The 144,179-nt window shown below is 40.3% G+C and overlaps 2 long non-coding RNA genes across 2 annotated transcripts; both read left to right on the forward strand.

Moving 5' to 3' along the window:
* Window positions 1-11,989: 11,989 nt before the first annotated feature.
* LOC140525247 (uncharacterized) lies at window positions 11,990-14,190 on the forward strand. The gene is made up of 2 exons (XR_011973984.1): window positions 11,990-12,320; window positions 13,768-14,190. It is a non-coding gene; the product is annotated as an uncharacterized lncRNA (long non-coding RNA).
* A 19,182-nt stretch (window positions 14,191-33,372) lies between these two features.
* On the forward strand, window positions 33,373-81,682 carry LOC140525250 (uncharacterized). Its single transcript, XR_011973985.1, has 4 exons — window positions 33,373-33,438; window positions 33,552-33,610; window positions 64,133-64,430; window positions 81,507-81,682. It is a non-coding gene; the product is annotated as an uncharacterized lncRNA (long non-coding RNA).
* The last annotated feature ends 62,497 nt before the right edge of the window (window positions 81,683-144,179 follow it).

Consider the following 144,179-nt stretch of genomic DNA (forward strand, 5'->3'; position numbering starts at 1 on the left):
GTCTTCTTGGCAACATCATTGTCTTGCCTTGCCTCACATGTGTGAGTCCCCCATGGCTCTCCCCTGGGGCCTTTCCCCTCTCTTTCAAGGACCTCTGCAGAAGACTCCTCAGTCTGCCTGCCCGGAGCGCATTTCTTTTCTGAGCTCCAATTCTGCATGGTTGGTTGCCTGCTGGACTCCTTCACAGCCCCAACTCAACATGAGTCACCTGGGTGACTCAGGTGATGTGGATTCAAATCCTACCTGTGTGACATACTAGCTGTGTGACACCAAACCAATTACTTAGCATCTCTCAGCCTCAGTTTTCTCATCTATAAAATGAGGAGGTTGAAGCTGATGGTATCTGAAGTTCCCCCCAGCTATGAATCTATGATTTAAGTTCAAAGATAACTTAATTCTCCTCCTTTCCAAACCATACCCCTTCTGGACTTTTCCCCATTTCCACTGAGGGCACCAACACCCTTCTAAGCACCCACAGTTTCAGAGTCAACCCTGGATCTTCCCTGTCTCTTACCTCCCATAGCCAATCCACTGTCATGACACCCAATCTGTCAGTCTAATCCCTCAATGACTCTGGTACCTCTTCTCTGCTAACATAATTGCTTTTGTTCATGCCTTCATCAGTGCCCATCAGCTGGACTATTACACTAGCTTCCTGATGAGGTTCCTTTTATTCATTCCCCTCTTCTCATTGATCTTCTTCACTGCTGCCAAGGTAGAATGTCTAAAATGTCTTTCTGTCCATGTTACCTCTTGGGTCAAGAAGTTTCACTCCCATTTGTCTTTCAGATGAATACAGATTCTTCTCATTGGCATTTCAAGCTCTCAAATATCTGACTTTGGGGTCATTTCCGATTGCTCCCCTTGGCAATTCTCTGTTCTACCAAACTGACTTGCTGTTACCCAGAGACAATATTCCATTTCCTTCCTCCAGGTCTTTGTCCAGGTTGACACCCATACCTCAAATGGATTCCCTTCCCAGTTTTGCCTAGGAGACCTCCCACTCTCCCAGGTTCTCAGTGCCCATACACTCTATTAATCCCCTAAAGAGATTAATTTGGGAAATAGCTGGACCCCAAAGGGATGTGAGATCCTTGAAGGGAGGGGTGCTGTGTCTCTGGTGCTTGGCACATGCCAGGCATGGAGCAGATGTCTGATAAAACCTTCCACTTAGTCTTGCAGAATTCTTGAAGTGTGTTCATTTTAAGGGATTGCCTAAGATCTCATAGTTCATATGTGTCAGAGATGAATCTCAAAACAAGGTCTCTCTGATTCTAAGATCAATCAACCATCTCTACACTTGACCATGTTGCCTCTTTTGATGTTATAGATGACATACTGAAGCTCAGCAGAATTAATAACTTGACCAAGGTCATGCAGTTAATAAAAAGAGCCATGATTTGAACCCAGAGCTCCTAGGTACAAATATGGCAGTTGTCCCATTACCCCACATTTATAATTAATCAAGTTCCTTCCAGCTGTGAGACCCAATAGGTGCACAGAGATCTTACCAGAAGCAGTACCCCATGGGCCATGGGAATAGTAAGAAGTGAGTTAGGTGGGAATAGACAAACTCAAGTGTGTGTTCTCAGTGAGGAAAGACGAAGAGGACGGAAAAATGGACCATATCATAGGGGAGAGGGGGCAATCCTGAGACACACAGCCTTCACTCCTGTACACCTTTTTCTGATGAGTGCCTGAGAGACACTGCTCTGTCTTTGGAGGATAAAAGTGATTACTGGGAGGGTCATATCTCATCTGACCTACTGAGACTCTTGGCTGTTGCTATGGGGACCAAGGAGGAGTTTCAGTGTGGAGGATGGAGAGAAGCAGGGGAGGGGGTGTGGTGCACAAAGATCATTAGCTGATGTCATTAATCTTGGGTCCATTTTTATTACATGTTCTTGATTCCTGTATCCGTTAAGATTGTCAAGAAAGGCATAAATTAGCCCTAGGGTGGAAGGATGTTGCTCTTTCTTAGCCAAATACAAAACTCAGGGCTGACTCATTGATGTGATCTCATCATGGATGTCAATTTACCTGAGTTCCAATCCCTGCTCTGTTTGGAATGGCTGTGGAGTCTTTTATTTTTACCTTCCTTTTTTGCCTCAGTCTCATTGTTGTTTAAATGAGCATGGACAAATGAGCTTCTTTTCCATCCTCATAAAGGCAGGAGGGTATTTTAGAGAAAAGTACTTCTGTATGGATGCATGCCTCTGACTTCTATGTCATCATGTATGAAGTCTGAGGTCAAGAATTAAAAAAAAAAGTAACAACTATATGGAAATAATTCTGGGGTGAGAGCCGTACATCTGGTCATCCATTAGCTTGTGGGCCCAAGGGACCTTTCCAGTTCAAGCCCATTTGGACATGAACATCACACACTTATGGGGCACATTGCTGTGCTGTCTTTGGCTAATGATCAGCAACATGCACCACTCTTCCTGGCACAGAGAAAGACCCAGGTCTTTCTGAAAATGTAATTCAGACACCCAAAGACTTATGTGCAGTTGTTAGTATTGTCTTGTAACTAATTTTGGAAATAGAAAATGGCCTCGTTGTGTCTTGTTAGAAATGATGTAATATCACTTCTGGTGTTCAGTTGGCTGGGCCATCAGTGTCTGCTGTGTGGGTGAGAATGAATGCTCCCTGTTATTTAGTGTTTCTGATTTCCCCAGTTAGATGCATAATTGGATATCTCTTTGGGCCACTGTGGTCTTTATAGAAAGGTAGGTGTCCCCCAGAGATGACAGCCATACTGGCAAAAGTCCTCTTTGAACTTATTGACTTGGCATGCTCTGTCTTTGAATTACTCTGGATCACTTTGCCTTTATTTCATATTTAGTTGTCTGTGACCAAGTGTGATCTCTAGGAGAAAGTAAAGGGCAGGGAATTTTTTTTGTTTGGTATCAACAACAGCTCTCACAGGACCTGGCACATAGCAGGATTTAAACGTTTCTTGAATTGTATTGAAAACGTGTGAAATTTGTTTGTGAAGTCACAGCACATATGTCTCATATTATTGCCTGCTTCCAATTCCACTGTGCCCTCAAACAATGGATGTGGTCCTGAAGTGTCTCAGCCTGGATTGGATAGCTCCAGGTTTTAATGAAGAGATACATGGGCAACATTAATGAGCAATACTTGGCTTACAACCTTTGGTCAGGGCAAGTACTCAGACTCTCAGCTTATTTAGTGGTCAAACATCTTTGGAAATAGTGCTGAGAATATGAAAATAATGTAAAAATAAGTGCCTGCATCTTTAGAGGTGGGCTGACTGTGCAGATGGAAAGAGGGAAGGACATGGCGTAAGGAAGAACTGGATTCAAATCCTGCCTTGAATAGTAACTAGCTATGGGGACCCTGAGGGGTGACTTTACATCTGTGGTCCAGGCTTCTTATGAGGAGAGTGAGGATAATAGCTCCAGGAGCACCTTCTTCTGGGACTAGGTCATGGACTTTTGTGCTTGGCAATCCATCAAGCATCATGGAAATGTCAGTTGTTATCATGAAACTCTGATGCAATAGAATGAGCCTCATTTTAAATGGTTTATGAGGTGGAAAAGTCCAATAATGAGTCACAGTAATAAATAACTATGCCTGTTTCCAGTGTGCACAGCATTCATAAGATGATAAACCTATGGCCAGGAGAGATTTCAGAGGCTTAGAATCTAGTCCATCCTTCTCATTTTACAGAAGAGGAAGCTGAAGCATGGCAGTTTGAATGACTGATTTGCCCTACATCCTGGATGGAGTGATGGAGCCCAGCTCCTCTGACCAAGAGACTGTAGTCTTCCCATTACATTATGGAGCTTTCACTCCCTCCATTGCCTCCTGTGGTACTCACGACAATCCTTCAAAGTTTCCTACCCCGCCATGGTCCAAGCTGTTGTATGTAGAGGACTGGGGAGGAAGGAGACTGGGAAGGTTAAATAAAGCACTTTCTGAGCTTTGCTGAGGCTCCAGTGCTGTCCGTGTTTTATAGTCTGCTGAGCAGGAGGCTCATTACCATCATCATTAATAGCTTACAATTAATCAAAATAATTTGATTTGAGTCCTGCCCATGCAATTCATCTCCCACCTCTCATTTGAGTGGTACTGTTCAGGAGCCAATGGGATGGAAATAAGTTAATCTATGGGGCTGTGGACAATTGGAATCCTATAGGGACCCGAGTCCTATTATCTTTGGATTCCATCTCAAGGCAAACAGCTTCATCCTCTTCTGGTGTCCATCCTGGGAGCTGAATGAGTCAGTCCCAAGCATGACAGCACCTCCATGACAAATAGCTCTTGCCAAGGGTTTATAAACAGCCCGTAAAAATTCACTGCAGGATGAATCATGGACATCAAAGGCTCAGGTGGGGCCAACCATTTGTTGGTATTCAGCTTGTACAAGTTGTAGCAAAACAGGACTCAGGTAATAGCAGAGTAGACTGTGTTTCTCTGGCGTCTCCCAACCCATTGCTGAACAGGTGTGTCCTGGCATGGTGTGTGTGTGTGTGTGTGTGTGTGTGTGTGTGTGTGTGTGTGTGTGTGTGTGTGTGTGAGAGAGAGAGAGAGAGAGAGAGAGAGAGAGAGAGAGAGAGAGAGAGAGAGAGAGAGAGAGAGAAGAATAGATATACACACAGAGACAGAGAGACAGACAGACAGGAGAGAGGCCAAGAAGAAGGTTCTAGAACTCTCTTGAGTGGGAATGGAAGGCTTGGTGAGGATGCTGTTCACCTGAGTGGCTCAGGTCACACCAGTGAGAAGTTTGCCCTCAGAGAGAAGTATCATTAAACTGACTCCAAGGACTCTTTAACTGAGGTAGGTAAAGCAGGGGGATGGGGAAGGAGGGAAAAGTGAGAAGCAGAGAGACAGACAGAGATCTGGCAGCTGCAGAGAAACCAGGCAGAAATCGTAACCATAAGCTAACATTCACATAGCATTAAAGGTTTACCAAGGGGTTTTCAAACAGCATCTCATTTGGTCTTCACAACCACCTGGAGAAGTAGGCACTGTTTTTAATCTCTGTTTTCATAAACTGGTAAACTGACACTTGGGGGGAAATTCAGCTGAGGTCTTTCTGACTCAGTGTTGGATGCAAAGAAAGAAAAAACACAGTCCTTGCCTTCCAGAAGTTTATTGTCTAATGAGAGAAACAAGGTGTAAACATCTCTGTATGTACAACACACATATACATTACAGGCACACACATTCCATGCATATACATATACAACCACACATGCATTACATATATGCACAACACAGATATATATTCCACACATAACTATTATACACATTACACAATACGTTACATATATTCACATACTCATATTGCATATATGCCACAGATATATGTATTACATACACATATGTGGAAAGAAAGAAAGGGAGGAAGGAAGGAAGAAAGAAAAAGAAAGAAAGAAAGAAAGAAAGAAAGAAAGAAAGAAAGAAAGAAAGAAAGAAAAAGGAAGAAAAAGAAAGAAAGAAAGAAAGAAAGAAAGAAAGAAAGAAAGAAAGAAAGAAAGAAAGAAAGAAAGAAAGAAAGAAAGAAGTTGCAGTGGATAGAACACTGGGTCTTGAGTCAGGAAAATCTGAGTTCAAATCTGGCCTCAGACATTTTATCAGATGTATGAACTTGGACATGTAACTTGATCTTTGTTTCCATCAGTTTCCTCATTTATAAAGTGGGGATAATAACAGCAGCTACCTCCCAGAGTTGTTGTGTAGATCAAATGAGATGATAATTGTAAAACATTTAACCCAGTGCCTGACACTGTGAGCACTTCATCATCAACAACGTCATCATTCTCACTATCACTTAACCCTTCCATTCGTTACAGGCCCCTTTCCCCCTCCTGAAGTCCCAACTTAAAAAACAAAACAAAACAAAACCACAAGCCACTTTTTGGGGAAAGGGGAGCAAGGAAGATGTGGTCTCTGACCTTGGCATCCTGCTGTTTGATGGGAGCATCTTGTGGGTCCCCAACCTGGCCCTGGCACAGTGAAGGTGCTCTGTAAGGCCACCCCTTGATGTGATGTAATCTTTTCTCCATACCCCGTGAAGATCCAGTGTCTTTCTCCTCTCCCAGTCTCCCCAGGCCAAAGACAGGGGATGACTGAAGTCAGGGCTCTGGGCTGAGTCCCAGAGCTGCTTTTTATAGCCCAAGTGAATTTGGATGAGTCTTCTTTCCTTCTTGGAAGGAGAGCTTTTCATTTGTAAGTTGAGGAGGTCCTACTTGTTCCTTAAGCTGGAGGCCAGAGGAAGAGAATGCATGAGTTGGTAGGGACCTCTGGGGTCTGTAGTGCAGCCCCTCCCCACAAGGAATCTCCCTGATAATGAACCTGCGCAGTTGATGTCCATCCTCTGCTTGGATCCCAGCCCCTCTCACTCTGGAATACTCTCAAGCCATCTAGCCTAAATCATCTCTCTACAAGTTCCACTCTTGGCTCCTAGGCTTTACCCACTGGGGCCAAATGGGCTAAGCTCAATCCTTCTACAGCAATTTGCTGCACATTGGAGGCTTCTCTCACACCATCTTTAAGTGTCATTACATGGATGCAGCACCTTCAACAATCCTAGATGCCCTTTTGATCCTTCGGTTTATCAATGTCTTTCTTGAACCCAGGTGCCAGGAACTGAGGACAATTCTTTGGATGATGTCTGAAGGGAACTGAATACATTGGGGCCACAGGCCTATTCTTGGGATCTTTGCTCCTCAGTGAAGCCTAGTATTACATTAGGTTTTTTGTTTCCCTAGCACATGACCAACTCAAATTGAGTCTGCACTAAAACCTCTGGATCATTTTTTCACTTGTGAACTTAACAAAACCCAACAAAACAGAAAAATTCTATATACAATTCTTAGGGGAAAAATCCTAATATTGTGTAGGAAATTAAATGTTATGATATGTAGCTTACTTTTTAAAGTATATGTTAAATTTAACATTAAGTACCAAAACTGTCCTTTTCATGTGTTGCCTTTTGAATCTCTTTCAGTTGCATCTATGCCAAGAACAAAAAGCTTCAGGAAGGCTCTCTCTCTTGATCCCTCCCTCAAAATTAGGGATATGGTTTCTCATACCTCCATGCTCAGGACATGGATAGATCTGCATTAGATGTTGAGGAATGATTCTCTTTTCTGTCTATAGAAGTTGTTCTCTAATCTATTTCATTTTATTTTTCCTAATAAAGCCAGCTCCTACTTTTATTGATTAGTTAAGTAGTTTTCTTTCAATTTTATTAATCTCTCCTTTGATTTTCAGGATTTCCAATTTGATATTTAATAGGGGATTTTTTAATTTGTTCGTTTTCTAGGTTTTATTTTTCATCACATGCCCAATTCATCGATCTATTTTTCTTTTATTTCATTGATGTAAGTATTTAGAGATATAAATTTTTCTACTCAATGCTGCTTTGGTTTCATCTCATAAATTCTGGAATGTTATCTTATTGATATCATTCCACTTAATGAAATTATTTCTTGTTTCTATGATTTGTTCTTTAACCCACTCATTCCTTAGAATTAGATTATTTAGTTTCTGGAGTGTAGGGATGTTCAGGGAAGATAAGTGTCTCTGGTGTGACAGCTGCTGAGCCCTTTACAGGGCTGCTTCTATCTTTGGTGTCCACCCAATTCACCCAGGTCTCACATGTTGCTCCAAGAACATGTACCATATACAGTGACAGCACCCTGGTATACTTTCACACTGCTCAGTTACTGATGTGAGGAAGGGGCAGGAAAAGGTGCCCTGAAAAATGTCTGCTTATCCAACCATGGTCTATTTGCCGTGGCAGGCAGAGATCCTACCCTGTGGTTGAAACAAAAAAATGCACAAAAACTGCTGCAAAGATAATTTCACTCACCATTTGTACATGAAATGTGGACACATTTGTAGACAACACAAAATCCAGGAGACTCAAAGGATGAACAGTTCTTCCTGAGAGAGAACTCATCAGGTATTGCATCCAGACAGCATTCTACCAGAGCTGGCAAATAAAGGTCAACTTACTGAAGTAAGTGATTATACACATTTTTCTGGAGTAGCCGCAGTAAAGGGGAGCTTCATGAAGCTGGCACAGGTTTTGAATTTGAAATTAATCTAATTAACAAGCTTGTATGTCTCCCCAAAGGAGTGAATGACAGGTTAATGACAATGTGATTGCCATTTATAAGAAAGTGCCCTGCCACCATTATCAGCACCTTTGCTCCCATGATGATGAATCCTGATGAAGTGAAAGAAAGATTTTATGAAGACGTGGAGACCCTCATCATTAATGTGCCAAAAGAGAACAAGCTTATAATTCTGAGTGACTTTATTGTTAGAGCAGGCTCAGACTACCAGTCATGGCAGGGAGTCCTTGGCAGGAATGGAGTTGGAAACAGCAACAACACGTGTAACTTACCACTGAAGACTTGTGCATCTCCTGACCTTCTCATCACCAACACTGTCTTCCATTTACTTAAATGTGACAAAACTTCTTGAATGTACCCTCACAGCAAACACTGGCATTTAATAATAGACTGTGTGATTGTAAGGAGAAGAGATAGGATGTGAGAGTGATGAAGGTTATGTATAGTAGAGTGCTGGACTGATTATAGACTTATCCTCTCCAAGCTAAATATTTGCATTCAACAAATTTGGCAGCCCCAAATCAAAATAACTATCAGAATTAATGTCAACAGATTACAGCTCTTCTCTGAGAGAGAACAATCTGTTGTTAACTTGGAGGAAAAGTTGAGCCAACACACAGTCGGCAATAGTGGAGCAGGAAAAGGGTGTAAGCTTTCAGAGATTTGGTGTACAACACTCCATTTACTAATGTGTCAGAACACTTGCAAACATCAAGACTGATTTGATGAAAATGATGGGGAAATTCAGAAGCTGCTAAAATAAAAAATGAGAACTCCACAGGATTTACCAGCAGGATAGTTCATCTGTCTTTAAGAAGGCAATAATTAACTTCATCAAAAATAAGTACAAGTGAACCTCAGAGAGACATAGGACTCTTGGCTCAGTAAGAAAGCAGATGAAATTCAATTTTATATTGATAGTAACAATTCAAAGCAATTTTATGGTGCCCTGAAGGCTATTTATGAGTCAAAGTGTGGTGCATCTCATCTCCTCAGTGTTGATGGAGTCATATTGATTAGTAATAAGGACATAACCCTGGAAAGATAGGTTGAATACTTCCATAATGTTCTCAACAGATTGTCATCAATAAAATGCTGGGACCATTGGCTGTTTACTTCAGGTTGAAATCAATCCCTCTCTAACCTAGTTTCCTACTGAAGAAAAGGTTTTGATTACTATTAGGCTCCTCTCCTGTGGCAAAGCACCTGATGCTAATTTTATTCCAGCTGAGATTTACAAGATAAGGGGTCCCCTGTTTATATAAAAGTTAGCTGAAATTTTCTGGGTTATGTGGTAAGAGGAAGTTATCCTCTAGTGGTTCAATGATGCCTCCATTGTCCATCTCATAAAGAAAAACGAAATAGGTGGTTACATGACAATCACAGGGGTGCCTCTCTATTAGTCATCACTGGCAAGATTCTTTCCAGAGTCCTTCTCAATAGGCTGATCCTTCACCTGGAAGATGGTCATCTACCTTAGAGCCAGTGTGGCTTCAGGAAGGGCTGAGGAGCAGTCGATATGGTGTTTCTTGCCTGACAACTCCAGGAGAAATGCCAGGAGCAGAATAGGGGTCTGTACACAATGTTTGTAGATCTGATCAAGGCCTTTGACACTGTCAGTTGTGTGGTCTTTTGGAAAATTGTGTCAAAATATGTTTGCCCAGAGAAGTTCATCAGTACTGTATGCCAGTTTCATTGTGGCATGCTTTCCCAGCTCCTGGAGAAAAGATGATGCTCTCACGCTTTCACAGTCACCAAAGGAATGAAACAAGTCTATTTAACTTGTGTGCTTGCTCCCATGCTTTTTAGTATGATGTTTTCAGTGATGTTATCAGATGCTTTCAGTGAGAATGAACACAGCATTAAGGTTTACCACACTATGGTAAATTATTTAACTTGAAAAGGTTACAAACTGAGACTGAAGTGGAGGGAAAATTTGTGCATGATTTTTTGTTCCCAGATGATTGTGCACTCAATGCATTCTCTGAGGCTAAGATGCAATGAAGCATGGATTGATTTTCTTCTGCTTGTGCTAATTTTGGCTTAATAATTATCTCCAGGAAAACACAAGACCATCAGTTACAGCAAATGAAGAGATTTTGAATGCTGTGGATCAGTTCATTTACTTTGGCAGTATATTTTCCAGGGATGTACACATTGATATTCAGATTGGCTCATGCATTGCCAGAGCCAACTCAGTGAGGAAAGTGTGGGAAAGAAGAAATATTAGACTGGAGACCAAACTGAAGGTCTATACAGCCATTGTGCTGACCTCATTGTTGCATGCCTGTGAAACCTGGACAGTGTACCAGCACCATGCCTTGAAGTTTGATCACTTCCATGTGAGTTGTCCTAGGAAGGTTTTGAAGATCAAGTGGTGAGATAAGGTATCAGACACTGAGGTCTTTTTGTCCAGCTAAACCACCAAGCATTCAAACTCTACTACAGATAGCACAACTCCAATGAGCTGGTTATGTCATTCAAATGCCAAATGTACATTTGCTTAAAAGACTATTTTATGGAGAACTCACACAAGGCAGGTGCTCACATGGTGGTCAGAAGAAGTGACACAAGGTTTCTCTGAAGGAACTTGAAATTGATTTTGAGACACGGGAGACACTGGCACAGGACTGTCCAGCATGATGCACCCACATCAAAGAAGGTGATGGACTGTATAAGCAAAGCACAATTGCAGTCATTTAAAAGAAATGTGAGATGTACAACTTTAGAGTCATCTCCATTCCAAATGTTCATATGGATTATTTGTGCTTGACCTGTGATAGAGCTTCCTGAGCTGTCTTGGTTTGATCAGTCACAGCTGGACACACCATACTTTGAGCTCCACATAATGATGTCATTTTGGTCATCTTTAAGCCTGAAGAACAACAACCAACTGTTCAGCTTCAAACTAATTGTTTCTATGTTTCTATGGCCCTTTATTGAACATAATTTTTTATTGTATTTTCATTTGAAAAGGATACATTTGATGTTTCTAGAAAAATTACTTTGAAAATCTTCAAGTGCTATAAAAATATCATGAAGTAAACCAACAGGCATTTATGGTTTATTTTGTGCTCTACACTGCAAAGGTTCCCGAACTGTACAGTTTTTATTATTCTCACCAATGGAAGCTTCACTCTAACCTAAATTGAGTAAATTCTCTCTGGAATTAAAATGAAAACTTTTTGAATATAAGAGTTAATTTTTAAATGCATAAGGGAATTGAAGTTTGTTCTTATCATTTTAAGTACCACTGCACTTGACCCAGTTATTAGCCAATAAACCCTTTTTCAATGGACTCCACTTTGCAGAGTCTCTCCTTCAGTGATGACACATTTTCTGACTGGCTTATAAGCTGACTCTTTTATAAATCTCCAAGGAGGCAAGATGAAAATTAAAAAAAAGCCCATTGCGTACTCAGGGAATAGTAGCTGGAAGACTTTGTACTGTTTAATATTTATAAATACCTTGTGAATGGAGCTTTACTGAAATAATAGAATAATCCTATCCAGCTAGGGTGGGATTGCCCTTCTTCATGAACCCAAGTTAATATGTGAACTCTTTCTGAGCACTGAAGACATAGGGAGCACCATGGGTAAACATGCCAGCCAAGCTCATCACTTTTTCATCCCTGAAGATAGACCTGGAAGATGGCAGAGATGATTGTTTTTAGAGACAGAAATACAGGATCTTAAACATGGAGATGCTGGGAGTAGTTGAACTAAACCCTGTGTGGCCAGTCCTGCTCTGCCTATCCTTTATAAACAAGTGTTGGCTTGGCAGTGTGTGGCAGGGGGCTCTGTTGCTTTTCACTGTCTCATTGGGGGAGATCCACTATAGAAACCTCGTGGAGCAATTGAGCTCAAGAAGCCCATTGGTGCCAAGCTCCCTGCCCCCTCATGTAAAGTGAGACCCATCCCTCCTTGTGTTCTGCTCTACCTTCATAAGTTCATTCATTATTTCCTGTTGTAGACACTGCATTTGCCTTTCCCTTATCCTTGGCACAGCTGATCCTTGGAATGGCATTCAAGGCCCCACCCAGGCACCAATACTTACAGGCAGCCCTTCTAGAATCCCACAATTGTTAATGGATTTGCATATTGCATCACCACACCAACCTTAAACTTCTGGAGAGGAGGGTCTCATTTTTGTTCCTCTGGTTTTATCCTTACCACCTAACATGCAGCAGGCACTTCACATATAGTAGGTATTTAATAATTATTTATCAGATTGGCTTGGGGGAGTCAAATTAATAGGTTGTCCATTGCTTTCCTCTTATTGAGCAGTGAAACAGCCGGGAGTCAGGAGGGCCCCAGAACGACTAGGCAGGATTTGAAGTGTGACCAAATTGGGGTGAATAAGGCCTCTCCTCACTTGGCTCTGCCATAATGCCTCCTCCAACCTGGGAGATAAGCCTGAATCTCTGAAGACGTGTTGCCCTGACCAAGCTGGGAAAATTCTGGTCTGGTCCCAGAGTCAGAATTCTCTGCTGGTTGGCTTTTCCCAATTGGGATTCATCAGATGGCTTCAGTGCTTTTCATACTCTGGCAGTGCATGGAAGAGGGTACTGGACAGCACTGAGTGAGGGAATGCACTCAGGAGTGGAATAGCAGATCCCTTATAGATACAACCCTATAAGCACTCTTAAAAAGTGCCAGGTGGAACAGGGGATAGACCACTGGATCTGGAGTCCAGAAGACGCGAGTGCAAATGCAGCTTCAGGCACTTACTAGTGGTATGGACTTGGATAAGTCAATTCACCTCTATCTCCTTCAGTTTCCTCATTTATAAAGCAAGGTGGATGATAGCACCCATCTCCAGAGTTTTTATGAGAATCAGATGAGATTATATTTTAAGGTACTTTGCATACTTTAAAATGTCATATAAATGCTAGCTATTAGTATTAATAATTCAATATTATCCTGCAAGGTCACCTCAGCCCTGGAACTCATAGCTCATTCATACCTTCTGCCCCACTGAGGTGCCAGTTGAGTTCAGATAACCTGAATTTGTAACATACCCATTCAGTAAAACTGGGAGACATACTCTGACTTTGTTCAGTGGCTTATGATCAAGAGTGGAGGAGTTGAATGGTTGCAGGAATCTGTGGCTGAGGTTTGGCAAGAGGAGGATGAGGATGGGAAAAGGGGGCAAGGATTTGAAAGCAGAAGACAAGGTAGAGTTATACCTGCTAATTAGAGGTTCAAGCTTGTAGAGGGAGGAAAGCAACATCATAAAGACTAATGGCCTGAGGAGGTCTGAGGGGTAGAAGGAATGGAGACCTCAGTGAGGACAAGGAACGGTGTAGAAGAGAGGACCCTTTGGGAGGGTGAGTATGACAAGAATCAAGGAATAGCAGATTTCCCAGGTTTTCATCCCTCAGTGACAAAGGGCCCTGGGTCACAGCTGGGTATGCTGCAGGCAGGTAGGAGGTGACGATCATCCAGGAAGGGAAAAGTTCAAGTGTGCTCCAAGGGGTTCCAGGAGAGTATGGCAGAGGTGACTCCACCCTCTTCTCAGAAAGCCTTTGCTTTCCAATTTCACTTTTTGAGGGAGAAGGGGTTTGACCCTAAATCCGAACTGGCGTCTGATCCTGTTTTGACCTTTGATTGGGTCACTGGCCTCTCAGCTAACAAATTATTTGGTATAGACAGGAACATGGAAACTAGAGAAGAAAGGACTTGGGCAGAAGAGAAATGATCATGGATATGATCCAAACATATGGACTTCTAAGAGATCAGATTTGTCTGGTTGACCTCAGGACAGAGCAAAGAGCAATGGACAGGAGTTTCGTGTAGTGAGACTGCAGTTGGTCATAAGAAAAACCTTCTTGACCACGTGAGCATCAAGAGCTGCCTCAGGGAGCAGTGAATGACCCATTGCTGGAATGGACCAGGGGAAGATCAGATGGTCCCTTTCATGGGACTCTGAGTAGGCTGGACTCCAGGTGAGGTCTCTTCTACATTGGGAATTCTGTGACTCTGGGAGATGAATATATGTATGTGCCAAAGCATGCCATTAAAATATGCTGAGATAGCTTCAGTGCATTAAAAATCAATGCTATTAAAATGCATTTGGAATCAATATTCTTATTGTTGGTAGATGATGAATATTGATCACTAGTGTTAGAAATTGTGGGTAATCAGATTTTTTTTTTCCTTACCCAAGCTTGGCTGTGGTAGTAACTTTCCACAGATAGACTTTGAGCAGTTCTGTGACCTGGGGCAGAGGGAACATTAAAGCCTAGCCCCGACTGAAAGGAAGGCAGGCAGGCCTCAGCACCAGGACAGTTCCCCAGAGCTGTGTGATGCAGTGATGCAGCCCCAGCGCCTTAAGGCTGCCCATCAGATGAGCCAAGATCACGCTACTGCATGAGGGGGAACCTTGCCTACTGCTAGTGGGTCAAACACTGTGTCCTCCATCTCCTTGACTCTTTGCTTCCTGACCTTCACACTCATTGCAGGTACCTCTGAAGGGTGCCCTGTTTCATATACTGTAGCTGGGGCTTCTTTTCCCTCCTTCCAGGTGTTGCTTTAGGTGTGTCTGAGCAGACTCACTGTGGATCTCTTCCTTCTGAAATCCTTATTTGAGACTTTGCATATCTGTTCACAATCATGGTCTGCCAGTCAGAATTTATTAAGTACTTACTGTTTGTCAGAAACTGTGCTGAGCACTGGTGATACAACAAAAGGCAAAAGCCAGACAGCTGCTGCCCTCGAGAGGTTCACAATATAAGGGGAACACAATGTGCAAACAACTTTGACCATACAAGGTTCATCCAGTGCTAATGAGAGGCCATCTCAGAGGGAGTCATTAGTAACTATGGGCTTAGGTTTTTCCACTAAAACATATGCCAAGGAATGATAGATTCATCCTGGGGCCTCATTCTATGGCAAGTAAAGAAGATTCCTCTGAGAACATCATACTTCCAATAGATTCCCACTAGCATGGTAGAGTGGGGAGGGACCTGCTTCAGTGATCAGGGGTTGGGATCAAGGCATTCCATTTCTGGGGGGCCTCAGTTTTCTCATGTGTAACATGATGGGATCATGCCAGTTGGCCTCAGATGTCTTTGGGGCAGCTCTGGATTGAGGTTTCTAGGATCTCTTGCACATCTAGCATCTCTAGAACATGAGGTTTTTAAAATGCTTTACCAATGTTCTCTCACTGATCCCATAAGAACCTCAGTGAGGCCTTGCATAACACATGTATTTCTTAGATTCCTCACTGTTTCTTGACTCCCCCACCTTATTGCCAAGGCCTGATGATTTCACTGCTTCAATGTCTCTAGAATATGGTCCCCTCTTTCCTTTGACACTGCCTCCACCTTCCTGTAATTCTCTATCACCTCACATCTAGACTGGTGGCATGGGGGGTGGTGAGGATGCCTACCTCAGGCGTCTCCTTACATGAGCCCATCCTTCATTCAGCCACCAAAGCGATTTTTCTAAAATGCAACTCTCACCATGTCACCTTTTACTCAGTAAACTCCATGGCTCCTTACTATCTCCAGGATCAAATATAAAATGCTCAGGTTTGCATTCAAAACCTTTCATGCCTTGCTCCCTCCTCCCTTTCCAATCTTCTCACACCTAACTCCCCTCAACACCTACTCTCTGATCTAGTGACATCAGCCTCCTGGGTCATCCATAAACAAGACCCTCCAGCTCTCAGATCTGTGCGTTTTGAATGATTCTCCTTCCTGGCATGTTTTCTTGCCCTATGTCCTTTGCCGCATTTCCTTAAGTTTCAACTGAAATCCCACTTTTGCAAAGATGCCATTCTTGATCTCTCTTAATGCTGGTGCCTCCCCCTGGGATTTCTTCTACCTTGCCTTCTGTGGATCTTCTTAGTACCCAGTACTCTGCCTGTTGTCTCCACCACTAGACTTCGAGTCCCTTGAAATCAGGGACTGTACGTCTTTTACTTTGCATTGGATCTCTGGTGTTTGGCACACAGTAAGTGCTTCATAAATACCTGCTGACATAGAAGGTGAGAAATAGAGGTTCAGAGAAGCCAACAACTTGCCACTGTCACCCAGTGATGTTGTGTAAAATGGAGACTAGAATCCAGCTCTTCTTGGGCATGAGTCCTGCCCTTTGCTGTGTCTCTTCTCACATTAAACACTTTAAACACAGCAGCCATGTTACCAGTCCATTTGAGACCATGGCACTCTACCTAACTGCCTTCCCAAGTGATGACTCCTGCAGCTTTGTAAACCTTAAAGCTCTAGATAAATGGGAGCCATTATTGTGGAAAAATCAGGGTGCAAAGCTCAAATCACCTCCATGTACAGTCACTTTGTGGTATGTTTGATGGATGTGTGAGTGTCACTTGGTTAAGACATGAAACATTGACCTGGAAAGCATATCCTGATAATGTGCTCTGAGACACAAAGCAGAGCCAAGGCACTATTTGAAATTCTCACTCTCTCCTATACCTCCACTCCACGAGGGCTAACTGGGTGGGGATATGGGGGACACTCTAGGTTAAAAGACGTGGATGTAATGTGAACCCCACTGTTGGAAGGAGTGTCCCTGTCTATGAGGTCCCAGATCCACTGTGAGGTCAGCTTTTTTATTCTCCATGATGTCCAAGGAAGGTGGAGGGATTTAACTGGAAGGGTTTGCCTTTGATGAGGGGTTGAGTAAAAAAAAAAAAAATAGGTAGGTGGAAAGTGATCATGATGATGAGTATTGCTAAGTCTTTGTTACCTGTGATTTATGAAGAATAACGTGTGTGTTCATTTGCCAGATATTTGTCATGCATTCATGGTATACAAGGGACTGTACTAATCACCGGGGAGACAAAAAACAAAACAAAACAAAAAGACGTACTCTGTATTCCCTAAAGGCTTACATTAGAATAGAGGTGTCTTCTGTGATATGGATGGATAAGTAGAGAGATCTGGTCAAAGTGCCTTGGGAACTTTCAGGGAATGGATAGGTAATTTCCTTTAGTAGAGAAATGAAATGACTAAAGGCAGAGAGTGAAGATGTAGTACAGGCTTTGCAAAAGTTTTAGAAACTGTAATATATTTTTGTGGAATGACCACATTTAGAATCGATCAAGTAGCTAGAGAAAATGATCACATGGCCACAATTACATATCCCATGCTTACTGTCTTTTATAAAGTAACAGATGTCCAATGACTGCACTACAAATCTCAGTCTCAAATAATCTTAAGAATTCAACAAAAAGACATTTGTGGAACTGGAACACTTCCAGACATCACTACTGGCCACAACTACCTGTACAGAATATTGGTCACAACAATTTACACACCAGGCTTTTTAATAGAGGTCAACTTGTTAATTACTAATAATTCCCAAATGATACAGCATGAAAATCTTTCAAAATGTAGAGACATAGCAGAAGAAATTAGAAACATGTGGGAGTAGGACAACATTGAGGATGTCCTCATGGTACTGCACATTTCTCACCTGGGACCAGATAAGTTTTCAGCAAATCTACATGAGAAGAATTTACATTCTGAGGCTCTTATTCAGTTACTCAAACCACTGTTTTATCCATCTGTGCAACCAACTGCAGAACATCAAATGCAAAAAAATAATGGAAAAGTGCTTTCTTCTTGGATCACTCCTGCCATAACTACCTCAAAAGAGTGAGAAGCGAAATAACAAAAAAGCCAAATACTCATCTCAAAATAAATATCCTTGAAAGTTAAATCAATAAACCATATTGGAACTGGAGCTTCATAACTGACTGAACTGTTGTCACCAGCTTTCCTAATGGGCCATTGAACCATAAAAATTTGAGAACAATCTGAATCAAGAAAAGATGAGCTTACATCTCGTTACACTTTTTCAATTACAAAAAACAAAGCAAATCACTTTTTAAAAATCCACCTGTACAATACTCTATAAAACAATCAGAAACAAATCAGTAAACATTTATTAATTGCTTTCTATGTACCAGGCACCATGCCAAGTGTTTGTAATAAAAAGAAAGATACAACAATAAATGCTTTTTGCCCATAAACAGCCTACATCTTAATGGGAGAGTAAACATGTAAAAATTACATATATGTATGATGATAGATTCCAAAGAGATGGGGGGTAACCTTGGAGGACAAAGTTCTACCAGTTGGGGATTAGGAAAGGCCTTCTGCAGAAAGTGAGATTCAACCTGATCCTGAAATGAATCAGGGAAACTAAGAGAGAGAGGGAGAGGTGAGGAGGGAGAGAATTCCTCAGGCTCAGATAGCCAGGGTAAAGACATGGGAACAGAAAGTGTAATGTCATGTGTGAGAAATGGCAAATTGGCCAGGATGGTTGGACAGTGATAAGGATGGCAATTGGTCCTCAGATTATTTCTTGTGGAAGCTCATCAAACAGAAGAATAACAAAAATATAAGAAGAGCAATAACAATGAAGACATTTGAGGGAGTGGATGGACATTGAAGATTAAACAGCTGTAATCATTTTGTATGAAGATCGCTCTCTAAGCAAACACACTGAAAGAGTGAAATCCTGAGGATGTTCAGCTTTCCCTCTCTCTCTCCCTTCTGTTATGAGATGGCCCTTTTCTTGTTTCCATCTGCCAGGTCTAATCCTAGCAGTACGTGTGGTACACACACAGATTTCCTTGCAGGCCTGTGTGATGGAAAGAGAAGTTGGCCCAGGTAGAGTAAGCTATTCTGATCACACTTCATCATCAAATGAGTTCCAATGTATCCCCTAATTTCAGAGACATTTCCTCAGATCAAGAGGTTTTCCTCCACACATTTCATCCTGAATTCTGGAGTGGAAGTTAGTGGATTTGTTTCACTTTATTGACAGGTCTCACAGAATACATCTGTTCTGACAAGTGATGGTTCCATGAGAGCTTAGGCTTTTTAAAAAAGAATTACAGGAACTGCCTTAGGTTTAGACTAGTGTGTGACTTGAGACGTATCAAATCTCTTACTAGAAGTGAGGAAGAAATTCAAGAATCTCAAGGAGGAAGGATATTTCCTTTCAGGGTACTTGGGTCATGGTTTCAGCTACAGTGCCAATGTTAGGGGCATCTAGGGAATTGTGGCCTGAGTTGTAGAAGGCATTAGTTTCTGTCCATTTGTTGTGCTGAAGCCTTGTCTTGTTGATTAGTTGCTGGGGTTCGCCACTGCAGCAGCGATCAGGTTGGCATTTACAGTGTAACTTTGCTAGTGAGTCGTTTAGGGGTAGATTGGAGCAGGAAGCCCATTGTGGCGCTTAAAATATTCGTTTTCATCAAGGCCTCTAGTGAGCCCTATTTTCTTCTGTACAGCCCTGAAAAATTACATAAGTGAGCAGTGGAAACTTGCCTACATCTTGGGTCTGAGTTTAAACTTTACTGAGGGTGTTGTTTTACCTCTTTCTGAGTGTTCCTGGGTTACCAGAGCCAATTAATTCCAATCATTATTTTATTAAAACAATTAGGGTTGATTTCACCAAAGGTAGACATTAACTTCTTTGAGTTGACTCCAAGAAGGAAAAGGGAAATGAAGATCTGCATCAGGAATATATAGCAGGAATACTCAATCATTTGGTCCTCATTGCAATAAAGGGTATTACAAAGCACTTTCTGTCCAATGAGACAATTTCCACATGCCAGAAAATAGCTAATAGACTTAACAAAAGGCTTTAGTAGGCAGGTGAAGAGGAAATTCAGGAATCTCAAGGAAGAAGGATATTTTCTTTTCTATTTTTCCTTTTTTTGCTTTCCTTTTTTTCTTTTCTTTTCTTTTCTCTTACTCTTAACACAGAATCACGAACTCTAAGTTGGAACAAAACTTACAGGACATCCACTCTGCACTGTCCTTGAAGAGTAATCCCTTCTATATCCTAGATAAGTGGTTGTCTAGCATCCATGGGACAGTGACTTTACTACATCCTGACAGTGAGTCTTTGGACAGTTCAAAGTATTAGGGAAATTTTTCCCCATTATATAAAACCAAAATTTTCCTCGTCAGAATTTTTCCCCTTGAGTCTTGACTCTTCTCTTTGGGTCCACACACAGCAGGTCTAGTCTCACTTACATATTATAGATTTTCAGGTACTTGAGAGCAGCTACCATGTCCTTGGCCCCTTTAGTCTTCCCTTTTTCAGGCTAAATGCCACCATTTCCTTAAGTTGATTCTTACATAGCATGATCTCAAAGTCTTCCACCATCATCTGGACTCTCTCCTGCTCATCAATGTATTGACCACAGTATTCCAGGCATGATCTGACTAGGCCTCAATTCAGTGGGGCTCTCACCTCCAAAATCTTGGACACTCTGTCTCTCTTGGGATACCATCTGATTTTATTAGCATGTTAAAGTGACATTTCACACTACTGATTTACATTGAACTTTCAGTCTACTACAATCCCCAATTTTCTCCTCTCCCCGCCAAATTTTTGGTGTGGATTTTTCAAATTCAAGCATAAGGCTTTATGTTCATCACTATTAAAATTAACCTTACATGTTTTATTCCATTATTCGTACTGTCACAATCTTTTGGACCCTGATTGTCTTCTAGTGTGTCCATCATTCCCCTCAGCATTGTGTCACTGCAAGTTGGTTTACACAACAACAAAACCATCTCTGCTTTCATACAAATCAGTGATAAAACTGTTCCTCATAGAATAAGACTTCCATCCTTGGGGCATTCCACTGGAAACCTCCTTCCAGAAGGTTCTACTTTTTTACCATTTTATAAGACATACACACACATATGCACACAAAGCTCACTATAGACACTTGTAAGATTAAAAATATGCCTTTCAGTCCCATTGGAGAGTAAGATACAGGTCAACAATGGCAATCTCTTCTTCAGGTTGATGTCTAGGGGTTGGCCTGAGCAGGAGTCTGGATAGAGCTGAGGATAAGGCATCTACCGGGGTAAGTGGCTGATCTTAGAGGAAAGTCCTGATGTCTCTTCCAAGATGGGTTATTGCTAGCATTTTGGGTGTCATCTCATTCCAAAATGGGATGCCCCATTCCAATGTCTATGAGTGAGAGCTTCCTATATGTTAAACCTTCAATAGGAATGGAACTAAAGATCAAAAAGTCAAGACTAGCATCCCGATATGCCCATAATGATAATGGGCAGATTTTGTGAACAGTGTCAACTGGCATGGGACCCACATAGTAGAATGAATAGAGCTTTAGATTTGGAATCAAGATCTAGCTTCAAATCTCAGCTTTGTTTCTACTTAGTTACCCATATGAAGAAGTCATGTCACTCCCCACTTCCCATCTCAATTTCCTCCTTTGTAAAATGAGTTAGTTAGACAGATCCTCTAATATCTCTTCTAGCTCTAATGACACTGATCCAAAAAGATTCATGATCCTGTGCCAGAGATGGTTTCCCTGGTCCATTTGATAGTACATGCTTTATCCTGAAAAATCTAGGATTCTAGAGAAAAGAGAGCAGAGAAAAGTTGACCTGGACTTACCGTTAGAGTTCTGTTATCCTGTAATTAGTTGGAATTAGCCTTCATCTTAACTCAGTAAGCCTAGTGCCTCAAAGAAAGTGCATTTAAACTGAAGGGCCACCAACTGAAGTAAGACATGCCAGAAAACATCTTGGAACATTGAGAAAGCTTGATAGCTGCATGCTCTGGACCCTTATCTCTTTCCTTTTGTAGACTCAAAGCATTTAGTATTTTACGATAGAGTTCTTTTTAGATCCTGGATACTTACACTGTGATCTCTGTAATGATCATAAGATACAGTAGTGAGAAAGCACATGAAACAGGTTTGTATATTTCATGAATTGTTGTAAATGAATGAATTTGACCTGTTCTATACATCCAATGCTCCAAGAGTAACGTTTGCATGTATACCTAACATGTATAAGCATGGTGGCATGTAATGAATGAGTAATGAATGAAGCTCTAGAGTAGACCTGAGACACGAGTTCAGATCCCATCCTAGGCACTCAGTAGCTGGGTTGACTTTAGGCAAGTGACCCTCAGTCTGCAAAATGAGAATGATAATATCTGGGTTATTTACAAGGTCATCGTGAGGATCACAGATATGTGATGTGTAGAATAGTTTGCAAAATTTACAATGCTATATCCAATTCACTATTGGCACTAATATGCTATTAACATGAATCTGTTAACAATAAAAATAATGTTCTAAGATTAATGGCAGTTTGGTGAAATGGAAAAAAAACAATGACTTCTTGGGCTTTTAATTATCTCTAGTCTCTCCTGTTTACAGCTTGTTTGTACAGAGTTGTTTACATGTTGTAGCTCCCATTAGACTGGGAGCACTTTGAGATCAGGAACTGGCTTTTGGCTTTCTTTATGTTCCCAGTGCTAAGCATGGTACCTAGCAGGCACTTAATAAGTGTTTATTGAAGACTGACTGACTTAATATCAGAGCACTTGGGTTCAAATCCTGTCTCTGTCAAATACTACCTGTGGTATTGGCTAGATCAGATAACCCTAGATGGAATTAATTTCTTTTTCTTGAAAATGAGGAAGTTGGACCATGTGATCTCTCAGTCCTTTCAGGTTTAGATCCTACGACCATCTAGGAAGAGAGGATCTAAAAGACCATTTCTGTTGTTTCATTTTAAAAAGAAAGAATCTCAGGCACATCCAGCCTCTTTCCTAGTTCATTTGGCAGATTTTGTTTGGGGGACAGGAAATATGTGTAAAATGGGGTTTCCACCTTTGTCTGTGGGTCCCTGGCCCGAGTAAATCTATGTGATATTTGAGAAGAGAGATTGACAAGTCCCATTAGCAACGTAACCCAAACTCCTCTCTCCTAACTCTGCATAGAAATGAGCCGATTTCGGAGCAAAGAAAAGTCTGCCCTGAGGTGGCTCTTCTCAGCCATGAGTGCTGAGTGGACTCCACCACTCAGTCAGTGGCCAAGGCTCCTGATGCCCAACTCCTTGGGTTGCATCTGGGCTGTTCTTTCTAGTCATGCTAATGCTCTCCCTTCAAGCACAGTATTTTTCTCCCCTAAAAACTTTGATCACTGCCCTGACTGTGTTTAGAATGTTGCTTGAGCACATTGGAGATAAGCAGCGTGGCATCTGCATGTATCAAGGCAGGTGGGGCAGCCCTCAAGGAAACCTGGATTGTTGCGTTGCTGGGAGCAGTTTGCTTACCTTCACAAAGGCAAGTTGCTAATTCTCTCACAAACAGTTCTGTCTTCCAGAGAAGAGGCCTTAAGCTAAAGATGGTCCAGCTCCTGGTACTGCCCTGGAAGTGCGATAAACCTTCAGGTGAATTCACAGATTACCCAGGCCAGGTGGATGGGGGACTCTCACATGCACTATTCCAACAAGCACTTTCTAAATAGTTGGTGCTCAACCCTGGAAATGTAAAGCCCAAACTACAACTGCCCTCCAGTTGCTTACCCTCTAGTATGTGAAGTGTAAACCTTTTTGGGAAGGCATTGATGGAATTGCTCCTTGCTCATCTATAAACAACAAGAGAAATAGCACTTTCTCCATCAGCTGACTGGGAGGGCGCTTTGGGTTCTGTCTCTCCCCAGACTAGGGCTGTGTCACATGTCCAGAGAGTGAACCCTCTCAAGGTCCCATGTGTCCCAACTGGGATCTGCCTGTGCTTGGGTCAAGAAAAGAAGAAATAATGGAAAAAGTGATCATTGGATAGAATGTGCCCCTTGATCTGGTTGCTTTGTGATATATGTAGGGTGAAAAAAGAGAGTGAAAATCTCACTTACAAAACAATGGGGGGGGGGGCTATTCACACCATTTGAAGAGGGTACACCCCACCCCAGGAAGAAGACAAGCTAAGGAACATTCCAATTTGAGTAACCTGACTACAACTCATAAATCTTATATTTACTCACTGTGTGACTCTGGGCAAGAAACTTGAGTCACTTTCTCAGACTCAGTTTCCTTACGTGTAAAATGGGAATAGTTATTACACCTATTTTTTGAGTTTTTGTAAGGATCATCTAAAGCAATAATCCATGAAAAAGGTTTTATAAATCTTTTTTTTAACTTTAAATTTATTTATTTGACATTCATTTTAATAAAATTTTGGGTTCCAAATTTTCTCCCCTTTTCTCCCCTCCCCCCCCAAACACCAAGCATTCTAATTGCCCCTATGCCCAATCTGCTCTCTCTTCTATCATCCCTCTCTGCCCTTGTCTCCATCTTCTCTTTTGTCCTGTAGGGCCAGATAACTTTCTATACCCCTTTACCTGTATTTCTTATTTCCTAGTGGCAAGAACATTACTCGACAGTTGTTCCTAACACTTTGAGTTCCAGCTTCTTTACCTCCCTCCCTCCCCACCCCTTCCCTTTGGAAGGCAAGCAATTCAATATAGGCCAAATCTGTGTAGTTTTGCAAATGACTTCCATAATAGTTGTGTTGTATAAGACTAATTATATTTCCCTCCATCCTCTCCTATCCCCCATTACTTCTATTCTCTTTTGATCCTGACCCTCCCCATGAGTGTCGACCTCAAATTGCTCCCTCCTCCCCATGCCCTCCCTTCCATCATCCCCCCCCCCACCCTGCTTATCCCCTTATCCCCCACTTTCCTGTATTGTAAGATAGGTTTTCATACCAAAATGAGTGTGCATTTTATTCCTTCCTTTAGTGGAATGTGATGAGAGTAAACTTCATGTTTTTCCCTCACCTCCCCTCTTTATCCTTCCACTAATAAGTCTTTTGCTTTCCTCTTTTATGAGAGATAATTTGCCGCATTCCATTTCTCCCTTTCTCCTCCCAATATATTTCTTTCTCACTGCTTGATTTCATTTTTTTAAGATATGATCCCATCCTCTTCAATTCACTCTGTGCTCTCTGTCTCTATGTGTGTGTGCATGTGTGCATGTGTGTGTGTGTAATCCCACCCAGTACCCAGATACTGAAAAGTTTCAAGAGTTACAAATATTGTCTTTCCATGTAGGAATGTAAACAGTTCAACTTTAGTAAGTCCCTTATGACTTCTCTTTGCTGTTCACCTTTTCATGCTTCTCTTCATTCTTGTGTTTGAAAGTCAAATTTTCTTTTCAGCTCTGGTCTTTTCATCAAGAATTCTTGAAAGTCCTCTATTTCATTGAAAGACCAATTTTTCCCCTGAAGTATTATACTCAGTTTTGCTGGGTAGGTGATTCTTGGTTTTAGTCCTAGTTCCTTTGACTTCTGGAATATCCTATTCCATGCCCTGCGATCCCTTAATGTAGAAGCTGCTAGATCTTGTGTTATCCTGATTGTATTTCCACAATACTTGAATTGTTTCTTTCTAGCTGCTTGCAATATTTTGTCCATGACCTGGGAACTCTGGAATTTGGCCACAAGGTTCCTAGGAGTTTCTCTTTTTTGGATGTCTTTCAGGTGGTGATCTGTGGATTCCTTGAATACTTATTTTGCTCTCTGGTTCTAGAATCTCAGGGCAGTTTTCCTTGATAATTTCATGAAAGATGATTTCTAGGCTCTTTTTCTCATCATGGCTTTCAGGGAGTCCGATAATTTTTAAATTGTCTCTCCTGGATCTATTTTCCAGGTCAGTTGTTTTTCCAATGAGATATTTCACATGATCTTCCATTTTTTCATTCTTTTGGTTTTGTTTTGTGATTTCTTGGTTTCTCATAAAGTCATTAGCCTCCATCTGTTCCATTCTAATTTTGAAAGAACTATTTTCTTCAGTGAGCTTTTGAATCTCCTTTTCCATTTGGCTAATTCTGCTTTTGAAAGCATTCTTCTCCTCATTGGCTTTTTGAACCTCTTTTGTCAATTGAGTTAGCCTATTTTTCAAGGTGTTATTTTCTTCAGCATTTTTTTGGGTCTCCTTTAGCAGGGTGCTGACCTGCTGTTCATGCTTTGACTGCATGTCTCTCATTTCTCTTCCCAGCTTTTCCTCCATCTTTCTAACTTGATTTTCAAAATTCTTTTTGAGCTCTTCCATGGCCTGAGCCCATTGAGTGGGCTGGGATACAGAAGCGTTGATTTCTGTGTCTTTGCCTGATGGTAAGCATTGTTCTTCCTCATCAGAAAGGAAGGGAGGAAATGCCTGTTCACCAAGAAAGTAACCTTCTATAGTCTTATTTCTTTTCCGTTTTCTGGGCATTTTCCCAGCCAATGCCTTGACCTCTGAATATTCTCCTCACACCCACCTTGCCTCCTGATCCTCCCAGCCAGTGCTTGGGGTCTGAGATTCAAATGCTGCTCCCCAGCCTCAGGGCTTTGGGCAGGGGCAGGGCTGCTATTCAGTGTGAGATTAAGTTCAGGTGCTCAGGTTGGGGCAGGGCCGCCTCTCAGGCTCAGTTCCCTCAGGGCTTTATGCAGAGATCTTCAACAATGGATCCAGGCTCCTGCCTGCTTGATGAGCCCTGGTCTGCGGCTGCCTCAGCTGCTGCCTCCCGAGGGGGCCTGAGTTATGGGGGCACCCCACTCCCCTCTCCACCCGCCAAAGAGACCCTCTCACCAACCCCCGTCACCTGTGGGTGGAGGGACCCACGCAACCACTGGAGATTCCGTCCCTGAAGCCTACTCGGATCTGCTTCTCTTGGTGCTGCGGGCGTGGCAGGGCTGTACTCAGCTCCCAGTCCCAGCAGCCAGTCTGCGGCGCAAAGGACCTTTTGCGAGAGGTTTACAGGTCCCTCTGGAACAGAAATCTCCTTTGCTCCACTGTTGTGTGGCCTCTACTCCTCCAGAATTCGTTGTAAGTTCCTTTTTACAGATGTTCTGTGGGTTGTGGGTTCAGAGCTATGTGTATGTGCGTCTTTCTACTCCGCCATCTTGGCTCCGCCCCATGTTTTATAAATCTGAAAGTACTTTAGAAGCATTGACTTTTGATGGGCATTCCCTTGATTTCCACTTACTATAAAAAGAGTTGTTATAAATATTTTTGTACATGTGGGTCCTTTTCCCATTTTTATGACCTTAGAAGATGTATTGCTGGGTCAAATGGTATGTACATTTCAAAAAATTAATTAATTAATTAATTTGCAGTTTTCTACAATCACTTTCATAAAACTTAGATTTTTCTCCCCTTTCCTCCCTTCTCCTCCCCTCTCCTTCCTGAGATGGCATACAATCATATATTGGTTCTACACATATATTCTTTTTTTATTTAAATTTATTTATTTAAGTTTTCAACATTCATTTCCACAAAATTTTGGGTTCAAATTTTCTCCCCCTTTGCCTTTCCCCACCCCAAAATGCTGAGCATTCTAATTACCCCTATCACCAATCTGCCTTCCCTTCTAAAATCCCTCACTTCCCTTTTCCCCATCTTCTCTTTTGTCCTGCAGGGCAAGATAACTTTCTATACCCCATTACCCATATTTATTATTTCCTAGTTGCAAGAACAATATTCAACAGTTGTTCCTAAATCTTTGACTTCCAACTTCTCTTCATCTCTCCCTCCCCACCCATTCCCTTTGGGAAGGCAAGCAGTTCAATATAGGGCATATCTGTGTAGTTTTGTAAATGACTTCCATAATAGTCGTGTTGTGTAAGACTAACTATATTTCCCTCCATCCTATCCTGCTCCCCATTGCTTCTAGTCTCTCTTTTGACCCTGTCCCTCCCCAAGAGTGTTGACTTCAAATTGCTCCCTCCTCCCAGTGCCCTTCCTTCCATCATTCCCCCCACCCTGCTTATCCCCTTCTCCCCCACTTTCCTGTATTGTAAGATAGGTTTTCATACCAAAATGAGTGTGCATTTTATTCCTTCCTTTAGAGGAATGTGATGAGAGTAAGCTTCATGTTTTTTCTCTCACCTCCCCTCTTTTTCCCTCCACTGAAAAGTCTTTTGCTTGCCTCTTTCATGAGAGATAATTTACCCCATTCCATTTCTCCCTTTCTCCTTCCAATATATTTCTCTCTTACTGCTTAATTACATTTTTTAAAAATATGATCCCATCCTATTCCATTTACTCTGTGCTCTGTGCTCTGTGCTCTGTGTGTTTGTGTTCATAATCCCACCCACTACCCAGATACTGAAAAAAAATTTCAAGAGTTACAAATATTGTCTTTCCATGTAGGAATGTAGATAGTTCAACTTTAGTAAGACCCTTATGATTTCTCTTTGCTGTTTACCTTTTTATGATTCTCTTGATTCTTGTGTTTGAAAGTCAAATTTTCTTTTCAGCTCTGGTCTTTTCATCAAGAATTCTTGAAAGTCCTCCATTTCATTGAAAGACCATGTTTTCCCTGAAGTATTATACTCAGTTTTGCTGGGTAGGTGATTCTTGGTTTTAGTCCTAGTTCCTTTGACTTCTGGAATATCATATTCCATGTCCTTCTATCCCTTAATGTAGAGGCTGCTAGATCTTGTGTTATCCTGATTGTATTTCCACAATACTTGAATTGTTTCTTTCTAGCTGCTTGAAATATTTTCTCCTTGACCAGGGAACTCTGGAATTTGGCCACAATGTTTCTAGGAGATTCTCTTTTTGGATCTCTTTCAGGAGGTGATCTGTGGATTCTCTCAGTATTTATTTTGCTCCCTGGTTATAGAATCTCAGGGCAGTTTTCCTTGATAATTTCATGAAAGATGATTTCTAGGCTCTTTTTTTGATCAAGGCTTTCAGGTAGTCCCATAATTTTTAAATCATCTCTCCTTAATCTATTTTCCATGTCAGTCATTTTTCCAATGAGATATTTCACATGATCTTCCATTTTTTTCATTCTTTTGGTTTTGTTTTGTGATTTCTTGGTTTCTCATAAAGTCATCAGCCTCCATCTGTCCCATTCTAATTTTGAAAGAACTATTTTCTTCAGTGAGCTTTTGAACCTCCTTTTTCATTTGGCTAATTCTGCTTTTGAAAGCATTCTTCTCCCCATTGGCTTTTTGAACCTCTTTTGCCAGTTGAGTTGACCTATTTTTCAAGGTGTTATTTTCTTCAGCATTTTTTTTTGGGGGGGGGGGTCTCCTTTAGTAAGGTGTTGAGCCACTTTTCATGCTTTTCTTGCATCTCTCTCATTTCTCTTCCCAGTTTTTCCTCCACTTCTCTTACTTGATTTTCAAAATCCTTTTTGAGCTCTTCTATGGCCTGAGCCCTTTGAATATTTATTTTGGATGTTTGGAATACACAAGCCTTGACTTTTATGTCTTTCCTTAATGGTAAGCATTGTTCTTCCTCATCTTAAAAGATGGGAGAAGATGTCGGTTCACCAAGAAAGTAATCTTCTATAGTCTTATTTTTTTTCCCCTTTTTTGGGCATTTTCCCAATCAGTTTCTTGACTTTTGGGTCTTTTGTCAAGAGTAGGGTATACTCTGGCAAACTGTAAGATCTCAATTCTTCCAAGGTGACACAATGAAGCTTGTACATTGGTCAGGGAGCAGGGAGAGATTTTGTGCCCAGAATCTTAGCAGAAGTTCCTCTCCACAGCCATCTGGCCTCCAGTTCCACCAAGCCAGTACTGGGCAGGGGGCAGGGGGAGGGATTCAGTCAAGCTGTGGGGGCAGGGCTGCCATTCAGTGCAAGACAAAGACCAGCTCCCTCAGGGCATCTACACAGGACTGTGGTAATATTCAGCTCCTCAGCGTCCCCAGGGGTTTTATGATACAACAGTGGATGCAGGGGGCTGTGTTGGGCTGCCGTAGCCTTTGCAGCAGCTGCCTGAGACCAGAGCTATGGGAAGGCCCTTCTCCCTTCCCAGCCAGCTGAAGAAACCCCGTCACTGACCTTTGGCCCCTGTGGGTTGAGGGATCTGCAGACCCACTGCTGCTGGAACTGGGGATTCTGCAATACTGCCCCCAAGGGCTGTTCGTGAGCCATGCTGCATGGCTAAGTCTGGGATGGGCTCTGCTCTGTGTGCAGTGCAACAGACATTTCCTGTGTGCCTTTCAGGTCACCCTGGGCTGGAAATGTCCTCCACTCTGTTGTTCTCCACTTCTGCTGCTCCAAAATTTGTTGAGAGTCCCTCTCTACAGCTATTTTATGGGCTGTGTGGGGAAAGCCTGCCTTTGTGTGTCTTTCTACTCCACCATCTCACATATATTCTTACTAAATACATTTTGACCTTAGTCATTTTGCAAGAAAGAATTAAAATGAATGGGAGAAACCATGAGAAAAATCAAACCAAACCAAACCAAAACACAAGAGAAAATAGTCTACTTCATTCTTCAGTCCAGTTCCATAGTTGTTTCTCTGCATGTGAATGGCATTTTGCCTCAAGTCCATTGGAAATTTTTTAGGTCCTTGCAGTGCTGTGAAGGGATAAGTCTATTAGAAAAATTTCTCGCACACTGTGATTGTTGTTGTGTACAAAGTTCTCCTGATTCTGCTCCTTTCACTCAGCATCAGTTCATATACATCCTTCCAGGCCTCTCTGAAGTCTTCCTGTTCATCATTTCTTATAGCACAATAGTATTCCATTACATTTATATACCACAACTTGTTCAGCCTTTGGATTTGACTGTGCAACATGGAAGACACTGGCACAGGACTGCTCAGCGTGGCATGCCCACATCAGAAAGGGTGCTATGCTCTGTGAGCAAAGCAGAATTGAGACAGGACAAAGTAAACATAAGATGCACAAATTTGGAGTATCCACCCCAAATATTCACATGGACTATCTGTGCCCAACCTGTGGTAGAGCATTCCGAGCTCTTATTGGTCTGATCAGCCACAGTTGGACACACTGAAACTTCACGTTATCATAGTGATGTCATTTTGGTCTTCTTCAAAATGAAAGAACAACAACCAACCATACCACAACTTGTTCAATCATTCCTCGATTGATGGGCACTCCCTTGATTTCCAGTTATTGGTCACCACAAAGAAAGTTACCATAAATATTTTTGTACATGTGGGACCATTTCCCATTTTTGTGATCTCTTTGGAATACAACCCTAGAAGATGTATTGCTGGGTCAAAGGGTATGCATATTTTTATAGTCTTTTGGACATAGTTCCAAATTGCTCTCCAGAATAGTTGGATCTGTTCACAGCATTCCAACTCTCCCACATCTTCTCCAACATTTATCATCTTCCTGTTTTGTCATGTTAGCCAATCTGATAGATGTAATGTGGTATCTCAGAGTTGTTTTGATTTGTATCTCTCTTATCAATAGTGATTTAGAGAATTTTTCCATATGAGTATAGATAGCTTTAATTTCTTCCTCTGAAAAGTGCCTGTTCATATTCTTTGACCATTCATCAATTGGGAAATGACTCATGTTCTTGTAAATTTGACTCAATTCTCTCTGTATTTTAGAAATGATGCCTTCATCACAGACACTAGTACTAAAAATTTTGTCCCAGTTCTGTGCTTTCCTCTAGTCTTGGTTGCATTGGCTTTGTTTGTGCAAAAACTTTTCAATTTAATGTAATCAAAATTATCCATTTTGCATTTCATATTGTTCTCTATCTCTTGCTTGGTCATAAATTCCTCCATTAGCCATAAATCTGACAAATAAATTATTCCTTGCTCCCCTAATTTGTTTATAGTATCAGCTTTTTTACCTAGATTGTGTACCTGTTGGGGAATGGCTGAGCAAGTTGTGGTATTTGAATGTAATACAATACTATTGTACTATAAGAAATGATGAACAAGCAGACTTCAGAAATACCTGGATAGACTTATATGAACTGATGGCTGAGTGAAGTAAGCAGAACCAGAAGAATATTATACACCATAACAGCCACAGTATGCGAGGACTGGTTTTGATAGACTTAGTCCTCCACAGCAAGACAAGGACCTAGAACATTTCCAAAGGACTCATGCTGCAAAATGCCATCCACATACAAAGAACTATGGAGTTGGAACACAGAATGAAGTAGACTATTTTCTCTTTTGTTATGTTTTGTTTTTTTCTCATGGTTTCTTCCATTCATTTTAATTTTTCTATGCAATGTGATTAATGTTAAAATGTATTTAATAAGAATGTATGTGTACAGCCCTTATAAGATTGCATGCCATTTTGAGGAGGGAGAAGGGAGGGAGGCAGGAGGGATGGAGAGAAAATTTAAAACTTATGGAAGTGATTGTTGAAAATTGAAAACAAATAAATTTGAAAAAAATAAAAAAATTGACTGACAAAAAGTGGAAACACTGACTTTTATAATTATTAAAGCTGGTGCACAATTGACCCTCAGTTTGGGAATTCTGAACATTGTACAAAGTCTCTGATTTCTTCAAATTATTGAATGAAAATAAGGACACTTCTTAGGTGCTTCCCCCAGTCTGGGCACTGGGCTAAGTGTAGAGGCTCCAAAGAGAAGATGGGCCTTCCTTTCCATCAAAGAGCTCACAGTTTAACTGGGGCAACTGGCCAGACTGGAGGATTCAGTAGCAGGGAAGTGTCAGCAGATGAACAGGGAAAGGTGGCTACTCGAAGATGTCAAAAATCTTCCTGGAGCAAAATACCTCAGGGAAGAGAGAAATTCAGGCCAAGGACTATGGAAAGGCCTTAACTTTGGGAGGTCAGGAGAGATGAATGTTGGAAGGGAAAATGCACAAGTACTCTGACTGTGGAGAAAGGGACTTCTGGTAACCCTGAGCTGAGATGTCTGTCTTTGTCACCTGTGCTCTCTCCATGTATTCCTCATCACTTTTGTACATGAGGCACCTAAGTGGACTAGAGAAGAGCATGATTCCCTTTTGAGAGAATTGCTTTTGTAACAATGGTCTTTGTTATAACTGATTATTAATCACCTCTGTTAATTGAGGCTATTGGCTGACAATCTTGGGAAGCACACTGGGTGGGGTTTTTGAGGGAAAGTATTAGAAACATCCTATCCCTTTGAGTCATGCCTAGAAACCTAAGAGGACTTACATCTTAATCTCTGTCTTCTGGAGATCAGACCTAACAATGTGAATTGGAATTGGAGGAGACCCAGAGAGGGTAATAAACTAGAATTTTGTTGGATGATATAGTGCTGGTTCAAAGTGGATAGCCCTGTGAAAATATTGCTAGACTAGAGTGACTTTAGGTATTGGACCATGTTCTCTAGGCCTTTCCCTTTGTAGCTTGTCTCACTTGGGATGCAGGGACCAACATAATTTGAAAAGCCACTGCAATGATGATGTCTGTTTCCATACTTAGAGCTGAAACCTTCCTTCTGATGTGAACCATGAAGAAACAGTGGGAAGAAATACTTTGGAATAGATCAAAGAGAATTTGGAACTGGGGCCTCTTCCTAAGTAGGCCTCAGGGGGGACCTATGGAATTGTGGGAAATACTATTGGTCAGTAATGAGATGATGTAGTCAGGGGGAATGAATCTGCTTTGGCTTTTTCTAGATGATTATAATTTAATCTATTATCATTTTCTTTGTCATACTCATTGTAATTTTTAATTTAAAAAAATTGGCCATTTTTTCTGTTTATTAGCAGGCCAGGGATGATCTGCTGAGTTTGGTTTTGCTGAACCAAAAGGCAGGACCTTACTACAAGGAAGTGAGTCTACCTCAGGGGATAACTTTGGGCAAATAATTGCATATTTCTTGGGCCTTAGTTTCCTCACCCTATAAAATGGGTATAACAATTCTTTTTCTACCTTTCCTCACTAGATTGTCATGAGGAAAACATTTTGTAAAAGGAAAACAAAGAAACACCCGGGAAATGTAAGGTAATGTCACCATCATCATAATTATAACTTCAGCTTTCACAAAGCACACAATTCTATAACTTTTGGGGGCCTTGGAGGCCTTTGGGGCAAGTGCACTGGCTTTTCTGAATGACCAGTGAGGTTGCCACCTAGACAGACTTCTTTGTTCCTGGATGTTCATCACTTTATGAGAAAATGTAGCATTAGGAGAGATGGGAGAGAGTCCATGAGGCTCCTGAAGAGAGAGATGAAGGCATTTCTCCCCTTCTCCCCTCCCCAATCCAGTTCATGTTTAATTTCAATATTGTAATTCTAACTTGACTTCCTTAACAATGAAAATGTCCAGAGTACTTTGGGTTGCTCTTTATTTAAGGAGTCCTGCCAGTGCATGATAATTATTTCCTCCTTTAAAAGTGTACATTTTAGGAGAGAGCCTGTGTCTTTGGAATGTAGCGATTCTTGCTCAAGGAAGTCCAGACATTCAAGAACATGTACAGAATATAACTATTCAGTGGTTTCCAGGGAAGACCATAGGTGGGTTGTGTGATCACTGGCCCTTTGAGGTCTTCAAGTGGGAACTGAGATTTCCAGGGGAAAGACATGATCAAGCCTGAACTTTAGGAAAATTCCTTCAACAGCTGTGTGGAGGATGGATTGGGAGAAGGAGAGATTATTGCAATATTGTGAGCAAGACATGATGAGAACCTGAACTGTGGTGGTGGCCATGTGACTAGAGAGAAGCAGGTGAATGTTAGAATGTGGCAGAGCAAGAATTGACAATACTGGAAATAGATTAGAAATCAGGGGAGGGGGAGGGAGGAGTTGGAGAGGATTCTGAGGTTCTAAATGTGGAGGACTGGAAGGCTGTTGGGGGGCCTTGATAAATCTATTGACATACTTTGGGGGCCAGGATAATGAATTCTGGTTCAAGATGTGATGAATTTCAGATACTAACAGGACATCCAGGTGGAAATGGCTAACAGTTGAGGAGGTAAGCCATGGATTTGAGAGTGGTGCTAGGTTAGGTATAGCAATCTGTGGGAATGTGGAATAGAATTTGAAGCTATGGCAGCTGCTGACTGACCAAGTCATTGAGACTGTCCAGAGGTGACCAACAAAGAGAAAGGACAGTGTGAAACATGACTTCAAAAGTAAATTCACAGTAACATTATATAATTCTTTTTGATGAAGTTATGTTGCAAACCTTAAAGTGATATACAAATACTATCGTCTTTATGACCACCATCATGATTTGATGGCAATACCTAGGAGGATTACCTTGCACACTAGATGGCACATTGGTCCCTAAAAATTATTGAGAGACTAGCGAATGGCCTGAATCTAGTAAGGGAAAAAGTAATGGGCATAAATGTAAAGTTATAACCTGAGTTCAAGAAATCAATTCAGTAAGTACAAGATAGGGGCCTGATGGTTCAACAATAGTTTGTCTACAAAAGTTCTGAAGATTTCAGTGGGCTTCAGACTCAAAGTGATACTATAGTATGGTATGGTCTATGGTAGACCAAAAATCTCATGTACTCGAGTTACATTAATAGAGTCATAGCTTCGAGGATTAAAGGTGCTGCTTATTTCACTGTCCTCTGTCCTAGTCAGCTTGTATGTGGATTACTATTACAGTACTCAGTTCAAGGCGTCCCTTGAAAACATTGAAAATACGGAAAACATTCATATATGTTCAGAGAAGAGCAGGAAGGCTAGAAAAGGACCTTGAGTATATACCGTAAGAGGATTTCTTTAAAGAAATGGTAGTGTTCGTCCTAGAGAAGATATCACCATGAGGTATTTAGGAGCTTTGGTATTTAGGAGCTGTGATGTGGAAGAATGATTAGATTTGGTCTGTGTGCCTTGAGAGGGTAGAACTGGGTGCTCTGAGTCCAAATTACAGAAAGAAAACTTCGCTACCGGGGAAATGAGCACCAATTCACCACAACAGTTGCTGTCACCAATAACAGCAACAAAATCTACAGTAGCATTGCCAGTCACGCCTCCCGGGCTGGACTCCTTCACAATGTCACTGGCTTGATCTCATTGAAAGGCTGCAGGACCCATCCTCGGGTAGGTTATTGCAATTAGATCCTTTTGAAAGGTATGGGTTGGACTAGCTGAGGTATTTTTAGCTGGTAGAATCACGAGATTCCATAATTTTCAAACTTGGTGACCTTTTAAAAGATTTTCTGTTTCTCTGGAGTTGGTGAACTTTAATGTCCCTTTCAGCTTGAAACCTCTGAATTTACAATTCAAAGTCATTTAAGAAAAGATAAAAACAACAGTTACACAAACTCATTATGCTTCTCTGTAACATAGAAGACACATAATAAGAAGGATTTTTTGTCATCGCTTTGCTCAGTCTCCTGCTGATCAGGCCCAGTGCCAGTGCCCTGGTTGCCTGGTGCCTGCCAAGTGGGCTGTTTCCTACATAGTGTTAGAAATAACACATACACATCCTCCTTTGTCAGTGAGTCTGCTCAGGCTGCAGCTCTGTCTGGACTCTCCTGCTGAGACACTCCTGAGGGCCCCCTCCAGCTTTGCTGGTGTTTATGCACTTAAGTCGGCAGGGGGCTGGTTTTCCACAGCACATCACTTTGTTTCCAAACAATTATTTCTCCAAGTTTAAAAAAAAAAACATTTCTAAGCATCAGCATTATTTGTGTTTTTCCCCAGCCTACTTGAAAACACTTTCTTGAGCTTTCAGTTTCAAGCAATTTCAGGTGAGTTGTTCTCTTCCATTACCTAACATGGTAATTTAAAAGATGGAAATAATTATTTTATTTATATTCTAAATAATCCTCATTTGGCAGAAATGTGAAACATTTGTTGGAATAAAAGAAATGAGGCAGAGTAGAAATACAAGGGACATGAGGCAGATGACTCAAGTCTCATCCTATTCATCCACTTCCTCTCCAGCTCTCAGTTTCTTCACCTATGAAAGAAGAGCTTTCATGTGGGTGATTCTTTTTTAGTTCTGGATTCTAACTTTCTATGATTCAATGAGTGGAGTTGAGCCAGTCATTATGCTGTGTGGTCTTTGTGAGTAGGGGCTATCTCATGACTTTGTTATCTAGTACTTTTAATGTCTGGAATATTGTATGGACTTAATAACGGTTTTTTGATAGAATGACTCACTTAATGCTGATATTATTAATAATTATGGTACTGTATCTTCATACATATATGAATATATGTTGTATAAGGAGAGGGAGAACAAGGAATGGGGAAGGAGGAGGGGAGAGGCAATGGAGCAGATATCTATGTGTGGGATAGAAACTCCTTGAGAAAGGGACTGGATTCTCCTGAATGTATCAAGCACTGAGTTTGATATATGGTAGTCACTTAGTAAGTGCTCATTGATGAACTGATGGTTATTAATGCTGATAATGTGAGGCAGTGGAACATAGTGGTGGATGACCAGCCAGTCCTCAAATTGGGAAGATTTGGATTAAGTGCTGTCTCTGACTTTCCCTTTGGATCACTGTCTTGTCATAGTGGAGGGGCTTGTGTAGTTCAATGAGAGAAACTATGAACTATGCTGTGTGCACTTAGCCAAGATGAACAGGGTCACAGGAGACTGTTCCGAAAAAAAGTGGTCCCTTGGAGAAGGAAATGGAAAATCACTTCATTATGTTTACCAAGAAAACCTCATGAACAATAAACTTAGACAGACCTTGGGATATAGTGTCAGAAGAGACTGACATGCTATGGTTCATGGGGTCATGAAGAGTTGGGCATTATTTAATTACTGAACAATGACTATCTCTGACATCTGCTGTACAATCAAGGAGGAGACAGAGCCAGAATTGTGGAGTGAGAGCTCGTATGCACTTAAGCTCTAACACAAACTCCTTCAGATACCTCTAAAGAGAATCTGAACAAATTTTAGAGCAGCAGAATACGATAGGAGTCAGAACATGGCAGATTTCCAACCCAGGACAGCCTGGAAGGTCAATGGGAATGACCTGTTGTGCAGGGCTAGAGAAGTACACAGCACACAGGCTGCACCAACATGGATCCTGCCATAGTAAAGCCTATCAGGAAGCCCTGGGCAGTCTGAAGCAACAGCAGTGAGGATTCTCAAACATATCAACTCAGGATGGCAGTCCAGTGGAAGTGAATGAGAGAGAGCCACTGAACCCCAGGTAACTGCAGCAGCTGCTCCTGAGACTATCATCCCACAGATGAAATGTCCATGAGTCATCTATTTGAACTTCAAGCAGCCAAGAGGGTAGAGTGATTGGTAAATGCTATGCCCCTCCCCTTGTTGACCTTGAAAAAGTCACAGAATATTTCCCCAGGAAAAGTCCTGGAACAGTGGAGTCAGCCCAAGGGGCAAAAAATCTCTTAGCCCCTAAGACTAGGAAAATTTCAAAGGGGATCCCTCTTGCTGTACCTGAAGGGGAGCAGCACAAGACAGGAACAGTTCCAGAGAGCCCCACCTCAGTGAACTGGGAGATTCTGAGCCCCAGCGGGGTGGAGCTCTGCAATTGCCAACACCAGGACCACAGGTGTGTCTCAGCACAACCAGGGGAATTGGGAAGACACTAGAGTGGATGAGGCTCACCAACTGCTGAGTTTGCCTATGCTCTAGCTCAGCAGAGTAGACCTCCTGTGGCCAGACCACCCCTGCCCCACACTTAATGCAACTAGCACCAGGAAATTCAGAAAGACTTCACCTGTCCTCTGTTTTAGCATACCAGCCAGCTCAGCACAAGAAAAGCTAGAGCATTTTAGCTTCTAGCTGAAAGAACCAGAGGAATAATGCACAAAGTCTCAAGTTCTAAGCACAAGAACCATGGGACAGAGCCACCTGTGCCCCAGAAGCAGAGATCCACTTTATTATTTTTATTGTTTTAAATTAATTTATTTAACTTTTAACATTCATTTTCACAAAATTTTGGGTTCCAAATTTTCTTCCCTCCCCCACCCTAAAACGCTGAACATTCTAATTGCCCCTATCACCAATCTGCCCTCTCTTCTAACATCCCTCCCTTCCCTTATCCCCATCTTCTCTTTTGTCCTGTAGGGCAAGATAACTTTCTATACCCCATTACCTATATTTCTTATTGCCTAATTGCAAGAACAATACTCAACAGTTGTTCCTAAAACTTTGACTTCCAACTTCTCTTCATCCCTCCCTCCCCACCCCTTCCCTTTGGGAAGGCAAGCAATTCAATATAGGCCATATCTGTGTAGTTTTGCAAATGACTTCTATGATAGTCATGTTGTGTAAGACTGACCATATTTCCCTCCATCCTATCCTGCTCCCCATTGCTTCTGTTCTCTCTTTTGATCCTGTCCCTCCCCAAGAGTGTTGACTTCAAATTGCTCCCTCCTCCCAGTACCCTTCCTTCCATCATTCCCCCCACCCTGCTTATCCCCTTCTCCCCCACTTTCCTGAATTGTAAGATAGGTTTTCATACCAAAATGAGTGTGCATTTTATTCCATCCTTTAGTGGAATGTGATGAGAGTAAACTTCATGTGTTTCTCTCACCTCCCCTCTTTATCCCTCCACTAGTAAGTCTTTTGCTTGCCTCTTTTATGAGAGATAATTTGACTCATTCCATTTCTCCCTTTCTCCTCCCAATATATTTCTCTCTCACAGTTTAATTTCATTTTTTTAAGATATGATCCCATCCTATTCAATTCACTGTGTGCTCTGTGTGCTCTGTGTGTGTGTGTGTGTGTGTGTGTGTGTGTGTGTGTAATCCCACCCACTACCCAGATACTGAAAAGTTTCAAGAGTTACAAATATTGTCTTTCCATGTAGGAATGTAAACAGTTCAACTTTAGTAAGTCCCTTATGACTTCTCTTTGCTGTTTACCTTTTCATGCTTCTCTTCATTCTTGTGTTTAAAAGTCAAATTATCTTTTCAGCTCTGGTCTTTTCATCAAGAATGCTTGAAAGTCCTTTATTTCACTGAAAGACCATTTTTTTCCCCTGAAGTGTCATACTCAGTTTTGCTGGGTAGGTGATTCTTGGTTTTAGTCCTAGTTCCTTTGACTTCTGGAATATCCTATTCCATGCCCTTCTATCCCTTAATGTAGAAGCTGCTAGATCTTGTGTCATCCTGATTGTATTTCCACAATATTTGAATTGTTTCTTTTTAGCTGCTTGCAATATTTTCTCCTTGACCAGGGAACTCTAGAATTTGGCCAAAATGTTTCTAGGAGTTTCTCTTTTTGGATCTCTTTCAGGAGGTGATCTGTGGATTCTCTCAATATTTATTTTGCCCACTGGTTCTAGAATCTCAGGGCAGTTTTCCTTGATAATTTCATGAAAGATGATTTCTAGGCTCTTTTTTTGATCAAGGCTTTCAGGTAGTCCCATAATTTTTAAATTGTTTCTCTTGGATCTATTTTACATGTCAGTTGTTTTTCCAATGAGATATTTCACATGATCTTCCATTTTTTTCATTCTTTTGGTTTTGTTTTGTGATTTCTTGGTTTCTCATAAAGTCACTAGCCTCCATCTGTTCCATTCTAATTTTGAAAGAACTATGTTCTTCGGTGAGCTTTTGAACCTCCTTTTCCATTTGGCTAGTTCTCCTTTTTAAAGCATTCTTTTCCTCATTGGCTTTTTGAACCTCTTTTGCCAATTGAGTTAGCCTATTTTTCAAGGTGTTATTTTCTTCAGCATTTTTTTGGGTCTCCTTTAGTAAGGTGTTGACCCGCTTTTCATGCTTTTCTTGCATCTCTCTCATTTCTCTTCCCAGTTTTTTCTCCACCTCTCTAACTTGATTTTCAAAATCCTTTTTGAGCTCTTCCGTGGCCTGAGCCCATTGAATATTTATTTTGCATGTTTGGGATACAGAAGCCTTGACTTTTATGTCTTTCTCTGATGATAAGCACTGTTCTTCCTCACCCAAAAGGATGGGAGGAGATGTCTGTTCACCAAGAAAGTAACCTTCTATGGTCTTATTTTCCTCCCCCCCCTTTTTTTTTTGGCATTTTTCCCAACCAGTTACTTGACTTTTGGGTCCTTTGTCAAGAGTAGGGAATCTGTAAAATCTCAGTTCCTCCAAGGTCGCACAATCAAGCGTGTACTGGCCTGGAAGCAGAAAGGGATTTTTGTGCCCAGAATCTTAGCAGAGTATCCTCTCCATAGCCACCTGGCTTCCAGTTCCACCAAGCCAGCACTAGGGTGCTGGGATTCAGTCAAACTGTGGGGGCAGGGCTGTCATTCAGTGCGAGACAAAGACCAGCTCCATCAAGGTGTCTACAAAGGGCTGAGGTAAGACTCAGCTCTTCAGTACCCCCAGGGGTTTTTATGCTCCCACAATGGAGTGATCTGTACCAGCTGCTGTGCAGCCTCTATGTCTGCTGCCTGCTGCTGGAGCTATGGGAAAGCCCTTCTCCCTTCCTGGACAGCTGACAAAACCCCGTCACTGACCTTTGGCTCATGTGGGTTGAGGGATCTGAGGACCTGCTCCTGTGACTGAAGATTCTGCCCCCAAGGTGTCCTCCTACCAGAGTCTCATCACACCACACCACGCAGCCAAGGCTGGGATGGGCTCCGTGCTCGGCTCTGCATCGGGCACAATCAACATTTCCCATGGGTCTTTCAGGTCACCCTGGGGTGGAAATCTCTTCCACTCTGCTGTTCTCCACTTCTGCTGCTCCAGAATTTTTTGAGAGTCCCTCTCTACAGGTATTTTATGGGCTGTGTGGGGAGACCCTGCATAAGTGTGTCTTTCTCGTCCACCATCTTGGCTCTGTCCCCAGAGATCCACTTTAAAAGCCAGGAAAAGGGTGATCATCATGAGCAAAGAACAAACTGGAAAGGAAAAGACTACAGAATCTTTCTATGGGGACAAGGACCAAAACAAGAATACCAAAGAGTCAGTATTGAGAGTGTACTCCCATCTGCAACTTCAGAAGAGAATATGAGCTGATGTCAAGCCCAAAGAGCATTCTTGGAAGAGCTCAAGGATTTTAAAAGTCAAATTGTAAAAGTAGAGGAAAAACTGGCCAATGATTTTAAAAATATGAAGAAAAGAGCTCTCCGAAGAGAATAGCTCCTTAAAAAGGAAAATTGAATAAAAGGAAAAGGAAGTAAAAAAGCTAACTGGAGAACATAATTCTTTAATAGGAACAATTGGGCAAATGGAAAGGAGATGCAAAAGTTAACTGAAGAAAACAATCTATTAAAAATTAGATTTGGGGAGTAGTAGCTAATGACTCTATGAGACATCAAGAATCCATCAAACAGAATCTAAAGAGTGAAAAGATGGAAAAAATTGAAAATATCCCATTGGAAAAACAACTGATCTAGAAAATAGATTCAGGAGAGAAAATCTCAGAATTATTGGTCTACCAGAAAGCCATGATGAAAAAAAGAGCCTGGACAATATCTTCCAAGAAATCATCAGGGAGCATGCCCCAAATTCCTAGATCCAGGGGGCAAAATAATCATGAAAAGAATCCACTGTTCACCTCCTGAAAGGGATCCCAAACTAAAAACCCCAAGGAATATTGTTGCCAAATTCCAGAAATATCAAGTGAAGGAGAAAATACTGCAGGCAGCCAGAAAAAAACAATTCAAATGTCAAGGAGCCACAGTCAGGACCACACAGGACCTTGTAGTTTCTACATTAAAAGATCAAAGGGATTGGAAAATGATATTCTGTAAGGCAAAGGAGCTCGGACTACACCCAAGGATCAATTACCCAACAAAATTGAGCTTAATATTTCAGGCAAGGAGATGGACACTCAATAAAGTAAGGAATTTTCAGACTGTCCTAATGAAAAGGTCAGAGCTCAATAAAAAATTTGATCTTCAAACACAAATCTCAGGAGAGGAATAAAAAGGTAAATGAGAAAAAAACCTTCTTATTCAACATGGACAAACTGTTTTCTTCTGTATAAGGGAAGATGATACTTGTCAATCTTGAGAATTGTATACTTATTATGATATTCTAGAAGAATATAGATAGATAGAGGGAGTGGGTATAAATAAAATGATGTGATGATAAAAATGTGATTTAAGGGTGAGAAGGGATTATAATGGGAGATGTGAAAAGGAGGAGGCAGAAAAAGGTAAATTATATCACAGGAAGAGGCACAAGAGCATCGTAGAGTAGAAGGAAAGAGGGAAGGGAGATGAGCGTGGTTTGAGATTTGTTTTCATCTGATTTGGTCCAAGGAGGGAACAACAAACTCAGTTAAGTAAAAAAATCTAATTAGCTCTATAAGCAGTAGGAGGGGAAAGGGGAAAGAAAAGAGAGAGGAGGCTAAAAGAGAGGGAAGAAGTAGTAAGGGAAAAGAGGAGTAAATGGGAGGGGGGTTGAAAGGAGGGAGGGAAGACTGAGAGAGAAAATGGTCAAAAAGTAAAACTATTGCAGAGAGGGAGAAGGGAGAACTAAAAGCATAAATGGAGGGAAAGAGGATGGAGAGAAAGACAGAAATAGTAATCATAACTGTGAATGTGAATGAGATGAACTCTCTTGTAAAACAGAGGTGGATAGAAGAATGGATTAAAAATCATAATTCAACAATATGTTGTTTACAACAAACACATTTGAAACAGGGGATACACACAGGATAAAGGTAAAAGGTTGGAGCAGAATATATTGTTCTTCAATTGTTCTAAAAAAAAAAAGTGTAGAGGTAGCAATCCTAATCTCAGACAAAGGAAAAGCAGAAATAGATCTAATCGAAAGAGATATGGAATGAAACAATATTCTACTAAAAGGCACCATAGAAAGCAAAATAATATCATCACTAAACATATATACTCCAAGTGGAATAGCACCCACATTCTTAGATGAGAAGTTAAGGCATTTACAGGAAAAAATAGACAGCAAAACTATACTAGTGTGGGACCTCAGCCTTCCCCTTTCTGAACTTGATAAGCCTAACCTCAAAATAAACGAAGTTAAGGAGGTGAATAAAAGTCTGAATAAGGTAGATATGATAGGTCTCTAGAGAAAATTGAATGGGGATAGAAAGGAATATACCTTTTGCTCAGCAGTACATGACACATACACAAAAATTGACCATGTACTAGGGCATAAAAACCTCACAATTCAGGGCAGACAGTGATAGTCAATGCATCCTTCTCAGATCATAATGCAACAAAAATTATATGTAATATAAGACCATAGAAAGATAAACCAAATTTAATTGGAAACTAAATAATCTAATCCTAAAGAATGAGTGGGTTGAACAACAAATCATAGAAACAATCAACAACTTCATTCAAGAGAATGACAATAATGAGATAACCTACCCACATTTATAGGACACTGCAAAGCAGATCTTAGAGGAAGTTTTATATCGTTGAATGCCTACATGAATAAAATAGAGAAAGAGGTGATCAATGAATTGGGCATGCAGCTGAAAAAGCTAGAAAAAAGAACAAATTCAAAATCCCCAAGTAAATACCAAATTAGAAATACTGAAAACCAAAGGAGAAATTAATAAAATTGAAATTAAGAAAACTATTGAACTAATCAATAAAACTAAGAGTTGGTTTTATTAAAAACCCAATAAAATTGATAAACCTTTGGTCAATTTGATTAAAAAAAGAAAGAAGAAAACCAAATTACCAATATCAAAAATGAAAAGGGTGAACTCACCTCCAGCGAGGAGGAAATTAAAACAATAATTAGAAATTACTTTGGCCAACTATGTGTCCATAAATCCGACAATCTAAATGAGATGGATGAATATTTAAAAAAAATATGAATTGTTCAGTTTAACAGAAGAGGAAATTGAATATTTATGTAACCCCATCTCAGAAAAAGAAATTGAACAGACCATCAATGAACTCCCTAGGAAAAATCTCCAGGGCCAGATGGATTTACAAGTGAATTCTATCAAATGTTAAAAGAACAATTAGTTCCAATACTATATAGACTATTTGGGAAAATTAGTGGAATACTACCAAATTCTTTTTATGATGCCAATATGGTTCTGATACCTAAACCAGGAAGAGCCAAAACAGAGAAAGAAAATTATAGACCTCTATAAAATTATATTCTCTAATGAATGTAGATGCAAAAATTTTAAATAAGATTGGTTGTTTGTTGTCCTTCATTCTTGAAGAAGACCAAGATGACATCACCATGATAAAGTGAATTTTCAGTGTCCAACTGTGGCTGATCAGAACAATACAAACTTGGAATGCTCTACCGCAGGTTGGGCACAGATAGTCCATGTGAATATTTGGGGTGGATACTCCAAATTTATGCATCCTGTATTTACTTCATGATGTCTCAATTCTGCTTTACTCATGGAGCACAGCACCCTTTCTGATGTGGGCAACCATGCTGACTGGTTCTGTTCCAGTGTCTCCCATGTTGTGTAGTCAAATCCAAAGTTCTTGAGAGACACTTTCACAATGTCCTTGGATTGCTTCTTCTGACCACCATGTGATTGCTTGCCCCATGCAAGTTCTCCATAAAATATTCTGTTTGGTAAGTGTACATTTTGCAGTCAAACAATGTGGCCAGCCCATCGAAGTTGTGTTCTCTGAAGCATAGTTTAAATGCTTGGCAGTTCAGCTTGAGCAAGGACTTCAGTGTCTGGTACCCTATCCTGCCAGGTGATCCTCAGAATCTTCCTAAGACCTTTAGAATGGAAGTGATTCAATTTCCTGGCATGGTGCTCGTAGATGCCATACATGCCAGGTTTCACAGGCATACAAAAATGAGGCTCTGTAGACCTTCAGTTTGATGTCAGTCTAATACGTCTTCTCTCTCAAACTTTTCTTCAGAGACTCCCAAACACTGAGCTAGCTCTGGCAATGCATGCATCGACCTCATTGTCAATGTGTACTTCCCTGGAAAGTACACTGCCAAGGTAATGAACTTATTCACAGCATTCAAAACTTCTCCATTTGTTGCAATCAATGGTTTCACGTATGAATGCTGTGGTGGTGGCGGATGGAGCACTTGTTTTCTTGGTGGAAATTATTAGGACAAAATCAGCACAGGCATCAGGGAATTGTTCCATACCTTGTTGCATCTCAATTTCAAAAAGGGCATTGACTGCACAGTCATTTGCAAACAGAAAAAAACATGCAACAGCACTCCCTCCACTTTGGTCTTGACTTATAACCTTTTCAAATTGTAGAACTTGCCATCAGTATGGTAGTTGATCTTACCTCATGTTCAACCTCATTGAAAACATTTGACAACATGGCTGAAAGCATCATGCTAAAAGTCATGGGAGCAAGCACACAGCACTCTTTCACTCCATTGGTGACTGAGAAGGCACGAGAGCATCGCCCACTATCCAGAACCTGGGCAAACATTCCATCATGAAATTGAAGTACAATACTGAAGAACTTCTCCAGGCAACCAAATTTTGCCATCATTTTCCATAAGCCCTCACAACTAACAGTGTCAAAGGCCTTGGTCAGATCTACAAATGTTGTGTACAGACCTCTGTTCTGCTCCTGGCTTTTCTCCTGGAGTTGTCAGGCAGCAAACATCATGTTGACTGTTCTTTGGCCCTTTTTGAAGCCACACTGGCTCTCAGATTTATGACAATCTTCCAGGTGAAGAATCAGCCTATTAAGGAGGACTCTAGCAAGAATTTTGTCAGCAATGACCAAGAAAGAGATTCCCCCTGTGACTGCTGCATGACAACGTATTTCCTTTACCTTTATAGAGATGGACAATGGAGGCATCCTTGAACTCCTGAGGGATAACCTTCTTTTGCCAATAACCTGGAAAATGTCAGTCAACTTTTGTATGAGCAATGTTCCCCCTACCTTGTAAATCTCAGCTGGAATAGAGTCAACACCAGATGCTTTGTCACATGAAAGGAGCCTAATGGTCCTCAAAACTTCTTCAGTTTGAAGTTCAGCTAAGGAGGGATTGACTTCAACCTGAGGTAAACGGTCAGTAGCCTCAGCATTGATTGATGATGGTCTATTGAGAACACTATGGAAGTGTCCCATCCATCTCTCAAGGATCATGTCCTTATCATTTATCAATGTGGTTCCATCAGCACTGAGTAGTTAATTGCCATGTCCCATAGGTTTTTGGTCCATAAATAACTTTTAGGGAATCATAAAATCGCTTTGGATTGTTACTATCAGCTTAAAATGGAGTTTCATCTGCCTTCTTATTGAGACAAGAATCCTGCATCTCTCTAAGCTTTGCTTGTACATTGCTTTTGTTGGAATTAAATGCTGCCTTCTTAGAGATGGATGAACCATCCTGCTGATATATCGTCTGTAGTTCTCATTTTTCGTTTAGCAGCTTCTGAATTTCCCTGTCATTTTCATCAAAACAGCCTTGGTATTTGTGACTGTTCTGACCCAGATGAGCAAATGCAGTGCTGTACACCAAATCTCTGAAACCTTCCCGTTCTTTTCCTGCTCCACTGTTTCCAACAATGTATTGGCTCAACTTTCCCTCTAAGTTAGTAACAAACTGTTCATGCTCAGAGAAGAGCTCTAATTTGTTAACATTAATTCTTCTGGTAGTCATTTTGGCTTAGGGGCGATGCTTTTGATGAATACAAATATTTAGCTTGGGAAGGATAACTCTATAATCAGTATAGTGTTCTGCACCACACATTGCCTTTGTCACTCTTACATCTTGTCTGTCTCCTCCTTACAATCACAAAGTCTATTTGATGCCAATGTTTGAAAATGAAGTTTTATTGCATTTAGGTAAATGGAAAACTGTGTTCCTTATAAGAAGGGCATGCGATGCAGAAGTCTTCAGCAGTAAATTACCATTGCTATTGCTGTTTCCAACTCCATTCCTCCCTAGGACCCCCTGCCAAGTCTCATAGTCTGAGCTTTCTCTAGGATTAAAGTCACACAGAATTATAAGCTTGTCCTCTTTTGGCACATTGATGATAAGGGTCTCTAGGTCTTCATAAAATTTTTCTTTGACTTCATCAGGGTTCACCATAGTGGGAGCATAGGCCCTGATGATGGTGGTATGGTGTTTTCCTGTGACTGACCATTGCATTGTCACGAACCTGTCATTTACTCCTTTTGGCAGTCATACCACCTTGCTCACTATAGTAGTTTTGATTCCAAAGCCCATGGAATCATGGTGCTCCCCTTCACTGGGCCCACCCCAGAAAAAATGTATATCCAGCTCCAACTTCAGTAAACTGGCTTTCATTTGCCAACTTTGTTTCACTCAGGGCTGCTATTTGAATACGATACCTGTTGAGTTCTCTTGCAACAACAGCAGTTTGTCTGTCAAGTCTACTGGATATTGTGCTGTCTAGTAGGGTATGCACGTTCCACGTGCTGATGGTGATTGGAATCATTTTTGCAGATGTTTTTGCACATTTTTTTTGTGTGTTTCAACCTCATAGTGGGATTCCCCACTTGCTGCCATAATCAGGCCATGCTTGGGTAAGCAGACAATGTTTAGGGCACCTTTTATGACCCCCTTTCTTGCACCAGGAGGTGAGCAATGTGATCCTTAAAAGTCTGCTCAGACACTCAGGGGGTTGCTGAGTCCCACTGCTCCTTCCACTGAGAAATGACTCTATGGAATGGGATGCCTCTGTGCTACCAGTGTATCTGCACCAGCTGCTTCATCACTTACCTGTCACCACAGAACTTTAAGGCATAATGGTGAAATAGGATGGGTGATGTCTTTTGATTCCTGTGTAAATTGGATTTAAATGATGCAGAGTTGCATGAAATCTTCAGTCTCACTTTCTCCTCTAGAATCATCATAGTCCAGTAGCATGACAGAATGAAGAAGGCTGACAATGGCCTTGGTGTCTTCAGTGTCTAACCAAGCTCTAAGCGTTCCACATTGCCTGCTTCATCTGCCTTCATGGCCTTTGGAATAAATTGTTCTCATTCACCCATTCCACCAGAGGAAGTCTTCACATGATTGGGGTAGACACCCCTCAACTCACCAATGGGTTTGAGACCCCTTGATTACCCTCAACCGGTTTGGCTTGTCTGCTGAAACGCTTTACTGGGGTGTTGCTGCACATGCTTGAGCTTCTTGGAGCCACAGGTGAGAGTTGGGTGGAACAGATGGACACCAAAGGTGGAAAGAGCCACAAAAGAACTCGGCAGCCATGACACCACATCACATCCTAACTGAACACACCCCTTGGCAGCCATCACACCACATCACATCCTACCTGAACACACCCCACACCCCAAATAAGATACTAGCAAAAATAATACAGCAAGTTCACGAGAAGAAGACATTATAATCATTTAGTATTTACACCAGAAATTCAGAGCTGATTCAGTGTTAGGGAAACTATCAACAGTATTGATCACATCAACAACAAAATTACCAGAAACCACATGATTATCTCAATAGATGCCGAAAAACTTTTGACAAAATACAACACCCATTCCCATTGAAAACACTGGAGAGCACAGGAATAAATGGAAGTTTCCATAAAATAAAAGCAATATCTACCTAAAACCATCAGCAAGCATTATACACAACAGAGATAAGCTAGACACATTTCCAGTAAGATCAGGGGTCAAACAAGGATGTCCATTATCACTACTGTTATTCAATAAGGTGGTAGAAATGTTAGCTTTATCAAAGAAATTCAAGGAATTAGAATAGGCAAAGAAGAAACTAAGTTATCACTCTTTTCCAATGATATAATCATACACTTTGAGAATTCCAGAGAATCAAGTAAAAAAAACTTGAAATAATAAACAGCTTTTGCACAGTGTCAGGCTACAAAGCAAATCCAGATAAATCACCTGCATTTCTATATATTACTAACGAAGCCCAACAGCAAGAGACAGAAAAAGAAAGCCCATTTAAAGCTATGATAGACACTATAAAATATCTGGGACTCTACCTGCCAAAACCAACCCAGGGACTATATGAGCATAATTACAAAACACTTTTCACACAAATAAAGTCAGATCTAAGTAAGTGGAAAAACATTAGCTCATCGTGGGTAGGCCAAGCCAATATAATAGAAATGACAATTCTACCTAAATTAATTTACTTATTTAGTGCCATACCAAACAAACTATCAGATAATTATTTTCTAGAGCTGAAAAAACTATCTAAATTCATCTGGAAGAACAAAAGATCCAGAATATCAAGGAAACTGATGAAAATAAATGCTAGGGAAGGTGGCCTAGCCCTACGGGATCTCAACTTGTATTATAAAGCAGAAACTGTCAAAACTGCTTGGTACAGGCTAAGAAATAGAGGGGCAGACAAGTGGAATAAGTTAGGTACTCAAGACACAGTAGTCAATGTATATAGCAATCTACTGTTAGATAAACCCATGGACCCCAGCTTCTGGGATAAGAACTCACTGTCTGACAAAAATTTCTGAGAAAACTGGATAACATTGTGGTGGAAACTGGGCATAGACCAAAGTCTGACACCGTACATGAGAATGAAGTCTAAATGGATACACGATATACACGAGTTATAAAGAATGATAGTATAAACAAATTAGGGGAGTAAGGAACATTGTATTTGTTAGATTTATGGAGAATGGAGAAATTTTTGACCAATCAAGAGATAGAGAACATTATGAAGTACAAAATGGATAGTTTTGATTACATTAAATTGAAAAGTTTTTGCATAAACAAAACCAATGCAACCAAGATTAGGAGAGAAGAAGAAAACTGGGAAAGAATTTTTCATCTAATATCTGTGATAAAGGGCTCATTTCTAAAGTATATGGAGAACTGAGTCAAATGTACAAGAATACAAGTCATTCCCCAATTGATAAATGGTCAAAGAATATGAACAGGCACTTCTCAGAGGAAGAAATTAAAGCTATCCATGGTTATATGAAAAAATGCTCTAAATCATTATTAATTAGAGAAATGCAAATGAAAACAATTCTGAGGTACCACATCACACCTATCAGATTGGCTAACATGACAAAACAGGAAGATGATAAATGTTGGAGAAGCTGTGGGAACTTTGAAACACTAATTCATTTTTGGTAGAGCTGTGAGCTGATCCAACCATTTTGGAGAGCAATTTGCAACTATGCCCAAAGGGCTACAAAAATGTGCATTGACCCTGAAATATCACTTGTAGGACACTATCTCAATGAGATCATAAAAATGGGATAGGGTCCCACATGTGCGAAGATATTTATAGCAGTTTCTTTGTGGTGGAACAAAGAACTGGAAATCAAAGGTATGCCCATCCATTGGGGAATGGCTTAACAAGCTGTGGTATATGAATATAATGGAATACTATTTTATTTTATAGTATAAGAAATGATGAATAGGAAAACTTCAGAGAGACCTGGAAGGACTTATATGAACTGATGCTGAGTGAAATGAGCAGAACCAGGAGAACTTTGTACACAGCAACAACCACAGTGTGTGAGGAATTTCTCTGGTAGACTTACCCCTTCAAAACAAGGACCTAAAAATTCCCAATGAACTCGAGGCAGAATGCCTTCCACATGCAGAGAAAGAACTATGGATATGAATTGCAGAATGAAGCAAACCATTTTCCCTTGTGTTACGTTTTGTTTTGTTTTGTTTTATGGTTTCTCCCATTCATTTTAATTCTTCTATGCCACATGACTAAGGTGAAAATGTATTTAATAAGAGTGTATGTATAGAACCTATACAAAATTGCACACCCTCTCAGGAAGGGGGGGGAGAGATGGGAAAGGATGGGGAGGCAGGGGAAAATCTAAGATATATGGAAGCGATTGTAAAAAACTGACAACAAATAAAATGACTAAAAGAATAAAAAAAGCAAGCCTCAGAACCTTTCACAGTGCTAGTCAACACTACATGAGCAGCAATTATGGATGAATTATCAATATTCCTCACTAAAGGCAGGTTACACATTGGAAGTTCCCAGGAATGAATAAATCAACAGAAGGGAACAACCACTACTACCACCACCAAACCCCACCACCACATACACACAAAAAATAAAAGCAACACCAAAGAAAGACTTTCAATAGAATATGCACATACATCACTCTGCACTCATATTTCCACAAGTTTTGAACATTAAGGTCAATGACATGTAGCCATTTTAGAGGAAGGGAGAAACTTTTAAGAGTAGGTAAAATCGTTTTGTAGCCACAATTAGGGACTGTCCAGGGTAGAAGGGACCTTAGAAATATTTTTATGAAATACCTTCATTTTCCAGATGTGGAAAGTGAGACAGAGGGAGAATGAATGACCAAGTATGGCTCCTGGACAAATGAAACCAAGATCTGGGTCTTCTTATACCAGTGTTGCTTTTCCTTATTCTATGCTCTCCATTAGAAGCAAAGTAAAACAAAATCATTTCAGGGTCCTCACAGATGTTGTAGGGAAATAAAACTTTCTTTATGGTATCATAGCACCACCCCCCACATATGTACAAGCATACATACATACAGGCATACATACATACATATATGCATATTTATTAGAATGAACAATTCAATATTAGAAAAAAAATGCTTGTTGTTGTTTGGTCATTTCAGTCGTGTCCATGTGACCTTGTTTGGAGTTTTCTTGGCAAAAACAGTAGAGTGGTTTGCCATTTCCTTCTCTAGATCATTTTTTTTATTTAACTTTTAACATTCATTTCACAAAATTTTGGGTTACAAATTTTCTCCCCTTTTCTCCCCTCCCCCCCCAAACACCAAGCATTCTAATTGCCCCTATGCCCAATCTGCTCTCTCTTCTATCATCCCTCTCTGCCCTTGTCTCCATCTTCTCTTTTGTCCTGTAGGGCCAGATAGCTTTCTATACCCCTTTACCTGTATTTCTTATTTCCTAGTGGCAAGAACATTACTCGACAGTTGATCCTAACACTTTGAGTTCCAACTTCTTTACCTCCCTCCCTCTCCACCCCTTCCCTTTGGAAGGCAAGAAATTCAATATAGGCCATATCTGTGTAGTTTTGCAAATGACTTCCATAATAGTTGTGTTGTATAAGACTAACTATATTTCCCTCCATCCTCTCCTGTCCCCCATTACTTCTATTCTCTTTTGATCCTATCCCTCCCCATGAGTGTCGACCTCAAATTGCACTCTCCTCCCCATGCCCTCCCTTCTATCATCCCCCCCCACCCTGCTTATCCCCTTATCCCCCACTTTCCTGTATTGTAAGATAGGTTTTCATACCAAAATGAGTGTGCATTTTATTTTTTCCTTTAGTGGAATGTGATGAGAGTAGACTTCATGTTTTTCTCTCACCTCCCCTCTTTATCCTTCCACTAATGAGTCTTTGCTTGCCTTTTTTATGAGAGATAATTTGCCCCATTCAATTTCTCCCTTTCTCCTCCCAATATCTTTCTCTCTCACTGCTTGATTTCATTTTTTTTAAAGATATGATCCCATCCTCTTCAATTCACTCTGTGCACTCTGTCTCTATGTATGTGTGCATGTGTGTGTGTGTAATCCCTCCCAGTACCCAGATACTGAAATGTTTCAAGAGTTACAAATATTGTCTTTCCATGTAGGAATGTAAACAGTTCAACTTTAGTAAGTCCCTTATGACTTCTCCTTGCTGTTCACCTTTTCATTGGTTCTCTTCATTCTTGTGTTTGGAAGTCAAATTTTCTTTTCAGCTCTGGTCTTTTCATCAAGAATGCTTGAAAATCCTCTATTTCATTGAAAGACCAATTTTTCCCCTGAAGTATTATACTGAGTTTTGCTGGGTAGGTGATTCTTGGTTTTAGTCCTAATTCCTTTGACTTCTGGAATATCCTATTCCATGCCCTTCTATCCCTTAATGTAGAAGCTGCTAGATCTTGTGGTATCCTGATTGTATTTCCACAATACTTGAATTGTTTCTTTCTAGCTGCTTGCAATATTTTGTCCTTGACCTGGGAACTCTGGAATTTGGCCACAATGTTCCTAGGAGTTTCTCTTTTTGGATCTCTTTCAGGCGGTGTTCTGTGGATTCCTTGAATATTTATTTTGCCGTCTGGTTCTAGAATCTCAGGGCAGTTTTCCTTGATAATTTCATGAAAGATGATGTCTAGGCTCTTCTTTTGATCATGGCTTTCAGGTAGTCCGATAATTTTTAAATTGTCTCTCCTGGATCTATTTTCCAAGTCAGTTGTTTTTCCAATGAGATATTTCACATTATCTTCCATTTTTTTCATTCTTTTGGTTTTGTTTTGTGATTTCTTGGTTTCTCATAAAGTCACTAGCCTCCATCTGTTCTATTCTAATTTTGAAAGAACTATGTTCTTCGGTGAGCTTTTGAACCTCCTTTTCCATTTGGCTAGTTCTCCTTTTTAAAGCATTCTTTTCCTCATTGGCTTTTTGAACCTCTTTTGCCAATTGAGTTAGGCTAGTTTTCAAGGTGTTATTTTCTTCAACATTTTTTTGGGTCTCCTTTAGCAGGGAGCTGATCTGCTGTTCATGCTTTGACTTCATGTCTCTCATTTCTTTTCCCAGCTTTTCCTCCACCTCTCTAACTTGATTTTCAAAATTCTTTTTGAGCTCTTCCATGGCCTGAGCCCATTGGGTGGGCTGGGACACAGAAGCCTTGATTTCTGTGTCTTTGCCTGATGGTAAACATTGTTCTTCCTCATCAGAAAGGAAGGGAGGAAATGCCTGTTCACCAAGAAAGTAACGTTCTATAGTCTTATTTCTTTTCCCTTTTCTGGGCATTTTCCCAGCCAGTGACTTGACCTCTGAATATTCTCCTCACACCCACCTTGCCTCCTGATCCTCCCAGCCAGCGTTTGGGGTCTGAGATTCAAATGCTGCTTCCAGCCTCAGGGCTTTGGGTGGGGGCAGGGCTGCTATTCAGTGTGAGATTAAGTTCAGATGCTCAGGTTGGGGCAGGGCTGCCTCTCAGGCTCAGTTCCCTCAGGGAGTTTATGCACAGACCTTCAACAATGGATCCAGGCTCCTGCCTGCTTGGGGAGACCTGGTCTGCCGCTGCCCCTCAGCTTCTGTCTCCCGAGGGGGCCCGAGCCATGGGGACACCCCACTCCCCCCTCGACCCGCCAAAGAGACCCTCTCACCGACCCCCGTCACCTGTGGGTGGAGGGACTTGTGCGGCCACTGGAGATCCCGTCCCTGAAGCCTGCTCGGATCTGTTTCTCTCTGTGCCTCGGCTGTGGCAGGTCTGGGCTGGGCTCCGCGTCTGCAGTGTGACGGACCTTTTGCGAAAGGTTTGCAGGTCCCTCTGTGGGTGAAGGGACCCGCGTGGCTGCTGGAGATCCCGTCTCTGAAGCCTGCTCGGATCTTTTCCTCTCGGTGCTGCGGCCGCAGCAGGGCTGTACTCAGCTCCCAGTCCCGGCGCCCAGTTGGCAGCGCGAAGGACCTTTTGCGAGAGGTTTGCAGGTCTCTCCAGAACAGAAATCTCCCTCGCTCCAATGTTCTGTGGCCTCTGGGTGCAGAATTCGCCGTGAGTTACTTCCTTGTAGTCGTTCTATGGGTTGTGGGTTCAGAGCTATGTGTATGTGCGTCTCCTCCAGATCATTTTATAGAAAAAAAAACTGAGGCAAACAAGGTTAAGTTATTTGTCCAGAGTCACATGACCAGTAAGTGTTTGAGGCCACATTTCACCTCAGGAAGATGAATCTTCCTGATTCCAGTGCTCTATTCACTGAACCACCTAGCTGCCCTAGCTAGGTGCCTATTATTTACTGTGTCATGAGTTGTTCACACATACGCAATCATCTTTGGTTTAGTTAAGTAGCAGTTACTTAACTCCCTTCAACTTTCCTCCTCTTAGACTCCCCATAGAAATAAACTGCTTTGTCAAACTGGAGAAAAGAGATTGAAGAGAGAGATCATGTGTGAGCTCATTCATGCAGGAACATCTTCTACTTGTACAAATTCTACCTTTTACAGATCTCCTTGTACCTCTCAGTACATTTTCATCTTGTCTTATTTTCATTCATGTCATCCCATGAATCCATACTCAAGGATTAGTCAGTGGATTGGAGGCCTTTCTTGGCTTCTGCCCCTTTCACATGTCCCAGGAACCAGTGTAGCACTCAGCTGGCCCTCTGTCATTCTTCACTTTTCCAGTAGCCTAGATTGCTTCCTTTTTTTGTCCACACATTCCCTTGTTGATGGCTTTTATGCTATACCTCTCATACAAGTCATCTTTGGGAATGTTCTCCATCCTTTCTGTGCTGACTTGGCCTCTTCCTACTTCCCTTTGTGTCATGAACAATGTCAATGAGCCAAATATACCATATTTCATGAGGACAGAGCATCCTTGAGAGAATCTGGATTCTAAAAGAACAATTTCTCCCTTGGAAGAGCAATTAAAGAGTGGAACGATTCTATGCAGTTCTAGCAAGCTTGCTCTCCTGTCCCTGTCCTCTAGATGTGATAATCTAACAGACAGGGCTATCCATATAGCAATGCCTTTTCTGGGCTATGCATTTTTCAGTCCCATAGTTTTTCCTTGATTGCTGGGCAAATACATCTCTTCTGAGTGTCTGTGGGTCTTACTGAAGGGGTTTTGACAGTTCCTAAGCTTGATACAATCACTGCAATAATATCTGTGAGTAGAAACATGTGGAGAATATAATCAACATTTACGGATCTTTTTCAATTCAGTGTAGGACCTTTCCATGACAAGGATAAATGAGATTGGTGACTAAATGTAACCATATTATATGCTGATCTTAATATTCATAATTAATGGATCTATTCAACAGTTCTTAGATAAATGTAACTAATTTAAATAAGCTGCCACAACATGGACACCAAAAGAGACCAGAAATTTTTTTGGACAAAACGTGTTTGATCCCTGAGCCAACAGGAGAGACAGAAGTCAAGAACAACATCTGTTTGGAAGATAAATTCATTTTCATAACATTACAGAGGAGGATGGCAGAGGATTATGAAAAATATTGCTTCATTAAAGAACAAAAAGTAATAGAAAGGAAAATAAGCATACAGATGATAGAAAAGAAATACATACAAATTTAATGCATTTCTATAGCTCAATGACAAAATTCAGGAAGAAATAAGAAAAGGGAAGTACAATTTGAAATCATTAGAAAGTAACTAGAAATCTATCAGTCAAGGCACTCTCAAGATAAATGAAACAAGTATAAAACACTCTTTAAAGAAATGAAGAAGAGATTGAATAATTGAGGAATATTCATTACTCATGGTAGTACCAGGTCAGCTGAATAAAAAATATGATAGCTACGTTAATTTAGAGATTTGTTGTCATACTAGTAAAACATCCAAGGGAATTCTTTATAAAATTAGGTAAAAAAATAACTATTCATTTGGAGCAACAAAAAGGCTTAGAATATTAAGGGAAATAATGGGAAAAAAGTATGCAATGAAGGAAGAATAACATTCCCAGACCCCAGGTTATACAATAAAGGAATAATCATCAAAACTATTTCACACTTGTTTAAAAAACTAGAAAAGTAGATCACTGGAACAGACTAATTGAGTCAGGAACAACTGGACCAAATAATCTGAAGTCCAAAAAGTCAACGGGAAGAAAAAAGCTTTAAAAAGCAGAATTAGTCAAATGGAAAAGAATGGTTCAAAAGCTCACTGAAGAAAATAGTTCTTTAAAAATTAGAATGGAGCAGATGGAAGCTAATGACTTTATGAGAAACCAAATGCAGAACCAAACCAAAAGAATGGAAAAAAATGAAGACAATGTGAAATATCTCATTGGAAAAACAACTGACCTGGAAAATATATCCAGGAGAGACAATTAAAAAATTATAGGGCTACCTGAATGCCATGATGAAAAAAAAAAGCCTAGATATCATCTTTCATGAAATTATCAAGGAACACTGCCCTGATATTCTAAACCATAGGGTAAAATAAACATTGAAAGAATCCACTGACCACCTCCTAAAAGAAATACAAAAAGTAAACCTCCTGGAAATATTGTAGTCAGATTTCAGAGTTCCCAGGATAAGGAGAAAATATTGCAAGTAGCTAGAAAGAAACAATTCAAGTATTGGGGAAATACAATCAGGATAACACAGGATCTAGTAGCATCTATATTAAGGGATCAAAGGACTTGGAAAATGATATTCCAGAAGTCAAAGGAACTAGGATTAAAACCAAGAATCAAAAAATCTTCATTAAATGTAATAGAGGTCTTTCAAGCATTCTTGATGAAAAGACTAGAGCTGAATAGAAAATTTGAAAATAAAACTGAAGACTGAGAGAGGAATATATTTTGAGGAGAAGGGGAGAAATGGAATGGGGCAAAGTATCTCTCATAAAAAGGCAAGAAAAAGCTTTTTAAATGGAGTGCAAAAGGGGGGAGGTGAGAGAGAAAAAGTGAAGCTTACTCTCATCACATTTGGCTTGAGGAGGGAATATAAGGAGGGAATAACATGCATGCTCAACTTGGTATGAAAATCTATCTTACACTACAAGAAAGTAGGGGAGAAGGGGATAAGTGAGTTGTGGGGGGATGATAGAAGGAAGGGCAAATGGAAGGAGGGAATAAAGAGAAGGACAAGGACAAAAGAGAGAATAGAACAAATGGGGTACAGGACAGAATGGAGGGAAATACAGTTAGTCTTTCACAACATGTCTGTTATGAAAGTCTTTTGCATAACTACACATACACAGCTTATATTGAATTGCTTGCCTTCACTATGGGGATGTGTGGGGAGAGAGGAAGAGAGAGAAGTTGGAACTCAAAGATTTAGAAACAAATGTTGGGAATTGTTTTTGCATGCAAATTCATGTGTAAGAAATACAAGTAACCGGGTATAGAAATCTATCTTGCCCTACAAGAAAAGAGAGAAGACAGGGATAAAGGAAGGAAGGGGTGTGATAGAAGAGAGAGCAAATTGGAGGAAGGGGTAATTAGAATGCACAGTGTCTTGGGTAGGAGAAGGGGAGAGATGGGGAGAAAATTTGGAACTCAAAATCTTGTGAAATGAATGTTGAAAACTAAAACTAAAAATTTTTTTAAAAAAAGTCATGCAAGCAAGAGCTTTTATAATGGAGGGAAAAATGGGCGAGCAAGGCTTGAATCTCACTCTCATTGGAATTGGTTAAAAAAAGAAGCATATATGTATACATGCATATATACACACATACATATACACACACATACATATACACACACTCAGTTGTGTACAGAAATCTATATTACAAGGAAAGAGATAGGAGAAAGGAGAATGATTTAAAGGAGGGTGAATTAGGAGAACCAGTAGTCAAGGGACAAAGAATTCTGAGGAGACACAGGATAAAAAGAGAGAGAGAAGGGTACACAAGAGAATGAGATGGAGGGAAATGTAATAGTAATTATAACTTTGATGTCAATGAGATGAGCTCACCCATAAAATAGGAGTTGATAAAATGGATTAGCAACTAGAGTCTAGCAATATGTTGTTTACAAGAAACACCCTTGTACTAGATGGGTGTGGAACCTGCGGCCCCAAAACCACATGTGGCCCTCTAGATTCTCAAGTGCGGTCCTTTGACTGGCTTGCTTCACAATAAGTAAGTTTGGATTCCATGAAAGTGCCACACTTGAGGACCTATAGAGTCATGTGGTCTTGAGACAGGAGATCCCCCACCTCCACATAGACAGTTAAATTGAGGGTCTCAAGCAGAATATATTATGCTTCAGCTGAAGCCACAAAAGGCAGGATTCACAATCATATCTCAGACAAAGCAAAAGCAAAATAGGCTTAATTAAAAGAGATAATCAGGGAAACTACATTATGCTAAAAGGTACCATAGGCAATGAAATAATATCATTCTTTTAGAAGCAAGTCTCTAAGAAAGCCCTCATTTCTCAAGAAAACTGAGTCAAACTTATAAAAATAAGAACCACTCCCTGATTGATAAATAATGAAAGGATACACATAGGCTATTTTCAGAAGAAATCAAAGCTATCTATAGTCATGGAGAAGTGCTCTAAATCACTAATGAGTAGAGAAATGGAAAGTAAAACAACTCTGAAGTACCACCTTACACCTGACAGAAATGACAAATGCTAGAGAGGATGGGGAAAATAGGTATACTAATAAACTGTTGGTGGAGTTGTGAAATGCTCCAAAACACTTGGGAGAACGATTTAGAAGTATGGCCAAAGGGATATAAAAGTTTGTATACCCTTTGACCCAGCAATACTACTAGTAGATCTGTACCCCAAAGAGATCAAAGAAAAAGGAAAAAGCCGTATATGTACAAAAATATTTATGGCAGTTTCTTTTGTGGAGACAAAGAATTTGAAATTGAGAGCTCATCTGTTGGGGAATGGCTCAACAAAGTTGTGGGACATGATTGGGATAGAGTGATATTTTGCTATAAGAAATGATGGAGGGTATGGTTTCTTTAAAATACGGGAAGACCTATATGAAACTGACATAAAGTGAAGTGAACAGAACCAGAAGATCATTGCACACAGCAATAAGCAATATTGCTGTACTGACTAGAAAAGACTTTACTACTCTGTTTAATATACTTATCCAAGACAATTCTGAAGGATTCTTGAAAAAAAGTGCCATCCACCAACAGAGAGAGAACTGATGAACTCTGAGTACAAATTGTAGTATAATTTTATAATTTAAATTTTCTTGTTTTTTTATGTTATGGCTAACATAGAAATATACTTTATATGATTTCACATGTAACTGCTACATTGTTTGTTTTCTCAGTGGGTAGGAGAGGGGCAGGAGGGAAAGATAATTTGAAACTCAAAATAAAAAAAAATGAATGTTAATAAATAAAAAATACATCGGGAAAAAAAGAAAAAAAGGAAGTTCACTTTCACAGATTAGTAGAATTATTAACAGAGCCTCATTTGGCTCAGTTATTAATTCCCTCTTGATCATCTCACTAACTTCTAAGGCTAATTATTTTTTGCTGTTCGTATCTAAACCTGCTTGCCCAGTCCTAACCTCTTTCCGGAGATTCACTGATGTATCACTGTCTGTTGGACATTTCCGTCTTGATGTTCCACCAGCATTTCAGCCCTAACACATGCTCAATGGAATTTATGAATTTCTACTTTATTAAAATATTTCATTCTGAACTTAAGAAATAAAACAAGCATTTTCATAATACAGCAGAATACAAAAAAAGATGATTGCACATGAAACTGCAAGTTTGTTATGGAGAGCTTGCTATTCCTTTAAAATGTTTACTAAATAAAGTTATCATGTAAAGGCTTCTCCCTTTTTTTCTTCCCTCCTTCCCCGCACCGGATGGTTACCATTAGATGCAAATATGTATAAATATGTGAAACCATTCTAGGTATCCTCCACATTTCCCTAATTCCAATTAGGTCATCATCTTCCTGTTTATCCAGGTTTGCAATCTGGTTATCATCCTTGACTTTTCTCTCTCCCTTTCTTCTTAAATCCAATCATTTTTCAGCTCCCATTTGTGTCCCTCCAGAAACCCTTCCCTGTGCTTCCCTTAGTTTCCGTTTCTGTGACCACAAGTCCAACTGGATTCATCATCTCTCACACAGATAAGATAATTCCAGGAGCTTGCTAATTGGTCTCTGCTTCTAGTCACTTCACTCAATAATGTAGCCTTGAGAGAGTTGCTCTTAATTTTTCCCAAGGCCCAGATAAGACCTGTCTTTACTGTGATCCCTTTCATGTCTTCCTTGTTTCAGACAAACTAGCCTTCCAACTCCTTCCTGAATGTGGAATTCCATTTCCTTTGTTCTTTATTCAGGCTTCTTCTCCAATGGGAATGGACTTCCTACTGGTTGGAATCTTTCATTTCCTTCCAGACCTTGCTCAGGTTCTATAGGCCTTTCTTGGTCCTGCTAGTTGTTAACTCTTTATTCTCTCTCAAATTCTCCTGCATTCTTTTATTCATGATTATCTGTTCACATGGTGAACATTTCTTCTCTTCCTTCCTCTGGTGGAATGGCAGCTCCCTGAGGTCATATGCTGTTTCTATCCCCAATATTCAGCACAATGCCAGATGTGTTGTATAGTGAGCGATGTCCATAGGGAAAAATGCCCGGAATTAGGACAGAAGAGGGAGTTAAATGGCAGAAGTGGACCAGGCAGTAAAGCACCAGTGCACCCCCCCAAAGGAGGTCATCTCCCAGACCTCCAGATACACAAGGCTCATTTTTCCTTTACCCATCTCTGCTCTGCTCAAGACTTCCAAGGTTCTGCCAACAGGTGAAGAGGGCTCAGGCATCTCCACTTTGACTGGTAAAGCCAAGGTGCTGGTGCTGTGGCCTCTGGAATTTCTTTTCCTCTAATATGCGAGAGACTGTTTGGAGCAACAAAATAATGATGTCATCTCTGGGTCAATTTCCCTGTTACTGAGCTCTGGACTCATCAGACTATGACCATATCACACAGCCTCCTCCTAGGCATTGACTCTGGGATTCCTTTGAAGGTCTTGCTCAGAGACTGCATTGCTGGGAGTTTGGGCCATGATTTAGATAATTACCCCAAACATTGTACTCAACCTAGGAAGTACTGAGGGGAGTCAGAGATGGGTGGGCACCCATGAAGTTCAGGATAAAATATGTATTCAAAATCATATGAAGATGAGGATACAAGTTCCCAGTCAATTTTCTGTGCATATACAGCAAATATGTCTGAAAGTCCTTAGCTCAGAGCTAAGAGGTAATACCAACGGATCCCCAATTTAGGAGTCCTTCCACCTCCTGCAGACCACTTTGTTTTTTTCTCATGTCCACAGGCTGCAAGGTTGAGCCTCAGCAGCCTCATTACAAATGTATGCTACCTACATGGACTGTTTGGTGAGAGGATGTGGGAAGCTCCTTCTTCTAACTGAAGATCAGCTCAAAGAGGAGCCATTGAAATGGGGATGGCACCACATGCATGCATTGCCAGACTGGGAGGGTGGCCAGACTGTCTCAGGATGTGGTGGGAGCCCCCTCACTGGAGAGGCTGGATAATCACAGGAAAGGTACTCTACAGTCAAGATTCTACTTCAAGTGTGGGTCAAAGTAGATGGTAGGTAAAGCACCTTTCAGGTCTAAATTCTGTGACTCAGTGACTCTAAAGTGTGGTTTGGTGAGAAGCAGAATGTTTTGGGGGTAAGAAGATGGACTTGGAGTCAAGAATCCTTGAATTGGACTCTTGCCTGAGATATCGGTGTGACCTTGGACACTTCATTTCTCTGAACCTTAGGTCTCCCATTTAGAAAAAAGAGAAGGCTTGCTTGATGCTCCCTAGGGTCCCTTCCAGCTCTAAGACCTTTATTCACTCCTATGATCCCTTTATCTACAAGTGAAACTAGGGAGTGGAACTCTTTAAGTTTTACTCTTAAAGTCTTGCTTGTGTTGATGTGAAACACAAGTTTTACTCTCAACAGCAAGATTGTCTGCTGTTTACTGTTATAAATCAATAAACATTGCCTTCCTAAACTGGAACATTCCATGAAAAAATGGATAATTACTACTAACTGTGTGTGTTTGTCCTTCATTACTGAAGAAGGCCATATCATCAGAGAAATGATGATATGACTTGCTCTTGACTTTGTTTTGAGTGAGGGAGGGCTGTTCAAGTCACCAGCCTCACTTCTCCTCCAGAGTCATCTGAATCCGGTGACCAGATAGTCATCAGGATGACTGGATCTGACCCAGGATAGGGCAATTGAGGTTAAGTGACTTGCACAAAGTCACACAGCTAGTGAGCATCAAGTGTCTGAGGTGAGATTTGAACTCAGGTCCTCCTGACTCCTGCACTGGTGCTCTATCCACTACACCACCTAGCTGCCCCAACTAAGTAGCCTGTCACCAGATCGTCAGTCCACACAACAACAAGACCCCAGAGGTAGGGATTCTCCTCTGTCAAGGAGAACTTTTGCTCGAAACAATGCCCTAGAGTCAGAGAGATGGTGACAGTTCCCATGCAGATAGCACCCAGCCAGTTATTGATCCATCTATATCACTGAGAAGTTTGTCCTCTGTCTGGGACATATTCAGGCTTCTTGGAAACCAAAATGCTTATCTGATCCCCTGATTCAAATTCAAGGAATTCCTATGTTGCATGATCCTGACAGACAGCCATGAACACTGGCATGACAAGGAGGACACTAGGAGTGCTCCTGTTCTTGCTTAATGATCCTCAATGCACCCAGCTGACAAGTCCTAAATCTGCTGAAACTCAGCACATTTAAAAAATATACGATTATATCACAAAATTCATTATGAACTCAAAGCAAGAATAAGAGAAAGGCATTTTCTGGCAACTCAATTAGGAAATACCTTCTTGGATTATGGTTTCATTAAGGCAGTGGAACAGGAGAGGGAATGGTCCCCTTTTAATGACTTGCTGTCTCACAGTGCCAGTAGCCTGCTCTATGGGGAGAGATCCAGTACAGAGCAGGCCTCCTTAAGGCATTCCCATGCGGTGGCCCCAGATTTGTGTGGAGGAATGAAAGACCCCCTCTGGTGCTACACAGCCCTGAGCATGTGTTATTGATAGCATCCTAGCAAATGAAAGGCATCACTCATACCGCCATGCTTGCCAATGACTTCACTCTATTTCTATTTGGCTGCTGGAGGCGACAGCTCATTGGTGGTTTCAGCTACACAACAGATCCCAAGGGGTGAGGGAGCCCACTGAAAAGGCAGACCATGTAGCTTTCAATAAACAGATTAAATCATCACTATTTGTTCATGAGAGCAATTCCACAGTGCCATGAAATGATTTTCTTTTTCATTTTGTAGTGCATCCAGCTACTTCCTGCCAGGAGGCCCTAATGTGTGACCCATATAGGAGACGAGAACAGGAAATGTGCTGAAGCCCTGCACCACACAGATCAGCAATATGCAATGTTTTCTTAAGAGAATATGCCAAGCTGGCACATTGGCATGGTGATGGGAGATCCCCCAAAGCTTGAATGCAGAGACTTAGGGGAGGTTACCACAAAGAGGAGTGATGTAGCCACTTCAGAGGGCATAAAGTCACATCTTCGTGACCAAGGCAGAACTTCTAGACAGTTCCTCAAAAGCTGAACCCTCCTGGGTAGGAACCGGATTTCTGAATTTCTTCCAGGTTTAAGCATTGGATACATTTTCATTCTTATCCTTATTTTAATATCAACATATATACAAACATTTTATTCAAATGCTATTGAATAAATTCTATGATAGATTTATTGATTTAGAGATATAAGGGACCTCCAAAGTTACTCAATCTAATCTATTCCTTTTAGAGATGAAGTACACTGAAGTCTAGCTGGGTTATCCACAATGACCATATTGGAAAATGTATTCTTCTTTGGTCAAATCACATCTGGAGTCTCATGTTAAGCTCTTTATTTCATTTTAGGAAGAACATGTCATTTGAAAAGCTGGAGAACATGCAGAGAATAGTAACCAGAATGATGAAGTGTCTTGCATTCACATAACAGGAGTTTAAGGGAGAGGGTTTCACACCTCCTCTCTCCTATCTAAATTGATCTGCATAATAATATAATACAATGTGATATGATATAATATATATGATTTACTATAATATATGCTATAATATAATATGAGATGAGATATAATATAGTATAGTGTAATATAATAAATATATGACACAATATAATACTATGTAATATAATATGATAAAATATAATGTAACATAGCATAATATAATATAATTAATATAATATAATACATGATATGATATGATATATGTGCTATGATATAACAATGTAATATAGTATAATATAATATAACATAACATAGTATAGTATAATATAATATAGCTCATGTAATATAATATAATCTGCATAAGGGCATGAAATTCTAAGTGTGAAAAAAAAGATAGCCTCATTGTTGTCTTCTTATAAGGTATGAATTTCTTTGTTTGGGTCAAGAAGGCAACAGTTGATTGACTGAACAAAGAAGCCATCCCCACCTCTTGGGGCTAGAATTTGTTGAAAGAATTTTAATAGTGAGTCAGTCAAGTGATGCCAGTCTAGTAGTGTGAGACTCTAAGTTCATAAGCTGAGGATTTTAGTTCCAGAGTTGGAATCAAATCCCTTCAAGGGAATTGCCCTTGGAGGTTGGGGAAGATGAGCAGAGAGGGCTTCTCTCTCTAACTGTTGATATCTTTCCCACCCCATCTTTGAAATTATATCATTAGATAGTAGAAAAAAAATGTTTCCAGTTAGGAAAACAAAAACAAAATAATTGCACTAATAGGAGATAGAATGTGCACCAAAGGGTAATTAGGGTAATTTCCTATAAACCTGAGAGTAGTAAGAAGTAGTCACCTCTCCGGAGCCTAAGCCCACCAATAAGAATGGGAGTTGGGGAAATATCCATGAATGGGATGCTATCTGACTATTGGTTGAAGGAACTGGCTATATTGTTCCTGGAGGAGAGAAGACGATGTGACTGTGTATGTGTGTTGGCAGAGGATCATGATAGCTTTCTTCATATATTTGACATATTGTCATGTGAAGGGAGAGTTAGTACTATTCTGCTTTACCTTAGAGGACAGTACTAGAAGCAGGGAGAGACTTTCAAAGGGGCCTATTTGGTCTAAATGTAATGGGAACCACTAGAGTCCTCTATTGTGCAAGGAGTTGCCCTTTAGTGGAAGCATTGTCAGTCAGTCAATAATCATTTATCAAGTTCCTACTATGTGTCAGGCACCATGCTGATAGTAGTGCCTTCTGTGGTTGCTAAGGGGAGACATGGAGTATCTTCTTTCAGAGAAGGGATGAGAAACACAGGAGGGCTCCACTCTCCCCACACAAATCCCAACTGCTTTGGGATGCTGGCCAGAAATGATTAGATTAAAGAGCAGGAGAACTTCAGGTAGGCAGCAAATATAGTTTGGCAAGTTCATTCTCTTTCTTCCTTGGCCCATATTCTCACAGAGATCAGTGGGAATATTTTTATGTATAATTTCCTTCTCCTCTACCCCCTAAGTGAGAAAAATAATTCTCCCTCCCTGCCTCACTTTTCCTCACCCCGGATCCTGCTCTGAAAGCATGAATGAAGGCTTGGAAATGTTTCAGAACAAACTGAGTGGCTCATTGCAGGTAGAGGGATATGATTTTTTGAAACAACCTGCTGAGGGAAGGCAGCTCACTTGGATAAAATGCAAACCTTAGGGCGTGATTACCACCAACATAATACATATCCTTGTTCCTGGTGTTATAGTTCATTGGATTGAAATTCAGATTGTACAGTGGGTTTCCACAGTATGAACAAGGTATGAACTTCATGAGAGGGCATACATGCCATGATTTTTTAACTTGGGATAACTGTGCTTCATGCTTGGCATGATCTTGGGTCATCATCCTTAGCATCCTCTGGGTCATTTGGGCAAAGGGAAATCTGGGCTTTTATAGCACCTAGAAAAGTCATCTATGATGTGAACCAAGCCCCCCAGAATGAGAGAATTTTTCACATTTCCTTTTTCAATTTTTAGTTTTTTTCCTTAGAAGAGAAAGCAGTAGACACATTTTCTTAAATCATTTCATCCTGAGAAACTATGCTTTTCTCAGAAGTTTAACATTTTGCCTGCTTCTCAATTCCTTTCTAGCTCTCCATTCCTTAGCAATCCCTTTCTCCAAACCTTTATAATGATACATGAAATCCTTTCCTGAAAAGGAGGGCATTTCTGACTTTGAAACCACAGAACCTACTGACAGAATTGTCCCTTTTCACTGGCTGTTGTCAGACTGCCCGTTCTATGGGGAATTCAGACAGCGCTCTAATTTCAGGAAAGACCATCATCCTGTAGTGGATCATACATCTACCTGAGGAAGAAATACTGGAGCATGTTGTTTGACATTTTGTTGGGAAAAATCTGAGCATCACTATGTTCCAAGCATTGTGTTAAGTGAAGAAGATATAAAGAAAGGCAAAAACAAGTTCCTGATCTCAAGGAATTCACAGTTTAATGGGGGTAGTCAAAGCAAACAACTATGTTCAAATATTATAAAGTATAAATTGAAGATACCCAATAAAAGGAAGATATTAAATTCAGTTTTGGACATGTGGAGACTAATGTGTTTAACAGGACATCTATTTCAATGTGGATATGGATGATGAGAAATAAAGAGCAAGAAATGTGGTGTCAGGAGGGCTTAGTTCAAATCCTGGTCCTGATTTGAGAAAGTTCCTCTTCTTCCTCTGATCTTACTTTCTTCATGCATAGAATGAAGGGGTTGCTTGAGGTGATTTCCAAGATGGCCCATGACTTAAGATGGTTGAAAACAACATTTGCAGGCAAATCTTACCACTTCAAGAACCATTCATTTGGGCAATGGTCCAATGCTTTCTTCCTCTGGCATGGTAGACAGTTGATCAAATGTTTTATAAGGGTTGTGTCTGTACACCAGACCAGATACTCTTTTATGAACCCAAACCATTTTGTGATGATTGTTTACATGCCCTCTTAAAATAAAAGTCAGATGGGAGCGGCTTGCATTGGCTAGCCATCTGTTGGGGTAAGTAGTTAGATGTGAGTCCAGTCAACTGCAGCTATTACTAAGTGACCTATTTAAGCTGGGCCCCATTTAATACTCACTGGACCATGCTGTATCTTCTGTGTTTATAATCCAGGAGAGTTTAGGGAAGATAGTTTCCACTAGAATTTGTGAATAAAATTTCAAAGTCATAATAGTGAGTCTCATGCCCCATCCAATGGCCCAGGAAAGTTTTGGCCACATTCCCATAGCACAGACATAATATCATGGTCTCAGTCATTTTCCATCTGAAAATATGTGTATATTCTGCTAATGCCTGAGGTTAGGGCTTCTGAGGAAATCTTAGAACCAGTTTTATTTTTTCCCTTGTGTTTAACTGGGCTGCAGGATTGAAGTCCCTTTTTGATCTTTTTAATTTCATTTTTTCCCTGCCTCACCTTTCCTTATCTCCCTTTCCCTCTACATCCCCATCTTGTCACCTGCAGATCATCAAGTAGTTTACGTATGTTCAGAGGTTTTGTGTGGATTTGATAAATGGTTATCAAATTGGCCTTGAGTCAGGGATGGACATAGTATAATCTTCAGCATAGGATTGTCTACTCTCCCCTCCTTTCAATTTTGGGAAATCGAAGAAAAAGAAAAATTTGTACAATACCAAATGGAATAATCTATGGAATGTCTGATTGTCTTTCATCTTCATTAATGCTATCAAAGTCTATACTGTCTAAGATTCCACCTTGGAAATTTCTCTGCCTCTCTCTGTCTCCCTCCATCTCTCTCTCCATGGTGGGGTCTTGGACAGTATAGCTATACCAGATATATCTTTGTCCAAATTATATTTATCTTTATATCATCTATCTAAACTGCAGGATATGGTCTTGAACAGTACACCCTTTGATGACGTTAATGAAGATGACAAACAATAAGATCTTTCATATACTGTTTCATTATGATGTGCAAACTTTTCTTCTTCTTGGGATTTACCAAAATGGAAACTATAGTGAAGTAATAACAACTTGGATTGGGAAAGAAAAAAGTAGAATTTAAAAAAGGAAGGTATAGTGGGCAAGAGGAGTACCCCAAGAATGAACATTGGTCAGAGCCAAGAAATTTTAAGAGGATTTGATGGAGGAAAAAAACAATAATCTTAATCATTAATATGAATGGGATAAATTTGCCCATAAAACAAAGGAGAGAGATAAGTGAATTAGAAAGCAAGATAAAACAAATTGTTGCCTACAAAAAATAAAAAAAATATACCATAAAATATACATAATTAAAATGAGGAGTTGAGTTGGGAATTTTGAGAGTCCCAAACTACAGCAATATAAGAAATCTCAGCAGTAACAATTTTGAAATAAGACAAGACAACAATGAAAAAATATATAGTTGAGAGACAAGCAAGGAATCTATATGGGCACAATTTATGATGAAAAAATTTATCTTAAATATATTGGGGACAAGTAGTACAGCATATACCTACCTAAAAAAAAAAAGCTGATTGAATCTAAAAATTGCCTAGACAAGTTAATTATTGCTGATTTCAAAATATCTCTTTTAAGCTTAGATAACAGAAAGACAAAGAAGGTGTAAGTTAAGTATCTGAATATCAGAAAAATAGGTGTATGTTTTTGGCAATTTCTGAACAGGAACATTAAGGAATACATCCACTTGTCAGCATTGCATCAGAATCTTTATAAAGACTGTTAGGACATAGAGAAGTGATACTTAAATGCAGAAAGGCAACTATTTTAAACCTATGCTATATAGATAACAACACAAATTTAATCTAAAATGAACAAAGTGATCAGACTTGATGGGAGAATAAATTTAAGTCTATGTAATATGAAGGTAGTTTGGGGCAGTGAGGAGGTTGATAATTGGCTTCAGGCATGTTTAAATATCACTTGTGGAGAACGAATTGGATGGCTATATTTGACTCCACAGGGCAAAACGAGGAGCAATGAGTGAATGACTAATCGAAACTTTATGTGAAGAAATTTCCTTAAAATTGTAGTTCTTTAAAAGTGCAATGGGCTATAATGAGAAGTGTCATGGACTCCTCTTCCATGGGAGGTTTCAAGTAGATGCTCCATGATCATTTTTAGTATATATAATCATGGGGATCTGGGAAGAATTAGCACCTCTGGTATTAGGGCTTGCTGGACCCTTTTCAAGGCTGCTCATCCACCTTTGGTGTCCATCTGATTCATTTAACTCTTACTTGTGACTCCAAGAAGCTGCAGTATATGCAGTGGCCACAGACTGGTAAAACTACCTCAGCAGATGTGCCAAACTAGGCCGAGGGTAACTGATAGGCCTCAAAGTTGTTGGTGAGTTAGGGGGATGTCTACCATAGGCAGGTGAAAACTTCCCCTGGTAAAATGATGGGATGAAAAAACAAACTTTGTTCCAAAAGCTGTGAAGTTAGATGAAGCAGGTAGCATGAAGTTCTTAGAGTTTGATCAGACATTGAAGATGCCAAGGTCATCAACTGTGTCCTGTCCAGTCGTCTTGACTTTTGTTTTGCCACTGGACTTAAATGACTCAGGAAGAGAGAGTGAGGCTGATGACTTTGTGCAACTCTGCTTCACTTACATCAGTTCATGTGCTAGTCCTCACCCCATGATGTTATTGGTCCCTTTTGAAAACAAGACATGAACCCACTCAAGTATGGTTTGAAATAGTGAGCTACAAAGTGCTTTCCTATTTTCAAAATTTAAATCATTTAATCCTAAATAATGTGTGGGTCAAGGAACTTTCTTCATTGCCATCTCTTTCCAAACTCTCTTGCTGCCATGCTTTCCTGCCCTCAACTTTCAGCTTTCTGCTCTGAAATCATCACCAAAATAATCCTTCCATTTCTCCTGGAATGTGGATCAATCTGCTTTCCTATTGTCCTGTCCATCTGACCTTATAACTGAAGGCAGGAACTCAGACTGCTCTTTGTGTTTCTATCTCTACTACTTAATAGTGTTGTGCCACATAGTGAGAGTCATTATAAAATTCTCTGATTCAATTTCATGGCAAGATCTCAAGGCTCTTGCATCACCTTGGTTCCTCTCTTCTTAGCATAGTACCTTACACAAAGTTGTTGTTCAATAAGTCTATTGATTGATATATTGTCCAACTTATCAATGACCTTCACAAAATGTACCACTCAGTATTTCAACTTAATAATATTCATTCAATAAACTTTTAGTAAGTGTCTATATGTCAGGCACCATGCTAAGCATTAGGGAGAAAAAGAAGTAAAAGACAATCCTTGCCCTCAAGGAGCCCACACTTTAATGGGGAGACAGCATGCAAACAAGCATGTACAAAGCAAGCCATCTACAGGATAAATAGGAAATAATCAAAATGGGGAAGCACTGAAATTAAAAGGGTTGAGGGAGGTCTTCCTATAAAAAGTGGGACTTTAGAGGAACTGAAGGAAGTCAGGGAAGTCAGTAGTCAGAACGGAGAAGAAAGAACAGTAGGAAGAAGGGATGGCTAGAGAAAATGCCTGGAGCATAGAACTAGAGTGTCACACATGTGGAAGTGTCAAGAGGCCAATATCATTGGATTAAACAGTGTGTGTCAAGGGAGTAAGGTGTAAGAAGACTAAGGTATGGGGGAGCAAGGTTATAAAGGGATTTCAATGCCAAGAAGAAAATTTTGTATTCGATTTTGGAGGTAATAGAAGCCATTGGAGTTTATTGAATAAGGAGGTGGTGTTATCAAACCTGCATTTGAGGATGATCACTTAAGGGACTGAATGGAGGATGAACTGGAATGGGGAGAAAATTGAGGCAGGGAGACCCCTCAGCAGCTATTTCAATAATTATGGCAGGGGGTGATGAAGGGTCTTCACCCAGATGGTGGTGGTGTCAGAGAAGAGAAGAGGTCATATTCAAAAGATGTTGCAAAGGTGAAATCAATAAGGAGGAGGCGATGCATGGATGGTGTTAGGGAAGGTAGCAGGTATGGGGGTTTAGGGGGAAAGTGAATGAATTCTGTTTTGGATGTATTGAGCCTGAGATGTTCACTGGACATCCATTTCAAGATGTCTGAAAGGCAGGTGGAAATGTAAAATTCAGCAGAGAGTTTGGAGCAGAATAGGCAGATTTGGGAATCATCAGTGTAGAGACAGTAACTAAATTCATGGAAGCTGATTAGCTTACAAAGTAGAATAATCTGGGGGAGAAGAGAAGAGGCCCAGGACAAACCCCTGTGGGTCATCTACTGTTCAAAGAAGCTATGATCTGGAGGAGGATACAGCAAAGAGGAGAGAGGAGGAGCCATCAGAGAGAGAGAGAGAGAGAGAGAGAGAGAGAGAGAGAGAGAGAGAGAGAGAGAGAGAGAGAGAGAGAGAGAGAGAGCGCGCAGGAGAACCAGGAGAGACAGATGTCCCAAAAATGTAGAGAGGAAAGAATATCAAGGCTTACCTAACCTATGTGGGAAAATATTATCAACCCATTTTACTTGATATTTTAGTGAGGTTAACAGAAGTAAGATCATACAGTTAGAGCTCTATAATTGGAGTCAAGAAAAACCTGCTTTAAAATGCTGCCTCTCCTATGACTGGCTATGTGACCTCCAGCAATAAATGACTTCATCCATCTAAGCCTGAGTACCCTCCTCTGTAAAAGAGGGATAGTAATAGCACCTCCTTTGCAAGACACAGGGCTAGGCACATAGCTGTGTTTGTCCTTCATTCTCTAAGAGGACCACGACATCAAGATGATGGCATGACTTGCAGTTGACTTTGATTTGAGTGAGAGAGGGCTGTGCAAGGTCACCAAACTTACTTTCTTCTCCTGATCCATCTGGGTCCAGTGACCTGATATTCATCAAGATGACTGGAGAAGGCCCAGGATGCAATATGAGACCTTTTCAGGTTAAAGTCGTATCACATTCTCACTTCGAGTGAGATACTCCCATTCAATGAAAATACTTCTTTAAGTTACTCAAGGGATGACCCCTTTAATAAAAAAAAATCAGACTGAGAGGGGAAGACCCTCAGTGTTCCTGGGTAAAACAGAAACAATAACTATTTAGTAAGCACCTAATAAATGCTTACTGATTGGCTAATCAAATGTGACTGTGTATCTAAAGAACTCTGCCCCCTTTATAGTTACTAACAGGTTATCTGCTAGGTGGTACAGAGGGTCAGACTTTGAGTCAATATTCGCTTTAAACACTTACTATCTGTGAGGCCTTGATAAGTTACTTGACCTCTGCCTGCCTCAGTTTCCTCATCTGTAAAATGGGGCTAATAATGTCATTGACCTCTCGGTTTCAGTAAGGATCAAATCAGATAATATACACAAAATGTTTCTCAAACCTTAAAGTGATGTATAAATGCTATTATTATAATAATTATAATTACAATTATCCATTCCTCATTGTGCATTTTCCCATTGGAGTTTTGATATATCCACAGTCAGTATAAGAAATTAAATGGGAATGTTTTGGGCATTGTGTAGGAGCCACAGAAGACAGACACAGGGCAACAGACCGCACAAAGCCTGTGACCACATATTTTATAATAAGGTAATGTAAACACATCATAAAAGAAAAAAAAAAGAAAAAAGTCAGACTTCATCTGTGGTACAAAAGGAAGTCCAAAACATTTCATGCAGATAGTCTCGATTTTGGGGCATGGCAGGGGAGGAAGGGGCTGTTTCAGCACCCCTAATGTGGAAAGGATAATGACTGTATTATTGAGTTGGATGGGGTTATACCTGGGTGGGAGTCAGAATTTGATTTCCTGCTTTTATTTTTCTGGCAAATACAATACAATACAATACAATACAATACAATAAGCATTTATTAAGCCCCTACTACATTTCAGGCACTATGTTAAGTGCTAGGGTTACAAATAAGAAGGGGAAACAGTCCTTGCCCTCAAGGAGTTTATAATCTAATAGGGCATGTGACTCACAAGAAGAAGTACCCTCCCTGGAGCGTGATGTTTAGTGGAGTCCAAATCAAGGCAATTGCTGATGGAAAATGGAAAGTTAGCCTATTAGTTCCTATCTCAGACTAGGATAAAGATTAGACTAAAGGAAAACTTTGGTCAGAGTCCAGTGCTCCACCTTCCAGCCCTCCAATCAGAAGGGAGAGGAGGTTAGAGGGGAGGCTGTCCATCAGCCTGGAAGTGAGATCTCAGGGGATCAGCCCGGTATGGTATGATGTTGTGGAGAGAAAGTCCAGGAGAGCTATTGCTGAAAAATAGAAAGTTAGTTTATAGGAGGTCAGTGCTTGATCAATGTTTGTTGACTTACTTACATGAGTCTCTGGCTGAAAACCAAAAGTGAACATATCTGGTTTTTAAGGAAAAAGATCTGAGTTTAGTCATTACACTGCCACTTTCTGGCTCTGGGGCCTAGGGGGCCTCTCTTAGAAGCCCCTGATTTCCTCCTTTATACAATGAGAAAGTGAGGTATTTGATGATCTCATTAAGCTCTATATCCTAAATCCCCCTACAGGGCAGCCCATCTCCTGACTCTGTGAGGAGGGCACCCAGTGCTTGACTGTTGTGGTGGCAATGTTCATTCAGTTAGTTCAACAGGAAAGGTCTTTCTTTGGATTAGGCTGAGCTCATCATTCACTCTGGGGTACGATTTGCCAGCCTGCCAAATGTAGCTGCCTACCCCATAAAATCAGCCTGACCATCTGTCCTATGCTCATCCTTTCATCCTCTTTGGTTGGTGAAGGTCTGGATCCCCACAAGTCCTATTTTAAAAGGCATATACCCTCCACAAGGGTGGTACCTTCAGTCATCATGAGCTATGAGCTGATGGTGTTCATCAGTAAGAAAATAATTTCTTCAGGATGATTTGGCAGCCACCTATGAGAGAGAATGGGATGCAGACAGGCTGTCTCTAGGTTAGTGACAGGAGAAGATTGGGGAAAGGGAGAGAAGGAGGGAAGAGGTCATTTCCAATGGGGTTCTAGATCATCTTGGCTAAAGTAATAGTTTTATCCAGTAGTGCCCCTGACCTACTATTTCTGAACATCCACTGTGTACAACTTTTACTGTTGGTGGTATGTGAAAACAAAAGCAAACAAGTGATGTCAAAGAGTCTATAAGATACCTGAGAAGAAGAAACAGGGGCAGATGAAACAATGGAAAAGCCCAGGATCTGGGAGAGACCATAGAGGCCATGTGGTCCTACCTCTTCAATTCATAGAAAAGAAAATTCATGACTGCAGAACTTTAGCGATGAAGGTAACATGACTTCATTTCTACCACTATGAGAGCATGAGAGATCATTGCTCCTGGCAAGGGGCACTATACCATTCAGTGCCTTTCAGCAAGGAACTTCAGCAAGCCACATTCTCTCAGAGGTACCGTCTCTCACTGATAAAATGCCAGTTTTGCTTGTTGCACTGGCTGCTCACAGGGTAGTTTTGGGACAGCTCTCTGCAATCCTCCTGGCTTGGGGTCAAGGGAGCCGTCCTCAACACTATCTCAGAGAAGGGCCAACCAAACACATGTTTCCACATTGCAACAGCTTCCTTACTTCTCTGGGACCCTGTGGGCACTGAGGTCAGCCTCTCACTGCTACCATAATCTCCAGGTAGCAGGGATCAGGCTTTGGGCCAGAATTCCTGGTCTCTATACAGGATGGCTTTTGCCAGACTTATGAAGAATGTGAATGAGAGACTTTCTCCATTATGGGAAGCCTTTCTGGAAAGAGGAGTCTGGAAGGAGGCATCTGGAAGGAGGGGTCTGGAAGGCAGAGTCTGGGAGGGGGAGTCTGGACTTCTCCAGGCTTGTCTTGTCTTCTGTTCAGTAAGAGCTGGAGTAGGAAGGGTCTGTGCCACTGGCCTCTTCTCTCCCTCAAATTGTCTGGCAGAGACTTATCCCCGTATAACCAAGTGAGGGGAGATATTTATCTATTGTCCTTGTCATTATTGCTGTCATGATTGTAGCTGTTTTCATTACCACCATCTTCATGAGTAGTACTTACTCTATGCTACTAGGATACAACATAGAATAATAGAATAAAGATCCAGAGAGACCTCATGGCTCTTCTTGTCCAATGCCCTCCTATTACAGATGAGGACAGTGGTGCTCAGAGAGGTTAAGGACTAGAAGTTGACTCCCCTGGCTCACCAGCCAGTTCTTTTCCCATTGCCCCTTACTAGCTCTCACTCTCTTCAATTCTTCACGCTACGCCCCTTCTAGACTCTGAGTCACTATATATTTTAATGTGACAGCCTCACCGATTTAGAGCTGTAAAGGCTCTCAGAGGCCACCTAGTGAACTCCTTCACTATAATAGAAGGAAGCTCACTTAGAGATGTTAAGAGGCTTTCCCATAGCCAGATAGGAAGAAGATGAGAGATAATTTGAACTCAGAGCCTTTGGCTCCCAATTTGACATCTTTCCCGCTGACTTACTCTTCTTTGTTTCCATACAGTGACTCTCCTTGGTTTTTGACCTGATTGACAATGCCTTATTTGGGGCAAAGTCAAGAATACCCAGACTCGAATGCAGCTTCTGATACTGACTATGTGACAAAGCACATGATGTTTTTGTCCCTCATTTTCCTCTTCTAAAAAAAACCCAAAAAACAAAACCTTTCATGCCTGCCCTGAATACCCCAAAGGATTGTGATACCCAAATGAGAGATGAGGTATAAAAAACTCTTTAAAAACTGTCCCAACATGTGTTGATTGTACCTTTCCTAACCCGTAGAACTCTACGAGAAAGCCCACAGTCTGACGTATTATTTCCCTGTTCCTCTAGCTTTAGAATGACTTGTGTGGCCAGAGGAGCCACCAGGTGTCAACCACAAAGCTAAATCTTCTTGGATAATATGCACTTGGATAAGATGCTCAAAAAGTGTTCTGATAAGAGAGATAGAAAAAGACAGAAAAGGAGACGCATAAATTGAGAATGTTCTGGTTAAAGTTTACTTCAGCAATTGGGGCTCTAGCACAGACCCATTTCTAGAATTCTGCATCTAGAGTCCTTGATACAATATTCAAGAGTCTACTTGATGTATTATTCATTGACAGCCATAAGAACTAATAACAACAACAACAAGAGGGCAGTGTAAATACCCTGGACTTTCACTCAGAAGTCTTGAGTTTAGGTTCCTGCTATTCCATTTACAACTTACCTTACATAAGCTATTTGATCTTTCTTGGCCTCAGTTTCACAATCAGTAAAACAGAAAATCAATTACTAGCATTATTAAGCACCTACTATGTGATAGGGAAATAGTGTCATGATACAATAAAGAGGGAGCTAGCTCTGCATTTAAGAAGTCCTACTCTCAAGTTCTATTTCTGACCTGTCCTGGTTGTGTTTCTGGGAAAGTCAATGAAGTGATCTATGTCCCAGGCAACTTTCTAAGACTCAAAGAGTCTTAGAGAAGAGAAGGTGATGACCTGCATTGATGGGGGGAGTTTCCTCATGACTAACTCCCTACATCAATGAAATCCCAGGTTTAGTCCATATTGCTATGTGGTAGTCACTGTATCAAGCACTGGGGATAAGAAGATAAAAATAAAACAGCCCTGACCTCAAAGAACTTATATTACAATGGGAGAGACAACAGGCCTTATATATTATAAAGAACCTCAGTGGCCAACTATTCAATTCCCTCACCATAACATGAGGAAACATGCTCAGAGATGGTAAGGGGCTTACAAAGAATATAGACACAATGAATACAAGGTTGCTTTGTGAACTCCTCGGACTGAAAGGAGCATCCAAGGAGATGATGCAGATGAGAGGCTTTGTAACCACAAAACATTGAATACATGGCAGGAATGAGGATGAGGATGAGAACCACAATGCTTTAGATGAGAACTGCATCAGTGTATGCTGATATGGACAATTCTTGGTTCTGAAGTCCCTAACTCCGAAGAACCCCCTCTGTTGTCTTACCAAAAACCTCTCTTTGAATTTGGGTTATTTTCTTACCTGCAAGTCTTTCCCTACAAGTAGAATGTGGACAAAGTGAGAAGAAATTTAGGTCAGTGAGTTTGGTCACAATTTCTTTAGTTCTGGTAAAAGGTTTTTGGTTTTGATATTTTTAGAAGAGAGGTTAGTGATTACAGGGAGATCTGGAATATTTTCTCTAGTTTTTACTGATCTGTGTCCTCCAAGTCTCCAACATTATGGATATCTGGGAAGAAAAGCTTCTGGATATGGAAGCTGACATTTGTAATTTTGGGTGATCGGATATCTTTGTCTAGCTCTTTCTTTAAGAGAAATCATGGAAGTGGAATGCAGTCATGGAGAAATAGCTTAGAGAAAGAAAATCTGCCTTGCTTTCCCTGTAAGAAGGTATTGGTTTTCTTAGGGAGCCAGACTGGTCTTTATATAAAAAATAACCAGTCTCTATCACAGTATAGCTATAGTTTGTCCATGTGAAGGTTTAAGAGCTAAACTGAGATATTGGATCAGGGTTTAGAGGATTTGGGCATTGGAGGAAAAGTTATTCAGTATATCACTGGACAGTAGTTATAGATAGATGCAACCAGGTCTCAGGTCAGAGGGGTCAGTAACTAGGGCCTTGTGGGAGGAGGAAAAAATGGAGGAGGGATTGACTTCAACCTGCCACATGAAAGGAGCCTAATGGTCCTCAAAACCTCTTCTTCAGTTGGAAGTTCAGCTAAGGAGGGATTGACGGCAACCTGAAGTAAACGGTCAATAACCTCAGCATTGATTGATGATGGTCTATTGAGAACACTATGGAGCAAATTGTTCTCATCTGCCCATTCCACCAGATGAAGTTTTCACATGCTTGGGGTAGATACCCCCCTAACTCACCAATGGATTTGAGAGCCCTTGGTTGTCCTTAACCTGGTTTGGCCCGTCTGCCGAAATGGTTTACAGGGGTGTGGCTACTGTGCATGCTGCACCTTCTTGGAGCCACAGGTGAGAGCTGGGTGGAACAGGTGGGCAATAAAGATGGAAGGAGGCCCAAAAAGGGCTCAGCAGCCATCACACCAAAGGTACTATTCCTCCCTGAACATACCCTACACCCCTTAGCCTACAGCACCCAGTATTCCTAGGCAATCTCCCATCCAAGTACTAACCAGTACTAACCAAATCTGCTTAACTTCGGAGATCAGAAGAGATCGGGCATGTTCAGGGTGGTATGTGTTAAGTAATGGAGGAGAGGAGAGTTATCTCCTGATCAGAGACTGAGGAAAAAGAGTTTGGGGGATGATCACAGAAATGAGGGGTTGTGACATATAGAAAAGAGAGGAAGGAGCTCACCTAATAAAATATGAGGCAAGTTGTTCAGCTGTAAGGGTAACTACATGAAGCTGAGAGAAGTAAAGGTTTGGAACATCTACTTCTGGAAGTGGAAATCAATTAATCAGCAGTAAAATGATTATTTTGGTGCATCGAGGGTCCAGCTGAAATGAGACAATATGAATATGAAGTGGACCTAGTGAGCATGGTTGAGTGCCAATCTCCAGCTTCATTCATCAGTATTCCACTAGGACAAGAATAGGTCAATGATGATGTTAGCAGGGCAACAACAGGTCAAAGAAGCAAATGATTCAAGAGTAGAATGTAATATCTCATTGAGCTGATCTTCCTGAGGAATCTGAGGAGAGTGTAGACAGAACAGAGATGTTGGTCTGAGAAAGTAGTGTGAGGTTGAGGTTCTGGGGGTCATGGTGATGAAAAAGAATAATCCATTGGTGATATAGAATGATAGAGACTGTGATAGGATGCAATGATTTCTGTTTTCCTTCTGTTAGAAGCAGAATAATTATGGGTGTTGGAAAGATCAAGAGTTTAACCATCTCTATATGTAGCTGAGGCAGGGTGCAGAAATAAGACATGGTAGTGAATAGGTCAAAGAGCTGGATGGTTAAGGTGTTTGATGGGACTTCAACATTCCCTGGCATCAAGATAGACATTGTGCTGTAGAGAATGGCAATGAACCAGGTAGAGAACTCCTAGAGAAAGGAGGGAGAGTGATTAATGACAGCCATTGTATACAGCATGGAGTATGCATTTTGATAGAGTAGACCTCAAAGAAGAAGTTGTTGAGCAATGATGGTGGAGGTATATTCTGGAAATGGCAATGGGAAGGATGGTATATTACAACTCCTCCTGGACCAGTATGCCAGACCTTATGAGAATAGGTGCAACCAGTACTTGAAAAAAGAGGACCAGAGAGTTGGTGTCATATGAAAGGGGAAATCATGTCTCTAAGTGCCAGATAATGAGAAGAATAGGACAAAAGAAATCTAAAAACGAAGGGGAGAATGTCAATTGTGCAATAAGAGTTCAAAGGTTTGGCATATGAAAGATGAAATGACGGAGGAAACAAATGTTCAAGGTCCTGAGTATTTTGATTAATTAGGGAATGCATGGCAATTGTATAACAAATTGTGACCATGCCCCTTCCTCAGCTTAGTGCTGGACTTCAAATACAGAGGGAGACAAACTTTTAGACATTAAAAACAATCAAATGAGGCCAATTAATCAAAAGGCAATTACCAATAAGGATACAACATTAGGAAAATTGGTTTCTAATTGGGGGAAAGAGTAGAGACTTTCCAAATTGGGAGGGGAAGAATGAACAGGGGCAATTCTCTGAAATCAGGAAAATAAGTGCCCCACTCCCCCAAAATATCTTTGCACAACCAAAGGAAGATGTAAACAGTAATTGGTTGATCGGTATGAGTCCAATTTTCAGATAAGGTATGTGGCTTCCTTGAGATGTTCGAATGTGAGAAAGCTTGAATCAATCTTTGGATCTGCTGAGGTTTTGGACAACATAACCTAGGTCCTTAGTGCAGGGTCTCTAAACATCAGGTAGAGGTCCAGTTTCCCAGGGCTGGAAGAAGGGCTAGATTCACAGAATGCAATGAGATTTTCTCTCAGTTACGACAATTAAATTTTCACAAGAAAAAGGTTGGACTAGACCTATAATTAAATAGAAAAAGAACTTGGCTAGCTCCAGAATTGAGTCACAAAATGGAGTCAATATGATACCTTCAATTCCCACAATTAACACTTGTTGTCCTAATCCTCTCAATTCCCTCAAGGGCACAATGAAGGCATGGGAAGAGTTTTGGTAGAATTTTGGGAGGACTAAGGTTGAGGTGGATGAGGGTGAGAAAACAGGTAATCAGGGTAGAAGATAAGATGGTGTACTCTTAGGAATATGCAAATCGATTGTCACTGGGATTGGAGCATAAGAGGTGATAGAGTTTTCCAGCGTCAAGAGAAGAGGTGGGAGCAGCTCAGTGAATGATAGTAAGTGAAAAGAAAGTTCATCTTTTTGCCACCTTCATATCTTGCACTGCCCCTGTGGACATGTAGGTGCATTGGAACAAAGCCTTGGAAGTCACTTGTAAAAAAAAAAAAGACTTTACACAGTGTACAAGGATCAGGAAAATGGCGTGAAAACACTGAAATGTCTGCAAGGGGAGGGGTCTTCACTGTCTGTCAATATTTTTCTCCTAGGAAGTAGGATTTCCTAAATGTACTTATGGTTCTACTCCTTGTTAAGGTCCCTGAAAAGTAGCACCAAAGGTGACGTAAAGATATAAAATTCTGGTATCTTAGCAGTATGTGGTAATAGCATGAAAAAATCATTTTACAAATGTGAAAAAGAGTTTTGGTTTAGGTTTGCCTCGTTTCTGGTCACAATTCTTAAGTCTTTTCTCATTCTTCTTTTAAAGATCTGTCTAATTGCTGGGCTAGTGCTGCTTGCCAGGATTTGGGTGTACAACTAAGCTACTGGCTGCTGCCATCCAAGTTTTTATGTTCTTCTTATTCTTTGCCTCAAAATTCATGTTTGTAGCACTGTTTAAATGGCATCAGTTAAAGAAGATGTCTCAGCTCTCAAATGGAAGCCGGCAAGGTGAGTGTCCACAGTCAACCTGGTTTTACTTTCTACCATCATCAGTGAAGAGAAAGATCTCTCATAATTACCAGTATTTTTGGCCTCAATTTATAATGAGTAGGTTCCTCATAAAACATGACATGTGTATTTGGAATTAAATATATGTTTGTAAGGAAAAAAAATCATAAAACTGAATGGAAAATCTCCAGAGAAGCCACTCTAGCCTCTGAAGTAGAGGGAGAGAAAAACTATGGGAAAAGTGGATTGTAGAGGACAATTTAATTGAAAAAACCACATTCATCGGGAATGATGATAATAATAGCTGATACGTCTGTGGGGCACTTGAACCTTTAAGGCCATGTTTTATTTGTATCTTTGTATTTGAACCTCACAACTTCCTGATGAAACAGATCACTACAAGTATTATCCTCATTTTGTGGATGATGAAATTTAGTCTCAGAGGCTAAGTGACTGGCCTGTGGTCACATAGCTAGGAAATGTCAGAGGAAGTTTTGGAACCCAGGTTTTTCATATTCCAAGCCCAGAATTCTTTTCTCTATGCCCATCTTTTTTAAAACTTCTGCCCTTTCTACCACCCCCAGACCTCTGAGCCCCAGTAGACTTACCCTCAAATCATTCCGATGGGTAAAGTTATCCTGATATTCCTTTGAGCTAAAGGACCTCTGTGTTTATCCTATGAAGGTGGCCAAGAGGGAGGTTCTTTGTTGTGTATCTGTGAATGGAAGTGGGAGGACTTGTAGAGACTGGCCATTTTCCTGGGGAAGGGTCCAGGGAAGTCTTGAAGTATCACCGAAATGGAACATTTCTGCCATGGATTAAGTGATCAGCACACATTTATTAATTCACTCTGTGCCAGGAACTGTGCTAAGCTCTGGGGATAGGAAGAAAGGCAATGGTCCCTGCCCTAGCACAGTTTCAATTCTAATGGGAAAGACTACATGGAAATAGTTCCTGGAAAATGGAAGATGCTTAACAAATGTTTGTTGATATAGCTAAATTTGTCTCTGATACCTAATGTGGCACTTTCTTGGCATCTTATATCCAGTCAGAACCTGGACCTGATATTTCAACCTTCTAGACAAGTCTCCATTTCTGTTAGACATGGGTGGTGAGAGGAAAAAACATCCTTAGCTATGACTTCTTAACTTTATCCTTGCCTTGAGCATACTCCCATAGCCTCCATGTCTGATACTATAACCATGTACACAAGAAGGATCTGATAAATTCTAAAGAATCAAGAAACTCATGGTGGGTCTTTGTCACAGCCATCATTTGCTTGGCCTTCTCCAGGCAGTCCATCATTGGACTGGTTGTTCTTTGGAAGATGAAAGAGGATGAGAAACTGTCATTTACCTCTTGGGATGTTGGTCTTTTAGATTTCATTAAGGACAGAAGCACTTCTAATACTAGAGCTTCTGTCTTTTCCGTTGACATTGCTTGGGCTAATCTCTGCTAATAAATCCACAGCTTGACTGGAAGCAATCACTCCCTTTGGTCATTGGGGTTCACCTTTTGTGGAATGTTGTCAAATGATCAGGCACAGATTTCAAAGGTTTCATGGCTCCATACATGACTGCAAGTTCTAGTATGTTTTGTACTGTTTTGTATATTTTGCTGTTTTGCTTTTAGAAGTACCAGTTTATAGAAAGAGATTGCCCTGTGTGAGTCAGAGAGCAACTGATGATGACCCAGCTCTGGCAAATCCCTGGGGATGGGAATATTGTGCTCTTCTAGCAGTACTTTTGAGCTGGATGGTCTATGTCTGTGTATGCTTGAGTACCGGAGAACAGAGATAGTTATTCACAGAAATGGAATCATGTAGAGGCCATCAAAATTCTCTTGGGAAAGAACAATGGTCCCAACTCTGGTGCATCTGTGAGGGAAGAATAATCAGCCTATAACTCTGAATTGATGACAGTAATTATATGATTTCAATTTATGTGTCTGTTTATGTCACAAACATTTGAGGTAGAACTTAAAAAGAAAAAAAAGATGAAACTATGAATACAACTATAAACACACACACACATAAACACACACACACACACACACACACACACACACACCAATTCTTCTGTGTTAAACAGCTCCTTGCCCTAGGCAGAGAACAGAACACTTTTGATCAGTTAGAAATAAGTGGCAGATCTTATTCAATTTCATGCCCAGATGTATTGATCTCTTGCCTCCCAAGGAAGAATGAGTAGGAGAAGAGAAGAGAAGATTGTCTGAACATGCTTGAAACTTGCTGATAGAGAGTTTCAGGATTTTGAAACAGCAAATTCTAAACAAGTCCACCCCATATGTTGTGCCTTTCTTACAGATTTAGGCTTATTAGTAGGCAGAATAGGTGACATCCACATGGTGTGCTTTAAGGAGTATGCCTCCTACACCTAAATATATCTCCCCTCCTGCCAGAGCCTGAAATAACACCATTAGAGATTCATTCCTTTGGGTAATGAAGATTTGTAATTCCTTCAGAGCAGCAAGAATTTGAATGTAGGTGCCTTTGGAGAGGCAGCATGATGGAGGGGAAAGGAACGTTGGATCTTTGATTGGGAAAGGTCTGAGTTGATCTCTCTTTTCTGAGGTCAATTCTACCTTGGCCTCTGACTAGTCAGGTGATTGTGGCTAAGGCACATGACCTCGGTTTCCTAAGGTGATAAGACTGGAATAACAACCAGGGAATATCAGAGTTGGAAGGGAACTCAGATTGCTGTTGTTGTTCTTGTTGAGTCATGTCTGGCTCTTTGTGAACATGTGGATCATAGCACATTAGGCCCTTCTGTCCTCTTATCTCTTGAAGTTTGTCCAAGTTCATTTTCATTGTTTACATGACCCTATCTATCCTTCTCATCCTCTGCCAACCTCCTTTTCCCTTCAATCATTCCCAACATCAGGGTCTTTTCTAATGAATTCCATCTTCTCATTATGTGGCCAAAGTATATAAGCTTCATTTTCAGTATTTGACCTTCCAGTGAATAGCCTGAATTAATTTCTTTATGTATTGACTGATTTCATCTCCTTGCCATCCAAGGGGCTCTCCAAACTCTTCTTCAGCATCAGTTTGAAAGTGTCAAATCTGTGGCACTCAGTTTTCTTTAGAGTCCAATTCTCTCAGCCGTACATAAGTTCTGAAAAAACCATAACTTTGACTATGTGCACCTTTGTTAGCAAAGTGATGTCTCTGCTGTTTTGTATGCTGTCCAGATTTGCCATATCTATCCTTCCAAGAAGCAAACAATGTTTAATTGCATGACTACAGGCATCATGTACAGTGATTTTTGAGTCTGCGAATATAAGTTCTGACACTGCTTCCATTTCCTCTCCCTCTCTTTGCTGGGAAATGATGGGATCTGTTGCTAAGATCATGGTCTTTTAAGCTTCAAGCCAGCTTTTATACTCTCCTTTTTCACCAGGTTCCTCAGGAGACATGTAAGATGCTCTAATACTCCCATTTCTTTCAAGATTTGCCATGTTTTGTTGTGATCCACACAGTCAAAGGCTTTAATGTAATAAATGAAAAATATGATGTTTTTCTGCTACTCCCTTATTTTCACCATAATTTAGTAAGTGTTGGCATTTTGATCTCTAGTTCTTCTGCCTCTCCAAAAGCCAGCCAGCTCTTCTGGTAATTCTTGGTTCACATGTGTCTGTGAAGCCTAGCTTGCAGAATCTTAAACATAACTTTGTTGGTGTGTGAAATGAGCATAATTGTTGGGTGATTTGAACATACCTTGGCATTGCCCTTTTTTAGAATTGGGACTGCTTGGATGGGACATGGGAGACATAGGAGGTTCTGACTACAATATGTATTGGTCAGGAGCCACTGGAGCTTTTGGGCTCTGGCTTCTTGCAGGTTCACTCTTGATCTGAGTAGCCAGAAGGACAGCATCGGAGACATGGTAAGGAGTTAATTTATTACTTTATTTTTTCTCAATGGGGTTGCTGATAATGGGAGCACCAACTTCTACAGTATTCCCCAAGTCTTGATTGGGACTAATTGAGACAAGCACAATATTCCAGCTTGTGTATTCCCCCTGCTGGTTAAGGCCTGCACACATACACATTCCCCTAGGTCAGTGCATTCCCATTCTTCCTTTGGGTTCCCCCTATGGGATCCCCCTAAACCTTGATGGGAGGGTGCTCAAGGCATGCACACATGCTTATTCTCCTAGGTCAGTGCATCCTCATTTCTCTCTTACTGACCAGTGCTCACTTGATTCATAGAAATGTACATAAAGAAGGCATCTTGCCAGCAATTTATGCCTCACAATTTTACATTAACTTTAGCAATATCATGATGACTTAGCACAGCACATGTGCACTGGGCTGTTAACAACTAAACTCAAAAGTTTATGTTATCTTAAGATTATAATATGATGCACAAGTGTGGTGAGATTGCTTATAAGTCATGAGCCTGGGAACTAATATCTATAATACTGGGAACTAGTAGATTGTTATGACCATGGAACTAGTATCTAAGAAGAATAACAAAATCCACCTTGCATACAGGGGCATAAGATGATCTTTTCCAATCCATTGGTCACTGTTGAGTTTTTCAAATTTACTGACATATTGAGTGCAGTACTTTAAAATCATCATCTTTTAGGGTTTTAAATAGCTTGGCTGGAATTCCATCACCTTCACTAGGCTTATTATTAATAGTGTTTCCTAAGGCCTCCTTGATCCCATTTTCCAGAATGTCTGGTTCTAAATAAGTAATCACACCATTATGGTTATCAGTAATACCTTTCTTGTATAGTCGTTCTGTACCCTCTTGCCACCTCTTTTTAATCTCTTCTGCTTCTAAGTACCTAACATTTTTGTCTTTCATCATGATAATTTTTTGCATAAAACATTAATTTGATATCTTCATTTTTCTTGAATAGATCTCATCTTTCTCATTTGTTTTTTTCTATTTCTTTGCATTCCTCAATTTAAAAAAAAATTAATTTCAGATTATATCTAATCAAATCCACATCTGAGTAATCATCCCCTCTCAACATACCCAGCAAGTGGATATCTGGCCTTTGTTTGAAGACTTCCAAAGATTGTAAGTCCACTGCCTCCTAAGGTAACCCATCCCCCTTGGGGTAGTGCCAGAAATACCCACTTATGTCAAGGGGAAATTTGCCTTTCTCTTACTTTCCCTCACTGCTAATAGTTTTGACCAGTAAAATTACGCAAAACAAGTACAATCTCTCTTCACTGAGATCATCCGTTGAATCCTTAAATTCATATGTCGTGTCCCCAATCCTATCTTCTCCAGGAAACACACACATGCATAAACACACAAACACACACACAGGTACACTCACTCACTCTTGTTTTGAGGTTCAAATGAGATAATGTATATAAAGTATGTGGCACCACTTAAAACTCAGCTGTTCCTGCTGTGTACAGGGTTAACACCACTGTATCTTATTTCTTAAATCCTTTGCTGTGACTAGTTGTTGTTGTTGTGTTTGTCCTTCATGCTGGAAGGACGTAATATTAAGATGATGACATGACTTGCAGTTGACTTTGATTTGAGTGAGGGAGGGCTATGCAAGGTCACCTGCCTCACTTTCTTCTCCAGAGCCATCTGGGTCCAGTGGTCAAATATTCAACAGGATTACTGGACGTGGCTCAGGATACAAGGAGAGACCCTGGCCATTTTAGGTTAAGGTCTTATCAGATTCTCACTTTGAGTGAGATACACACATCATGTATCTGATAGGAGAATCTGATAAAACCTTAGCCTAAAATGACCAGGGTCTCCCACTGCAGTTGTGACTAATGGGCAGCAATTGGATATCTATCCAGGGGCTCAAAGCAATAGTGGGTCCCTCTGCCTTGAAGATCTCCTGGAAATCTGATGACCCCCTGATTAGTCATTTCAGCAGCTAGATGACAGTGGATAGAGGACTGAACTGGGAGTCAGAAGATTCAAGTTTGAATCCTGCCTCACACACTCAATATTATCTTAGGCAAGTCATTTCACCTGTGTCTCAGTTTCCTCATCTGTTGAGTAGAGATAATGGCATCTACTTTGTAGTGTCACTTTGAGTAACAACTGGAATAACATCATAAAGTGTTTTGCAGACCCTAACGTGCTATAAAATAATCAACTATTATGTTAAAGTATTGTTTGGGTATCAATTGAAGTAGATGCCACTGACAATCTTGCTGGCTTTGAGATTCCATGTGGGCCAATGTTTGAAATAAGAGTTTTCCAATTTTACCTGTGTTCTGGTTGCTCATATAACTCCTTTGGTTAGGGAATTTCCAGGTTTTGAAAACTCTGATTTTGCTTCTCACTAAGGTCTCTGTTATTTGTATCTTGCAACTCTAAGGTTAGAAAACTCTTTAACATCCATTATTATCCCATTTGTTCATCACAATAAAGTGGCAAGGCAGACAGTACAAGTACAATTATTACCATTTTTATATATGAGGAAACTGAGGCTCAAAGGATTAGTTCAGTGAGGAGTGATTCTGGGAATGCCTTTCAGGATACTTTTAGGGTCAGGGTGCTTTCCATCACACCTGGCTGTCTCTGATGCTTTTGGTAGAGGCGATGTCAGTAGAATTCATTATCATCCACACCCTCTAATTGAACTCTGATGGAAAGAAATGTTTCAGAATCAAAGGTTCTAAGAAAAGAGTCACCATTCCACCAGTGACTTACTGCCCCCCACAGAACATGTGCCAAGCTAGAACAAAGTCTGGTGACAACTTCAAGTCAATGGTAGCAAATTCAAAAACTTGCACTTAAGACCTGGCCTAATAGAATTTCAGAGAAACCATCTGGAAATTTGAGGCGTGATGTCCTAGGGCCTGCTTTGCTGCTAAAAAAAAAAAAAAAAAAAAAAAGCAGTGAATTCAAGACATCTCCATTGGTGCTCCTAGAGCTGCTTTGTGCTCAGGCCCACCCACAGCCCACAGATCTCAGGTAGGATTTGACAACTTTGCAAGCCTTTAGCAGAATTGTCCCCCTTTCCAGTGTGGCTTCCTAAACCTGATAGCCATGATGTTGTTTGAACTCACTTGCTCAGTGACAGTCTTTAGCTGATGAGCTCTTTCATACACTCTCACATCGAGCAGCAGGTGCTTAGAAGCAGAAATCCCCCACTGTTCTCCAGCTGTGTGAAGGACGTGCTCTCCAATCTGGTTAATCATTTAATTGGCTACCTTAATTTTGTACTTCTTTTAAAGATGAAATCCAATGCTATATCAGAATCATGTCCCTTCTTTGCCTGACTCTTAAGATGGGAAGTTAATTGAGACTGAGCAGCACATCTGTTCTGGGGTTTATCTGGTAAATAGTATTCTTCCTGTAATCTTGGAATCCACAGAGCTCATAACAAATTCCTCACAAAAGATGAAAGGAATGGAGGATGAGTCATAGACTGCAGAAAGTCATCTTTTAACACCAATATGCCTGATGATGTCATGTAGCTACAAGGCATCATGATCCCCAGAGAATGGCAATTGTAGATGAGGTTGGGAGGTGCAGTGGATAGAGCACCAGCCCTGGAGTCAGGAGAATCTGAGTTAAAATATGACCTCAGACAATTATTAACTGTGTGACCCTGGGTAAATCATTTAACCCTGATTGCCTTCAAAAATAATTGTAGATGAGGTCACTGGTGAGGAGTATAGAGGCCATAGTTGGGCAGCTGATGATTTATCATATCTAGTTCCATGAACCAGCTCCCACTTTCATTGACAAGATGGGTCTACAGAACAAGGTTGACTCTATCTCCCCTGCAGGGTTCTAGGGGTAGCCATGAGGGACTAGGGGTGTCTTTTCTCTCATGGTATCACTTTGAACCCCCATTCAATTGTACCCTCCCCAATATCATTTGCTAGAGCTGATTATTATCTTATCTATGCTATTGATTGACTCTGCGATTAGTGCCCTGGTTTCATTTAAGCAATTGCTATCATAGCTTTTAGAAAAGGACAGTTTACTGAGACTATATAACAAGAAGAAAGTAACTATAAATGGTTTCTTCTCTAAAGAGAGGGCACAATTTCCTTTACTACATCTTGGTCCCTGGGAATAGGGGGTTTATATGCCCAGTGCTTAGCTTAGTGAGTGGCACATAGTAGGTACTTAATAAATGTTAATTGATTGAATTACACGGGATGTAGATAAATAGACAGTACAAGAACTGATGAGCTTACAGGAATCTCCATCTCCCCTCCCCCATCAAGAGAAAGGCTTGTAGACTAGTGTCCTGTCACAGGTTTTCCTTGTTTCCTGGGCTGAGGACAATGGATCAGCATGATCTCTGAAGAATCACAATTGCTGTTGGATTAAGTACAATGGAGACAGGGCAGCTGAGAGTCAGTGGCGTCATCTTAACAATGATGACCCCAAAGCAAACATTGGCATCAATGATGTCAGCAAAGGCAATCCTACTTAGAAAGGGCTAACTGTGGATTTGGCAAGACAGGGAAGGAAGCATGTTATGGAGTAATAGGAAAATATCCACAGGAAAGCAAAAGGACAACAGAGGTGACCAGTCACTCCTTAAGTGCCTACCCTATGCTAAGCATCGGACCTAGGGTTGTGCCCAGTCCCTCATCTTCTCAGACTGAATCAGACCTAGGGCTGTCTCAATATGTGAAGTCTCCTGTTGGGGTTCATACTAATAATAGCTAATGTTTACATAGCACCCATTACATAGCATGTAATATTTACATAGTTTACAAAATGCTTTAAATAGTTTATCTCATTTGATGCTCACAACACTGGAAGGTAGGTGTTATGACTATTCCCATTTTACAGAAGAAGAAACTGGGGCAAACATAAGTGAAATGACTTGCTTATGGCCCTTGAGCTATTAAAGTGGCTGAGGCTGCATTTAGACTCAAGTATTTCAGACTATAAATCCAGTGAACTAGTACTGTACCACTTGGCTTCTGAGGATGTTCTTTCTACATTTTTCCCATGAAGATTAATAGTCTGGGTAAAAGTAAGGGTATCTGCCCCACTAAGACCATAGCCACTGCCATGTCTGCTGTAGCCTGGCCTTCTGTCTCTTCAGGCTGGTTTTCTCTCATTTACCCTACTCTAGTCAGCCATGAAGTATGGTAGTATGGAGAGCCACCATAGATGTCTATAGGATTAGTGTGGTTGGCGTGGGACTCTTCCATCTTGATTATGCAGTGGAGGCAGAGGGGTTCATGGACACACAGAGTTAGAATCTTGACACCAGAAGGTCCTTGGATGTCAGTAGGGCCTATGTGACCATGCCAGCAATCAGGGACCCTCTATAACACATCCCACAAATGGGCATCCATTTTTGACTTAGAGACTTCCAATGAGGGAAAAGCGATTATCTTTGGAAGTAGCCTGTGTCACTTTTCAAGCCAAGATGCACTCTTTGGTCATTAATAGAATCAAGGTGAGCTGGTCTGGGCCCTTGGGTGTCAAATCAGAGTAATAATCCATCCAAAGCTTCCACATTATTGCAAAGATGAGAAAGAGTGATCTAGAACTAAAATCAGGGGCTGGTCTGATGTATTTTCTAGAAGGTGTTTAGAGGAAAATCAAGAGGAATAACCAGCTAAGCAGACCACACTGACCACCCAGAAGGGAGGTACCTGGGTTCAACATGGAGGCAGAAGGGATCCCATGAGCTATGACAATTATCCTCTGCTCATTTCTAGCTCATGACCAATGTTAAACATGTTCCCCTTCTCTTCTGGTGTCCCCTTGTGAGCATACTTGCTTGTGAGCCACAGGGCATATATGAGATTAGGGACATTCCTGTGATGACTTTTCATTTTTTACTCTTCTTCTTTTGACATCAAACAAGAAAAATAGCATGGTGAAATGTCAGGGGAGCAAGCCAGGGGCTCAGCAGAGCAGAGTTCAAGCTTCAGCTCATCCTCTAGGTCAGTGTAGGAATGGGAGGCATGAGTCCTTTCTTTTGGTCTTGGTTGCCATACCTGTAAGTAGTGAGATGGAGGCTCCATGATTTCTTCACTCCTTAGCTTCCAGTCTTAAGACCGATTTTATGAAATGCATCTCTGGTACTTAGGCCACCTAAAAGCCATTCCTCTCCCTGTTCGACCTGGGAGGCAGAATACCAAGTCTCAATACTTCTCTAAATGGATCAATAATCCCTTGAGAGACATTTTGTCAGTGAAGAATGGATAAAGTAAATCTCTCTGTGACACCTGTTCTTGCAGGTCAAGAAGAATTTGTGCTTCCAAGGCCTTTAATATAGCCTGTGATCACTTGGTACATGGAGGTAAAATTATTGTCCATGAAATTGCTCTTGTGCATCAAAAGAGGACTCACGAAGCCTTTGTGTCAACATGACAATGCCCTCTCCCCATATAGAGACCCCTCAATATGGGGTCCCCCTGATATGGAGTCACACTTCTGGCTTCCTTCTCCATGGAGTATTTCTTGATATATACATGCATTAGCCTGGATTGATTTTCATTTACTTATTGCTGCATATGTTGCATTGGGTAGGGTGAATGCATTGTTTTGGTGTGGTGGTGGTCAATACTGTATTTTGGAAAGCTCTGTAGAAGGTTTTATGTAACTGGAATTCATCAGCAATGTGGTCAGATACCTTTAGTGAGGATGAACATGGCATAAAGGTCAGCTATCCTAAAGTGGAGGGAAAGTTGGTATATGATTTTTTTGTTTGCAGATGATTGTGAATTAAATAGAAATTCTAAAGCTGAGGTACAATGAAGTATGGATTGATTCTCTTCTGCTTGTACTAATTATGGCTTAACAACACCAAGAAAACATAGATACTCTGTCAGTCAGCACCATACCATCCATCCATGGAACTATTGGTTTTAGATGTTTTGAATACTGTGAATAAGTTCACTTTCCTTGGCAATATAATTTTCAGAGATGTACACATTGCTAATGAGGTTGACGCATGCATTGCCAGTGCTAGCTCAGTGTTTGGGAGATTCTGAAGGAAAGTATGGTTTACAGGTTCTTGCTTACAAATGCAGAGAAGTCAAAACAAAAAGAAATCAAGAGTTGAGTTCACCTTTGCTCCAGGCCATGGTCTAGCTCTCTTCTATTCCTCTTCCCTGTTCTTGGACCCTTTGAGCTCACTAAAACAGAGGCACCTTGGGACAGAGGAAAGATTATTGCATCTGGAGGCAGGATATCTGAGCATGCAACTTCACCCTGCTACATGCTGCTCACGCACCACTGTTTTCTGTTTTCTGGATCCTCCTGGGTTAAGAGTGATTATCAATAGTAACTGTTACTGTTTCCCTCCCAGTCTGATTTAGTTAGTTTTCTTTGCCTCATTAAAGGGGCCATTCCCTGACTACTTCTTAAACATGCCTATTCACTGAATGAGTATTACCTCACCCTAAGTGAGTACCTGAATAGGCTTTGGCCTAAAGGGGCCAAGGTCTCCCAGTACATCCTGGGCCATCTCCAGTCATTCTGATGAATATCTGGTCACTGGATCCAGATGGCTCTGGAGGAGAAGTGAGACTGGTGATCTTGCACAGTCCTCCCTCACTCAAAACGAAGTCAGGTACAAGTCATGTCATCATTTCTCTGATACCGTGGTCTTCTTTGGAAACCAAGCACAAACACAACAAGGTTCAGGAAGTACTTTTTAATTTTATCTCATTTTATCCTTACAAATATGAAAATAATGGCCAGTGACATTTTCCATGTTTTATTCAGGAACCTGAGGCTCAGCAAGGTGAGAATATTTGATCCCAGTCTCTCAGATGCTAAGTATCAGAGGTAGGATTCGAGTTCAAGTCTTTCTGACTGCAGATTTGTTGGGTTCTCCAGAGCATCCACCCATCATGCCTACAGGATCCTGGAATCTCAGAATGGAAATGTTTCTGCTGTTGTTAAATCTAACCCATGCCTAGAAAAGAACAATCTCTATAGTGAGCTCAAAAATTGGCCATCATATCTCTAATGAGAGGGAGCCCCCTAGCTCCTAAGATCCTCATCCCTTCTGTGGGGCAGCTCTCACTAATAGGAAGATTTCCCAGACTTGCACCCTCAGTTGACCTCTTGAAAGCATCATCCACTGCTTCTCATTCTGCTCCCTCCTGCTGAGTCAAAAAAACTGTTCTGTCCTCCACAGGGTAACCCTTCAAATCCTTGAAGACAGTGGCCATGTCCCTTGAGGAGGGCCACCTCTTCTCCAAACGGAAGAAGCCCAGGTCCATAACTTGATCCCTGGCATGACATATAAGCTTTTTATAATCCTCATCACATTCTTTTGGACTCTTTTTCTTTGGTCCTTCCCTAAATTGGGAGTCTAGCACTATACAGAGAGTCCCAGCTGTGGTGCCCCATGCAGAAAGCAGCAGGACCATTTTTCATCATTCTCAGCCTCCAGCAGCTTTCTGGGCAGCCATATCACTCCAACTACTTTGGGTGAGCTGTAAGTCCACTGACACCTACAGAATCCTTTTTGCACAGACTGATCGCTAACTGTATCTCTCCTTCCTGCTTATGAGGAGGAGCTTTTTGAAACTATGAGAACGTATGAAATGGGCCATTTATCCTTGTTACATTTCAGTTGGATGGCATTGTGTTTACTATGCATTTAACAAAATAACCTAGAATTTTGTCAGAAGCAATTTACAGACTCTCTTCTTTTCCCTTTCTAAACATCTCGATAGTATTTTCCATTCATTAATGCTCTGATTTCCCTCCTGCCTCTCATAGAAAGACCCTGGAAAGACAGAAGCACAAGGCATGGACATGCCGGGATCTATTCTGTTGGAAGCAGCACATATGGCTGAGATCACAGCTCCATCTGGGGACTGAAGTAAATGAACAAGGACCTTGACTTTTTCTTTATAGAAAATCGAAAGCTTATCCCTTTTGAAGATGAGTGGCCTCAGATGTTTCTATTGTTCTGAAAAACAGAATCTTTGACTGTTTAGGTTGAAAAATGAACTTACATCAAGTGGAATATACTTTCTTAACATGCTGTATATCTGAATAAAACCAGTTTTATTCTTGAGATGTGGAGAGATCTTTCCTCCCTCCCTCCCTCCCTTCCTTCCTTGTTTCCTTCTTCCCTCCCCCCTCCTTTCCTCCCTCGCTTCCTTCCTCCCTCCCTTCCTCATTTCTCCCTTTCTTCCCTCCTTCCTCCCTCCTTTCCTCGTTTCTCCCTCCCTCCCTCCCTTCCTCCCTCTCCCCTCCCTTCCCTCTTTCCTCCCTCCCCCTTCCTTCCCTTCCTTCCTCCCTCCCTTCCTCCTTCCCTCCCTCCGTTCCTCATCCTTCCCTGCCTAGAATACAGTGTTAAGGATAAGCAAGTATGTTAGTTGACTGGGTTATGAATTGTATGAAGGGGGAGATCATGAAAAAAAAAAAACATCCCTGAAAGGCTGATAGGAGCCAGATGATGGTTAAGTACCAAGCCAAGGATTTTGCATTTTCTCCTAGAGTTAGTAGGGAGGCACTGGAGACATTTTAGTTCGGGAATATATGTGCTTCAGGATGCTTATTTTGGCAGCTCAGTGAAGGCTAGATTATGGAGAGGAGAGACTGGAAACTGAGAGTCTAATGAATGAAGAAGCTTTTGCAATAGTCCAGACAAGAGGTAATGATAACTTGAATTGGGTTGTGGCTGCATGAATGAGCAGAGGGGGGAGACATAGAGGGGGAAGGGGGAAGTGGAACCAACAGTCCCTGATAGTGAGTTGGATATGTGAGTGTGAGAGGACTGTAGTGTCTGTCCCTCAGCAGGCAACAACTCCAAGTGACAGGCATTGGGCAGAAAGAGCTATGCTAGACACAGGATGGGAAAGTCAGTACATTTAAGGAGAGGAGTCCTGTCATAATGAAGGTTGATGTTAGGTTGTTCTCTCTCAGATACTGGTGGACAAGGGAGATGAGCTAGGGTTACTGGGTTACTAAATATCTAATTATTACATTCTCAGGTGGCTCTTGAATGCAGTTTTGAAGGAAACTAGGAACATTTCAGAGGCAAAGGTAAGGAGGGAGGGCCCTCCAGGCATGAGAGACAGCCAGTGCATATGCCTGGAACCCAAAGATGGAGTGTTATAAGTGAGGAACAATAGATCAGTTTGGCTGAAACTCTCACATTTAGGGTCAGCTCCTTGCTTTCATTCCAAGCTGGTGGGGCTAGAGACACCATTAGAAGAAATCCCATGGACTGAGAATGGGTTTGGCTCCTGGATGAGCCTGGTGCCATAGACGTGACTCTGAATAGGTTCTTCTGGCAAGAGGGTTGGCAAGTGAGATTGTGGACTGGGGAGAGGCCCTGGTGTCAGAAAGATTCAGTATCCAGAGTCTCAATAATTGCTAAGGTTTGAGGCATTGATGTTTACTCGGGTGGGTGGAGAAGTAGATCAGGAGGTGATTCCTTCATTATGGCGTGACATCCAGGGTTGGGCAACTGCTACATCGGGGCATGGTCTTGTGCTTCCAGGCTCCTGTGGGTTCCACAATGAGGAGTCTTCCAAAGCTCATGGTATGAAAGACCCAATTTTCCCAGACTTAAGATGGAGAAGGAAATAAATAGAAGGCAAATTCCTTGAAGACAAAAATGTTTTTGTCTTTGCATTCCTAGGGCCTTCCAGCACAGGCTTCCACCACAAAGATAGGTTTCTAATGTTAGTATGTTGAGTTAACTTAGGTTGAATCTATTTTCTCTGAGAAAGCAGGAGCATTTTTACCCAGGGAGGTTCCCCATGGACCCTTGGCATTGGCAGAAGACAGTAGTGTTGGGTAGAGAGGAAGTAGAGGAGATGAAGCTCCCACCTCAGGACAAGGATGGAGGCCCTAAATCTAGTCCCTGATTGGGTTTGGGTGCCTCACTTCTCACTATTGATGGGTACATCACTCTAAGCTTCCAGCCTCCTTCCTTCTGTAAAATAAGCTATCCTGAAATATCAAGAATACAGTAACTTTTTTTGGTAAATTTTATCCTCTTTTGAAAGCCTCATGAAAGCTAGTTTTTCAAGGGACAGGAATCATTTTAAATGGTAAAGAATGACTGTGTAACAAGAACAATTACTGCTCATCTATCTCTCCCCCTACCAAGGCAATCAGTGTTAAATGACTTGTCCAGGGTTATACAGCTAGTGGCAAGTATCTAAGGCCAGGTTTGAACTCAGGTCCTCCTACTTTATCCACTGTACCACCTAGCTGCCCCTAGTGTATCTCTTTCGTAGGAACAAATCAGCACCTACAGGAACTTCTGTAAGGAGGGGCATACCTATTGATATGCTCAGAGGGGGTGTCTTATGAATAGAATTTTATTTTCCAAAGTAATTACTTCCTCCCCCCCAATCTCCTAGACAGTTTAACTCCATTACAAAAATATTGGACTTCAGTTAGTAATGATGTCCAGTACGTTAGGCTATCCTGCCTCCCCCCTCCCCATCCTATCCAATCCACTTAGAAACTGCTTTTCTCTAGTAGTAGTCAAGATCTGTAAACAAAAATCTAACTACTTAGGCTAATATATTAGATTGGGTTTACGGGAATTCTGTTCAAAGGAACTCTATTGCTGTTAACAGTGAATCTTCTTTGTCACATTGAAACTAGCTCTCTCATTTTGACACATCTCATTCCATTCCAACCTGTCCCTTTTCCTCTCATCCCTACTCCTTCTGTATGCCAGGCTGCTTGTCTGTCTGCTATCTGACCATCAGTCCTTTTCATGCAGGTAAAAGATCATTCTACTCTAGAATGGCTTCTGGATAGCTGAATTTTATAGCTCTTTGGGGATACCTCTTAAAGTCTTTAGATTCTTTCCTTTTCTCCAAAGACCTTTGATCAGAGCTCCTAAGAAGAACTCCTGGGTGAGATACGATGCAGCAAACTCTGGAGGAGGCAGTGAGAAGGAGGAAGAGGGTGCACCTACTTAATTAGCAGCATCTTCTGAAGTGGACTTTGCCGAAGCTAACTATACTTAGAACAAGTGAGAGATTGCTCTACAGAAACTTGGGCTTATTATTATGGTGCCCTCTTTTATCAGCCTAAATCTTTCTCCCATGTCCGCTTTATGGGGTTGTTGTTTATACTTCTCGAAATAAACTGGTGTGAAATTCAGAAAAAGACCAAGTATAAGATGATGTTATCCCCCTGATGTTACTTCCCATAAGAAATGAGTCAGCCGCCTTGGTTCCTTCTTTCTGCATGTGTCCTCTGCTGATGTTCAGCAAAGACTACTGATAGAGACTACCTGGGGCTCCCAGAGCCTACCCAAATATTACTTACTGGCTTTCAAATTTCCTACAATGAAATTCAGTCTTACTTCTGATCCAAATGAGGACAGTGGACCCAATCTAACAGCTTCTATGAGGAAATATGGGTTCCTTCATGTCTTGGAGAGAAGGAGATGCTGGGGTATGGGGCAATGCTTACACTTTCCGATAGGTCTGCTGACTTGGGTGGACTGACTTGAAGGTTTTCTTTATTACAGGGAAAGTGTCATGGAGTTGGGAATGGAGTCATATCAGGAAATGATCATAATGTTAAAATAGGAACCAATAAGTTCTTTTGGGGGGAGTCATTTAAAGAATATCTTATCTATAATCATATGAAAAAATGCTCTAAATCACTTTTGATTAGATAGATGCAAATCAAAACAACTCTGAGGTACCACATCACACCAATTAGGTTGGCAAATATGACTGAACAGGAAGATGATAAATGTTGGAGAGGATGTGGGAGAGTTGGAACACTAATACATTGTTGGTGGAGCTGTGAGCTGATACACTCTTTCTGGAGAGCAATTTGGAACTATGCCCAAAGGGCTACAAAAAATGTGCATGCCTTTTGACCCAGCAATATCCCTTCTAGGACTGCATACCCAAGAGATCATAAAAATGGGAAAGGGTCCTACATGTACAAAAATATTTGTAGCAGCACTCTTTGTAGTGTCCAAAAACTGTAAATCAAGAGGAGGCCCATCAACTGGGGAATGGCTGAATAAATTATAGTATATGAATGTAATAGAATACTATTGTTCTATAAGAAATGATGAACAGGAAGACTTCAGAGAGGCCTGGAAAGACTTATATGATCTGATGCTAAGTGAAAGGAGCAGAACCAGGAGAACTTTGTGCACATCAACGACCACAGTGTGCGAGAGTTTTTTCTGGTAGACTTGGAACTTTGTAGCAACGGAAGGACTTAAAAAAAAATTCCTGATGGCCTTCTAAGGCAAAATGCCTTCCACATCCAGAGAAAGAACTATGGAATTCAATTGCAGAATATAGCAGAACATTTTTTTGTGTGTATTACATTTTGGTTTGTTATGTGATTTCTCCCATTCATTATAATTCTTCTACACAGCAACACTACAATGAAAATGTATTTAATAGGAATGTATGTGTTGATACTATATAAAATTTTGTGTTATCTTGGGGAGGGAAGGGAGAGGGAGGGGAAAGGTAGGGGAAAAATATAAGTTATATGGTAGTGATTGTAGGACACTAAAAATAAATAAAATATACATACATACATACATACATACACACACACACACACAGACATATATATATATACACATTATATATATATATATATATGAGAATATCTTATCTCCAAGGCTCCTGGACAAACTTGAACTCATTGATGGAAGGACTAACATTAATGTTCTCTTCTTTTCCCTCCATCTTTCCCAAGAGGTGACAGTAGTTTACATTCATATTGTCTCCCTTTTCATGACCCAGAGAAGTTCTCTACTCTCCACTCCTTCTCTCCTTTACCCTCATCTCTGCAGTTGCTCTCTTGGATATTAGATTGTATCCTATTAAAATATCACACCTTGAATCCAAGTAAAATGAAGCTGGCCCTAGGTACTAAGGACACAGAGGTACTGCACATGCCTGAGAAGCAAACATGTGTCTGTATAATTATATTTCAGGAAGGCAAGAGAGCTGATTTCCACAGAAGTGGCATAATTGTGACTCTCCACCACACCTCAGGGCTTCGTGGGAGGAGTATGTGATTATATTTCAGATACGGCACCCCATCTTCTTAGTTGAAGATTAGAGAAATACCTCTTTTGAAAGACAGGTTACCTTTCATATTTTCTATTTACTGAAATAAAAAGCCAGTGTGAAGCTATAATTTTCTTTTGTGCATGGCTGATATTTCAGTGTGGAACAGATATTAAAAAATGATTGAAATCACCGAAATGTTGCAGCATCTTGGGTAACTTTCAAAACCTTGACCTTATGTCTTTGAGGAAAACATTGTAGCTAAAAACTCTTATCAATCAATACTTTAATTTTTTTTAGAATACAATAGATTAAGATTTCACTTCCTGTCCATGGGATAGCTATAGTAATAATGGTAATATAAGGATAAAATATCACATATTTAAGATGGTGGCTGATATTTACATAGCACATCCAGAACCCTAAAGAACTTTCCTTATAACCACATTTTAAAGGTCTAAAATGCTTTCTGAAGTGAATTGAATTTTCAAATTCAGAGAAATGCCTTGTACTTATCATTACCCTTACGTTATAAATCTAATGACAGTGCAATAAAGTGAAGTCAATCAGCACACATTTATTAAGTACTTTCTATATGCCAGCCATGATGCCAAGCACTGGGTTTCCAAAGAAGGACAAACCAATCTCTGCCTTTAAGGAGCTTCCATGGAGTAGAAAGAATGAAAATGCCATGTACATGTAAAATTTATATAGTAGATGGATGAGAAGGTGTTAATAGCTTCAGGCCCTCTGTAAAAGATAGGATTAGAGGTGGGAATTGAAGGGAACCAAAGAAACTGAAACCAAGAGGTAAAGGTAAGGAGGCAGGGTATCCTAGTAACGGAGGACAGCAAATACGAAAGTATGGATCCAGGCAATCAAGTATCATGTTTGAGAAAATCAAGAAGGCAGATGTTATTGTATCAGAAAATAAATGGGAAGAGCAAAATATAAGAAGAATGGAAAGGTAGGAAGGGGCCCATGTGTGAACAACTTAGGATGACAAACAGAGGAGTTTGTATCCTATTTTGACTGTATTAGGAGTTAAATGAGTAGCGAGTTATGCTCAGACCTGTACTTTAAAAAATCACCTTGGCAGTGGAATGGATGGATTGGAGCAGGGAGCAACTTGAGACCGATACAACAATTAGAAGGTTATCATCATGCTCTCAATGAAAGGTGATGAGGACCTATATGAGAGTTGTGGTTGTGTGAGTGGAGACAAGGATTGTATGCAGAAGATATTGAGAAAGTAGAAGTGATAATCCTTAGCAACAAATTGGGTATATGGAGTCAGTGAATGTGAGGAATCAAGGATTGATATTGAGGTTGATGTGTCCTCAACATTAACAGAAAAAGTTAAAGAGAGTTTTATTTTTTCTTGGGTCAGGGAATTCTTGGCAGTGGGAGAGAGATAATGTATACTGCTGTGGACACACTGAGTTTGTGATGTCCACTTTGAGATATCCAGTAGGTAGTTGGAAATGTGAGAGCCTGAGAGAAGTTAGGGCTGAATATGTAAATCAGGGAATTATCTTCATAGAGATGATCATTGTGCCCATGGGAGCTAATGAAATCACCCAGTGAGATTGTATATTGGGAGAAGAGAAGAGGGCTAGGACAGAACTTTGGGGTACACTCTAGGTGGGTAGTGTGATATAAATGAAGAACCAACAAAATTGACTGAGAAGGAATGGTCAGACAGAGAGGAGGAAAGAGAAAAAGTATCACTAAAAGAGTGATCACTAAAAAAAAAGAGTATCGCTAAAACCTAATGAAAAGAGGACAATCAGAAAGGAAAGGTAATACTGAAGGCTGGAGAGAGGTCAAGAAGGATGAGGATACCGCTAAGTGCCACAGTCAGGACATGAACCTAAACTAACTCTCTTCTAATGCCCCCATGTTGGTTGTCAGGAAGAATCTTTGTTTGTTTGTTTTAAATTTGATATTCCTGATACAATGAGATCGAGATAGATGTGACAAGATGTCAAACAGAGTAAAGGCCAGGAGGATAGATTTGATCCATATTGATATAGAGATTTCATAAAACTGGACAACAACAGCTGTTTGTTTGAGGGTGATTGGCCCCTTTCCCAAAGTTTGCTTTGGACAATTGGTGAATTGACATGTTTGCCAAATGGTAAATAAGGCAGATGCTCTGATTACATGATCATATTTGTGAAAGCAATTATATTAGGGTCAGAAAATCATTAGCTAAATGAGGAAAAAAGCAGTGACATCCCACCAGGTAAAGATTCCCTGCCTTTCACCTCATATGGAAATGATGCCATGAAGCAGGCCACAGCTTGCCAACACTACAGGGCTATGATGGGGGCCTGTGTTTATGATCAAGGACGGGGCATTATCATAATCATTTCTCTGAAAATGATATCTCAGAATGGAGTGACTGAAGAGCTTTACTCCTGTGGACCTCAGAGCAAATCAATGTGAAAAATATGAGGGAGTATTCCAGCCAGTCAGTCAAGAAATATTAATTAAGCACTTATTAGGGCCAAACACTTTGCTAGGCACTTGAGCTGAGTTATGTAGGGAGCCAAAGCAGCTGAGAGACAGAGCAGAGGAGGCAGGGTATTTTTACACATGGCGGACAACAAGTATAGAGGTATGAAGCCAGGACATGGAGAGTCATGTTCAAGGAAGAGTAAGAAGATAGGTATCACTACATTAGGGATACACTAGACAGATGAAGAAAGCCCATTTCTTTCTCTTCTTCCTTCCTTCCTTCCTTCCTTCCTTCCTTCCTTCCTTCCTTCCTTCCTTCCTTCCTTCATCAGCATTTCTATATAGTAGTAATAAAACCTAGGAGGAAGAGATAGAAAGAGAAATTCCATTTAAAATGATTATGTCATACACACATGTATATATGTATACATAGATATGTGTATATATGTATATATTATATATTTGTGTGTGTAGATACATAATATGTGTGTGTGTGTGTGTGTGTGTGTGTGTGTGTGTAAGAAGTAGATAAATACTGTTAACAGCTGTTTAGAGTATGTCAGACCTAAATTTTGCTTCTGAGTGGGATAGACTTAGTGAAGACTCCTCAGATTGTAATTTTTCTCCCAGGGGTGAGGTAAGTCCTAAAGGCTCAAGGTTACAATATTTTTAGAATAGAATAGTTCCATATAAGGACATAAAACTGTGTAGTGTATTAGGGTCTCAATGATTGGACAAAACTTACATAATTCCTCGATGTCTTCATTTCAAAAGGGTTTGGTTAGATTTCGTGTCTAAAATGTAAGACCATATTCTCAGCTAATGAGGATAATGGTCAGTGGGGGGAGGAGGGACTTGCGTTAGGGTCTATATAAATCACTGTCCTGTTCTTTGTCTTCGGCTTTCCTACTCCTACAGGTAAGCCCCGCTTCTCGAGAATCGAATAAATCTCTTTTCTGTCATCACTTTGAGAGGCCTCTGAGTAATTGATTTATGTAGGGACCTGAGCCATCCCACACAGTTTGGGGGCTCGTCCGGGATCTGTGACCTTTCTGAGAGACGGCTGACAGCTCAGTTCAAAAGACAGGCGCACCCGTGGGGGAGGCCTTCCCCCCACCCCTCGGTCTTTGAAAAGAGCTGCCGGGCCTCCCTCTCTGCAAGGTAACGACCCGAAGCAGAGGAACTCAGTGAAGACAGAAAAGAATAGAGATAGGGACTCCAAAGACTCCGAAGCTGTGAAGTGTGTGAAAATGCCAACCGGTTGGTGTTGAAGTTGGCACGTATATGACCCAGCGGTAAGCGCGGGGTGGGGCCTGGGAGTCAATTCGTTGAGTCTTAGATAGACTCGGGGAGAAGGTGACGACTCCCAACCAAGTTAGTGGACTGCGGGACCCCAGGGTGAAGGGCCCCCCCCAAAAACATTTGCTGGGTGACTGCTGGTGACGGGCGACCCTCACCTGAGAGCTGGTAGGAGAAGCTAGCAAGGGAGCTAGCATAATTCCTGAGAAGCTAGCAGGAGAGCCAGCGGGAGAGCTAGCAAGGGAGCTAGCACAATTCATTGAGTTTCAGACTCGGAGGTGTTGGCGACAACCCTCGACCAAAATGGGACAAAAGCAGTCCAGGAATAGAGCTTCGGAGTGGAGTCAGGAAGAAATACCGGTAAATAGTCCCTTGGGAAACTGATTACAAAATTGGCATGAATTACCAAAATTATAGAGAAAAGAATGTAGAAGAAGATGATTAAGTATTGTTGTTTCATATGGGGTGAAAAGACATCGGAGGAGGAGGCACAATATGGCCCAAATATGGTTCCTCCGAGGATTGGGTTTGCCAAAAATTTAAACCTATATGTACTATTCTATTCTGTTAAATGTTTTGTCTGTATATGTTGTGTTGGTATTTCTGTGTGAATGAAAGTCTGTGTGTCTCTGTTTTTATCTGATAAGGTTGTAAATTTAGCCAGCCAGCCAGCAGGAGCAGAAAGGCTGAGCTGAACTGTCCTTGAAATTCCTGTTACTCCCTTTCTTCAAGCCCTCCAGACTAGTTTCAGAGGGGCGGAGGGACAAGGAGGGAGAGAAAGGAAAAAAAATAAAATCTTTTTCCCTCAGACCTAAGAGGAATGCTGGCAACCATTTAGCCATTTCCTGCCTCACCCAAAAGAAGAAATTTTAGTGTAATGGGAAATAACAGAAAGTTAAGTGAATTCATTCTGGTCGTATTTGGAATTGTGAATAGATGAAATGTGTCATTCTTAATTTAATGTTTCAGATAGGTTAGAATTTATTAAAGTTTGGTGGAAGTAAGCAGAAGATTAGAAAGTAAAAATCTCAAGTAAGCAACTTAGAGCTGAGAGTTTTGGATTTAGGTTTAATTAGATCAATATATTTGATGCCAGACAATGTATTTAAAGTAAAAAGATAATAAGTTCCGGTTTTTCTTTTTCTTTGCAGGGTGGGAGGGCCAGAAAGGGGTGGCCTTGGGAATCCTGGCACAAATAAGAGGAGGGCAGAGACACCCAGGAGCATTTCTGCCAAAAATGTTAGATCCATTAACAAAAGGATAGGTATTTGTTAGATGCAACATTAATCTAATGTAACTGTTACATGATTTTAAATTTTGTAATTTATTACATATAGATTGGGGTTTTAAAAAGATGTAATAGAAATTTGATAATTTGAAACTTACATTTGGTTATAAAAAAAAAAGAGCTGAATAGGTTAATGGCTTCTTTTAAGTTTTAAGTAAACTTAAATAAGTTTAAATTTTTAGGTAATCCATCTGAATATTGTATTAGAAATTGCATTGTTAAGCTAATTAGTGAATTGGTTAAAAAGAGCTGTTATGAATTTTTTTATAAGAGTTTCCTTGTTGTAGCATTCTTATTAAGAAAATGAGAACGCTTTAAAAATGTACATATATATATATATATATATATATATATATATATATATATATATATATATATATATATATATATATATATATATATATATATAGGTGTGATTCTCAAGCCTGTTTCATCTGAGCATGTATTATGTTAAAAGTTTATTTCTGTTGTTGAAAAGGAAGTTTTAGCTAAAATTGTTTTTGCCATGAATCAAGCATTTACTCTAAAGTTATTTTTGTAAAAGAAAGTTTATGGGCAAATGTGAAAAGGCTTTGGGTTTAGGTCTTTTCTTGTGATTTCTGTCAATTAGTTTCAAGGGGATTGTGATAAATTGCAAACTGTACATAAGAGAGGAAATATTTGTTGTATTAAGAAATACTTTGTAAAATCTTTCGTATGGGTTTTTGGAAGGCCTACCTATCCAGTTTGTATTTGTAAGTTACAAAAGTGGGAAGAATTTAGTTTCTCTAATAGGATATGAAAATGCAATTGGTGTCATCTGAAATTTATTGTTTGGGTTCATAGCTAAAACAATTTGTTATCACTTATGAAAATTATGTTTGCCACTTGTAATTCTAATGCTAAAACCTAAAGCTGGTACACTGTGTGTATATGTGGGAAAAGAAGCAGTCCTCAGGCTAGTAACAAGTACAGCCCCAGCAGCTGAGGAGATTGTATATAGAACTTGCTTTGGTGAGAATTTGAAAATGTATAAGAAATGATCTTCAGTGATTGGCTCTTTAGGGCAAATTTAAGATCTAAGAAGTAAATAAAATCCCTGGGAACATTCTTTCTAAATCTAATGGGAATAAATACATGTTGTATCATTGTTCCATAGAATAAGACTGGGATTTAAAGTTAACTGTAATTGTATTTTATTTACAGGGGGATTCAAGGAAAGGAATCCCTTACAATAAAAAAAGGGGGGGGGGCAGGTGGTCTGGAAGCTCCAGGAATGGTCTTGATGGGAGTGGCCAGTAAACTGGAGATTTGGACTGATAGAATTAAGAGTGGGAAGTAGAATAGACTTGGGCATAGTGAAAGAGTGGACCTTAGAAGAGCTGGTTCACATGGAAAAAAAAACAAGTTTTCAAGGTGAGGTTTTCCGGGGCCTTAGACAAATGGGACTAAAACTCTTTTGGGGTAATAGACAAAGGTCCCAACTTGGAATGAGATCTTTACATGTTACAAAATGATGTAAAAGCAATTAGTATTAAAACAATTAACTGAATTAATTACTGAGACTAAATCAGAGACATCTTCAGTTTGGGAAAAAGAATTTCAGTCTAATTTTCTTAGAGGTAGGTAGCCTCTGGTAATATTTGGCATTGAAAGTTAAATGATTGTTTTGATTTGAATTCATTACATGAACATAAAAATTCAAGTTAGTGTTTGAACTTTATCACATGTGTAGCTCATTCTTTTAGATTGAGCAGGGTTAGAAAGGGATAAAGTAGTTTGGGAAACAGATATAAATCTACTAGCGCAATGACTTATGATTGTTATTCAATCAAGAACTAGAACATGTATAGAAAGGCATGTAGGCTACTTAGACCTGCTTCAAAGATGTTCCTTGGCCAATGTGAAATTAGTCATGTCTGAAACTGATTATTGGAGCTTGCTATTTTAAGATTTTTGTGGGACTATTAACTGACTGTTTTTCTGAGTCTAACTCCAGGTGTGGATAGCAAGAGAGGTGGTCTGAGCCACTGATCCATGATGCCAATAAGCCTGTGAGATGCTGGTATGAACTGCAAAAAGGTGATCTCATGGGAAGGTCGGGAGAGCGACTGTTCAGTCTTGGCTGAGGTAGGATTCTCCTGACTCAATTTCCCCACTGACACCTGGCCGACTTGAAGCCTGGCTGAACGCCAGTTGACAATCTACTCCTGCCTGGAATTGACATGAAGTGAGGGAGATGTTGTTTCCCTTCAATGTCCCTACTCTTCGTGGCAAATTCCTAAAATCAGAAGTTTTGTAAGTAAAAATACCAGATCTGTTGAATAATAGATTGTTGGTAGGGGAACATCTGAGGTTAAGTCTAAAATTGAGCTAACAGGTTTAGGACTTTAGACCAACAACAATAAGTTAGGGTCCTCTAATTCTTAGTAATAGTGTGGAGATGATTAGGTCAAGGGCTTGTGAGACTAGCATGCATAGTTATTATTTTGTCTTAGTTGGTTAATGTTAAATGAAAAATGGTTTGTGGACTATATTGTAAATGCTTTAAAAGAAGCATCACATGATCAGAAGTTGGAATTGTTTTATGATGTGATATGCACTGTGTTAAAAATGATTATTTCTTGTATTTATATAAGTACTGGAGCCTGGTATTGACTCCTTAGTGAAATCTCATCTTCCTAATGAGGGAATGAATAATGACTTACTGTGAAATGTAGAAGCTGCATTTTAATGTGAATTTTCTTTTTTTGTTAAATGACAATTTGTCAAAGTTTCAATTTTGATTTTTGTAAGAATGATAGGAGTGGTAATCTAAGATGGTATTAAGTTCAGTTCTGTAGGAGAGTGGACATCTGGATTTCTACAAGAAGATGAAGAGAAGAAGATCCTGAGATGCTGTGCTGAAGACTGTTTGAAGGAGCATCCAGATCAGAAAATTGCATAAGATGATATTTTTCCCCAGACTGCTGTATGAGATGGAACCTCTAAATGGACAGTTCATTAATTTAAATCTCTGTATCTGTACTTATGACAAGGGGACTGCCCCCTGCAATTTGCTAATGTGTCAGTTAACTTTGCTTCCTTCCCATATTCATATAAAAGGGAGATAGATGAAGGGAAGGATTCATAAGGGAAAGAATGTGAAGAGGTATTTATTGATTGGATTTAGGTGTGGAAACAGGAATAAAATAAGAGGAGGGGAGGAATATGGGTAAGATTGAACCTTGAACTATCTGTTCCCCCATCCCGATTCAAAAAAAAAATTGTTTATCATGATTGGGAAGCCAGTACACAAAGTTATGGAAGGTTATTGCATTTAGTTATTAAACTCTCAAGCTTCATGCTTGGAGACACACTTTGTCAGTATTTAAAAGCTCCATCTGAAGCGTGTGTGAGAACACACAGAATTTGGAAAGGGATAGCCAATGATATATATATATATATATATATATATATATATATATATATATATATATATATATTCATTATAAGTTTTGTTATTTGGAGAACTATACTAGGATTACTATTGTTTGTTATTAACAGGATTCTCTGTTCAGCAATTGTCCTAAGCCATTAATCACAATATCTAAACAGGACTCTTCTATTAAGACTGTGTGGACTTGACAAACTGTGGGAACAATGCAACCAAAATGTAATACCCTGGGAATGTCCCTTTTAGGCATGATCCTGTTCCCAATGCTGGGACACCAGGCCCCAGTTATCAACCCCCCCCCCTCTTGAAAATAGTTTCCTGGCCCTAATTCAGACCATTGCGGACACCTTTGAGGTATCCGACTGTTGGATTTGTGGGGGGGGCCTCAGCGGTTAAGCCAATGGCCATGGGTAGCAGTACCGCTGAGTCCAGTCTGGATCTTAAGTAATAGATCTGTAGTACATGACAGAACAAGATTCTGGACAAGCCAAGAAAAACACCAATGGTCTTTGTCCGAATCAGTTCCAGGTGAACATTGTTTAAACCAAACAGGACCTGAATTGCAGGAGACATGGCTGGGAGAAAGTAATTGTAAATGGACATTCACACAAAGGCCAGAAACCCTGGCTCGTATTGATTGTGCCCAGTATGCAAACAGATGGGATCAGAACGGTATTACCTGTTCAGATGGTAGGGTGATTCCCTGTACACATTCATTTTTCCCACCCTCTTCATACGAAGAGAGAACAAAAGGAGAATATCATGAAAGTTGTGGGTACAAGTTTTACAACCCCTCCGATCCCAGAGAACCATGTGAAGGGGGTCACGACCATGACTATTTGTGGAGTTGTATATATATGAATAGTATTAAGAATAACACAGAATATAAAGAATGGGTATGGAAGTGGGAGAATGGAACACATAGGATGATGTTTGATACTTTCTAGAGTGTAATCAATAGAACTGGGGAGAATTATCAACATTGTAGATGGAAGAGGAAACAACACCTATAGAAGGGTAAGTCAGAGATCATGAAAGGGGGACTATTAGGCCCGGATGATGTGAAGTACTTTCCGGCTGTGGATTATAGAGTAAGACTGTTTCTAGAGGAAAATCCTGCTTTGAGAGGGCATTATTGGATATGTGGACAGACAACCTATACTCACCTTCCGCTAAACTGAAGAGGTGTTTGTTACATTGGATTGGTGAGACCTAAATTCTTTTTCTTGCCTGAATCAGGGAAACAGCATCTAGGGGTCCCTCTATATGATGATCTAGCAAAAAGAAAGAGGAACATCGACACCTCCCTCACTCAGACTGGAAATGCAAATGGGTGGGGCGATACTTGGCCTCCTGAGAGGATAACCAGAGAGTATGGGCCTGTAACTTGGGCTCAAGATGGGAGCTGGGGTTATAGAACCCCTATATATCTATTAAACAGACTAATCAGACTTCAAGCAGTAGTTGAAGTTATAACCAAACAGCAAAGGCTTTGGACTTATTGGCTGATCAAGCCACACAAACTAGGGAAGTAGTACTGCAACATAGATTAATCTTAGATTATTTACTTGCAGAAGAAGGAGGAGTTTGTGGAAAGCTCAATTTATCTACATGTTGCTTAAAAATTGATGATAATGGAAGGATAGTGAAAGAGATCACCAAGAATATCAGGAAAGTTGCTCATGTTTCCATACAAACTTGGGGCTCCCATTTCAATACATCCTGGTGGTCCTGGTTTGAGGGGAGCTGGTGGAAGAGGTTACTGTGGTTTGGCCTTATAGCAATTAGTGGTATAGTATTACTTCCTATTTGTTTACCTTGTTTGATTTCACTAATTACTAAAATAGTTAGAAATTCTTTACTAAGACTTGCTAGAGTAGGAGAAAGGACTGAAGGAGCCATTCGACTGATGATGTTAAAGAAGGAAGGTTGGGCACCTGTGGCGACAAGAGATATGAATGATCCTGATTGGAATGAGGAGACTAATAGACAGTGTGAGATTATGTTACAGAACTTTGGTTGAAACATCCATGAGAAGTCTTCAGGCTGATAAAATAAGAGGAGGGATTGAGTGGGATAGACTTAGTGAAGACTCCTCAGATTGTAATTTTTCTCCCAAGGGTGAGGTAAGGCCTAAAGGCTCAAGGTTACAATATTTTTAGAATAGAATAGTTCCATATAAGGATATAAAACTGTGTAGTGTATTAGGGTCTCAATGATTGGACAAAACTTACATAATTCCTCGATGTCTTCATTTCAAAAGGGATAGGTTAGATTTCGTGTCTAAAATGTAAGACCATATTCTCAGCTAATGAGGATAATGGTCAGTGGGGGGAGGAGGGACTTGCGTTAGGGTCTATATAAATCACTGTCCTGTTCTTTGTCTTCGGCTTTCCTACTCCTACAGGTAAGCCCCGCTTCTCGAGAATCGAATAAATCTCTTTTCTGTCATCACTTTGAAAGGCCTCTGAGTAATTGATTTATGTAGGGACCTGAGCCATCCCACACACTTGTAACCTTAACCTAATATAATAAAAATGACAGTGCTACTTAAACTTACTTATTCAATTCCATACCAATCAAATGACTAAATGATTATTTTACAGAATTTGAAGAAAAATAGTAAATTTCATGGGGAAGTAAAATATTCAAGAATTTTAAGAGAAATAATGAAAAGAAATGGGAACAAAGGGGGTCTAACATTGGCCAGATTTCAAACTACACTGCAAAGCAATAATTAATAAAATAATTTTGACAGTAACAGGTTTAAAAATGAGAGAGAGAGATTGATCAGTGGGAACATATTAGCTACATAATATGATGAAACAAATAGGCTTAATACTTTAGTATGTGATAAATACAGAGATCTTAGGCTCACACTAGTTGACAAAAACTGTTGGGAAAATTGCACAATGGAAGAAATCCAATTTAGACCAACACTTCACACATTTTATTTAGATGAGCTCTAAAAAAATGTGAAACTTAGATATAAAAGGTCACATAACAAATAAATTGGAGAAATATGGGGAAAATACCTGTCTACTTTCCAGATAAAAGTCATGAGCAAACAAACAACAGAGAGAATCACAGAATATAAAATGAATATTTCTTTTTACACAAGCAAACCTAATGAAGTTAAGATGAAAAGGGAAACAATTAATTTGGAAACGTTATTCTAGCAAGTTTCTCTGAGAAAGGTCTCATTTCCAATATAAATAAGGAACTGATTCAAATTTATAAGAGAAAGAGCCATTCTCTAATTGATAAATGAGTTAAAATATGAACAGACAGTTCTTAAGGGAAGTAATTTTAATGTTAATGAGAGTTTTTTGATTAGGGGAGGCTCGAGCTCATTAAGGGGAACTTGATTAGGGGAGGTTTGTTTTGTAGGAGGGCCCACATATTTTGTAAATTGCTAATGAGGCACTGGGTCAAGAGGATCATGCCCTGGGACTCTGAAAAGTGCATATATACTCTGAAGTGAGCTTTTGCTTTGGGGCTTACTCTCTGTAAGAAGTTTTGTGTGCCAGATGAGACTCTGGGTAGCCATTAAACCCCTCCACCCCTGCTCTCTGCTTTGAAAATCGAGATGTTAGTGCTTCTCTCTTTCTGGTAACTATGTATGTATGTATGTGTGTATGTAATGTTCAGATAGCTGGATCTGTCTGTTGATCTGTGATGTATTCAGCAATGAAGGATGAACACACACCATGAATTGCTTATGGTCAGACAGTTAAAAGCCCTATCTGTTGGCCTTTATTTTTCTGCTTGTTTTCTCTGTTGATGAATGTAATTAAAGAAGATTGTTGACCCCTTAAAAGTTGCTTTCCTTGTAGAAAAGTGGATCTAAGAAGCTGGGCAGCAGGCCCTCCTGTGTATGCCATGGTGATTGCTGCAACAGTAACTCAGGTTACCTATAATCATATGAAAAAAATATTCCAAATCACTACTAATTAGTGAAATGAAAATTAAAACAATTTGAGATATTATTTCATATTCATCCATCAGAGTGGCAAAGATGAAAAAAATTAAAAATGATATATTGGAGCGGCTATGGGAGAATAAGCTTGTCAATGTATTGTTCTTGGAATAGTAAAAACCATTTGGAAAACAATTTGGAATCACAAACAAAAAGTTACTAAACAATTTGGGCCCTTTGACCAAACCATTAATTTCTAAAAAGTAAAATAATTTTCCAAATTGTGAGATTGTGGGTATTGTGAAAGAATATTCTATCTATCCATCTATCTATCTATCTACCTATCTATCTATCTGTCTGTCTGTCTGTCTGTCTGTCAACTAAATACAATGAAAAAATAGCATTAATTCCCTGTTTCATTATCAGTAATTCTCTTGCCTGAAGGGTGTCTTGATGGACCTTGTGGTATAATAGAAAGGGCTAGACAGCTTCAAAACCATCCTGGAACATAAGACTATATTATTTTTCTTTTGACAAATTTGTTTATAGCAAGTGGAATATTGAAATTCACACCTCTGATCTTGGGTCAAGGTTGAGATTCTTCTTTCTAAAAATGGCAAGGTGTTATTTAAATATCTGTCTCATTGAAAGTCTCATTGAAACTTTAAGTGAAGTTTTGTAAAGCAAACTTTTTTTTTATTATAGAATGGTTTAATAGGGAAGAGGCAAGAGATGAACCCACTGATCTCAAAAGGGAAAACGATGAGAAGGTGCAGAGAGTTTTAGGAATGTGCTCAAGGTCTCACAACTAATTCAGTTAGATTCATTTTAAAAGACATTTAGTAAGTGCTTTGGGAATGCAAAGAGAAAACAAAACTGAAAATCTGTCAAGGGACTTATATTTTTCTTTGGTGAAGTATTGGTGGTAGGGTGGGGATAATTATAATATGCAAACAGATTAATAAATGTAAGTTACAAAAAATAACAGTAATTTTAGTGTGGATAGAATCCTAACAATTGGGAGGGCAAGGGAAGGACTTATATAGGATGTGCCTCCTGAGCTGAGTTTTTAAGGCAGTGTTTTACCCTTTGGAGGCCAGCATTTTCATAGTAAGGTAATGGAATGTCATGTTTGGGGATGCATATGTGGGTCCATTAGGCTGAAATGTAGAGTACATGAAAGGGAACAATGTGAAATCATTCTGGAGAGACTTCAAGGTCTTGAAAATGTTAAATGGAGAACTGATATTTTGTTGCAGAGATAATAGGGAGGCATGGACACTTCTTGAGTAGGTGAGGGCCAAGTCAAGACCTCTTCAGGAGTATCTCTTTGGCAGTTGGGTTGAAGAGGGGCTAGAGAAGGAGGCACCTGAAAGCATAGACAAGTGAGGACAGTGTGTCAGTAGTCTGCACAAGAGGGATTTATGAGAATTTCAACTTGAGTGTTGGCCAGGAAACTGGAGAAAAGGGAGGGAAAGCTTGGAGAGATATCAGGGCAGTTACTAAGAGCACTGGGGCATCAAACAAGCCCATCTGGCTAAGACTCAATTGCTCTTTGCCATGCCTTTCTGCTATGTGTTGACTTCTGTTTCTTGTGCCCTAATTTCCTCTCCTTCACTCAAGGTATAAACTTGGTTTCTATAGCCTTCTACCCATTTCTGTTTTCCTTTGCGTCCTAGGCTCATTTGTTCTCCATGAGCTGTCAAAGGGAGATTTTGGCCACCCCTCTCCTTCACCTAATATAACTTCATGGAATTTGTTTAGCTGAAAAAACTTCAGTTTTTTCGAAATATGAAGAATTAAAGTAATGTTTTTGACTTCTAATTCAGTTGGCAAAGGTAAGCAAATCTATTTTAATATAATTTCCCCACAATGTACTTGCATTCTTCATCATTACTTGGCAGACATTAAAATGGCAGTATTAATGTGGATGAAGTCTCATATTGCATTTATCGAGAATTAGATGTAGAGAAGTTACATACATTTATTGAGGCCTTGGCCAGATATTTCTCATGCATGCGAAGCAGAGATAATCAACTTATCTTAATTGCTTCTGTATTAAACTAACAGGTGATTAATATTATGAATATGAAAATCTGCTCTGCAGAATGTGTAGAAATAAATTTTTAAGCAACTTAGAGTCAGGGAAGGAAAGAAAAGGATGTCTTCTGGCATACTTTTTGCTTGGATTGTTTCCTCTGTCAATTTCATGCTTATTCCCTTCCTGATCTGGTATCCCACTGCAGAGAGAATGCAAGGGAGTGGGGTTAGTAGGGGAGAGTATTGGGGTCTTGAAGTCTTTGCCAATAGAACACAAGTGCTCACCAATTCAGAAAGTCTTCAAATATGCTCTTTAAAAATTATTCTGGACTTAACAAAATAAAACAAGTCTTTTCATAACATAGAAGAATAAAGAAGGCCTACTCTGCAGCTTCAGCTCCAAACTAACCAAGTATGGAGAGACTCATCATCATGGTGGTGCTTTAGGGGCTTAATTCATTGATGAGTATAGACAACTCATGAAACAAAACTACCCAAGGTCTCTAGACCCTTTGTGAACCTCCTTCTCCTTCTTCTGAAGCCCTGAGGATGGTTTTGGGGAAGTATGCAGAGGACACTGAGCACCTCAGTATATTGGGATCACTTACATACAATAATTTAACTCAGGGTCCTCTAAGTGTAGGATCCTTTTCTAGGAATTGAACCATATCAATATGGGCAGACTCAAAATTAATAATAAAATCAAAATGAGGGAGTGGTAGTTTCAATGGCAAGATTCCTGACCAGTTCACCTAGTAGAGGGAAATAAAAGAAATGGTAGTATGGTAATAGTAGTAAACCCAGAAATGACACAATATCACATTTCATGGGGCCCTAGGTCAGGAAGCTTGGTAACACTCATGATAAACACAACCATTAAGACCACAAGGAAAAGAAGCACAATTTATGTGCCAAGTCTGATCTTACAAAATGAATGCCATGTTAAGAACATCCAACTTAAGTTAGCACCAACCAACCAATTAACAATCCACTTATCAAGTTTGGTACCAGAATGCAAAGGCAACAAGGAAGCAATCTCTCACTTGCACTGAGCTTCCATTTCAGTAGCATAAGTACAGCCAGGTGTCATAAGGGTTAGAGAGCTGGGCTGGGAGACAGGAAGACTTGAATTCAAAATCTGCTACAGACACAATGTAGTTTGTGTCATCCTGGGAAGTTAGCTTCTTTCAGTCCCAGTTTCTTCATCTATAAAATGGGATTCAAAGTAACATTTACTTCCTAAACGTTTTGTGAGGATTGATGAAAACAAATACAAAACAACTTTGCAAAACCTTGAAATATAATATAACATTTATTTTTATTGTTACTTAGAGACACAAAGATGTACACATATTAGAAAACTAAAATATACACAGAATAAATATAATTATTTTCAGAGTTGGGAAAGGTCTAGTACCTGGAGGCAAGTAGGAAAAGATTCATATAAGGAATGAAATTTAAGCTGAATTTTGAAAGGAATTTAGGATTCTAGTCAGAAAAGGTGAGAAAAAAGTATATTTCTGGAGAGAGAAAAGTCTGGAGATGGGAGATAGAATGCTGTGTATGAGAAGTAGCAAGCAGTCCATTTTTGTTGGAACATGGGGTATATGAGAAGTAATAATGGCTCATTGATCTGGGGAGGCGATGTGGAATCAGACTGTGAAGATTATAAATCTATACATTCATTCTCTATACATTCTCTATACAGCCTCTTCAATGCAAGGCAAGTAGAAGGGACAGCAATGAATAATATATTAGAAAATGAAATTTTCTAATTTTAATGAACAAATGAAATAAGACAAAGTCTTGTACACTATTCAGAAAATGCATACTTGTATATCAGGAGTACTTTTCTCCCAGAAGGTGGTGTTGATGACGGTAAATACTAGTACTACAGCACTTATATGCGCATGTGCTCTCTGCCTCACACCCTGTGACTATATTCTTAACAGATGGGGACTCAATTCAACACTGAGAGGGAAATTGTCTGGCCATGATGGAATCAGACAATTGGAGTGAGACAAAAGTAAGAATTAACACCAACCTAGAAGAAATGGGAGGTGGGGCAGTTAGGTAGATAACCCTAGGTGAATTTACAAAAGCTCCATTCTGACCTATTCAAATGACCTATTGACATTAAAAATGAGAAATAGCTCAAGGAAAAGACATTGATCATAATGACCATAACTTCCTGAAGGTGTTTTACTTATTGATATATGGCAATCACTGCAGTGAGACTGACCCCAAGCCCCAGAAACCACCTCAGTTAACAAGTATTCGATTTTTCCGAGCAGAAACAGAGCAGTCAAGGTCAATATAAAATTAGGCCATAAATTTATTTTCAAATGTTTTGCAGTAAGTAGTGGAGGGTTATGAGTAAGATTGCTCCAAATAGAGTGAAAAACCTGTGGAAAGCTTGACATGAAATCCAGCTCAACCAGAGCATCCCAAGGTCTTCTAGAGATGAAATACTGACAAAAATGGAACACAACCAGAGAGGATGTTTATACCAATTGATTTCATAATTGATACCACTACATTTTTACCTCAAGACCTTGAGAACTATAGGAGGAAATTGAATTATTGCTCAAGAAAATGAAATTGGGAACAATAGTTGGATTAGAATAGGTGCTTACAGGAAAAATCAAATTTAATCAAATCTGGACTGTGAGTAACACAATCTTGAAAGCACTATTTCATTTTCAAGATATCTGAAGGTGAGCAGGATATGCAAAGCCAGGAAATACTTCAACCTGCCCTCAGGGAGCTCCTGTACACATAATTAAGAACACTGGCCAACGCAAAGGGAAGATCATCTCCAGAACATCTTTGGGATAATGATTTAGACATGTCACTTGCCAAGTTTTGCCAATTTGAAATCCACATGTCCCATGTCCGTCTTCTAAGTACTTACATAGCCACCACCTTAGCTTAAGCCCTGGTTATTTCTTACTGAGAGTGTTGTAATAGCCTAACTGTTCTCCTTGATTCAAGCCTCTTTTCTCAACAATATCTCCTCTGCACAGTGGACAAAATCTTCCCCTCATCTTTCTTTCATAATGTTAGCTTGTTGAGAGAAGGTACTGTTTTTCTTCCTCTGATCTTAGATTAGTGCCTGGCATATAGGAGCCACTTAACAAATGCTCGTTGACTTACCGCTGACTGACTAAAAACCACTTCCATTCCCTTCAGCCCCACATTTTGCCAATGAGGAGAGACTCCTAACTGCACAATTGCATTTTTTCCTTCTTTCAAACCCATAGAATGACTTAGGCAGCAGATTGCTGCCAAGTTTTTCATAATGTAGAATAGTTGGTATGCAAATTTAATTTTCTTAATCATCAGGTTTTATTGGTCAATATAGTAAACCTCTATTTGTTTCTAGTTTTATAACCAATTCTATAAAACTCCCTATACTTAATATTCCAAAATTTTAATGGTAAGTCATGATGATACTGATATTTATAGATTTGGTATACTTGCATCCAGTGAGAGGGTCTAGCACAGATATTCCCTGGAAGCTCAGAGGACAGTTTGATATTCTATGAGTGTCTTCTTGTTGCATGGATGGCCTCTTTGGAATTAGGAAGACACTTCAATGGGTATGACTAAACTGGGACTTTCACCATCACAAAATATTGGATTAACATCCATTAAATCCTCCTTGGAGGGAGATTTACTTTGTTTTTGACAAGCGCAAGTTTCTATGTAAAATCTTCCTCTGGTGTCCACACACCAGCCATGGAGGCTGAAAGAAAAGCCTGGCTTGTAGGATAGGGTTAGGGGAAACACTTTAAAAAATGGCTTTTTACTGTAGATCTAATGTATTCACCAACAGATTCCTGAAACAGGGAAGGAATGTCCAGGTAATCCTCAGAAATATGAAGACATTGTGAGGGAAGAGAGCACCTAAAAGTAAAGAAAGTCCTGATAAGTTGTAATTTACAGAAAATGAAAGCTGAAGTTCATGGAATCGATCCACATAAAGCAGACAAACCCACCATAGCAGTGACTCAATTCCCACTGAATATCAAGGCTAGTAAAGCATTCTCCTCACAATAGCCTCGAGAAAGACATTCTGCAAGTGTCTGTATAAAGTGAGAAACCTCCCTTCTTACTGTATTCATACACATACACACACACACATACACCCACACATGCACACACATACAGATGCAGACACTGCATACATTTTTCTAGAATATCAGTAACACTGAGTGCCCTCTGTATCCTACTCTGTGGTTTTCCAAGCATCTTATACATATCATCTCACTTACACCTTTCAAGGATCATGTAAATTGGGTATATTATGCAGATACTTTTCCTCATTTTACAGCTGGAGAAAACTGAGGGATCCCCTCATAAGCCTGTCAGAAAGATGATGTGATTTACTCAAGGTCACACAGGAAAGTGGTGGAGTTGGGATATGCCCCCAGCTGTTCAAACTCCAAACCCAGTTTTCTTCTATCAAAGAATTAGCCATTAAGCCTTCATTATGCCCATTCTAGGTCCTGCCTCTGCCCCTCATGGGTGTCTGACCTTGCCGAGGTCAGTTAGCGGGCCAGGCAGCTTTCGATGACTTAGCTGCAGAGAAGTGGCTACTTGCTTTGGGAGAAGTTGTCCCACCTGGGAGTTTCCTTGATCAATGAAATCAGTGATTCTGGATGAAGCAATAGAGTTATGAAGCCACACATAAAATAGTCCCTGCTGTCAAAGAGTTTATTGTCCAACCAGAAGAGAAAAGAAAACAAACCAAACCAAACCAGACCCCTGTATACAGGAGTGCATAGAACGATATGCAATATAAATGCTCAGGAATTGGGGAAGAGCTTCAAGGAGACGGGGAACCAAAGACCGAACTCATGGTGAATGTGTTCTTTGAGTGTGCTTAGAAGGAAGCTCGGATTCTAAGAGCTATTAGAGGTGAGGAAAGAACATTCCAGGCATGGGGCACAACCTGGGCAAAGGCACTGGAGACTGAAGATCACGTGTCAGGGGCCAAGTCTTGTCCATTCTGTCTCCACCTCGTTTCTGACCTCTGACCACTTCTCTCTCCTCAGGCAGGCATAGATCTATTTCAGGCCTTCATCAAGTTCTGCCCAGGTGACGCAATTGCACCTGATTGGATCCCTCTGCCTCCACTCCAGTGGATCCTCCACAAAGCTTCCAAATCCTTCCTTATAAAGCACAACTTTGACTATTTCATTCCTTGCTCAATGATCTTCTGTGACTCCTAATTACTCTTGGTATCTAATTTTTCTGTTTGGCATTTCAAATCCCCTGGAACACTCTCCCAAACCACCTTCTGGCCTCATTACTTGTTACTCCCCTTCATATTCTCTATGGTACAATCGAATTGAACTTGATTTTCCTCACTCACCATTGTACCATCTTCCATGCACACACATATATATTATTATATATATAATTATATATTACTATATATAATATATATTATATGTATGTATACACATCTATACACATATATGTAAAATGTAAAAATATATATGTGTATAATATACATTTCCTTTGAGATTATCTAATTCAATCAGCCCTCCCTCACTCAAAACAATGTCAAAGTGCAAGTCATGTAGTCGTTTCTCTGATGGCATGGTCTTTGGCAATGAAGGACAAACACAATCTAATTCAATATATATGGATAGAAAAGGATACAAGAGTCAGTAGTTAATAAACATTTATTCGGCATCTACTGTATATCAGGCACTGTGCTAAGTATTGAGAATACAAAAAGAGGCAAAAAGTAGACCCCATTCTAGAAAATCTCCCAATCCAACTTGGGCCATGTCTGAGAAAAGCCCTATTTGGGACCAATAATGCTCATTTGATTGAAGCTTGCCTTGTAGTATCTTTCTCAGGACCACATGAGGGATGGACCAGCTATAGAAAAGTGAAGACCTCTAAGAGGCAAGTGCCCCTCAGATGAATTCGGCCAGACATTTATGAGTGACAACCACATTCATCTTCTTTCCTTTCAGAATCCCTACCTTTGACTTGCATTTCTGGGAACTCCTGCACAGAATAATCTGGTATTAACATATATTTTTTATTTCCATCTTCTCTCCTCATTGGCACTTCTCATCATTAGGACCATCATTTGAAGGTTTTGTTTTTTTAAAACAAAACGAAACAAAACAAAACATTTTACCCCCTCAGCAGTCTAGGGGTCTGCTCTGTTTGGCCCACATTAGCCACTAGGGTGAAACCAACTATTGTGATGCTGCAGAGCAAGACCAAGGAAGAAGAATAAATACATTGTCTCCTTTCTAACAGCAACCTTGGCTACAAGGAAGTCCTGCTCAGCAAGACTTTTATTTCTTTATCTAATTCTCTCTCTCTCTCTCTCTCTCTCTCTCTCTCTCTCTCTCTCTCTCTCTCTCTCTCTCTCTCTCCTCTCCCCTCTCATCAATAATTGCCTACTTGTTCTTTGAGATGCTTCCATGAACCCTCAGTGGCTTTCAAAGTAACAACTGCAGAATTGGTAACACTTAAATGCAAAATTCAGTTCTGAGCCCTATTATTTAAAATTGTAAATCCCAGCTCATAAGAAGCAATAAAGACAGATCTGCTCCTCCTTATTAGCCTTGAAAGCTACCTGTGTAATTCACAGGCATGCTCACGCTGAGAATCTCTGAGGTACCTTTTTTCCTTTTATTAATAACATTTTTTTTTGTCTTTTAATAAATAAGCCTGAAAACTGCTGCAGCTTTGGCCAAATGTGAATAACCCTTCTGTGAATAACCCGGGTATGTCACCAGTGCCATCGTTGCATAGATCCCTCCCCAGTTTTGAGAGCTTTGAGGTGTTTTTCCACTTTTTCCAAAAATCCCTCCCAAGCTAGGCTATGGCTCTGTCATGTGGAGCAGGTGCTGGTGAATCTTGTTTATTTCAAAAGAAAAAATATTGATTGCAAACTCTAATTATGTGGTAATTATTTGGCTGCTGCTCGTGGGGAGAGGGGAATGGAAAGCTGAAGGGCTAAAATCAAGTCCTGGGAGGAATCTCCTGCTCTAGCCTTAGAAGAGCTTTCCTTCCTTCCTCTTTTCCCTCCTCCCTCCAAACATACCCCCTCCCCAACCTGCATATCCTACTCTAATCCAGCTGCAGGGGTTCACCTCTAATAGAGACCTTGTGAGTCCAAGTAGATTAGCAAGCAACCCAAGTCACCTTGCAGGGAGACCTTGCAAAGGAAACCTGCTCCAGAGAGCCAGCCACCCAGGTCCAGCCCCTGCCATTCTAGTTTACCCATGTCCAGCCTAGCCCAGTCCAACTTTGGGTATATAGTGGGCCACCTGCATTTCACAGATGTTATCTGAGGTCAGTGAAGTGCATTCTCTAGTTTGCATCCCACTAGTAGAAATCTGTGTTGCAGAACATGATGGTGTGATACCCAGTGTCCTAGGGGATTCAGTTCACTTCTTTCTTTCCCCAGTTCTGTATCCAACCATGACCCATGATCAAATAAACTCTGCAACTGTTCCTTTCTAGGCCAAATTTTCTGTCCCTGGGCACCTCTCCTTTAGCTTACTTCATGCTTTCAAGGTATAATAAAAAGGGAATAAAGCCTTTTACCATCTTTGGAACAGATGGATTTGAGATATAGGAGGAAATAACAATCCCAGAGGACTTTTCATCAAGAGATACAAATCCCCCACAGATTCCTTGGGTCAGCTGGGTACATTTGAAATGTGTCAAATAACATATACATTTGGATGCCCTTGGCAGAAAGGATATATGTTGGGATGTCAGAAGAGATGAAGGAAATATATGAGACACCAGCTATATTGCCTCACACTCTTAGGAGGAGCAAAAGGCCTCAGGGACCACACTATCCAGCACATAACTGACCAAGGATCCCCTCCACAGACTTCCTCATGGAAAAGCAGATCTCATTCCTTTGCTGCAAGTGTCCTGTGCCATCCTGTCCCTTCAGCCATGATCTGGAGATCCAAAGCCACACTTGCCAATGTCATTTACTTACTCAGTTATTCACTTCCCAGAGGGTGAGGATGGTTTTGAGCGGTGATGTATTCCTCTCAGTTCCCAGGTTGTATAAGAGCTTGGATGGGCCCTGATACAGGCAGAGTGAGTGTGTGTGTGTGTGTATGTGTGTGTGTGTAGATTCTGGAGCAGAGGTCTTTGGCAGGAATAATCACTGTTTAATCTGAAGGCTTTCTTAGGTCAGGGGAGGTCACTCACATATGCTCATCTGATGGTTTAATAATGACTCTGGGTCACTGAGTGACTCTGGGCAAGTCTCATGCCCTATCTGTGCCTCAGTTTCCTCATTTGTAAAGTGAGGACAACAGTGGCACCAATTGCACAGACTCAAATGCTATAATGTATGTAAATTACTTCACAAATTGTAAAACTATATAAATGCTAGATTTCTTTATGTTGATGATGATGATGGTGTTCTTTAATAATAGAAATATAATCATCAGATTATATGAAAAATATCAGATTAGATGGAAGATGGTAATTTACCTGAGAGCCAGCGCTGCTTCAGAAAGGGCTGAAGAGTGGTCGATATGGTGTTTGCTGCCCAACAACCCCAGGAGAAATGCCAAGAGCAGAACAGAGGTCTGCACATAACATTTGTAGATTTGACAAAGGTCTTTGATACTATCAGTCATGAGGGCCTATGGAGAATTATGTCAAAGTGTGGTGGCTTGAAGTTGCTTGAAGTTCATCAGTATTGTATGTCAAATTCATGATAGTATGATTGCTCAGGTTCTGGATAATAGATGATGCTCTTGTGCTTTCCCAGTCACCCATAGAGTGAAACAAGGCAGTGTGCTTACTCCCATACTTTTTAGCATAATATTTTCAGCCCTGTTGTAAAACACCTTTAATGAGGATAAATATGTCATTAACGTCAGTTACTGCACTAATGGTAAAGTCTTCAACTTGGAAAGGTTACAAGTCAAGATTAAAGTGGAGGGAGTGTAGGTGCATGATTTTTTGTTTGTGGATGATTGTACACTCAGTGGAGCCTGTGAAACTGAGATGCAACAATGTATGGATAAATTTATTGCTGTTTGCGCTAATTTTCACCTAACAATTAATATAAAGAAAACACAAGTGCTCCACTAGCCAGCACCACAACATCGATATGTGAAACCATCAGTTATAACAAATAGAGAAATTTTGAATGCTGTGGATAAATTAATTTACCTTGTATACTTTCCAGTATGCAAGTATACTTTCCAGTGATACACGCATTGATAATGAGGTTGCCATATGCATTGCCAGAGCTAGCTCAGTGTTTGGGAAGCTCTGAAGGAAAGTCTGGGAGAGGAGAGGTATTAGACTGACTACCAAACTGAAGATCAACAGAGCTGTTGTGCTGACCTCATACAACAGTATGCCTGTGAAACCTGGACAGTCTACCAGCACCATGCCAGGAAACTGAATCATTTCCGTTTGAATTGTCTTGGAAGATTCTAAAGATCACCTGTCAGGATAAGATACCAGGCAGTGAGGTCCTTCCTTGAACTAAACTGCCAAACATTTAAACTCTACTGCAGAGAGTGCAACTCAGATGGGCTGGCCATATTCGAATATGAAACATACATTAACCAAAAAGATTATTTTACGGAAAACCCACACAAGGCAAGTGTTCACCTGAGGGTCAGAAGAAGTGATACAAGGACACTCTCAAGGTCTCTCTGAGGAACTTTGGAGTAGATTGTGTGACATGGGAGACACTATTGGCATAGGACCACTCAGCATGGCATGCCCACATCAGAGAAGGTGCTGTGCTCTATGAGCAAAGAAGAATTGAAATAGCTCAAAAGAAATGTAAAATGTGAAAAGTTAGAGAATTCACGCCAAATGTTCACATGGACTATTTGTGCCCGACCTGTGATAGAACATTCTGAGCTCTTATTGGTCTGATCAGCCACTGTAGAACACCTTGAAATTTGACAATAACATAATAATGTTATTTTGGTTCTCTTTGAGAATAAAGGATAACAATCAGATAATCATCAGAGTACAGAAGAAAAAAGTTGGAACCCTCTGGACTTGGCTTTGTGTCCTTGTTTGTCAGCTGAAATGTCAGCTCTTTTTTCCAACATTAGTTGGCCTCCCCAGCATATCCTACACTGGGTTTCCATTTTTCCACTCCTTCCTGCTTTTTACCACCTTCATTTAGCAGGTCAGTCATTGTTCCAATTTCCTTACTACATTACACAATTCTCACTATTTAGTTAAAAGAATGTTCCCCAGTGACCCTGTAAGCACTTCAGATCTTTAATTAAGAACGGAGCTGTGTAATACTTGTAAGAATGAATAGTGTTTGGGAGGCCTGTCATTTAGATTGCTTTGGAAAGTATTTGTAGGTTACATATGTACTAATTAATAGATTCAATCCATTAGCAACTTTTGTCCCCAGAGAATAAGCCCTGTGACCTCATCAGCAACTGGTCTGTCCCTATCCCCTGCTTGTTCACTCAACATATCTAATGCACAAAAGGAAAGATGTGCCTGACATCTTGGAAATGTGACCAACCTTGTGGGAGGAAAACATGACAGAATAGGTCACCTTGACCCTATTGCTTTATAGTCATGCAGAAGTAAGAGGCATAGTCTAGAGTCCTAAGAGGCCAGAGTCCTTAGCGATGGGTGGAGGGCACAAAGAGGCAGTTTTCAATATGATATAAAAATAAAAATAATTCTAACACCTATGGTGGTCCCAAAGTGGAATGGACTGCCTCAGGAGGTGAGGAGTGCACTCTCATTGTTCAGGGAATACTTGGATGACCCTTTGTTGACTGTGGTGTAGATGGTACCGAATATGCTGTTTGATGCTTGTTTATGTTCCTCCTCTGAGTTGTCTTCAATGTCTTCTGACATTTGGCCATCAGCAAACTTCTACTTGACCCAGAATTCCTTCTACATCTTTCCAAGACAAGATTGTCAATTGATTGGATAGGTCATCAAATTTCTATAGTAGCTACAGATTTCTGTCAGTGGACAGTGAGTGATTTTTGTGGTCATAGAGAGGAGAGGAAAAATCTCCCAATCCAGTCAGTCTGGGAATCACAGTGATCCAGTGTGGCCGGGGTTGTTCCTTCTAAGATACCCACTGTCTTGCTTATCATCCACATGTGCCCATTGGTCACACTGTGTTTGTATTCGTCAGTTTTAGCAAGCAGTCAGGTATTCTTGGCATGCAGAACAGCCCCCCTCTTCCCTCTCCTGGAGGGATCTGGCCAGTGGTGACCTGAATGTTAGTTCCTGTTTGCTGATGGCATCTGGAGTTCCTCCTTTCCTTCTTTCAGGGAATAGCTAAAGCATAAGTTAGAAACTTAGTTTGGGATCTAGGAGCTAGAATCTCAGACTTCCATAATGGAAGCACAATGATCTATGCTGCCTTGTCCTGCTTCCATTTTTGGGCTCCAGGAACCACATGATCAGAGGGACAATATTAGTTAGGGCCTATCTGGGGGACTGTGACCAAAGTGTTGAAACCAAATGCATGAAAAACTCTAGAGAATACTAAGATATTAAATTGGGGAAAAGAAGATGTGACAGGCACTTTTAAGACTGAAGCCTTGTTTCATGGTAGAGGGGTAAACGTGATTCTCTTAGGTTGATAGAGCAGAGCTAGAAGATATAGGAATCTACTCCTGGCTGGCCCATTGTAGGCTTACATAAGGATAAACTTTCAAACAATTTTGGGCAGAGTTGACAGGTGGTCAATTTTGTATATGCCATCATGGAGCTAGCTTGAACTGGAGGGATTGGACTAGCTGGCCCCTAAGGCACTTTCCAACTCTCAAGTACTAGGTATTTATCCTTAATTTTAACAGACTATACCAATCCCAAGAGTGTTATCTTGCTAAGTCCTCCCTTGGTGGTATCTATACCTGCTATTTCATGGGAAAGAGCATATAATTTCTTCGACATGTACTGCTTTGAGAATATGTAATTTTTCAGATTTTATGATATTTGATCAGTAACAGTCAAACGTAGGGACCAGAGATCTTTCATACAATGAACTATGACTTTTGCTTATTCTATTGGCAGGATAAGAAAGTGAATGTTATTCGTGCAGCAGTTGAAGGTTTGCAAGGGGCTTTACATACGTGTGGAATCATTTGGTCACAACAATAACCCTGAGAAGTAGCTACTGCAACTATTATTTCCCCTATTTTACAGATGGATAAATTAAGGCTAAGAGCAGCAAGGCAAATTGTTGTAAGGTACATAACTCAAAAATGATGGAGTAAAGATTTAAAACAGATCTTACTAACCTTATTAACGTTAATCCTGTTTCTATCAATGGCTCAGAAGGATGAGATTTTTCCAAACCTTTTGCCACTGTAGCAAAAGCTGTAGCCAAAACCACACTGGAATTACAAGTCCCCAGGATATTATATACTCCACCCAGTCATCTCTAGTGTAATTACCATTAAATCAAACTATTCAAACCTTCAATAGTCCTATGGATGTACAATCTCATTGATGTGTTTTTTCTTTCTAGTGAAGGAGATCACAGATCATTTCAAGAAGGAAAATCTGTAAGACTTCCTCATCTAGAGGGAATTCCTTTTCTGTTAGGGCTTTGAGATGTTCTCCATGAGAGTGACAAACACCTTTTCTCAGTATGTTTCTCCATAATTCATGCCTTGTTTGATTTTAATAATTAGAAATTTATCAAAGTGGCCTCTGTTGTTACATGTTTCAAGGAGCCATGTAGGATTTTGGCATATAAATAAGAGCCTCCTGGTTGGAGGAAAACCTTTAAGAAGGTATGCTTTCCGAAAAAGAATATTTTATTTGTTTTTAATAATGGGACAATCATCAAGCCAGGCAGAATCTGGTATTCTCTACACAATTCAGTCAACTGTGTGAGAGCAAAGATGAAATGTAGTAGAATCGTTCATGAAAGCTTGCCTAGGCTCTTTTTATGCCTTCTTCAAGGATACCCTCAGAATGTGTGTGTGTGTGTAGTGTTTGTATGTGTGTGTGCATGTTTGTGTGTGTGTGTGTGTGTGTGTGTGTGTAGATGATTCCCATAATATTTTTGTAGAGAGGGAAAAGCAAATGGGGTTGGGGTTGTCAGACACTAATCATTGATGGGCATCTTGGTTGTCCCACTTTATTTTAGCAAGAAGAATATCTTCTACCACCATCCCCTCACCTCCAGTCTTTGATAACTTCCTCTTTTTGGAGACTTTTGGAAATAACCCTTTAACATCTTCCACATTTTATTGCCTCCCACACAGATCCTTTTCAGCATAACTTGTTTGAGGCTAGCTGACTTTTTATCTTTTTTTCCTTCAGCAGAATTTCCACTTTTTACCCCACATGTACATATCCAAGTCACTGAAGTACTAGGAGAAATGTGAGAGTTCTTCAATACAAAACCAACTGAATTTTTCAAATGGCTCTTGTCCCTTGGAATGGCATAATTCACAGCAATTCCAATCAACTGGTATTGATCTCATGATATGATTATCATACAGCTTTCTTTTAGCTTATCCACATATAGGGTTAGAACTTGGGCTGCAGCCAACACAATTTCTGAAACAGATGAAAAATGTTATCCCCTTTGACATGCATAAGATACCTATAAGATCTGGCTCTGTACTCAAATCTCTGTGTGGTAATTTATGATCTTTTAGTATTAACAAAGTGTATCTGATCCCAGGATTCTCAGTCTTTTTTGTTGTGGACCTCTTGGGTCATCTTTGGTGAAGACTTTTAGATGGACCCCTTCTCTGAATCATCTTGTGAATGTGTCAAATGACACGGAGAATTTAAAAAGAAATTAAAAAATTTAAAGAATTTTAAAAAATCAATTGTAGTGAGATACAATTATCAAAATATGTTAAAACTCCATGGTAGGAAACCCTGAGCTCAAGCTAGATAGAGTATTCTTTATGAATAGCTGGACCTGTCTCCAAAACTTTCAGAATTTTAACATAACAAGAAGTTATTACATGTGTATTATATGCATTGTGCTAGAAGTTTGAGAGATAACAGAAAGCACATCAGACCGTACTTTCAAGGAGCCCACATTTTTAATGGATAATTGTAAAATAGTGTTAAGGAACTTCTTTTCTTTATTTTTACTTATCTATCATCTATCTATCCTCTGTATATCTATCTATTTATTTATCTATTCATCCATCATCCTTCCATCTATCCGTCCATCCATCTATCTATCTAATCTAACATTGGACTTTCACTGGCATTGGGAATTTCCCAGTGGGGAAAAGCCCTCCTCTATGGGAGACCATAATCTGTACTAGAGTTTTTGCAAGTTGTGTGAGAGGGTAAGGGATCTGGCAGGGTCACTCAGCCAGCATACATCAGAGACAAGACTGAGCCTAGGCCTTTCTGACTCTGAGCCTAGTGGTCTTTCCACTGGCAACATTTTATTTTTTTGTGTATTAAACTTTCAATGCTGTTATGTAGCCACAACTCTGATTTCTTACTTATTGGTATTACAAAATATTCTTTTTGTGTTCACAGGAACATAGGACTGAAATCTAGAACCATAAGGTATCTCAGAGACCATGTAGTTCAAACTTATACAGTTAAGAGATATTAGAGACAAGATTGAACTCAGATCCTTTGCTAACAGAGCCAGTGCTCTTTTCTCTGTATTGTCTTTCCATTCACTCAGGGTTTGTCCTTCTATAAGTATTGTGAGTTCTGTGGTATGAGGATGTAGACGATGGGGAAATTGAGTTAAGGCTTACTGTGTTCAGTACCGGACAAGGGAGAGTCCCATTTTAGGGTGCTCTGCTCAGCCCACATCTGGGACATTGTGTTTGCTTTGAAATGCATCTCTTAGGAATGACTCTGATAAACTGGAGATTGTCTATAGATGAGTAAGTAAAACACTGAAAGGTCTCAGGTTCATGTTATATGAGGTTCAGTTGAAGGATATGAAATCCTGAACCCAGGGAACAAACCTGATGTCGAAAAACCTGAGGATAGGATGCCCAGACTCATCTCAAGTTCTGTCACTTGGCTTATTTGCCTTGACCCCAGAGGCTTCTAGTGAGGACAGATCGCCTAACACAACAGGTCCCTAATGGAGGTAGATTCCTCTTCTCTAGAGACAATTCATGAAAAGTTGGATAATGTCTCATCTGAGGTGTTTTTAGTTACAGCTCTTTTGGGGCATCTGACATACCTTCCAATTCAGCCTTTGGGGCTTTGAGGCCACAGGTTCCCCACCCATGGGCCCTAATCCCTTAGAAGAAGGTGACTCATGAGGATGAATGCTTGGCTCTTACAGCTAGTGAGGTTTATAGACCCATCACTAATAAATGAATGTTACATCCCAATAATGACAGAACTCTTTTTTAATTTATAAAGCATTTTAGGATCAGGACTTTTCTGAGGTTTCTTTCAGAAGAAATCAATATGCAGATACATTCATCTCTTGCTATATCTTTCATCCACTTTCATGCTAAAGCAGTGACTTTTGCAATGGCTTGTCATTGCCTCAGTGTTTTATGTCCTCCAAGAGATACCTTCCACATCAATATGTTAATTTCATGATTCCCTGAGAAAAGTCACACATCATCATTAGCTTGATTGGAAGTTCAGAATGACTTGATGTGCTACTCATCAGACAAGTCCCCAAAAATAATATCTGTAAATATGAAAACCAAAATTGGAAATGGCAATTTTCAGTGGGAGAAAAAGTTCCTCCATCCTGGAATAAGGTGTTTCTGTTTCTCCCCTAGAAAGGCAAAACTCAGGACCTAGAGAAATGACTCTCTCATGTATGACTTGTCTTTATTTACTTGAGTTCTGCTTCCTAAAGAAAGGGCAGTGCAGTGTCATAAAAAGAGCTGTATGTTCCAAGAGAAATGATCTCAAAGCCTGACTCTTCAATCAACTGGCTATGTGGCATTGGGCAAGTCATTTCTCCTCTCTTGGCCTTGGGGTTTCCTCATATGTAAAATGAGGGGGATGAACAAAATGATGCAAGGTCCCTTCTCTTGAATATTCTAGGACTTTATGATTCCATGAGCAACTGAGGGAAAGATACCTTCACCAATAGCCCAAAGGCATCCAAGGCTTCCTATGACTGGAATATGAGGTCTTCAGTCATGGTGAGTCAGGGCAGATGTCAGTTAGGGGAGGAGAAGCCCAATTAGAGGAGCCCAGATATGGAAGAGAGAGGCTCCTTTTCACTGTAAGTATGCAAATAGAGGATGACTTACTCCTTTCTGGCTATAGAGTAATCAGGACTGTTCTCCTAGTAGGGCCTAGACCAGATGGCTTTTGAATTATCTTTCAGCTCAGAAATTCTTTGATTCTGTCATAAAACGTGTTCAAGATCTAGTCTAACATTCCATGGACATCTCACATTTCCTTTGAGCTACTTCAATTCTGCTTTGCTCATAGAGCACAGCACCTTCTCTGATGTGGTCATGCCATGCTGAGCGGTACGGTGTCAGTGTCTCCCATGTCACACAGTCAGTTCCAAAGTTCTTAAGAGAGACTTTGAAAGTATCCTTGTATTGCTTCCTTTGACTACCATGTGAGTGCTATTACACAGAGTTATTTGGTAGGTCTGTGTGAGAAGAGTCTTCCCTGGCTCAATGGCATTTCCCTTCCCAAGGGAATACAAAACACAAGGTGGGACTCTGAGCCTGTTTGAAGATGATGTGGGAAAGGGAATGAAATTCAAAGGAATGCTGGGGGCTAAGCCATAACAACTTCAAATTCAGTGCCCTTCTGAGAGGAGTCCAAAGACCAAGGGGTTGCTAGTAGTAGGAGGACTTTAGGACCTTGGGAGAAAGTAAGATCAAACACAGAAAGATACTGGCACTGGTTATTGGCTATTTTAAACTTTTTTAAAATGTGTTTTCTTCTTTACTTATGACCTACTGTTAGTACTTTACATTTTCCGTATCGCACATTGGAGAATAGTTAATCTATGTTGGACCAACCCCAGATCTTTACATCAAATCCAGTTGTGTGGCCATCCACCTGGACAATCTTGCCATCTTCTTTCCTATCATTGCTATTCCACTTCACTCCTTTCTCCCCATTTCTCTATCAGCTCAACATCCCTGGCACTTTTGGTGTTTATGTGGCACCTCATTCCTGATGTAGATACAACTCCTGGGAGTTGGGATTTTCTTCTTACCTGTGGGATACTGTTAGAAAGTCCTGAGCAAGCCTTGAACTACTATCTAGACACCAGGCCTTAGTGTTGCCTTCACTTCCACTGAACTATGGGAACAGTGTCTTCCCTTCTCTTGGGCTTTGTACCCAGTCCATCCACATTTTGGGGCAAGGGGGGGGGTACTGAATTCAAGTACCAAAGGAGAAGAGCTTTACACTGGATCCCCAAAGGCTTTAAGCGAATGAATTAATTTCATATGGAACACAGCATTTGGACATGCTGGCTAATACTGGCTGCCTGAATTTCTCAACTAAAAGGGAGTACTTGAAAGGGCAGTCACTCAGAATAAATTGTAGACGTATTACTCATCCCATAAATAATTCAGGGATTCTAAACTTCCACCAGCTTCACTGGCCTTTATTCTATTCCCTCAAGAACACAAAGGAAAACCACTGGTGGGGCTCCTCTTAGAAATAGGCAGAACAGACGGGGGCGTCTGGGCCATGCCTTGAGAAGGCTAACTTCTCATGCTCTGCTGTTCTTGCAGGGAAACCCAGGAGGTTTCCTCAGAGCTGCAGAGATGGAACTAGTAGAGAGCAACCTGAGAAGGCTGGGGAAAGCTACATGGTATTCTCTGTAACTACAGCTCACTGGTAAACTAAATCCTTGATTAAGAAATGACAGCTTGAGTTTACAAGCTATTAACTGCTAGATGCTCAATTCCAGGTTATTATTTCTCTAATTATTTTGTCATACGTGTCATGACTGGGTTGGGGCAAACCCTCCAAAGTGGGGACAGCAGTGTCTGAATGAGTAACCACCAGGGATCTGGCAGAGCCTGAGCTCTTTGCTCAGTTCCCATGGGCTCAAGACCCAGGCTCCAGTGCCAGGGCCTCCACCAGGCCCTGATGGGTTGCCTATTCTCTCTGTTCACTCCCTTTAGAGGGTAGGAGAGTGGTAATGATTAGGCAGAATTGCTTCAACTAAACTGAGCTGAAAGGTGAGTCAAGCCCTGAATGGTTCAGTCTTTAAAAAGGCTGAATCAAGGTTGAAAATCAAAAGGAAATTCTTCTATGAAAGGGCTGAGGATTTAGGAGATTATTGGATCCATTTCTTTTCCCAGCAGTCTGGGGTTTCCTGAAGCAGCTGGGGGAGATGGTCAGTCCTTTTTCTAATGCCCTGCAGTGGGAGGGTTTTCTCATTTCATCTTTCATTGTCAAGTATATTCAAAACCTTTCTTGCTTGACTCAAATGCAGTTCTACTTGTCTCCCTTTGGGAGCCATGTCTCATAGCCTGAAAGTAAAAAATCTTAACCCTGTTGGAAAGTTCTCACTTTTAAGTGAACTGGCCCATCCCTCTTTCATAAGACCTGATTTTTCCCTTTCATGATGATGATGATAATGGTTGGGACACGTGGAACTTCAAGGTTTGAAAGTACCTTTGAAATTCCCTCAAATCATGTGATGTTGGTACTATAGGTATTGTTAATGCCATTTTACAGATGTGGAAACTGAGGTGGTGACTTGCTTTTAGTGTTTATTGAAGGCAGGCTTAAAACAGATCTTGACTCAAATTGAGTATAAGGACTATTGAGTCACCCTGTCTCTCATCCTTCATGGTACTCTCTTCTCGGATCTCCATAATATTCTCTCTCCCTCCCTCTGTTTATCTGTCTCTGTCTTTGTCTTTCTGTCTGTCTCTTTCTCTTCCTCACACACACACACACACACACACACACACACACAGGTGGAATAGTGGCTAGAGTTCTGGACTGTGAGTCAGCAAGACCTGAGTTCCATTTCCACCTCAGCCACTTACAAGCTGTGTGACCTAGACAATTTATTTAACCTCTGTTTGCCTCTATTTCTTTCTCTATAAAATAAAGGTAATCATACTACCTACCTTACAAGGTTGTTATAAGGATAGGATAAAACATAATCATATTTGTAAAGCACTTAGCAAACCATATAGCACCATATAAATGCTAACGACTACTAAAATTAGGATTCTATTAAATTTTCCTAGGCTTTCCAAGTTATTTTCCCATTAACAGATTCCATCTCCCCAATAAGTTTTTGAAAGCTATTATTATCTTCCAATTATATGTAAAGATAATTTTAAACTTTTTTTGCTGAAGGGAGTTCTAAAATTTTCCCTTTCTTCCCTCCCTAAAACAGTAAATCTATCTACAGACCCATTGGGGATCTGTGGATGCCAATTTAAGGATCCTGCCTTAGCATTATAACATTTCTGAATGTACTTTTCCATCCATTTAAAATTTCCTATTGGGTGTGTCTAATCAAGGAATGTTTCCTTGGCTTTCCATTTGGCCAAGTTCTAGATTATTAGCCAAAGACCAATTGCCTTGTGATATTGAAAACATTGCTATTAGATTTTAAAAATATAGTTATTCTCAGTTCAATCATAAAATTAAAAAAAGAAATGAAATAAATCTTTTAAATATGTGTTAGCCTCCAAAGAAGACTTATAGAGAAGGAAAATATTCTATTAAAGAATATGGAAGTTTCTGAAACTTAAACTTTTCTTTTCTGAGGACTCACTTTTCTTAACATGTAGGTGTGCTGAAGACATGAATAAGCTCGCTGATCAGAAAGATATCTGCCAGTGGCAGACTGCCCTTTCAAAGGAAAAAAGTGTGGCACCTTCAGTCTTTGGCTCTCTGTCATCTTTTTGCAACGAACCTAGGAAAAGAAGCTGACAAGGAAGAGACTTTAGCTGGAGAAGAGAGGATGAGGATGTTGAGTTGAGTTTGGATGCTGCATTGTCATTTCCTTGTTCCTGCCCTGGGCAGAAATGAGTGTAGGAGAGCATGGCAGACTCCAGGGTGCCAACTGGGCCCTCCCTATTTGGGAGCTTAGCAGAAGGCAGTAAAAGAGAGGGTCTTGAACAGGTGGAGATCAAGAAATTATGTCCATGAGCCAAAATAATGCATTGATTGGGAGTGGAGATGCTGGAAGGCCAGAGAAGAAAGAAGGAACTGGTCTGTAGTAGAAGCAGAGCCCAGAGAAATCACAAGGAGTCTAAAGCAAGAACTGAGAAGAGTGAGGTTCTGAAGTCAGCCCATGGAGCTCCAGCATCAAGCAAGAGGAAAGGGTTCCAGCTGGACAAAAGTATGATTTCATATTGGTGCCAGTCATAGCTGCAAGGTCACATGTCAAATTTAAGGCCAGCCATGTTCATATCATCCCTCCTTTCAATTAGTGTTCTTTTTCCCTTAAGTAGAAGAGATCCCATCCAGTAATGGCAGTGTCTCCTCTGTAGGCTCTCTATGGCTTATCTCCCAGAAAGGCCATTAGAGCTTGATTTCAAAGGTTTGGGTTCAAATTCCAACTAGTATACTTTCTAGTTAGGTGACTTTGGGCAAATCCTTTCCTCTCTATGAACCTTCATTTAATCATCTGTATAACGAGGAGGATACTAGCAACAACTACTTCACAAGAATTATTATATAAAGAAGAGCATTTTGCAAGTTTTGAATTCTTAAGTAATTGTTCCTTTTGGCCCCCAGGGCAGAGCTGGGAGCAATATATAGGAGAAGTAGGGAGGCAGATCCTGGCTTGATATAAGGTAAGCCTTCCTTAGGAGGGAATCTGTGCCTCAGTGCAATGGCCCACTTGGGAGCCAGTGGACCCCCTTTACTGGAGTTCTTTAAGCAGAGGATAGAAAAGTATGTGTTAGAGTATATTGTAGCCAGAATTCTTGGGCAGGGATGGGTTAGAGTTGACCACTGAAGTCTTTTCCAGGCCTGAAAGTCAATGACTCTATGATGGCTTTCAGAATGACCTCCTCAAAGTTCCATAGGCTTAATCCAGTCACCCTACAGTCCTTGGCCCATCATCATGACTTTTCCAGTGGTTCTTGGACCCCATTGTGATCCATTCCAAGAAGGACCTTGAACATTCAGACTCAACTTTCTTTCTTTTTTATTGGACCTCAGAGATATGATTGTTCTAGTGACTGAGGTTCATTGGGTCAGGGATCACCAGCTATAGCCTTTGGAAATGAAATACACTTGTGCAATAAAACTAAATTTATATTTGTATTCAATTCCATTCAAGAAATACTTGCAAAGTGTCTGCTATGTATAAGTCAATGTGGGGATAAAAAACACAAAACAAACCCCAAAATATAACTGTCTCCTCAAGAAGTAAAGGAAGATTACACTCTACCATATATAATACATCAGTAATATATATATACTGTATAATATAAGTAATATATAATATAATATAAGTAATATATTATAATATATATAATATAATATAATAATATATCAATAATATATATAATATAATAATGTATAATATAATATAAGTAATAATATAAATAATATAAGTAATATATACTAAGTAGTAGGAAGTCACCATAGGAGCGCAAGAGTTTTGAGAACTGGGAGGACCCAGAAAGACTGAGATGGCCCTTGAGTCACATGTTGAAAGGAATCAGGAATTCTAACAGGGAGAGATGAGGACACAGCCACGCCCAAGCATCCCAAGCCTGGAGGGGAATAGATCCTGCAGAGAATCAGGTATAGACAAGCCCCAGAGGCAAAGCAAAGGAATAGCCAACACAGTGAAGTGAACCTTGTATACGTAATCACATTTTAAAGTCAAACAGTGTTGAGAGAGGTAAGAATTCCAATTAAGGCAATCCGGTCACAAGGGAGGAATGAAGCCAGTATGTTCCAACCTTCTCCTGGCAAAAATGTGACAGGCTTGAGATGCTGAATGAGACATACACTTTTGGATGCAGCCAGGATGTAGGCAACAAGGATTTAGGAAGCACTTTCTGTGTGCCAGGGCCAAGGCTAAGCACTGGGGGTACAAATAAGGGCAGACTCATTGATCCTCTTCTCTGGGAGCTCAGTCTGATGGAGTAGACAACATACTAGCAGTCATGTACATACAAGATAGAGAGAAAGTGGAAATGGGAGGTAATCTCAGAGGCAAGGATTTCTTGCAATCAAATACTTTTTTCAAGGATTTTTGTGTTTCTGTTTTTTTCCAATTGGAGAAGGGGGAGGGGAAAAAAGAGGTTTTGTTGATTAAAAAAAAAGAAAAGAAACATTATATTAAATATTAAAAACTGATTCAGAAGATTTAAGCCACGGGGGTAAAGCAAAAAGAAATAAGGAAATTTCTCACTTTGAAATAATAGGTTGGAAGAATTTTAGAAACAACACATTAAACATCAAAATGAACAATTGATGTGCTGATGACAAAACTGTTCTTATCCATCCTTTACAGAAGATCCCTAACAACCTCCTGTTGGCAATGGTTTGAGCTAAAGATCAGCTCCTTTGAGATTCTCTGTGCTTACAATAAGCTTGTTTTCTAAGTCACTGGGGTTTTAAAAGCCTTTTATTACAATGACCTTATGACATAGGGAGTCTCAATATTACTTTCATGTCTATTTTATAGAAGAAACAAAGATGATGACAGGGTAGGTGACTATATGTGATGAATTAAGTGTCTGGCAAGCTCAGTCTCCCAAGGTCAAGGTCAGTGCTTTGTCCACTATGTCTAGCTACCTCTAATTCAGATTTTTTTTTTTTTTGGACTACTCTTCTCTGTTGTTTGTCTGAGTTGGAGAGTGTTGGCTGTTCCAGTGGCCACAGCTAGTTCAGTTTTGCTTTTGAACCTTGACTTGGGCTGTTGAGCTCAGAGTTACCTTACCTGCCTGATAGAGAGGGTGGTGGCCTGACAATGGGAGGATTCTGAATTTGTCCCAAACTTGCATTATGTGCTGGCCAATTTGGTAGGAACCCTCTGTGATTCCAGATTCCAGCCTCTCCAGGTGGATGTTGGAACTATTGACATTCTCTCTTGCCTCTGGACTCCACTGATGGGCCTTAGGTTTATAATCTCTTTAAGAAAGATCCTGTGATGAATCAGAAAAATCCCTGGACTTAGATTATTGGGGTTCCTGATCTAACACCACTACTGAGTGTCCTTGGCCAAATTACTTAACCTCTCAGAGCCTAATTTTCCTTTTCCATAAGTTGGGAATAATACTCTGTACCATAAAATAATGTATTTGGTTAATGCTAAGTGGTGTGTCTGACTCAGGAAGGACATGATTCTTTTTCAACACGTAACAATGGTAAGGAATGTCCTGAGTCATCAGAGGAAATCAAGGCTTTGGAAGCAATGGTTTAAGTAAGGTTGCTTATCATCTCCTCTAAAGTAACCATAGCTTCCTCTTCCTCAAATTTCCTTTCACCTCCCTTCCTGGATCTCTGCCCCTCCAATTATTTTTTCTGCCCCTTTTAGCCTCATAGATTTCAACATGTCTAAGATATGCTGCTGATAACTAGAACTGATCTTGGGGCTATGCCTACTCTTCTTCAGATTCAAAGACTACTGTACCCCAATTTAGAAGAGGAACACCCCAATTAAAGCACAGTGTTCTAATTACCAGCACATGGCAGGTATGAGCCAACCATGGCATGGCACTGAACCACTGGAATTCATTAAGCATCTGTTGAGATTACATGCAACTGTGCTTGGTCAGTGGCCCTGCCCTTAGAGTTGTGAACTAGAACCTGGATTGTTGACAGCTGTGGGTGTGCAGGCTCCCCCTCCCCAACCACTGCAATATTCAGAGATGTCAGAGAAGTGATGGGTTGGTACAAAGCAAATTTCATTCACATTCTTCACAAGAGTTGCTTTGTTGTAAGTTTTTTTTTAAACTAAGCTAAAGGTCAGAGAATATGTATCACACACACATAAATTAGGAGAATATTTTAATGTTCACAAGCCAGTACATCTTCATCCCTGTAAAGAACAACTGCTTGATCATCCAGGTTACCAAGAAGAGACTTGGGTGAAAGATAAAGTGTTGCCTTTCATGGTGGGGCAGCAGACCAGTGGCCAAGATAGCCTAGGATGCCAGTGGGCTCACATTTGGAGGAAGGCAGGGAGTCAGGGTGGTGTAGAGGCAGGGTATCAAGCTCATGTATCAGTGAGAGATTAAGTGCAATAAAAACCTAACTGTTACCTAGAATTATTCTAACTTTAAGGTTTAGAGAGTAATATCAGTCCATCAAGCAGCTGTGTCCATTGGAAACTCAGGACCTGCCTCCAGGAAGCTGACACTCTGCTTGGGAAATGGGACTTTTTAAATGTGAAACAGCAAACAGAGAAAACCATAGACAATTAGTGGATAAATTGTGCTATCCAAACATTAAGTTCTGAGAAGAAAAAATTAGGGACAACTGTTTTAGAGTAAGGGGCAAGGAAGAGGAGATACAGTTAAACCCTTATACAGTGGAGGAAACAGAAAGCAGAGAGAAGGGGAGGAGGAGAAGGAACCCTCACAAAGTGAGGCAATTGGTAAATGGCAAGGTTGGATTTGAAACCACTTCCTCTGACTTTAAATCTAGTATCTACTGCCTTCCATTCTGCCATCTGTTCTCTCTTCTCTCATGGCTACTCATGCATCCCTTTTCCTATTAAATCAGAAGGTCTTGAGAGGAAGTCTTGCATTCTATCTCTCCTTGTATCTCCAGTATCTAGCATGGGACCTTCTTCATAGCAAAAGCTTAATAAATGTGTCAAATTAAATTGGATGCTTCATTCCACAGAAATCCTTTTTCTAGAGCAGCTTCTTAAACTGCTCATGACCCTCTACGGGATGGTGAAAAATGTAGCAACAATGGAAGGTTTCTGAGTACACGATGACCAAAAATTAATTAAAAATCAAATGCATAATGAACTCAAAGTATCTGTGGCAGTGCGTGCCCATATAGCCTCATGCAGCTTTATTGCAGCTTGGTTCTGAACACAAAGCATGTCCACTTTGCACTATGTATGCTGTCACACCATGAGATGCTAGTGAATGCTGCTGAAATTTGTAAAGGGATTGTGAGTAAAAAAAAGCTTCAGAGGTCCTGTTCTAGAGAATCAAAGCTTAGCCTTTTAAGTATTGAGACTTAGCAAAGAATGTTTTTAAAGAAATCTTTCTTAGGTGTTACATATTTCTTTGCCTTAATGAATGGAGTAGAATAAACATGGTACAGGATAGAAATCTTTCCCAAATGTATCATCTGTTTTTCCCCATTTTAAACAGAGGATGTGGACAGAGGAATGTAACAAACTCTCCTCAAAGAAATGATTTATTTCTTATCATGAATACAGGATCTAAGATCATACAGTTGGAAGGTTACTTTGGTCACTGTTCCAGTCCTTAACTCCAAGTCATACAGTACTGAGATCCAAAGAACTGAGATACGGAGTGAATGAATGAAAACATCTTTTACTGAGTGACTTCTATGTAACAAACCCTGCTCTCTCTAAGAGGTAACACCACAAATACACTCCCAGTCCTCAAGAATGTTCATTCTAGTAGGTGGAGTGAACCCATAAGGAAATGGTGACAAGGGAGTGGTGCTTTGTTTTGGAGAATTCCAGAGACACTGATTGGAGCTCATGAGGGAGTAGGTGGAGATATCTTTTCCCAGAAATAATGACAGAATTTAGTTCATTATGGATCAAGGACTGGGATATGGATAAACAGGGGGAGGAGCAGTGGAACATATGGAACTGGTGGAAAGATGACCAAGGAATACACTGTAGCATGGTGGGAGGCAGAAGTGGGCCTAGCTAAAATGGGAAGTTAAAGCAACCCTTAATGAGGATGCCATCTCTCCAGGAAGGGAATTGTGATGGTGAAAGAGTTAAATCATTCAGGATCTGGTTGCTGTTCCTGGCCACATGGCTACTGGTGAGAAAGTTGTTGGAAACTGAAGAGGAGAAATGAGGAAAAGAAACATGATTTTCAAAGGTCATTGGAATTTCCTCCCCCCCCCCCCCCCTTTCATCTTCACCAAGCCTCTCCATTGTGATGAATTTTAGTTATCCATTGAGGGGTCATTGAGAATCTTAGACTGGTTTGCTCCTAAACCAGGCAGGGACAAGTGACAGCTCTCCACCTCCACTTTTTTGGTTTTCATTGAATTCTTGCTTTCCCCATTTTAAAATAAATGTTTTATTAAAGGGTTTCCTTTTGTTGTAATACTAGTGTCACTTTCCAGTGCTTTCCATTTCTCAAATGCACACCCTTGTGAGAAGGAGAAACAAGCTGACACATCAGTGACATTATGTCATGTCACAGGGCATCATTCCACACCTACCCATTGCCTATTTTATTTTAAATACTCTTTCTGTCTCCAGTCCTGCAGCCATGGTTGTCACCTGTTACCTCCCGCTGCCTTCCCTGGACTTGTTTCTACCCATTAGCTCCCACTTAATTTGCCTTGAGCTCCTGGTGAGATGAATAAACCTTCAGAGCCACTTTGTGAAATCCCAGTGAGTAGACTCACAAGGAAGGGCTCAGGGGCCTACTTATGAATTAACTGCACAGCTACTGGTCCAAGTATTGGGCAGCCCCAGTTTGGGCCACTCAGAGGTCTCTTCTCTTCTTGGCTCTTGTCTATCTTCCAAATATGTAAGGCTGCCCACTAGATGGCCTTTGTCTAAGTAAGCTGAGAATGTGTTTGAAGAAAGTAGAACATGAGAGTATGTTTAGCAAAGAGAATTTCTAGTTATCTTTAGAGAAAGGAAGTCTTCCTTTATTGATAATGTATTTATTGAAGGAATGAATGCAATGATAACTGGAGGTTTGAACAACTTAGTGGAAATGCCATGTGCTACGTAAGATACAAGGAAAAATACTGATGATGTTTATTATATAGGAACCAAACTTAAAACAATCATGAGTGCTGTGAGAGAAAACATAGAGCATAATGCCATACATGTCATTGGCAAAGATGGTTTCCTTAGCCTTTGCAGATTGCTTGAAATGTTTGCATCTGAAACCATTTGCCAGAGAAAATGAAGGCTAGTCATGAATGTTTGGATTTTAAGAAATATTGAAGAAGAAAACTATTGGGACAAAGATATTGACAGCAGAATGGGAGTATTAACAGAATATTCCATGGAGGTGGTGGTGATGTTTTTCCTGGTTGAATACCAGAGGCATCTCCAAAAATGAGGGACCTTACGAGCTATATTTCTGATTTGAAATATTGTGTGGTCCAGTACTTAATCAAAGCTATAGACTACAAGCCCCTATCAGTCAGCATATTAAAAGAGAAGAGGTTTAATCAAACCATTTAGCAAAGCATCATAATAAAATGTATGCACACATATACATGCACACATAAACATATATTGACACATATGCCAGTGCATGTATATAGATGAACACAGTTATATAAACACACAAATATGACAACATATACATGAACATATATGTATATGCACATATATAACATGCACATCCATGCATGTGTACCTATATCTTTCCCTGAATGAATTGGGATATTCTCTCTTGGGATACTGTACCACCAAAGGGAAAGGGAACAGACTCTTTTGTATGTGTGATATGAGAAGACATATAGAGGGTCACACATAGGGAAGATATTTGACTGTGAATTTTCCAAGAAAAGTAATACTTTAAGAACCTCTTAGAGGTGGGCCAACTCAACTTGTTGCTAGAAACTTACACACCTGCTTGGCTATGAATGTCTCCAAGGACATCATTACACTGTTTTCTAATAGCTGCTCTACCTTTGCTCTTTGCATGACACATTGAATCTTCTGGATTTCCCTTTCTACTTTTTGCTGGGCATCAGGGAATGTCTCCTAGGCATCTCTCATCGCTGAGCTGTTTGCTCTTGATATCTACTGTACTTTAGCTCCTTATAGTCATTGATTGGCTTTCTACCTCTATATACCAAGGTGTGGTGGCCAGAGAGCTTCTCCTCTATCAAAGAAAGCTGAGCCCTTTTAGTGCATAGAAGCTATGAGGCACCATGCCATGCCCTTTAGCTTCAGAGACTAAGATTAAGTCTATACCTCTGACTCATACATAAAGTGAAGAGGTTTCACTAGATAATCAATAAGGCCCATCCCTCTACATCAATGATTCTCTGATCTTAGGATCCTATCACAGTCTAGGTCTGAAGTTAGTTTAAAGTCCATCTTCCTAATCAACTATTGCTTAAGGATTAGCAATCCCCTGTTTTGTGATTTAATATCTTTTGAGGAAGCCCGATGCCTCCTAAATTCAACTGGGAACTTCAAAACAAATACATACTTGAGGTGGGGTGAGGACTGAGGCTAAAAAGCCTCCATTATGCCCAGCCTTCTGTTTGACTCATCTACAAATTGAAGCTAAAGGCAAAGTCATCACCTCTTGCCCTCTGGGGTTACATTTCTGTTATTATTGTGTGTTTCTGTTACTAACAACAGCAGTAACAGTGACACTAACTTTTGTGGTATAATCTTGTGACAGTAAAAATCATCTTTTCCCTATATTGGGGTCTACCATAGCTTCTGTCTTTGAATATTTTTTTTATTGAATTATTTTATTTGTTTTCAATGTTCTACAATCACTTCCACATATCTTAGTTATTTTCCCCTCCCCTGCCCCAGGATGGTGTATAATCTTATATAGGTTCTACACATACATTCCTATTAAATATGTTTTCACCTTAGTCATGCTGCATAGAAGAATTAAAATGAATGGGAGAAACCATAAAATAAAACAAAGCAAAACATAATACAAAAGAAAAAGGTCTGCTTCATTCTGTGATCCAGTTCCATAGTTCTTTCTCTGGATGTGGAAGGCATTTTGCCTCGAGTCCATTGGGAATTTTTTCGGTCCTTGCATTACTGTGAAGGACTAAGTCTGCTAGAAAAATTCCTCGCACACTGTGGTTGTTGCTGTGTACAAAGTTCTCCTGGTTCTGCTCCTTTCACTCAGCATCAGTTCATATAAGTCCTTCTAGGCCTCTCTGAGGTTTTCCTGTTCATTATTTCCTGTAGTATAATAGTTAGATTTTTTTTTCTTATTTAGGAAAATTAAACCCTCTGCCTAGAAGTTATAGGTAGGCGAAGAATCACAGAGATGGGTTTGACTCACATTTCTACAATATGTCTATTTTGGATGAAGGAAATCTTGTTAACCGCAGATAGATACGTGATTGATTTTGTGCTTCTTTTCTACCTAACTTCAATGTTTGCTTTTTTCATGTGACTTTTCATTCTCCTGCGAAGATGGTCCTCACCCTGGAATAGCAGCTGCCATTTAACTGTGTCTGTGGGCAGGAGGAGCTGTGGCATAGGAGGCCAGCTTTGTTATCTTTCCAGTCCATCACAGTAGGAGGACTTAATCAGATGTAAATATGTTTACAGTGTGTAAGGAAGTATGCCATAGAGGCAAGCACAAATGTTTGTCAAAACTAATACATACACCTTCTTTTCATTATTTCCTTTGATATTCTTAATTTTTTGTTTTTCCAAATAAATTTTGTTATTTTTTTCTAATTCAGTAAAATAATTTTTTGATAATTTAATTGGATGTCATTTAATATATAAATTAGTTTGGGTAAAATTGTCATTTTTATTATATTGGTCCTGCCTTTGCTTGAACAATAAATATTTCTCTAATTGTTTGTATAAAAAGTTTTTTTTTTTTTATAAATTTGTTTACAAAATTCCTAGGTTTGTTTCAGCAAATGCTCTCAGTTATTTTATACTACCTGGAGCTATTTTAAACGTTTTATTTTTTTACTATCTCTTTTGTAGAGTTTTGTTTGTGATATATAGAAATGTTGATGATTTATGTGGATTGACTTTATATCCTGCTACTTTACTAAAATTATTAGTTGTTCCAACTAACTTTTTAGTTGAGTGTTTGGGATTTTCCAAGGATATCATCATATTTTCTGTTAAAAGACAGTCTTATCACCTCATTCCCTATTCCAATTCCTTTAATTTCTTTTCCTTCTCTTATTGCTACAGCTACTATTTCCAATACAAGATTGTACGATATTGGCTATAATGGGCATCCTTGTTTCACATCATCTCTAGGGTAGAGGGGAGAAAGGTGAGAAAGAAGGAAAAAAAATGTGACAATTTTGTTGTATATTTGAAAGTAATAGTAAATTGTTCATA

The sequence above is a fragment of the Notamacropus eugenii genome, chromosome 1 (assembly GCF_028372415.1).
Source record: "Notamacropus eugenii isolate mMacEug1 chromosome 1, mMacEug1.pri_v2, whole genome shotgun sequence".
In the NCBI taxonomy this organism is placed as follows: domain Eukaryota; kingdom Metazoa; phylum Chordata; class Mammalia; order Diprotodontia; family Macropodidae; genus Notamacropus; species Notamacropus eugenii.